We start from the raw sequence: 143,697 nt of genomic DNA on the forward strand, positions 1-143,697 counted from the left end.
ACCTGTTACTCCAGTTCCAGGGGATCTGGCATCCTCTTCTGCCTTCCACAGACACTGCACATGTACATGGTACACATACATGCATGCAGAGGGAACACTCATACACACAAAACACACTTTAAAAAAATCAAATAGTTTCAGAGGAAGAATCCAGAAAACACTGTTAGCACAGATGGTATGTGCTGGTTCCCTTCAGAATTCTCATAAAATTTAAATTGTGGATCTGTAGCTTACTTGCGTGTGGGAACTCATTCAATGCTACCAGTCACTAACTTGTCACAAGACTCCAGAGCTGCTGAGATGTATGCTGGTTAGTCGTATGGCCTTGATACAACCTAGTTGGGAAGAGTCTTAGTAAGGAGTTGTTTCCAGCAGATTGGCCTGTGGGTGTGTCTATGGAGGTTGTCTTGACTATGTTAACTGATGTGGGAGGACTCAGCCTGAAAGTGGGGGACATATTTCCTGGGTTTGGGTCCTGTACTCTTTATAAGAGAAGAGGAAGCGAGTAGAATATATTAAGAGTGAATGCATTCATTCTCTCTCTGCTTGATCTTGGATGTAACCAGCTGTTTCGTGCTCTGTCCCTGACTTCCCTACATAGCCAGCCAGTAACCGGGAGCTGTAAAAACATAGTAAGACTCCTCTCTCTTGAAGTTGCTGATGTCACAGCAAAAGAAATGGAACTAAGACATGCTGACAGTCAAGTGTCCTGCAGCACCCACTCCCCTCTCCCTGAGTTGACAGGTTATACTGCATAGACCTTTCTTGAAGGTCTCACATTGAACATAATAATTTTATTGGGGGCTGGAGAGATGGCTCAGAGGTTAAGAGCACTGACTGCTCTTCCAGAGGTCCTGAGTTCAATTCCCAGCAACCACATGGTGGCTCACAACCATCTATAATGAGATCTGGTGCCCTCTTCTGGCCTGCAGGGACACATGCAGGCAGACATGGAAGGAATGTTGTATACATAATAAATAAATAAATCTTTGGAAAAAAAATAATTTTATTGGTACTAAGTGGGGTTTGGGGGGATGGAGTCACTTTAGAGGTTCTCTGAAGAAATAGTCTCAGCCTGTTTTTAAAAAAAAAAAAGGAAAATAAGCCGGGCGGTGGTGGCACACGCCTTTAATCCCAGCACTCGGGAGGCAGAGGCAGGCGGATCTCTGTGAGTTCGAGGCCAGCCTGGTCTACAAGAGCTAGGTCCAGGACAGGCTCTAAAAAAGCTGCAGAGAAACCCTGTCTTGAAAAACCAAAAAAAAAAAAAAAAAAGGAAAATAAGGGCTTCCCATTAGGAAGTGTTAATTGATCTTGTGGAGGGAGATTTGTCAGTTTCAGTCACTTCAGCCAAACAAAAGTAGAAACCCAAGTTCAAGGGAGAGGGTCCCCCCTCTCCGCCCAAACACACACACACACTTCTTACACCGTAGCTCTCCCTAGTAATGTTTGTGTCTTGCTCCAAATCTTTTAACGTGTTGGGTGCCACCCTGGAGACACTGTGCTTTCCCAAGGAAAACTGAATGTCTAATAGGATTACAGCTACTCATGTCAGCCGATGACACTACCCTTGACCCTGGGATGGGCCCCGGATTTCTTAAACAGGGCAGGCTGTGTCAAAACACCACGTGACTCCAGCAGCATGGAAAGACCCTGAAATCCCAAATCATAGTTCATCCAACCCTGAGAATTTGGGTTACCATCCTCTTCTGTGCCTGCAGCGATGGGTGAGTCCAGGCTTGCCCACCCAGAAAAACATCCAAGATGTACTATTGGTCAGCCTTTGTCTTGTCCGTTACAGTGAGTCTAAAGTAACTACTGCCAGTGATCCAGACACCTGCCCGATTCTGCTGGTGCAAGGAGGGCTCAGAATAGCAGGAAAGGGTGTATTGCCATCACGAGAAGTTATTGAGAAGGGAACAGGAGGAGTAGGAGGGAAAAAAGGGGGAAGAGGAGATGGTGGTGATCTTCAAACCAGAAAACTGCTAACCTTGGAAAGCAAATCTGAAATCCAGGTGTTCTCAGATCCCCTCTGGTCATGACTCCCAACATAGAACAAGACTGCTGAAACACATGGGAAGAATTGTTATATTGTGTGTGTGCTTGCAAGAAAACTCGCGTATGTGTGCACTTGCGGAAACCAGCCACTCTCCACCTTTCAAGATCAGACCTCTCATTGAATCCCGAATTCCCCACTTTGGCTAGCCAGGATGATCAGCAGACTTCAGGACCACACATGGCATCTTCCCCAATGCTGGCATTACGGATGTGCCCTGCACCCAGCTTTTGCATGGGCGCTGGGGATTTAACTTCAGGTCCTCAGGCTTGTGCAGCAAGAACTTTATGGGCTGAGCCATTTTCCTAACACTCTCCCTGGGTAGCTCTGGCTGTCCTGAAACCCACTCTGAAGACCAGGCAAGCTTTGAACTCACAAAGATCTTCCTGCCTCTGCCTCCCGAGTGCTAGGATTAAAGGCATGCACCACCACCGCCCATGTCTTTTTTTGTTGTTGTTTAGGTTTGTTTGTTTGCTTGCTTGCTTTTTGAGACAGGATTTCTCTGTGTAGCTTTGGAGCACGTCTTGGAACTCACTCTATACACTAGGTTGACCTCGAACTCAGAGATTCACCTGCCTCTGCCACGGGAGGGACTCTTAACCAAACAGCAGGCTACAAGCTTTCCCAGAACTTCACCAGGTCTCCCCCACTGTCAAACTGTTGATGGAAGAAGGATAGACTTCAGGTCTTCTCGGGAGCTGCCACAGCACAGCAAAGAGGCACACAGCAAAGGACTGTGGTGAAGGTAGAGGTGTGTTGCCACCAAAGCCATCATAGAGCCTGAAGCCAGTCCCATGGTCCCCCAACCCTCAGAATGGTGTGGCCCTGTCATACCAGCTCTCTGGCAAATGCAATACCCGAAAGCAGCCCCCCTCCCTCTGCCTGCACCCCCAGGGATGTCTTCCACCCCACGGTATAGAGTGGGTAGAGAAGGCCAGAAGAAGACAGCTTTGAACCACCTCAACCAAGATAACTCATACTTTAGCCTCACAGCTTGAGGGAGCAGGGGTACATTCCTACCTGGTTTTTCTGAATCCTGACACTGCTCCCAGGGCTTGCTTCTGAGCCCCATTTCTCCTCTTGCCCAGCCCCATCACGGGTCATTTAAATAACATTGTTCAAAGGCTTTGATGAGCTCACTGTTTACCTTCCCAAAGAGGCTGAGCACAGATGACCCTCACAGTATTGGTGTAGCTTTAACCCCCTGACCCTTAGGAGAGCCCAGCAAGTTCCTGCTTAACAAACGTGCCCCCTGTAGGGAAACAGCCCAGGGCCAGCACAGCCGGCTTCTGGAAGCCATGCCTGAACTTGGGAAGCTTTCATCTGCATGGATGGTCACAGCGCCCTGAAACCCTGGGAAGAGTGGTTCCACAGCCTCTTTGGAAGCTCAGCCTCAGTGTGATGAATGTCTTGCTTCCAAGGGTCACCAGGAACTTGACCTGGTGGAACATATTCCTAACCTTTACAATGAACTTGACATACAAGTGGAGCCTCTGATATAACATGGCTGGTGTCTGTGTTCTGTAGCACTGGCTTTAAAATGGAAATAGGCTCCAAGTTTTGAATCCCACCTCAATAGTCCAGTGGCATAAAAAAAAAAAAAAAAACACCGCATAGTGTGAGCAGCAAAAATTACTGCCATTGCCTCAACCCAGGATATCTGTCCTTCTAGATCTACAGATTTCTATGCAATGTGCATACGCGCATGCAGCGTGTCTTTAAGTTCATGGGTGAAGAGAGACGCCAGAGAGAGAGAGAGAAAAAGGGTGGTCTAAAAAGAAGGCAAGAGAGGGAAGAATGGAGTAGTCCTCTGATAGGAGGTGGGGAAGGATTGAGAGAGGTTTGCCAAAGAGATCACTTAACACAAAGAAATGTGCAGTTGCTTAACCGTGTACTGTTTCGTGCTGAAGACACGCCTACATGCAGCTTTTTAATGACTGAAAATCGCTGCGGTGTGTACCATCACTTATGCTAACTTGCATCATACCCACACAACTGGGTATTTCTGTGGTTGCCCCATAGTCTGCTCTCCTGACATCTGCTTTTCATAAATTGGTTCTTTTTCCTTAGGGGCTGTTGGGTACAGTGGCTCTTAAAGTGGATTAATAAAAGCTGAATTTGAACTGCACTCATAAGTACTGTGATTTGAAAAAGAATCGTCCACCCTAGGCTCATGTGCTCAGACACACAGTCCCCGTTAGGTGGCACTGTTAGGGAAGGCTATGGAACCTTTAGGGAGTGGAGCCATGTTGGAGGAAGTACGTCACTGGGGGTTGGCTTTGAGGGTTTAGAGGCCAGCAATGCAGTACTTGCTGTTCTCTCTGTTTCCTACATGCAGATGAAAATGTGATCAGCCAGTTTCCCGCTCCTGCCACTATGCTTTTGTGGCCTGTTGCATGTCTTCCCCTACACAAGGTCTCTATCTCTCTGAAACAGTAAGACAAAGTAACCACTTCCCTTCTTAAACTGCTTTTGGTTATGGTGTCCTAGCGCAGCAACAGAAAGGTAACCAATCTAGACATCGAATGCCAGGCTTGCATCACCTTAGCTCATCAGGGTTTTTTGCCTTAATTTGAAATAGCGAGTCTCCAGTGAGGGAGAAAGAGTGGTTGGCACAGAAAAGAAATAAGAGGAATAATGAGAATGAGGCCACATTTAAGAAAACATTTTAAAAGCCACATAGCATTCATAAATCTAAGTGTGATAAAATTCAAGTGTATCTGTGAAAATATCAGAGTTTGTTTTTAAGTTCACAGGGTCTCTTTTGATGGGCAACTCCTTCCCCATCCCAGTCATACCCCTGTATTTTTGGGTACTAAGGTCTTTTTCCGTTTCTACTCGTCCATCCTGGGATGCCCACATCCCCCGTCTCTTGCCTGTCTTGCACTCCTGATACACCAAGACAGGGGTTCTCACAATAAGGTCCTGTACCTCCAGCATCATCTAGAACCTGTTGTAAATACACAATGTGGTCCACTCCTGACATGCTTAATTCATACTATGGGGCAGGCTGGTACATCAGCATATATGTCTATAGACATCCACGTTTGTTCAGATTCTTTTCTCCTGGGGGAATCACTGAGCCCAAAGGTTCAGCTTAACCACCTCCTCATTCTCAGGATGTCTCATTTAATTCCGTGATCTCTTATAATAGCCTTAGTGCAATAATCCTGAAGTTTGTACCTAGCCTGAGCTCCGTATGTGTGTGTATGTTCCTTAGCAGTCACTCTACCTGACTGATGCCTGTCCCCTTTTGGTCTTGGCAGAAATGTCCACTTGGAGATGTACAAGGAAAAAGTAGGTACAGGTAGGATGTATAACTAAACTTATTTTTTTAAACAAAGAAAACAAATTAAGCACACACACACACACACACACACACACGCGTGTGTGTGTGTTGATGTTGGAAATGGAATCCAGAGCTTCTCACATGCTAAGCAAACACTCTACTACTGAAGTACACCCCCATCCAAGATTAAGCTTTAACAATACAATGATTGGGCTGGAGAAATGGTGCAGTGGTTAAAGAGCATTGGCTGCTCTTCCCCAGGTCCTGAGTTCAATTCCCAGCAACCACATGGTGTCTCACAACCATCTGTAATGAGGTCTGGTGCCCAGAAAGGCAGAGCACCCATATACATAAAATAAATAAAAAGTAAAAAAAAAAAAATACAATGATCCCTTGGTATCCAAAGGGGGTTGGTTTTGAAGCTTTTCATGAATACTAAAATCCTCAGATTCTCGGGCCCTTGTGGGAACTTGTGTCCCACATGTCTTATGGGATTATGGCTTATCTATAGATTACTTAGGATAGTTAATACAGTGTAATCCTATGTGATCAGTTGTACAGTATGATCACGAAGTAAAAACAAGGAAAAAGACGGCAGTACTCAAAATTGTTCTAAGGTTGGTTGCATCCATAGATGTAGATCCCACTGATAACAAGGTATATTAGTTGATTATTTTTCTCTCACTCTGATGAATTATCATAATCAAGAGCAACATAGAGAAGGAAAGTACTTACTTACTTTGACTTAAAGTTCCAGGGTGATAGAGCCGCCCATAGCAGGGATGGCATGGCAGCAGGAGGACAGAGTGGACAGACAGGTCACATTATATCACCCACAGGAAGCAGAGAGAGTGAGGGTGAGTGAGCGAATGCAGGAAGTGGGTTGTGGTTATAAAAGCTCTCAAAGCCTGCCCCCAGATATACTTCCTCTAGCAAAACTCCACCTCCTAAATGTTCCATAACGTCCCTCCATGCAGCGCCACCTACTGGGGACCAAGTGTTCAAACACCTGAGCCTGTGGGGGACGTTTCTCATTCAAACCACCACAGGAGGAATGGCAGGATAAGAGTGTGTTTAAGTCACAGTACCCCGGAGGCTGTGGTCAGCCATTTGAATGCTGACTCCTGCTGTGAGAGTCTCAGACAGATCCTGAAACATGATATATACATAGCTACTCCAACCTTAGAGTTTGGTCTACGCAGGATACCTGCAGGTAACCTGCAGAATTCCAGCATCCCTCAGGACTTTGACATTGTGGTATCATGCCACCCTCCCACCCCCAGCTTGTCAACTTCTTGTGCTCCCATGTCAAGTAGCAAGTCCTCTGATTGTCAGCTTCCAGAACAAGAATCCATTTTGTTATCATCACTGTTTTGAATCTGGAATTCACTATGTAGACCAGGCTGGCCTTGAACTCAAAGAGTTCCACTTGCCTCTGCCTCCCAAGTACTGGGATTAAAGGCATGCACCACCACACCAGATTTGTTTCCTGTTTTGTTTGTCAAGCTCTTGCTATGTAGCCCACTGCTTGCCTGGGACTGCTAATCCCCCTGCCTTTGTCTCCCAAGTGCTAAGATTATGGGTGTGTGCTTCCATACCTGTGAAGATATAGTTGTACCTAATAACTGATACTTTTAGGGTTCTGGTCATCTGTCAATATAGAACAAAAGTTAAAATTACAACACTTCCCTAGTTCCTCTCTGGGTACTTTTAAAACTTGAGGTGAGCTTTGTGACATCTGACACACGTGTCATTGGGAGAGATAAGGTATTTCTGGCAGCTTGTGGTAATACTCCCCAGGTAGTTAGAATTGGTCCTTGGGTGCTTCGTGTGCCAAACCTGCTCTACACTTCACATGGATGCTGTCATCACTTCCTTCCACTGCGGTCCAATCAGGACCAGATTGTTCCTGGGTGAGATGTAAATCCCAGTTTCTTGCTTTATTGCACCATCTACTGGCAGCCTTGTGGAACGGCTTGCTTGTCACCTGTGCAACAGTTGTTTGAGCTGTTTTTCAAATGATGACTTCCAGTGCTTAAAAGGGGAAAGCGCTGTGCACACCGGCACAGGTCTATTATCCTGGAATTTGGGGGACAGAGGCAGGAGGATTATTGCAGGTTCGAGGCCAACCTGGCCTTCATAGTGAGGTCAAAGTCAACAAAGTTACAGAGGGAGACCCTATCTCGAAAAAAGGAAAGAAATCTGTTATGAGACTATTCTGTTCTTCAAACTGCTCTTTGCCCCGTGGGTCTTGGCATTTCTCATTAACCTTCTAAGAGTGGGTGAGAGTGGCTTTTTTTCTTTCTTTCTCTACATACATCACACCAGTTTAGTTTTGCTCCCTTGGTCCTCCTTCAGCTTCAGCATCCAGAATGCTGGTATAACTGGCATGCTCTGCCATACCCAAAATATTCCAACACTTTTAAAAAGAAAATTCCTTTCTCCTTTACCAGATTTACTGAATCTGGAATGTGTGGACATCTTTGATTTTTAGACATTCCTCCAATGACTCTTTTCACTCGGGCTAGTATGGGAAACCCTGGAGTCTAGCCTGTCCCCTTCCCTCAATAGGAGACTATAGGCCTGGGAAACCATCACCCCACCCACCTCCCAGCCCTTGGCAATATACTCTTTCAATAATAAATGTAAGATGGCAATCTGCTTTGTAAATGGAACATTTAAGCAAACCTGAGAGAAACCCATACATCAACAGGTTGAATATTCCTATTCTGAAAACCCCAAGTCTGAAGTGCTCCAAAATTCAAAAACCGATGACACTGATGGGGTGCCACTGTGGGGAACCCCACAGTAGACCTCTCAGGATGGCCCCAGAGTACAGGTGCACTAAAAACCTGGCATAAGATCACCGCTAGGCTGTGTCTAACGTAAGCTTGAAACATGAATTTCATGGTTTGAATTTGTTCCTATCTCCAAGATAACCTTATTATATATGCACATATTTTGTTAGTAAAAATTATCCAAAATCCCAAACAGATGCCAAGCATACTAGAGAAGAGACGTCCTTGCCCCTTCTTGATTTAGGTAACTCAACACAACTCAGGAGCCATCTTGATTCTCAGGTTGGAGATTCCTGCTATAGCTAGCTTGCCATTACAGAAAGGTCAGTCTTACAGATTCAACGCAATGCCCATCAAAATACCAGCAAAATTCTTCAAAGACCTCGAAAGAATGCTACTCAACTTCATATGGAAGGAAAAAAAAAACCAGGTTAGGCAGAACAATCCTGTACAATAAAAGAACACTGGAGGCATCACAGTCCCTGACTTCAAACTCTACTACAGAGCTACAGCACTGAAAATAGGCTGGTATTGACATAAGAACAGACAGGACAACCAATGGAACCAAATAGAAGACCCGGATATCAATCCACACATCTTCAAACACCTGATTTTTGACAAAGAAGCAAAAAAAATATCAAATGGGAAAAAGCATATTTAATAAGTGGTTCTGGCATAACTGGATATCAACATGTAGAAAAATGAAAATAGACCCATATCTATCACCACGCACAAAACTCAAGTCCAAATGGATCAAAGACCTCAACATAAAGCCAGCCACACTGAACCTTATAGAAGAGAAAGTGGGAAGTACACTTGAACGCATTGGCACAGGGAACCACTTCCTAAATATAACCCCAGCAGCACAGACACTGAGAGAAACAACAAATGGGACCTCCTGAAACTGAAAAGCTTCTGTAAAGCAAAGGACACAGTCAACAAGACAAAATGACAGCCTACAGAATGGGAAAAGATCTTCACTAACCTCACATCAGACAGAGGTCTAATCTCCAAAATATACAAAGAACTCAAGAAATTGGTCATAAAAAAGAACACATAATTTAATAAAAAAAAATGGGAGTATAGACCTAAACAGAGAATGCTCAACAGAGGAATCTAAAATGGCTGAAAAAGGAAATGTTCAACATCCTTAGTCATCAGAGAAATGCAAATCAAAATAACTCTGAGATTCCATCTTACACCTGTAAGAATGGCCAAGATCAAAACCACTGATGACAACTTGTGCTGGAGAGGTTGTGGGGGAAAAGGGAACACTTCTGCATTGCTGGTGGGAATGCAAGCTGGTACAACCCCTTTGGATGTCAGTGTGGTGATTTCTTAGAAAATTAGGAAACGACCTTCCTCAAGACCCAGTAATACCACTTTGGGGTATATATCTAAAGGATGCTCAATCATGCCACAAGGACATGTGCTCAACTATGTTCATAGCAGTTTTGTTTGTCATAGCCAGAACCTGGAAACAACCTAAATGCTCCTCGACTGAAGAATGGATAAGGAAAATGTGGTACATTTACACAATGGAGTACTACACAGCAGAAAAAAATAACGACATATTGAATTTTTCGAGAAAATGGATGGAGCTAGAAAACATCATTTTGAGTAATGGAACCCAGACACAGAAAGACAATCATCACATGTGCTCACTCATGGGTGGTTTTTAAACATAAAGCAAAGAAAACCACAATACAACAGTCCCAGAGAACTTAGACAACAATGCAGACACTAAGAGATTTACATGGATCTAATCTACATGGGAAGTAGAAAGTAGAAAAAAACAAGGTCTCCTGAGTAAATTGGGAGCATGGGGACCTTGGGGGAGGGATGAAGGGGGAGGGGAAAGGGAGGAGAGTAGAGAAAAATGTACAGCTCAATAAATATCAATAAAAAATTTTTTAAAAAGAAAGGTCAGTCTTTATTGTATATCCCAAATCATGTTGCTTGAACAGCCGGCTGGAGGAGCCCTGATCTATTTTATATTGTCCCCACTGGTTTTTACTGGGGTAGGTGTTGACTACAGAAAGAAACAGGCAAGTAACAAGAGCTCCTAGCTGAGGTTGGACCCAGAACAGCTCCTTATGAATCACGTGCAACTGTTTAGAAGAGAGGATCCACCTGACCGTGCCAACTCAATTGCATCTGTAGAAGGTGGGGACGCTTAACCTGGCCTGTGTAATACTGCAGCAAGTGATGAACTTGCCTCATCTTAGCTGGCACACACTCGGCACCTACTCCTCTGAGAATTTGGAAAATTAAACTATTGACTTATCCTTTAGGCTTTAATTCAAATCATACATTTCTAAGAAGGCTTGTGTTTTTTCCTTTTCTCTTTCTTTTTTTTCTTTTTTCCTTTTCCTTTTTTCCTTTTCTTTCTTTCTTTCTTTCTTTCTTTCTTTCTTTCTTTCTTTCTTTCTTTTTTTTTTGTTTGTTTTCGTAGACAAGATTTCTCTGTGTAGCTTTGGAGCCTGTCCTGAAACTTGCTCTGTAGCCCAGGCTGGCCTCGAACTCAGAAATCAGAGATCTGCCTGTTTCTGCCTCCTGAGTGCTGGGATTAATGGCGCGCACCACCACTGCTCAGCATGACTTGTGATTTTTAAGGCCCAGCTGAAAATGGGCAGACCAACTCTTTCTTAACAAGACACCTGAAGGCCACCTGGGTACAATCTCACCCATTGAGCAAGGATTCTCACCTGGAGCAAGGACCAGAGGGTGGGGGCTTGGGCGCGGTTTCGAGGCCCCGCCCCATGCAAAACCGCCACCTGTGTGGCAGCCAATCAGGGCGCAGCACGTGTCTGCCTCGCCCGTTAACCCAGAAGGCTCAGGTCGCAGCTCCCCGAGACTTGTGCCGAGGGGCGGAGGAATCTGGCAGTTGGGGCTGTTGGCAGGTGCTGCCGCGGGTGCTGCAGCAGCGGGTGCAGCGGCCAGTGCGTGGTGGTGGCAGCCAGGCGCCCGCGAGAAGCCTGCGGCGTGAGGGCCTCAGGGACGGCGGACCTAGGCGTGCCAAGCACCGGAGAGGGAGAGGACCGGACGCTGCCGGACTACAACTATCAGGGTCTGGAACTAAGCTGTGGTCGCCTCTGCCTTGGCCTCGACAGACCAAGCCTGATTCCCACTAGTTCCTGGGCTTGGTCCCTACCTCACACTATGTCGGGCCTTATCTGTACCTCTTTTTCTGCCTGGACCTTGTCTTCTCTTCTCACTGTTCCGAGGCCTTATTTCCTCTCCCAGTGCCGAAGCCTGGCCTGTATCCTTCCTCCTCCCTGCCCTTACTGTTCCTTGTTCGTGGATCTCCTCCGTAAGTCTTGTGTCTGCGTCTGAGCCTGGCCCCAACCTCTTTGTGACCAACCACATGATAGCATTTCTGCCTGTAACCCTACCTGCTGCAGTTCCCAGCCCTCTCTATCTGTATCTATAACTGGTTTACCCACCTGCCTACCTGTCCTTCTGCGTTGGAACTCCAGTAGTTACCCCTGCCCGTGTTAACCACATCCAGAGATGTGGTAACTTACATGGCCGGCTCTGAGTTCCCTGGGTGCCTTTGAGATCAAATCTTTTCTTACCCAAATATCCAACTCCTTATGGGGTTCAGATCTGGGGGTGAGGGGTAAAGGGATCAATTCAAGGGAAGGTGATGCCTCCGGGAGCTGGCAGTATGGGGATGAGAGCCAGAGAACCACAAAATCGTGAGTAGGTGGTTTAGCATCGAGAGCGGGGATGTGTTGAATTGAGTAGCCCTGTGGTTTGAGGACCCAGACCTCTAGGCAGAAATTTGAGGGCCCCAAATTGGTGCAGGGGGTAGAGAGGAAGCAAGGAGGTCTTTGGGATGGAAGAAAATTGGCACCTTGAATCATTGCCAGCCTTTGTGGGTCCTCTGGTGGTGTGGTGGGATGCCAGGAGGAACAGTGTGCAGCCTCCCTCTCTTTCTCTGGCTGCAAGCTATCCCGCATACCACGAAGTTAGCATCTTTGCCTTCTTAAGCGTGGAGATGCAATCGCGTTTGATCTTGCTAGCTAGAGCTAGTTTTGTCTCTAAGCTAGTGGCAGAGCTGCATTGCTGGGGGTCTGGAAGCTGTGGTTTAAGCTCTTCTCACTTCTAGGCCTCTGACATTTCCTGTAGGAGTGACCACACCAGCAATCCAGACTGGGACAGTTGTGGGATTGGAAGGAGACTGAGCTGAAAACCTGAGCTGACTGGGTGAGTCCAGGGCAGAGTTCTTACGGGAATAGCCTCTGGGTGTGGGAGCCCTGCAGCACTGGCTCCCACTGGGGTCTGGGGCAATGGAGGGGGAGACTTGGCTCGTTATCACCAGCATGTGGCAGTAGGTACTGCCTGTCAGAGGCAGCTCTGAGAACATCCCCTGTAGGTGGCTGCTGTTGCGCCCCTTGCTGGTGCACCTTGGGATCCTTCAAATGTCACGCCAGGCAGTTGTTGCCAGCTTGCCAAGCACTGGGCCCAGTGTAAAGGAACAAACTGATGAGATCCAGGGTGGAGTTGGAGTGGGGCACATGTGCCAGGGAGAGGCCGCTGTGGTGGGAAAAGGAGGAAAGAGAGTCACTGGCCTGGCCCTTAAAGGATGAGCTAGATTTCTTCCCGTTCACAGAGCGGGAAACACCTCAGCTGAGGCATTGTGACATCCCCGAGTCATGAGGTTGGCAGGAAGGGAATTGTATTTGCTAGACTCTTCCTCCTCCTATTGAGAAAAACGCATGACCTAGTAATTGACACAATCATGTTGTAGGTGTCTGTGCTTAGCATGACGCTTGACACTAGGTATAGCATGTTGCACATGTATGCTATGCCTTGAGAAAAGCTGGCCCATCTGGGCTTGCTTAAGGTTCGGGCCCTGGAGTCCAGATGACCCCCACCTTCATCTTCTTTCCTGTGGTGGGTGATGAGCTGCTCACAGCAGAAAGACGGGGAGACAGGAGCAGTTCAGAGAGAGACAGCTCTGTGCTTCCTCCTCACAGACCGCGGCTAGACACGCATGTATGAGACAGGAACCAGAGAGACTAGAGGTGGGGTGGCTTGGTTTGGGTATGTTCCTTTCAAGACGTGGGTAGAACTGAGGAAGTGTTTGGAGGGCACCATGGGTGTGAGGAAGGGCCCTCTGAGGAATCACCTGCTAACATGCCGCTGCGAAGGCGTCTCTTCATTGTGGGTCATACTCGGTGTATGTGACACATGCATGTACCCACCTGTGAAAGAAGGAACCCATCCATCCCAACAGTGTAATCCTCCCTAAGCCTTATCATTTTTAGTATTATGTATTATGTATCATTATGATTTATATGTCCGTGTAAGGTGCCTGCCTACCTCTGTGCATGTATGTGTACCACGTGTGTGTGCCTGGTGCCTATGGAAACCAGAAGAGGCCATCAGATCCCCTGGAACTGGTGGTTGTGGGCCATACTGGTAACCGTGTTGGTAACCAAGCCCATATCCACTGCAAGAATGGAAAAGGTTCTTAGCTGCTGAGCCACTTCTAGCCCCCTTGAAAAGAAAGGGTTTTATTACAGTACGTTTCTATTTGAGCCCTGCCACCTAGCACAGAGGGCAGTCCCCAGTCAGTGTCTGGTTTCCCTAAGAAAGCTGTGTTGGGATGAGAGGCTCGCAGGCACGATGCAAGTCCTCAATAGGAAGGATTCAAAAACATTTTAATTTGGGGCTTATTTTAGTACCCTTAAAATACTGGTGACAGATTGGTTGAATATGCATGGGTCCATTGAGTGCTAGCCACAGTTCTTTCTTTCCTCTCTGACAGAAAATGACGGGCCGAGCCCGAGCCCGGGCCCGTGGCAGGGCCCGCGGTCAGGAGACAGTGCAGCATGTCGGGGCTGCCGCGGTGAGTGCCCCATCCTTTTCAGCTCACCAGTGTCTTGACACCCAGCCAGTGGGGCCTGTGGCAGGGAATTAAAAGATTTGTCCTAGGACTCAGTGGTAGAACTTGCCCAACATGCAGGAAGCTCTGGGGTCCACCTGCAACAGGTGTTACCTGGGGGCTGGGAGGATCTGAGACCTAGTGTGATGTAAGGAATTCAATCCTTTTGGTGACTTTCGCTTCAAATATGCCACCCTTTTGTTTTGTTTGTTTGTGGGTTTTTTGTTTCATTTGGCTTGGTTTAGTGTGGGTTTTGGTTTTTTGAGGCAGGGTTTCTCTTTAACAGCCCTAGCTGTCCTGGAACTAGCTCTGTAGACCAGGCTGGCCTTGAACTCACCTGTCTTTGCCTCCCAAGTGCTGGGATTAAAGGTGTGCATCACCACTGCCCAGCTCAGATCCCTTTTTAATGATCACATGGTTAACGACTAAGTTTCTGAATGCTAGGACCAGTTTAGGACTAGTTAGTTCTCTGGTGCCCACACTGCGGCATAAGGGGATTCAGCTGTGTTTGTGCGTGAGCAGAGCCAGCAGCCTGGGTACATCCCACCAAGAACTCAGCAGACACCCACAGAGGGGGACTTGGTCGGCCGAGGACGACAGAGAGGAATGGTAGTTGGAGCCACATCCAAGTCACAAGGTAAGCCTGCACAGGGAGGGGCTGCCTTGTGCAGGGTGCTGGGTGCTTCTGCAAGGGCCCAGCACCACACTGCAGCATAATGGCATGTGTGCCAGCCCATGTAGGCCAGGGCCATCTCAGCAACACGTAAGCTTCAGATATGTGGCCTCAGTTTGCCTGCTCTGTGTCCACTAGCCAGTTTTAGAATGTTGTCTTGGCATCTGTAGTGATTCCCTCACAGCCTTCCTGTGGGTTTGACTTAGTGTGTCTTCACTTGTGTAGGGCTGGGCAGAGAATCAGCACAGCCAACTGCCAGCTCTCAGGCACTTTGCCAAAGTGTGCCTGGCTGCCAGGAGTGTGGGAAGGCTTGTCTTTGAGGGACATTGCTCCACACATATGTCTTTCTCCTCTGGAGGGGGGAGACTGGTTTCTGGCAAGTTCACTAGTAGGTGCTGCTGTAAGAACCATAACCAGGACCCTGAAGGCCACCACCAGATCCCAAAGCCAGGCTTGTCCTGCTGCCCAGGCATGCTGTTGTTCTCAAGTGCCCAGCTGTATACACATGATCCTATTTTCAGAAGAAGCAAAGATGATGGGTTAGTGCTGCTCTGTGTGCAGTGTGACCCAGTCCAGTCCAGGAGTGTACATGCCCCTGCTGCTGGTTGTAAGCAGAGCCAAGAAGCCAGGAGGCCATATGTCACATTCGTGACATAGTCTCACCCAGTTTATAGAGTTAGGACCCTAACCCCTGGCTCCCTGCAGCCATGATTACAGCATGCAGGCTACAGAGTACACAAAGGCCATGAGACTTAGAAAATGAAAACCTTATTTCCCAATCAAGAAATCCATCCCTTGGCTCCTGGCATCATCATAGCCCAGGCTCCTGGCCTGTTAGAGTGGCCAGAGCCAGGGTAGGTGGCTCTGCAGAGGATGAGGTCACGTGATTAGACAAGAGTGGGCTGCATCTGCCCCCTTGAGCCACTGCAGGAAAGCTGCTGTCCTCCCACCCACTCGCTCTGATCTCTGCATTGCTTTCCCCTCTCTCCTCAAGAACTGCAGATCTCAGCTGGGTTTCAGGAGCTGTCATTGGCAGAGCGAGGAGGGCGTCGCCGAGACTTCCATGACCTTGGTGTGAACACCAGACAGAACCTTGACCACGTCAAAGAGTCAAAGACAGGTGGGCTCCCAGAAACACCTCTTTAGGGGGCACTTTTTCTGGCACTGCTGCAGCGTTTCTCTGGCTCAGGGAAAAGAAGAGCGCTCTGCTCAGCAGCTGCAGCCTTTCCAGCCCCTCCCCCGTGTCTGTTGTTTTTGTGTGGGTGTATGGTCTCCCCCAAGCAACTGAGCCCTAGTCCCCAGGGCCAGCTGTCTTGAAGGCAAGAGCTGACCACTGTTCTGGGCTGTGCTGGGTCTGAAGGAAAGCTCTCATAGAGCATAACCGTGCCAGGGCCTGACTGTGTGTGACGGCCCTCAGGCTCCTCAGGTATCATCGTGAAGCTAAGCACCAACCACTTCCGGCTGACCTCGCGCCCACAGTGGGCCCTGTACCAGTACCACATCGACTATAACCCCCTGATGGAGGCCCGCAGGCTGCGCTCGGCACTGCTTTTCCAGCACGAAGACCTTATTGGAAGGTGTCATGCTTTCGATGGGACAATATTGTTTTTACCTAAGAGACTACAGCACAAGGTTATTTCAAATGTCTCTACTGGCAGGGGATGGGGGTGGAGTGTCCACCCTAAAGCCAAGTTCAGAAAGGGGTCTCCTGGTCGGGGAGATAGGGCTCTTGGAGGCCCCATTCAGACAGAAGGGCTGTGGAGAGTTATATGGGGGCTCTCAGTTACTCAGCTGACTTCTTAGTCTCAGGTCACATGTCTGTGCTCAGGGGGACTGGTCTTAGTGCAGGGGCCCCAGGAACCTGGACATCTTTTCTACACAGAGGTAAGACCTGGGTTCCTACCTCTGGCTTTAGGTCACGGAAGTGTTCAGTCAGACTCGGAATGGGGAGCACGTGAGGATCACCATTACCCTGACCAATGAGCTGCCGCCCACCTCACCCACCTGCCTACAGTTCTACAACATCATCTTCAGAAGGTGCATGCCATGGCAGGGCGTGTGCACTGTGGTTTTGGGGGGGCAGTCTGTGTGGTCATTTGAAAATGTGGTTTCTGACAGGAAAATTAATTTGCTGCCTCCAGGATTCTACCCCTTCCCCAGTGGTGCTGACACTATGCCTTTGAAATACTGTTTTGAGCTGCACCCCGGCTGCCCCTTCCCCAGGATGGGTGGGTGGGTGGGTGGCTGCTGGGGCAAGTGGCAACCACATGAGGAGCAATTAGCTAGGACATATTCTAGGCACTGGGGAGATGGCCATGCAAGCATGATATTCAACTGTGATCAAATGCCCAGCACCCACAAAAAGCCAGCCATGGGCATTTGCTGGGGGTAGGGCAAGACAGGAGAGTCACAGGGCCTGCTGGCTACTAGCCTAGCTGCAGGTTTACTGTAAGACCCTGTCTCAAGGGAGTGAGGTGTGAAGCGTGACAGAATAGGATACAAGGATTCCTGATGGCCTCTTCGTTTGAGCATGGGCAGACACATACCTCACACATGTAAAACACACACACACACACACACACACACACACACACGTTCTACAGAAGACCCCTCCCTGACTCACACATGTAAAACACACACACACACACACACACACACGTTCTACAGAAGACCCCTCCCTGAAAGGAGCCATCTAAATGAGGCAGTCATTGGATTCATGGCTTATTCGATTCATAGATGGTTCAGTGATGGAAGGATAGATAGCTCACTGTAGGGATACTTGGCCTGAGGGGATGCATTTGCTTGGTGTATTTTTCTTCCAGGGAAAGCTACCAGGGAGCACTGGGCAGTCGTTCACTTCTACTTTTGCAGCTAGTGGGTTATTCTGGTATATCATGATAAAATGGAATCGACACAATTCAAATGTCTTGAAATATTTTTTTCCAACCTTTAGACATTTTAAGAATGTGAACTCCTAGGCAGTGTAGAATTGACTGGCTTGGCTCTGGGCGGCAACTTGCCAGCCCTGCTGACTGGATGCAGCTCCAGGTAGTCCCTAGGATTTGCCATGCTAACTGTTCTGACTTTTAATTCGTAGGCTCTTGAAAATCATGAATTTGCAACAAATTGGACGGAATTATTACAATCCAAGTGACCCGATTGATATTCCAAATCACAGGTTTGTAGAAAACTCCACCATCCCTTGGGCTGCACAGACCTTGCAGTGTTCTGTAAACTAGAAACCACCTGTTGTTGGTGCTCAAGAGTTAAGGGAGCATGTAACCTAGCTTGAGCGATACCCAGTCACGCCAGATGACTTGAGCTACAAAGGAATCCCATGGTAGCCAGCAGCACAGACCTTTTGCACTGCGTCAGTCCTCAGCACCAGCAGCTAGGGGTGCTGAGACATGGTGGCTCAGGAGGCCAGATGGCCCAAAGTAAGGATAGGTTTAATCGGCTCAGTGTGTACTTAGCAAATGCTGGTGAAGCCATGGGAAAGGCAGGGCTCTGTCTAGAGTCTTGTACTAGGAAGTGAGCTGGCGCAGCACATTCTGCTTCCAACACGGAGTGGCGCATGGGGCTGCACCTGACCCACCTTGTGTTGCAGGTTGGTGATCTGGCCTGGCTTCACTACTTCCATCCTTCAGTATGAGAACAACATCATGCTCTGCACAGACGTCAGCCACAAGGTCCTCCGCAGTGAGACCGTTCTGGACTTCATGTTCAACCTGTACCAGCAAACAGAGGAGCACAAGTTCCAGGAACAAGTGTCGAAGGAGCTTATAGGCCTAATTGTCCTCACCAAGTACGACTTCATCTCAAGAGCCCAGGGCTAGAGAGCAGTGGGGCTGAGGGAGACAGGCAGAGGTGAATAAAAGGGAGCCAGATATGTCAGATGTGTGGTATTGTTGCCTTTCCTGTGGTCAGGTACAAAGGACAGGTGCCTTCTGCTCTTCACCCTTTTCCATTCCCTTGTTCCCAGCCGTTATTCAGTTCCTTCCCCTGCCCTCCCACCCCATCACACATCTCCACATGAGTTGGAGCCTCGTGTCCCGAATTCCACAGGTACAACAACAAGACCTACAGGGTGGATGACATTGACTGGGATCAGAATCCAAAGAGCACCTTCAAGAAGGCAGATGGCTCGGAGGTCAGCTTCCTGGAGTACTACAGGAAGGTAGGTTTGTCCCTTGGGTGGTGTGCAGGAGCACACAGGCCCTCTCTGTCTTGCCTACATCACCAAGAAATTCTCCACATACCAGACGCATGCTGCCCTAGTGGCTCTATCCAGCAGAATAGTTGCATTTGACACTGTATCATGGGGACAGACAGGTACTGCCAATGGTGACAAGCAGTTTGCCCTGATCCCTAGCTCTGTAGCTTCGCCTGGTCCTGTTGACCAGGGCTGCTGCAGCTGGGTCCAGCTCTTGGAGAGGTTTCAGTAAGGCACAGCTTTCTGCTGGCAGATGGTAGGAGGCCAAAGGTCATCCGGCACCTGTGGACTTCAGCTCTACCTACCCGGATCCTGTGGCCAGGACTCTAGTAAAATGGGGAGAAGGAGACCCCACCTTCCTGTCACACTAGCCATGCATGTTCAGTGATGTATGAAGACCATGTCTGAGGGAACATTAACCTTTTAACTCTGATGGTTGGTTCATTGAGGCACAGAGACATGGATCAGGTTCATTGCTGGCATGGCTGGCTGGTGACATCTTGCCCTAAGGTGGGCATTAAGACTAGACTGTTACAACTTGACTTATTGACGTGATGATACTCTTTTATGCTCAGTGGAAATTTTTTAAATCCAAATTAAAAATAAGGATGGTTGCAGAATAAGCAGCTTCTGGGACTATAGATGACAGGAAAGACCTTCACACCCTAGGGTTGGGAGCACCATGACAGTAAGCTGAAAAGTCTGTTCTGTGTCGCCATTGGTCAGGTCTCCAAAGCTAAGTCCTGGCGATTTGGCGACATAGAGCTCATCCACCTGGGAGAGCTAGGTCAGACCTATCCTGCTCCTGCACCTCGGTGGCTGGAAAGAACAACTGCCCCTGGAGCACACACACCCTTCAGGACGGTTGGCCGTGTGTCTAGCCCAGCTTGGTACCTGGCTTCCATTGCCAGTTAGGCATCTACCACACCCACGGTGTGCCGCACACCCTGGTTTGTGTGTAGCATGCCTTCCTTTCCTCCTGAGCAGCAGTACAACCAGGAAATCACAGACTTGAAGCAGCCAGTGCTGGTGAGCCAGCCCAAGCGGAGGAGAGGTCCCGGAGGCACACTGCCGGGCCCAGCCATGCTCATCCCGGAGCTCTGCTACCTCACAGGTGCATAGTGCTACCCTCTTCTCTTCACTCATCCCTGCCCACCCCTGTTGGGGGATATGCAGCCTTGCTGACTGGCTTTCGCTGGCACTGCTCTGGGTGCAGGTCTGACTGATAAAATGCGCAACGATTTCAACGTGATGAAGGACCTGGCGGTGCACACGCGACTGACCCCTGAGCAGCGGCAGCGGGAGGTGGGCCGCCTCATCGACTACATCCACAAGTAGGCCGGCTCAGCTCTCCAGCTTCTGTTTTGGGCTTCCCTATAGGTCTGAGAGGGGTCTGGAAGGCAGGAAGTTTAGCCTCCTGTGTTTGGAGGACTGTGGAGGGCTGTCCTGAGTTCTTGATACCAGTTCTTCTCAGGGAACCAAGAAGTGAAACTTGATATGCTGATGTGTCCTTTCCAGTCCTGTCAGGAGAAGGCCGTGGAGGGGATGAATGAAGCAAATCTTAGGCACACATTTCCCTGCTTGTGTAGACTGTGGGTCACTCACTGGGGTGGCGTCTGAGCACTGGGACTCTTCAGGAGGTGGAGAGAAGCTTATTCATGTGTTCTAGGCCCAGAGTGGCCTTGAATTGTGCTGCAAGCCACAGTGGCACCCTGTCCACCCGAACGTGGGTCACCAGCCTGGCTGCTGCCTGGTCAACAGTGCTGAGTACCATTTGTTCAACTCACAGGGATGACAATGTGCAGAGGGAGCTTCGTGACTGGGGCCTGAGCTTCGACTCAAACCTGCTGTCCTTCTCAGGAAGAATCTTACAGTCTGAGAAGATCCACCAGGGTGGGAAGACGGTAAGGCTGGTGAGGTAATTTCCAGACTGTGTCTCACAGGTGAAGGGACAGCCCACCATGCACCAGGCCGCTCCTCTCCATCCCCTGGTCCTGTTCTCTGCCAACTCTGGAAAACTACCAGCGTCACCTGACAGGGTCATTGTGTAAGAGGCAGCTTGTGACTCTAGCGCATGTAGAACCAAAGCCCAATCCTCGTGGCAAGGGAAGATCTGCTAAAGAGAAACTGAAGAGCTAAGAGGTGGTAGTGCATGCCCTTAATCCCAGCACTCAGCAGGCAGAGGGCAGATGGATCTCTGAGTTCAAGGCCAGCCTGGTCTACAGAACAGGTTCCGGAACAGTCAGGGCTATATAAAGAAACCATTGCAGGGGGTAGGTATGCAACATAATTTAGGTGCCGAAGGTCCTGCCGAGGAGCCCCATTAGATTGGCTTTGTCTCTGTGTGGGCCATGAGTCTCTCAGGAGTTGATCTAAATATTAGAGTGCTTTTTGTTTCATCTTCAGGAAAAGGAAAAATAGGATTTCTCAAATAGTTTTAAATGAAATCGAACACTGCAAATACCTGCTCTTTTCAACTGTTGGCCAGCAATCGCCTGCCATAGGCAGGGCTGGAAGATTAGAGTCCAGCCAGGTGAAGGGAAACTCTGGGTTTTTGCCATGATGGGGACCACAAGTGGCTCTTCCCTGAACTTTCTTTTGGCACAGGATACCACTGTCAAGGGCTAAGCTCTTTCCAGCCCCTGACAGGATCTCACTGTGTAGACCAGGCTGACTTCTACCACCTGCCCCTCTCCCCTGAGTGTTGGAATGAAAAACATGAAGCCACCACCCACAGTCTGAGCCTTAATTTTTACATATTTTTCATGAAGAAAATGGCACTTGTTTCAATAATGAGAGGAAGGATGGAGAGTTTGTCCTGGGCCCTCAGGAGGGTGTGGTGTAGAAAAAGTCCTCCAGGTACATCTGGTGTCTTCTCTCCACTGGGAACTTTTGATCTGTCACTTTGATTCAAACTTAAGTGTGGTAGTCTGTGGTTCTACGTGCATGATAAGATTGAGCAAGACCAGTGGCTTCATCACAGCTGACAGTAGCATCTCTGTCCTTTATTCTAGTTTGATTACAACCCACAGTTTGCCGACTGGTCCAAAGAGACAAGAGGCGCACCGCTGATCAGCGTGAAGCCATTGGATAACTGGCTGCTGATCTATACCCGCAGGAATTATGAAGCGGCCAACTCACTGATACAGAACCTGTTCAAAGTGACTCCAGCCATGGGCATCCAGATGAAAAAGGCAATCATGTGAGTGTCTGAGGCCATCTACTCTCTGGTCTGCATTGTGATTGGCAGTTATCAGAAGGGTGTGCATGCTCCAGAGTGATGCACTGGTGAGCTCATGACAGCTCTAAGATCTGCCGTGGCTCCATGGAACCCAGAGGGATTGGATGGGAGAAAAGAGCAGATAGGATGTTCTTGGGGTAGGTTCTTTCTTATTTCTTTTCTTTTTCTTTTTTTTTTTTTGTTTTTGTTTTTGTTTTTCAAGACAGGGTTTCTCTGTAGCTTTGGAGCCTGTCCTGGAGCTAGCTCTTATAGACCAGGCTGGCCTCGAACTCACAGAGATCCGCTTGCCTCTGCCTCCCGAGTGCTGGGATTAAAGGCTTGCGCCAACACCGCCCAGCCTCGGGGTAGTTTCTTAAGCCAGGATGGTGGTACAGCTTGTTAGCCATGCCCTTCACTAAGTGGGGCGCCTGTATCTCTGCTTTGTACCATTTGAGATTGGTGCAGGGATGCTGTGTTAAGGTCTGAGGGTTGTGTACTGCCCATCTTTATGTTGTCGATACTAGGATTGAGGTGGATGACAGAACAGAAGCTTACCTGAGAGCCTTGCAGCAGAAGGTGACATCAGACACTCAGATAGTGAGTAGCTGCTGGGTGCAGACGGTGCTGCAGCCTGAGGTGGGCAGGGGGGTCTTGAGGGACAGAAGACTGGGGTTTTTAGCTCAGTAAGGCTGGCGCCTGTGTGGGTATGTGCCTTGCACAAGATGAGGAGAAGCCAAGGAGAGGAAGGCCACGTTCTGCCTTGATTCTCTGGTTCTAGACACTGTGGAGGTCATAGGGTGAGGTCAGCAGCCAGACTCTCCTAAGCTGGCATACCCTGACATTAGTGAATGCCATCTTCCCACCATGTGAGGTTTGGCACCAGGAGAGGCACGGTGATAAGGTAGCCTGATGACAGTAGGTCCCATGTGTGCTGTGGGAGGCATGTCCAGGGAGAACACGAGCCTGAGGAGAGTATCACCCATTCTCGCACTCCCCACCTCTGGCTTGGTCACAGTGTTAAGCTGGCTCTTGGAAGTGTAGATAGCCACCTGGGCCACTTGTTCAGTCATGCTGTCTGTGGCATCACTGTGCTGGGCCCACAATCCCATCACCTGGTGCTCCTGCTCATACCAGGCACACATCTACATTTGTGTGTTTCCTGGAAAGGCTTTGGACTCTGTGTGAAGACCGGTCCACCTTGGTCTGTGATCATGCTGCCACTCATGGGGCTGCCACTCGATTGGGCCTTCCCCAACAAAGTGGGGGAAGGCCACCAAGCATCGCAGCAATGTGGAGTCAGGGCTCAGGCGGCAACCGGCCTAGTATGACCTCATTACTGCCCTCTGTCCAGGAAGCCCTGGCCTTCTGTGTGGCAGGAAACCACAGCAGGCTAAAGGTGGGAGACTGTCTGCAAGGGAACCATACTGGGCAGTTCATTCCACCCACCTCCCCAGCCCCCACATCCTCAGCCATGTGAAGGAGGGGCTTCTGCATACGTGGATTTAGAAATTAGCCAGTTAATTGTTAACTCTCCAAGTTTTCCATGAACATGGCCCACATTTTGATGTATTTTGCTGATCTCTGCCACCTCAAATCCTGAGGCCACTGCTGCAGACCTCATTAGCCTGTAAAATCATTGGCCTCCAAGAATGGAGCAAAGTCCCAAAGGAGCAGATTCTGCAAAGCCACTCACTGTTTAGGCTTAAAGCTGTGATGGCGGTGGCCGAAGCCAGCGGTGTGAAACTCCACAGCCCCATCACCTTTGTGGCTCAGGGGGAGCCTCTGTGCTGCACGCGGTGAACAAACAGGATGGACCTCCAGTGAACGGAACACGGTCCTCTGTGGCTGTGGTAAAGGGAAGTCCATGAGTGGAGCTGCGCCATGCTGGCTCACAGCTGGCTGCTGATGGGAGCGTGTCTAGATGAGCTAGTCAGACTTTCCTCAGGGACTTCTCGTGGGGAAAGATTGACTGCAGCTCATGTCTCAGTTTCTGCTAGGATCGCTTGGCTCCATGATCTCTGGTGAAGCAGGGCATCCCAGCAGGGAGGATGTGGAGACTTAGACCTGCTCACCCTATGGTGGTCCCGGAGCAGAGAGGAAAGGGAACATCCTTCAGTGGTGACCCGACCTGCTTTCACCCAGCCTCAGCTCTTGTGCTCGCCACCATTTCCCACTGCCACCAAGGCATGGCTCACTAGGCAGACCAACAAGCTCAGAGCCCTCCATGTCCGACCGTGTGCCCAGAGCCTACCTCTGAACACTAGTGCACAGAGTCCAAGTCTTCAACAAGCCAAGCAGCCTTGAAAAACCAGCTGGAAGCTTCGTTCTGGCTCATGCAGAAGCATTGACGAGCACAGGAGTGACCCGTACCCTTGGTGTGTTCCCTGTAGTTTAAGAGGCCACACCACCACGAGGAGCAGGAGGCGGCTGCCCATGTGGCTAGAGACGTGAACAGTGGCCTGCCGTGCTTCATCCACTATTCCTTTCTTTCATTCCTCCTCAGAGGCCACAGGCAGATAGCTGCCATTTTACCTAGAGTAATGGAGACAGCAGGTGGAGCCTAATTTGTTGGGGACCAGAGAGAATTGAAAAACAAGAGTCTGGGTACACGTTGGGTGCTAGAATTGTGAGTCACAAGCTAGATTTGGTTTTAGGAACTCGAATGTGGACCCTCAGAGTTTGGGCTGGGGGAACACTGATCAAGGACTCCTTCATTCTTCCTTCCTGGGAAAGTTTACATTCTGACCAGATTCCCAAGCAAAAGCCATGGTTCTTGGGGAGCTGTGAGTTAAGGCCCAAAGAGCTGCATGTCTGTCCACCTCGGAGGCAAAGCCGTGCTTGCCTTCCTGTTTACCCAGAACCACTCATGGTGATAGTGTGCCATGCCCGGGAACCAGGTTGCAATGACTTTTACTGCCCAGGATTATTATGTGCAGCGCCTCTCATGTGAGTGCTTGTCACTCAGAATAAACCAGCAGCATTAAAACGTTACTCCTGCCCCACTGATTAGCCACATGGCAGAGCTGACTGGTGGCGTGAGTGACAAGTGTCCTTTGCATCACAGGGCTTCGGTCTGCCCCCTTGCTCTTGGCCTTCCACACCCTGGTTCTCTATAATGAGGTGCTTGGTTTGTTTTCAGGTTGTCTGTCTGTTGTCAAGTAATCGGAAGGACAAATATGATGCCATCAAAAAGTACCTGTGTACAGACTGCCCTACCCCAAGTCAGTGTGTGGTGGCCCGGACCCTGGGCAAGCAGCAAACAGTTATGGCCATTGCCACCAAGATTGCCCTGCAAATGAACTGCAAGATGGGGGGTGAACTCTGGCGGGTGGACATGCCTGTGAGTCTGCTGTCATGGAGATGGGGCGGCTAGCGGGGTGGACACACCTGTGAATCTGTTGTCATGGAGACGGGGCGGCTAGTGGGTTGACATGCCTGTGAGTCTGCTGTCATGGAGATGGGGCGGCTAGCTGGTGGACATGCCTGTGAGTCTGCTGTCATGGAGACAGGGTGGTGGTGAACTCTGGCGGGTGGACATGCCTGTGAGTCTGCTTCCATCAGAGACGGGGTGGTTATGTGGACATCTAGGGGAAGGAGCCAGCCTTACTCACAGCTGCCAAAACCCTGCCACAGCTAAATGACACTGTTTTCACTAAAGCTGAAGCTGGCGATGATTGTGGGTATCGACTGTTACCATGACACCACAGCTGGGCGGAGGTCCATCGCAGGATTCGTTGCCAGCATCAATGAAGGGATGACCCGGTGAGCCAGGGAGCAGCAGTGGTATCATGAGGCATGGGACTGGCCCTCATTGTCCCTGTCCTGCCACACTCAGAACATCCCCATTCTGCTTTCTACTGTGTACTTTAGGGCACATTAAATGGCCAACTCTGAAAGTGCCTTGGTTTGGTAGCTGTTCTTGGCCCCTGAAATGCGTCTCGTGCTTTCAGTGTAACAGTCCAGTTCACCCAGTCCTCTGCTTTTTCAATATTAGATTTCAGTGGTTGTGGAATGAGGGAATAGCCCATAGCAGCAGAGCCTGGAGCCTGACCACTTGTTACATATAGATGTTAGTGGCTGTGGCCTTGGTCTTGGGGAGCAGAAGGGAAGCATGGAAGACATGATCTGTCAGGAACAGGGCAGGCAGTATTTGTTCTAGTGGGTGGGTGCTCCCAGGTGACCCCTCTGGTCTCTCAATTGTCCCCTGCCAAGTAAAGAGAGTTAGAATTTGGGAAACTGCCATGGGTGACTTGAGAACGGTCTCTTGTTCTGCTTAGTTGAGGCCTCCTGGGGATAAGGGAAGGGTAGCAGGAATCTTCCTCAGAAGATTTGTAGGAAGGCCAGAGCAGCTGAGCCTGGCAGACCCACGCCCTCACCACCCTGCTTTTTTCTGAACAGCTGGTTCTCCCGCTGCGTCTTTCAGGACCGTGGCCAGGAATTGGTGGATGGGCTCAAGGTGTGCTTGCAAGGTGGGTCTGTGTACCCTTGTAATCTGCTGGGGGCCTTGGACTCTTCCCGAAAGTGGCTGGGAACTGGGAGAAATAGGTATGTGTCTGTGAACTCAAAACTTCCCCCACTTTTTGCAGCTGCTCTGAGGGCTTGGAGTGGCTGCAATGAATATATGCCTAGCCGTGTCATTGTGTACCGAGATGGCGTAGGGGATGGACAGCTGAAGACCCTGGTCAATTATGAGGTCCCACAGTTCCTGGACTGTCTCAAGTCAGTTGGGAGAGGTTACAAGTGAGTCCATGGGGTTGGAAATGGCTGCCCACTCTGAAATAAGTGTCACTCGGTGGCAAGGAGCGCGCATGGGCTTGCTAGGAATCGGGCTGAAGGCAAGGACAGGAGATGGAGGCTGAGCAGGCAGCCTGAGCTTCCTGTTACCTGAAACAGTTATAGGTTGTAGGTTAGCGCTGCTCAGGGGTAGGGCACTTTTCTGTGGTTCTTCCTCAGCAGTCCCTGCCAGCACACCACCCTGAGCTTCCTGATCTAAGCTCAGTCTAGGCAAGCACATGGACCCAGGACCCAGCTGTGTTCTGTGTTGCACTCAGAGCTGGAAGCAGCTGGCAGGTCTTGCAACAGCAAAACTTTAGAGGCAGCTGGTGACATTTCTGGCAGGGCCCTGCTTCTCATTGCTGCCACATTGTGAAGGAGAAGCCCCCAGTGTGGGCTTCATGCTCAAGGCCTTAGGAGCTTATAATCACTGGAGAACAACCAGTTTACTGGGTAGTATGTTCTTAGAGCCCCACTCTCCCTGAGAATGGGGTCAGCCATGTCTGAGCTTGGGAGGAACTGTTGTCATCTGAATCAGGACTGCCAGTCATGTTAGATGGCAGCCTCATTCTGAGGTCCGATTCCCTGACTTCCATGTGGATTGTGTATGAACAAATGACTGTCCCGAGGAATTTAAGAGGTGGCAGGGTGAGGCGGTGAGTCTTCTGGAAGACTACTCATTGCCCTCAGGGAGAAGAACTGTCTAGAGGCCGCATGTTCTGGCTGTGCATTGAATGATTCCCTGAGTGTGAGCAGTGTAGAGGGAGCTGGTGGTAAGGTGTACATGCCTTTGAACCAGCTCTTCCAGATGGGTCTCAGAGTAGAGAATGCCCATTGTAGTACTGACACCAAATACTTCGGAAGGAAGCCTGCTGAAGGCAGTGTTGTGGTTTGACAGACGTAGTAGATTTGCTAGTCTATGCCCACACCTGAGTAGCCTGTCCTGGGACCCACAAGAGACATATTGTCCACCTCCAGGTCATTCCTGGACTTCGGTCTGTCCCAGAGGAAGGTGCTGACCCTCCTCCAGTGAGATGATGTGTCAAGGGCATAGGGGCTCTTTCCTGAAGGACACGTGAACATGTGACTTCTTACCTAGACAGGCCACCAACTCAGCATGGCCATGTTCTTCTTTGTCCTCAGCCCAAGACTGACTGTGATTGTGGTGAAGAAGCGTGTCAATGCCAGGTTTTTTGCTCAGTCTGGGGGAAGACTCCAGAACCCTCTACCGGGGACAGTCATCGATGTGGAGGTCACTAGGCCAGAGTGGTGAGTTCTCGGGCCTCATGACTATCAATGTTAACTTGTTTTCCAGTTCCTGAATGACACCGTGTTTCTTAAATGTCCCAATTCTTCAGCTAAGCTGATCTGACATACTTCCTAAAGCCCAGGTTTCTCAATGCTGAGACCCCGGAAGCAATACCCTCTGGCGGCTCCATGATAGTTGTGTGTGGCACTTCAGACTCTAGGAACAGCTTCTGCGGGCAGCATCTATATTTTGACATATATAACCCAACCATAAGTTGTTTCTACCAGACCTTTAGCTCTGTGATGTTTCACGCAGTCCTCCAGGGCTCAAGGTGATGAGATGGTCTATTGTCAGCAGATCTGTAGCCTACAGTTGACTTCAAAGTTCCAAAGTAAGAAAGCAAGAGGAAGCTAGGCCAGTTACAGCATGCAGGTTTAACCATATAGGTAGACAGATGTACATCTCTGGTGACCTCCTCATCAGCTCTCTTCTGGTTGTGATGGTTGTCTGAGGAAGTAAACTTTGTCCCTAGGGACAGAAGTTTACCATCTAGTCTGACACCCTTTGTTCTAGAGAGTGAAGCTATAGAGGGCGTCCAGCATTGCAGGCGAGAGCTGGGAACCTCCATAATGCCCCCATGTTCCCTGACTCGGGTGGGTGAGCTGCTGCTAACAGCAAAGCATCATGGATCTTAAAACCTAAACTGGGTACTTAACTCTCCCGGGTTAAGCACATGCTCCAAAATCTGAACTCTGAATCATTTGTGGACCCTGCATCTCAGAGACGGAAATGGCTACAAATTTTTTGGTGCTGTCTTCTCAGCTATGTGATTGAGTAGGGGTTTTATTTTAAAATATACTATTTTGGGTTTTTCTTTTGCTCCGAGGTTGCCTATGGGATTGGCTCTGGAAGAAAGTTGCTGTCATTCCAGGAGCAAAGTGGGGCAAACAGATAAGGCCAATACCTAGGAAGGGCCAGTCTGAGGCCTCTCTCACACTTCCCAGAACCTGGGACTATCACCGAGTATTCAGGGCGCTAGACAAGAAGAGGGTTGGTAGCCCATGAGCTCAGGGACAACACCCACGTGAGTTTAGAGTAGAAGACATGTGTTCTCACCAGATGCTGCTTAAGTCCTGTGGGAGCCACTCAGGCCCTTGGAGCCGATGGCAGGAGAACCTTTGGAGATGGCAGTCTGGATGCTACACACCGAGCTCTCCCTTTCTTGGTCAGAGCTTGTCTCTTCCTGGCGGGCACATCATTGAACATCTCTGATTCATTCTATCCCAAATAGACTCTAGTGTAGACCACTTCTGATTTCCAGGTTGTCTAATTAGGTAACATCAGGATCACAGGGTCAGTTTCCTTTGCTGATAAGGTCAGATCACAGGAGCCTCCTGACTGACACTCTGCCAGGGAACAGAACTTGGATGGATGCCAAGTCTTCTAGTGTGCTATTTAGCTTGGCCTTAGCTTGGGTCCTCTAGTAGCTGTGTACAGTTGCTCTACCTCTGGCTCTTGCACGTTTGTTCTTAGTCCTTAGTGATTAAAGTTGTTACGTTGCTGTTACTAATATGGAAGCAGTAGGAGGAAACTGGCTCCACCCTACTCTGGTGCCACTGTGTGTGAGTCCCCGTCCCCCCCCAACACACACACAGATTGCATGGACACAAGGCCCAGGAGTGTGGCCAGCATGCTCTGTGGCATTGGCATGGTGACACGTATGGAAAGAGTCTTGTCTTCTGTGCGTGCTGCCACCCACAGTGGCTCATGAAGAGTTTGTCCTGTCCTGGGCACCACAGACACACTGGGGCTGGAGAAAAAATGAGGTTGTTTAGAAGACAAGATTTTTCCTTATGTAAAAGCATGTGTCCTTGCCTTGCCTGGCTCTTCCTGCCTTTCCAGGTATGACTTTTTCATCGTGAGCCAGGCAGTGAGGAGTGGGAGTGTGTCCCCAACACACTACAATGTCATCTATGACAGCAGTGGCCTGAAGCCCGACCACATCCAGCGACTGACCTACAAGCTCTGCCATGTGTACTACAATTGGCCTGTGAGTGCATTACTGTTCGGGGGCCCCATTCAGGGCCACCTGTCCTGCTGGTGGTAAAGGATCCTGGGAGTCCCACCCAGCTCAACCCAGTGACTGGCCCTCTTTTCCCCCACAGGGAGTCATCCGAGTTCCTGCACCCTGCCAGTATGCACATAAGCTGGCCTTCCTTGTGGGCCAGAGCATCCACAGAGAACCGAACCTGTCCCTGTCCAACCGCCTCTACTACCTCTGACCAACAGCGAGGGCCTGTGTGCTGGCTTCCTTCCAGCACTCTGCCAGTCCTTCCCTTTCTACTTTTCACATGACTGTTGTTCTAGTGGGGTGTTGGGGTGGGGGTTGGGGAGCCACAGTTTGGTTTTTAGGGTTGGTATGTGGTGGCTATAGATTTAGGTTATAGGTTTGATGTTTGCTTTGTTTCTCATAGTATGTTGTGACAACTTGCTTGGCAGAGCTGTAGCAAGGCCCTTGGTACCACAGATAGACTTTCCTAAAGCAGCCGTGTCGGCAGGTTCTCAGAGGTGCTCCTGGGAGCACCTCTTACTGTACACTGCTCTAACTTTGTTTTATGCATGTTTGAGTTTAAAGGGGGGAAAGACATAAGGCAAGAATGTCTGCAGCATCGTAGGCAGGCACTAAGATAAAGACTGGGGTGCCTTTCGGTATTTCTTTTAAGAGTTAGGCCATACAGAATGAAAAAAATTGTTGAAAAGATCTCACATTTTCTCCATGGAAGTGTTTTCTGACTGATGGGGCTGGCCGTAAAGAAGAGTGGATGCTGTTATTTGTTTTGTTTTGCAATTTTCTTATCAAGTAAAACTAGTGACCATCGCTTTACTTAACAGGGTAGTTTTTAGTTTTTGAAAGCCTGTATTTTATTTCTGTTTTTAAACTACTCGAGACCACTTAGGGATAAAATTTCACCCCTTAACGTAAATGTGTTGGGTGTGGTGGCATATGCCTGTGATTTCAGCACTCGGGAGGTGAAGCTGGGATAACCCAAAATTCACAGTCAGCCTAGGCTACATAGTGAGACCTTGTCTTAAAAAAAAAAAAATAGAAAATAGAGTAGTAGAGTTCATGGGTGCCAGTGTCTGTGGGAGCCTTTGGGAGTGAGCGCTGCCTCTGCCCTGGGGTCTGGAGGGCTGCGACTCGTGGGGCAGTATAGGTCCCACATCCTTTGTCTGACTCCCTTGCAAAGAGGAGGCTTGGAGTTTGTATGTTATGAGAGCAGCTTGCAGTGTGGCTACGGGGGATGAGTTGTACTCATCGGTGATGTGTCCCTGGCGCAGCTCAATAAAGTTCCCGTCTCACTTTACTGCCCTGTGCTGAGGGTTTCTCTTGATTGGTATGCAGTAAATGAAAAGCATTTTGCTTCCTTGTGGTTCTCAAAGCCAGCTCCTGGGCCACCATCTAAAGCCAGCTCCTGGGCCACCATCTGGGCTCATGGCACGTGGCCTTTAACCGATCCTTTTCCTGGCATCAGAGGGGGGAACACTCTATCAGGCCCTGAGAAGCGGAGGACAGTATTAGCATTTCATCTCAGAGCTGGGTGCCTGACAGGCCAGCGCAGCTCTAGTCTCTGAGGACGGAAGAAAGGCTACAGGGTCCTCAGAGCTACAACATACCTCTCGTTGTCATTTCCAGAAACGTCATACCCACAGCTGTGAGTGCTCAGGTGGCTCTCAAAGAGGCCTGTCTCTCTTCCCTCTCTGACACCACTACTCAGTATTACCTGCTGTTGTCCCTTGGCAAAGACACAGGCCCTGGGCTCTGGGTTATACTAGGAATTCAAGACATAGATAGGTCCAGCTGATTTGTCCAGAGATAATGGGGCAGTTGCTGACTGGCCTGGTTTATGGGGTCTGGCCTGTCTTGCTTTTGCCTTTGGTGTGGGTGGACTCCTTACACAAGGTGCAAGATAGTCAGCCTCACCCCAAGAGGAATACCCCTTGAGTAGGGTGGGAGAGCCAACCTAGAAGTTTCCCTGAGGACCCCAACACCCAGGGTAGCATGGTCACCCAGACAGGACCACCCTGCTTGCAGCGGTGGGGCCCTGCTCCAGGGGCCTCACCCAGAGTGGTTCTTCAAGTCAGCAGAAAATCCTGCCCTTCTGTCAGCACAGCTGTCAGGGTTAGAGGGTAGATCTTACCAACCCTGACAGACTAGGCTCAGTCCCGTCCCCCAGAGGAGGCCAAAGAAATAGCACGCTACAGTGAAAACCACAAAAGGGAGAATTACTCAGCCTGACCACCCAGGAAAGGAAAGGGAGAGAGAGTCAGTGACCCAAAGCCATTCTCAGCATCTGGAAATAAGGTTTATATTCAAATTAGGGCAGGAGGTTTGCCTAGCTAAGGGGATGTGGTCAGGGTGTGACGACCCACCATTGCCTGGGCTTCATTCTTCCTGCAAGGTAATCTGAGCAGTTGTCAGGACTTCATGAACTGTCTCTCCAGGGCACAAGCTCCCCCGGCTGGTACCTGGGTCCTATCCTTTTCCATCCTCCACGAGACTCCTAGACAAATTCCAATTTCTGAGATTCCATTGGGTTTTTTGTTTGCTTGCTTTGTTTTTTCGAGACAGGGTTTCTCTGTTTAACAGCCCTAACTGTCCTGGAACTAGCTCTTGTAGACCAACCAGGCTGACTCTAAACACAGATCCACCTACCTCTGCCTGCCAAGATTAAAGTCATGCACCACCACTGCCCGGCCCATTGTTTTCTTTTGTAGTCAAGTTTTTTTTCTTTTTTTCCTTTTTTCTTTTAACCAGATGTGAGGAATTATGTCTGAAATGGCAACACCCCTGGAGAAGCTGAGGCTATGAAGATTGCCATGAGTCTGAAGCTTGCCCAGACAACAGCCCAGACAAAAACAAATTCTTGACTTTTTGTATGATCTTAAGTAGGGATTGGTGTGGCATGTCTCATCCTGGGGCAACACACGAACACCTGTCCATTCCCAAAAGGCTACTAATGGACCAAGAAAGCCATTCCATTTGGGTCCTCGGGTGAACCAGTGTGTGTGCTTGGTTCACTTACAGATGCATGGATGACTGAGGCAGCTGTGTGCCCTGAAGCTCTCCCCAGCCTGGTGATGGCTCGTCAGAATTGCTTCATTGGAGTCTCAGCCCCAGCCAGCCATCTGCCATCTACGCAGTAGGTGTAGCAATCCCCCAAACAACGTGTGTCCTGGGGTCAGGAAGGAGTGGTAGCTGGAACCTCCTCATGACACGTCACCACCAACCCACAGAAAGAAGCACCCAGGGAGGCAGCTTCACACTGTTCCAGCCAGCATCTCCTTACCCTCAGCAGACCCGCCATCCTGCCTCAGCTGCACACCAGCCTCCCGTGATGTGGTGACTCTGGCCAGACAGTATGCCCTGGTGTATTGGCATCTTGTTTGAATTGTTACCTAGCTCTTGATGCCTGGTGGGGAAGGGTTCTTTATAACTGCACATGTTTAGGGCTGATCCCTTGGGACTGGACAATTGGGATTGGACTGTTCCCTGGAGAAGACTAATCTCTTTCTGAGCAGTCAGCCATTTGATTGCTTGTAGCTCTTCATCTAGGGGTGGTGGCTTGTGAGCTTCCCCCACCCACACTGGCATGTCACCTGGAGGTGTCACTGTGTAGGTCTTATTTAGGCAACAGCTTCCCTGTCATATACAGAAGACACTCTCACGGCAGATGTCCTGGTCCTTCGGCTCTTGAAGTCTTTCTGTTCCCTCTTCCTTGATGTTCCCTGAGCTCAGGTGTAGGGGTTGTGTTGTAGATGTATCAGCTGGGGGTCGGGTACCCCACAGTCATTTGTTCTCTGCATTTTGATCAGTTGCAACTTTCTATAATAGTTTCTGTCTGCTTAAAAAAAAAACTTCTTTGATGAGAGGTGAGAGCTACACTCATCTGTGGTTATAAGCGTAGGATTTAGAATGCAGTTAAGAATCATGCCTGTTTAGGGAAGAGGGAGCAGTTAACCTATAATACCAGGCGAGGACTCGCTCCTAGGGAGTGGGCCTTAATTATCTCACTTCTCTCCCATCTCCCACCCTTTGTTTTTCAACTTTCACAAGCTAAGGCTCTGTAAGGCTCTTGCCACAGACAGCACTGTGTCCTGGCTTGGTCGGCTCTGTCTTCTGTGGACAACTAGATCCTTCTCACCTGGTATATACAGAGGACCCCAACACACCCTTTCTTTTTCTGCTAGCCCTGCAGGGATGGGTACAGATGGGAAATGTCTCCAGGGATCCAGTCCCTCTCCTCTAGCCCAGCGCTCCTTGTGGTCATTCCTTCAGACAGCCCATCCGCTCCCCTTGCTCCATGCTGTACCCGGAAGTCATGGGTATGATGAAGACAGATATTGATAGAAACAGACACAGAGCTCTGACCAAAGGCAGAGTGGCTGCTACATCTGTGACCAGGGTTGGTACCTTTTTGCTGAGGGAACTGCCACCAAGGGAACACAGTCACCAGAGATTGCCAGGCCCTTGAGGCAGATAGAACCTGTTACCCAAATCTGATATAAATTCAGCAATTGGTGGGAGGACTTTCTGGGAGGCCCAGACCTGAGCACAAAGGAGGGGTACCCAGGGACTCTGGCCTTTTTGGTCCTCTCCCTACCACAAGCAACAAATTATTGTGGCCTGCTTCCAGGATCAGGTACATTCAGAGCTCATTAGAGAATCACAGACAAGCAAGAGGCACTGGACTCCTGTCTTCCCCAGAGGGCAGCTGCTACCTGCTTGTCTGGCCTCTCAGTTCATCCTTGGGTTGAAAAGTTACAGGCAGATCACACTATCTGAAAAGGAGGGGCTCTCAAGTCCCAGGATATAAGATAAGGCTTTGCATCCCTAACCACAGGGACATAGAACACAGGGAGGGGTGACAGTAGACACCCAGGGGATTTCACCTCCACAAAGAACTTGGCCAGTGGGGAATTCAGGGGGCCCGGAAACACTGGTAGGAAGATAACATCATCCCTTTGTGTCTAGGCAGCAGCCCTGCTTTGAAAGGTGGAAAAATGAACTTCAGCATTTTGGCAACTGAGCCCTTATGGATGCAGGAGGAGGCCTCTGAGCAAGGGAGGGCTGCATCACCCTTGATTGAGCTGCATATTTCCCAGGTGGTGTGGGGGAGAGGACTGTGGTGTGTTGGTGAGTAAGCAGGCTGGAACTAGACATCAGCTATTGTAAATGGGCTGAGCCATCAGGAAAGAGGGAGGAGGAAAGGCACAGATGATGTCCCTAGAGCTGGCATGGATTGTGAGCCTCCAGTGGGCCCTACCCCTCAGGACAGGACCGTGTCTGAGAAAGTGAGCACTCACCATGTCATGGGAAGTATCTTACTTATTCATCCCTGATCACTCTTCTTTCCTAAGTTGGAGTCCTGGAAACTATTTATTTACAGGGCATGCGCACGTCAGGTCCAGATTATGTTGAGTCAGCAGCTTGGCCATGCAGGAGCAGACTCTGTTCTTGTCTGAGCGACTCTGTGCTAGAAGGAGCTATATTACAGTCTATGTTCCTTCAGCCAGTGGTGTGCGATTGTGCCTGCTGTCTGTATTTTATTAACTCATTATTGATCATTTCTGATGAAGCTTAAAGTCATTTAAAAGGCATTTCTGTCTATGGCATCTCCCCAGAGGAGCCTAGAGAGGTTGTGGTGGAAGCCCCTCCTAGGCAGGGAGGAGCCTTTAGCATGAGAAACTCAGATTCACTTTCAAGCAAGAAGTTGTGAGACAAAGTTAAATCTAGCTCATTATCACCTTTGATTTGTCTCTTGTTGATTAGTGGTGGGGGGATGTAGGTGAGTTTGGTCAAGTTTGATGGTTCCTCCTCCTCGTGCACCTGAAGGGATGCAGACTCCATGGAAACACTTGTGGACCTGTCGGGGATGGTGTTAGGAGAGATCCACCCTGAGCTGGGCAGAACCATCCGGTGGGTTGAGGATGAGGGACAGCATTGTCTGTCTGCAGCCCCACTGGGTGCAGTACGGAGTGACCAGGTGCCACACAGTGGATGTGCCCCAGGCTGTGGCCAGAGGAAACCCTTTAGAGCAGCGAGAAAAGTCACCAGCACAGTGAACCTTATCCTAGTGATCTTGGCTGTTTCCCCTATTTTGAGAATTTTGTTTAAATGCAGTAGATAAAGTATGATTCTGCATGAATAATGGCATCACAGCACTGGCTGTAATTACACAATGTACAGTCAGATTTGAAGTGGTGGATTTGAACTCTTATTTTCATCTTGCTATAAACAGCCTGGTTTTCTCTCCCACTCTGAACAATTCTTGTTGAGGATTGAACCTAAAACTGTCGCATGTGCTCAGGGCTTGGCTGCCATCTGAGGGGATCTTGGGAAGTGGCTGGATGGAGAGGGTGACAGTTTCATCAATCAGTTAATCTATTGATAAGTTAGGTCATAGCTGAACAGGCTCTTAGGAGCCAGGGCCTGGCTGAGGAAAGTAGGTCTGTGGGAACATGGCTTTGTGGGAAGGATCTTTCCCCTAGTTCCCTGCGCTTTCTGCACATACTGAGGAGAGCAACCTTTCTCTACCATGCCCTTCCATCTCACCTCATCCCAGGAAAAATGAGGCCAACAGACTGAGCTTAGGAGGGAAACCTCTACAGAGCCATGGGTAAGTCAGGCTGCATTCCACTGTGTTGAAGCAGAGCGGTTCTTTGTTGATGTTCCTAGAAAAGGTGGGGGTTGGGGGGGAGCGCTGCTGCTAAGAGGTTTGGCTTGAATCCCCAGTTCAACAGATTCCTGTGGTCTCTGTATGCGTGTCTCTAATAACATTGTAGACTAGCTACTGCTGTCTGTTTTCCCTGATGATTGCCACCAGGAATGCCAGGTAAATGACTCCTAGAACATGTTTCGAGGTCATATTTTTAGTTAGTCCCAGCAAATCCAAGCCCATGGAGTTCTTCATGGACACAGAGCAGAAAGGAATTCTGTTTCCCTGCCAGGAGAAGAGTTTTTAAAATGAAGATGCAGAATGCACAGCATTGTACAAAATAACAAAGTTTATTTCTAGAAAATATGTCACCCTAAACGTCCACATGCACACATCCACACAGCACTGCACACACCGAGGAACGAACGGCCTTTTAATCCATCTACCACATACAGTTAGTTATATTACAATTTACAATAGAGTTTCTGAAGACACAGTGGGGGAAACTTTGTCATTCATTTATAAACCTTCCAGAAATTACAAAAGAAAGGCAGTCTGAAAAGTGTGTAGAAAGAGTAAAAACAGTTTACAGTGGACAGGAATTACAAAGTAGTGACCGTCACATCTGCCAGCCTTTCGGGAGGTCTGCTGTTCAAGGCTAATGATAAAGATGAGTGTGGGTGGGGCCGTGTCTGAGAGACTGCGATTTGGGCTCCTTCTGGTCTGGCTAATGAAGCATGTAGTGACTCTGCTGTGTGTGTTGTTGGCGGTGTATCGGGGCAAGACATTTCAACAAATAATGAAAGTAACAGAAATCTAAAGCCACAGGATGGGACACAGAGCGCAAAGATTATCAGCGCCCTGGCTAGCTAGAGGACGTGCATGCTGCCGGTTGCTCCCTCTCCTTTGCTCTTTTGTGTGGTGGGATAAGTAAACATCTGTGTGTGGCTGGCTTTCTTTGAAAAGACCAAGGCAGGCATCTGAAAGTGTAGGGCCCGAGCCACTGGGATGTGAAGCCACTGTGTGAGTGAAGATGAAGCCCAGGAATGCACAACACATGCGAAGTATACACGGTGTTTTTATTCGACAGTACAAACCACTGTGCAGTTATAAGGCAGAACATCAAGGCGAATTAAACTAGGAATTTCAAGACCAGAGTGGAAATGACAGTAATGCATAATGAGGCAAGCATCTTGAGAAGTGGGGGAGGTCGGAAATCCTGTAAGGGCTGATGTCAAGTGTGTGCCGGCTGGAACTGCAGGTAGGGGGCGCTGCAGAGAGCCCTCCCTCCCCTGCTGCTCAGCCAGCTGTCCCTCCCACCTCCCACCCCAGACCTGGGATAGAACCTTGGGATGGAGAAGGAGGGGACCACAATGCAGCCCGTCCCTGATCTCTCCAATGGTATTACGTGGATGGTAGTGTAAGTGTGCATCTCTCTACTGCTGTCGGGGGAGGGGGGTCAAGGTTGGGTTTTGGGAGTCATGAAAGCCCTAGTTTGGAATTAAAGCAAGTGACATGGGTTTGGAATTGTCCGGAGGCTCACAGGTCACTTCACCGCACCCAGCCTTTTCAGCAGTTTCTTGCCTCTGGAGAGCAGCCCTTTTTTCTTTTTCGAGGACATTTCCCTGCCTCTCCCAGGACTACCAGAACCCATAGATGACGTAGGTGACCCCGAATGGAGATGGGCTGTGGGGGATGGAGCTCTCCTTGCTGTCCCTGAACCCTCGGGAGGAACCTAGTAGGTACATTGCGACAGTTTTATTGGGTGTGTCAGCGCCAACAACAATCCACTCGGTAACGCGTACTGCCCCATCTCCCGCCAGCCAGGGGAAAGGGTGGGTGGTTCGTTTCTTCTTTCAATTTTTAAAGTATGCCATGAGAAGCACACGCCCGCTCCCAAGCCCCCTCTGAGAGAGAGGCTGGCCTCGATGGGCTTTCGCTGTCTGTGTCTTGGGAGACAGGGTGGCCATCGCTTTGGCAAAGAAAGCCAGGTCATAATTTACTCTGAAAATTCAGACTAAAAGCAGGGGAAGTTATTGTCAATCAGATGGATAGGCAAGGTGGCCGAGTACCCATCAATCATTGTAAAGCAAAAGCTCTCAATGGGAATTTGGATGGATCGTGAACTAGGTGGGTAGATAAGACCCTGCCATGGTGGAGTGAGCCCTTGGGTCAGTTAGAATCTTACAAAAACTTTGGGAATGGCACACTGTTTGAAAGAAAAAAAAACTGAAATGAACCTTAATTGCAATCTAAGGAAGCTCAGAGGCCCTTCTTCTTACGGTTTCCAAAGAGAGGTATGTTTTTCCCAGCACATGGTGGGCTTTGAAAGACTATTAGGTGGGAAAAAAAGCCAACCAACAGTGTTTTGAAGGGATGGAATTTGATTAAGGGACATAGAGTGCCAATTTTTCTTCATTCTGCAGCTAGGCACACACCTGAGCATGGCCAGTAATTGCCAGGCCTCTGGTTCTCTAAACTCCCCAGGGCAAAACTTGGCAAGTGAGAGCTGGCCACTCGGTGGGCATATATACCATACAAGGCAAGGGGGCCCCAAGCTTGCTTGGATTTAAAATCAAGGTCTAACTCTAATGAATAACACCTAGGGCGCACCCCAAAGCACACCTGAAGATACCACGAGACCAGCTAGTGCAGTCACAGGAGCTGCCACGTCGGGAGACAGTATTGCATTGGTAGGCCAGCACCTCTCTCTCACCTCCATGAGCTCTGAACAATTGTGCTTTGAGGAGAGGGAACACCTGCTCCTAAGGCCAAGGTGCTGCAGCTGGGTGTTCCGGCCAGCTGTGGCACGCCCAGAGCCAAGGCTGCCCCTCAGGGCTTGATCTGGGATTAAAGTTTTGTCTTGGCTGTTAGTGTGAGTCAAGCTCGCTCACAGTAAACACGTGGATCGGGTTGTGCTTTTCCCGAGGGTGGCTAACAATGCAATAGGCAGCTTTCCTTTTGAGTACACGCTGGCGCACTCTGTGTAAACAAACGGCTTTAAGAAATATGTTCCCAAGGTTGGCCTTTCCCGTATTCTCAATGGACATATTTAAAAATGATTTTTCAAGATGATTCATTTCACTATGACTCCAGTTGCTGGGCAACTGAGACCAGGTGAGATAGCCTATAATACTTTAGGTCCAGTGGGGTTTTTTTGAGACATATTTCTTTTTTCTCTCTTTCTCTTTCTTTAAGCCCACATTGAAGTCTTAAGACTACCACGCTGTCCGCTTAGGGTAGCTTAAGTCGGTATCTCTCTAAGGTGTCTTCGGTTGCTCACTTACGTGAAGGCTACATGCCTGATTAGGGTGTGAAATGAACACTCTTCTTCTATGTCCAAGCAGATGAGCGAAGAGATAAAAACATATACGTAAAATACAACAGATAAGAACTAGCAGTGATAGCGAAACGTGAAGATGAGACACTCAAGAGAATGCAGTCTCAGGCAGGCGTGCTACGCTGCAGAAGCCCTGCCATCTAAGCCCTAAGGGGGTGGCCAGTGGCATTTGGGTCCCCGAACCTCACTCTCTGTCAGCTGAACTGTGCACCTATTGTAGAGGCCAAGGAAGGCCTTGGAGTCAGGCGGACTGAAACCAAAGGGTCCTTCTGTGGGACACCAACATACAAGTTGGAGCTAAGCATTTGCGGGCCCAATGCCCAAAGAAGGACAGAGGGGGAAAAAATCAGGGCAGATGCTGGTGGGACCCAAGTCATGAAAGCAGCAATGCAAAGATTGCGCCAGACCGCAGAGAGGGGAAGAGGCAGGCAGGCGGGCAGGCTAAGGGGGCTGGCTTACCCTTTTGGCCTTGGAGCGCATAGGTGGGTCGTGGGAGTAGTGGGATGGAGCATCAGAAAGGTGGACCTCCACATCGTCAGGCACTTCTTCCAAGAAGTTGGAGGGCACGAGGCCTTTCTGCCCATTTAGCTCTCCCTGTAAACAAAGGGTAGAGAATGGGTCAAGGAAGCCACTTCTTTTTCTAGAACCTATTTCTCCCACAAGGACACCCTACCTAAGAGGACAGATGTGACCAGTTGATTCTGGTTGGAAGTAGCAGGGCTTGAAGGAATGTTGGGTAAACATTCCCTACAGAGTCTGGATCATGACAAGAAGCCCAGCCACGCACGAGGTAGGAATCCAGGGCCTTACAAGAGCCAGGCAAGTGCCCTACTGCTGAGCTGAGCCACACCCCCAGCTCTCTTCTGGCTTACTTTAAAATAAGATCTCACTAAGTTGCCCAGGCCAGCCTTGAACTCACAACCCTCCTGCTCAGCCACCTGGGAAGTAGGAACTCCAGTCCTCCACAAGTCTTGTCAAGTGCAGCTCTTGTTTAGGATTGAGGAGTAGATCCTAAAGATTCAACTCTACTTGGAGCCACTCCTTGATTCTCAAGCCCAACGTCCTCTAGGGCTGGAGGGCAGCTCAGTGGTGAAGCACTTGCCTGGTGTCTGCATTCCACTGAGCCAGTCTGGGAGACTGAGGGAGTTCAAGGCCAGCCTTGGCAACTTGACAAGATCCTATATCAAAATCAAAATGGATGAGGGTATAAAGACAGCAGCTTGTGACAGCAGGGACCCCAGCCACTGCTATTCCTTGGAGAATATGGGAGCCAAAGATCCAAAAGAACAAAGAAGGTCAGACCAGCTCATGTCAAAAACCCTATGGTTTTCCTTCTTATGTAGGAATGTGTCATTACTGTAAATGTTGACCCAACAAGGCAGAGATGCGTGTTCATGCCCGCAGACCTCTGCTTCAGGTTGGCAGAAACTCCTGCACCTGTGTTCACACATCTGCACACATACCGGGTTAAGGTGGAGTCCCGCGAATGCAGCTCCCTCAGCAGCCACACCGCTCCATCCTCAGGACTTCCAACACCACCCTGCCTGCAAATACTCAAACCAAGTTCAAACTTGGCTGGGACTGTGCCTCACACCTGTAATCCCAGCTACCTAGGAGGCTGATGTCGCAGGAGGACTGCTTGAGACCAGCCTGAGCAAAACAGCATAGTCCTGGCTCCAAAACAAAGCAACAATCCTGGCTGGTCCTGACAACATGGGGTTATGTTTCTTCATTGATGGTCTAGGACACGAATTAGCCTACCTCATCAAACAGAACTTGCAAGCCCCACAGTGCACAACCAAAAGTGTAATGATGGACCCAAGGGCGGGATATATAGTTAGAAATGGTCTTTCAGACGGAGGCTAATAACCACAGTATGTAAAGAAACAGCCAAACAAAAGACATTTAAAGACAGGCATTTCTTCAAATGAATAGACAAATGGCCAAAAAAGATTTGGGAAGATCACGACACTACGGGTCACAGGGCAAACACAGATTATACTACAGGGTGGGTCAGCAGGTAAGGTGCCTGCCATCAGCCTGACAACCAGGATTCAATCCCTGGACCCACTGGGTGGAAGGAGAGAACTCCATCAACTTGTCTCTGACTTCTACATGGCACCTACCACCCACCCCATCCCAGCCAATATAAAAAGTAGAAAATATGTGAATCTTACACCTTCAGGATGAATATGGTCAAGAACTCCCCGAGAGCTCCTCAAACCAGAAGACAGATACTGGTGAAGACATGAACCCTCACGTAGCACTGATGGGAATGCAGTGGTGCTGTGCAGCTGCTGTGCAGCACAGAACGGTGGGTCCCCCAGAAACTACAATGCTACTGTGTGACCTCACAGTGTGCACCTCAAAAACTGGAGACGGATCCAGGTCTCAGAGAGCTACACATATGAATGTTTATGCCTCCATTGTCTGCACCAGTCAAAAGCCAAGTGCAACTAACGTGTCTACCTCTGGATAAATGGATCAACAAAAGATGACATATGCATGCCACAGCATATTCAGACTTGAGAGGAAAACCCCGTTCCAACACATCTGTGGCATGGCGAATTGAACCCGGTGCTGTAAAAATTTTTTCAAGGATTTCTGGGTAAGCCGCTAGGCTGGAAGTCTTACCGCCAAAATCCGACAAAAGAAAAGAGCTAGTGCTCAGTGTGCTCTCTCAGAAGAGACAAGGTCTGCTGAGGAGCTTGTTAAGCCAGGGAGATCCCTGCAGGGAAGCAGGGCTCAGCTGGAAGCCTTCTTTACACCAGCGGGCCTGCCAGTCAAGCTGCCCTGGAGACAGAGGCACAACCTGCAAGGAGAAAGCTGCTCCCTGAATACACACCACCTACAGGGACAGAAGAGGCCTGGGTGGGTCCAGGGGTCGAAGAGAACTACCAAGAAAGAACTTAGAGCCTCCCATTCCTTAACCAGAAGACTGAAGCTACAGAGATCAGTGGCTCCTATTGGTACCTCCTGCACATGGCAAGAGAAGCAAGCCTTCTAGGGCCATAGGGATTTGAGAACTTCCCCCTTTCAACTCAGCACAGCTATGCCAGCCAAGTCAAACTGTAAATGTTCTGTTATTTTCTATTATATAACTTCTAAGCTCACATACATAGATACATAACTGTGCTTTTGTTTGTGTACTGCTCATATCTAAAGTGTTCATTTTACATCCCCCTACCCAAGTTTACTATTTTTAAAATATTTATTATGTATACAATATTCCATCTGTGTGTATGCCTGCAGGCCAGAAGAGGGCACCAGACCCCATTACAGATGGTTGTGAGCCACCATGTGGTTGCTGGGAATTGAACTCAGGACCTTTGGAAGAGCAGGCAATGCTCTTAACCTCTGAGCCATCTCTCCAGCCCCCAAGTTTACCATTTTTAACTATATTGCTCAGCCATACCTCATACTCTCCCCTTCCTACAGTTCTTCTCTCCTTTTTACTTCTCAGATCTGACACTCTAGATCTGTGAGCCCTAACAGCATGTCAGCCTCTCCCTCTCGCCACCTTATCCATCTTGTTTATTCTTTTCAAAGTCAACTTAATCCATTTCCTTCCCACAACACTGCCCTCCCACTCCCAGTCTCATTAAACGAGTCCATGTGCACGCCATACTGTCCTTGGTTGTCTTCCAACAGTTGTTGACATCTCGAGGGCCCTGTTAACTGGAGAGTCTGAAAGCTGTGGGTGGCAATAGTCAGCAGTTATCATGCCACCCAGGGGTAACGCAGAGCCTACCCAAGCACTCAGAGCTTCTGGACCGAGGTGTTATTTTATGAACTACACAACTGTACCAATCTTGTATGTTAAAAATATAGCAACTGAACAAGAATAGCAAATTTTAAAGAACCAAGCAGCAAAAATAAGATACATAAATCCCATGACAGTGACATAAACCTGAGAAATGAAGACACAGAACCCCTCCCAAAATGACCAATCCTGTGGCAGCGGCATCTCATGAGAGTGAGTTAAATGAAATTCCAGACACAGAACTCAACATCACGATCATAAGGATGTTCAAAACCCAAACAGCTAAAGGAAATAAGGAAGACAATAGACAGTGTGAAAAAGGATTCAACAAAGAGAGATGCTGAGGAAAACCTAGTCTGATGTACCAGAAATGAAAAAAAGAGAGAAAAACCAAGTCCATGAAAAGTCTCATTGATATCATAGATCAAGGAGAGAACCGAATGCCCGAGCCTGAAGACAAGGTGGAAGGAATGGAATGATCCAGCAAGGGCAATGATAAAATACTGACACCATCTATTCCAAGTGGGAGTTCTAAGACATAAACAACAGTCTAAAGAAACCAAACCTTTGGATTATAGGCACAGGAGGAAAAGAATCTGGTTCTACAGGCACAGAAAACATATTCAAGACTAACAATCCTCCAAAGTTAGAGAGAGAGGCCCATCCAGATGACATAGACCAGAGAACTTCCCTTCGTCATGTTTTAATCAAAATACTAAATACACAGGACAAAAAGAGGATATTCAAGAGAAACGCTAAGTCACAAATAACAGCAGGACCATCAGAGTAATAGCAGACTGGCAACTAACTGATGCTTTAGAATCAGGATGGTGTAGAAAATGCATTTCCGGTTCTGAAAGACAGCTTAGCAAACTGGACTCATACATAGCAGTGGGATTTGTCATAGAGTTGAAACTTTCCCCAGTAAAGAGACTGAAGGAATTTGTGACCATTAAGCCAACCCTACAGATAATATTTGAAGGAATCCTTCAGACCGAAGAGAAAACCAAATCCACCACAAGACTCTAAAAAGAAGAGCAAACCACACTGCAATACTAGGGAAGGAAAAACCAAGCACTACAAAACCAACAAAGTAGCAGGAATAAAAAGACAACTTTCAATAGTAACCCTGAAGAAATGAGACCGTTAGAATCCATTCAAAAGACATGGACTAGTAGATTGGATTAACAACACATGAAGCATCTGTCTGTTGCCTCAAAAAACAAACACACCTCACCAAAAAAGGCCAACACTGCCTTAGGACAGAAAGGGTGGTCCAAGCAAATGGGAACGAGGAAACAAAGCTGTTGTTGTTCTAACATCTGACAAAATAGATGTGAAACCAAACTAGTAAGATAATGAAGGGGACTTCATATTAAGGGGAGCAATCCCTCATGAGGACATTGCCATTCACACATGCCTGAACACAGGAGCATCCAAGTTGACAAACAAGTGCTGCTAAGTGTCACACAATAACCCTAGCACAATAACAGTGGGCAATTGGGCATTCTGAAGGAAAACTATCTGAATTAAATGACCCCATAGATCAAATGGCTTTGATTGACATCTATAGAACATTCCACCCAACCACTGTAGAATGCATATTGTTCTTAGAAGACCATGGAACTTTGTATAAAAGAGATAATATATTACACAACGCAAAACTTAATACAGGAAAACTAAAATATTCCTTGTATATCTTCTCTGATTACTGTGGAATAAGACCATGCAGGGCAATGGCAAGAGAAACCCTAAAGCATATACAAACTCATGAAGATTAGACAACGCAATTGAATGATGAAAGAGGAATCAAAATGGAAATAAAAAACACCCCTAGAGTCAAGTGAAAACATAACATACCAACAGCTCTGGGATATAGTAAAGGCAGTCCTAGCAAGGCAGTTTATAGCTACATTTGTGCCTACGTCAAGAAATCAGAGATTTTGAGTAAATATCTTAATAAGATACCTGAAAACTCCAGAAAAAGAGCATGCCCAAATCAGCAAATAATTAGATCAGGGTAGCAATTAATAAAATGGAAAAAGATACAAAGAATCAATGAAAGCTGGTTCTTTGAAACAAGATTCACAAACCTTTAGCCAAACTAACCAACAGAAAGCAAGGAAAGACCCAAACTGGAGATGGAAAGGGAATCATCACAACAGATGCTAACAAGCTTCAGAATACCATTGTGTATTACCTTAAAAAACATATATTCCAATAAACTGAAAAATCTAAAAGAAATGGATGACTTTCTAGATGCATCGTGACCCATCAAAGTAAACCAAAATGAGAACATTTAATTAGATCCATAAGAGTCAGTGAGACTGAGCAGTGATTAAAGTCTCCCACATAAAAGTCCAGGCCCACGTGGATTCCTGGTGAATTTTACCAGACCTTCAAAGGAGAGTAAGACCAACATTTCTCAAATTACTTCATAAAATAGGAAAGGAACATTACCAAGGTCTTTTAACAAAGCTGGTATGACAGAGATACCAGAAGCAGAAAAATATGCAATGCAAAGGAAAATTACAGACCAGTTTCTCTGATGAATACAAATGCTAAAATTCTCAACAAACCAAATCTAAGACCCTTATTATATGCTAATGAGTGTATAAGAAGGAAATCAGAAAAAAACAAGCCCATTTAGTATATATATATATATATATATATATGCATGTATATATGTACACACACACATATATATGCACCTATATATTCTGTAACCAATGGGCTAATAAAGATCATTGACCGTGACCAAGTTGGGTTTGTTCTAGAGATGCAGAGACTTCAATATATGTAAATCAACAAACATAAGTTACATTAAGTAGATATCATCAAGGAGAAAAATCACATGGTCATCTCAAAAGATGGAGAAAAAGCTTTTGAGAATGTATAATATCCTACATGTTAAGTCCTGAAGACACCCAAAGTAAAAGACAAATGTCTCAACATAATAATAAAACCTGTACATGACAAACCTACAGCCAGCATTATATTAAGTGAGAAAAACTTGAAAGCATTTTCACTAAAGCAAGGCAAGGGTGTTCATTTCCCCATTCCATATGGCGTTGAAAGTCTTAGAGCAATGAGACAAGAGAAACAGATTCGAGAGGAAGAGGTCAGAGTATCTGTCTCTGTTTGCAGAGGTCATGATCCTATGTGTGAGACTCCAGGACTCCAACAGGAAACTGCCTACAGTTGATAAGCACCACTAGGAGAGTGGCAGAATGCAAATTAAAATACAAAAATTAGTAACTATCCCATACAGTAGTGAGTGTGCTAAGAAAAAAATTAGGAAAACAAACCTGTTCAGTATGTGTGTGTGTGTGTGCTTACACGCATTTTCATATATGTGCATACATATTCCACAGTCAATGGGTTAATGATAAAAAGAATTTAGTAAGCAAATCAGGAAGAAGGAAGTCTGCCCTGTATAGACACGTTTGCTACTGAAGTCTGCAGCAAGCCGCAGGCCAGCTACCCCAGACACGTTACCCAGCATTGTTGTGACAGTAAGACAGCAAATGGAGGTGACAGCTGTCAACATCAGAGACTAAACAGTCATCGTCTGGCGCACTTGAGAATCAGCTGATGACTACAGATATGCACTCATGACAGTAGTTCATGGAGACTGCACACATCCCAAGAGGGATTCTGTGCATCCAGGCCTACAGGTGCAGGTCTGGGACCAAGCCACTCAGGAGGCCAGCCTGAATGACATAGGGTGTCTCCCTGTGTCTCTTACATTTTCAAACTGAAAAAGTAAACTAAAGCCTGGGATTGTGGCTCAAGGGTAGAGAATAGCAGTAAGATCCATAAATTCTTAATAATTTAAAGACCCATACAAAGGGAATAAAAATAAATTTCTGACTCTCTTGCTAGATGACAGGAAGTATATTCACTGTCAGACATGATGGTTTTCCCTGAACCTAACCTAAATATGGTATAGACTTTCTCTAAACAGAGGAATGAGGGTTTGCTGTAGAGCCAAGGCTCACTGAATATATTATAAAACTCTGAATATGTTATAAACATGTTATAAAAATACAGAGATGAAAGAGCAGACCCAAGAGCTGCAGTCTATGCAGTCCTCCATACCAGTCAAATTTAGCATATATGGTAGGGATGAGATATTTAAGAGGGCAGCTTTCTTTTTTAAAAACGATTTACTTTTATTTCCATTTGTGTGCATTTGTGTGAGTATATGTAACGTGTGTGCATATGGAAGAGGGGTAGAAGAGGGAGCTGGAGTTATAGGCAGTTGTGAGCCACCAGGCAAGGGTGATTTGGAACCAAACTGGGATCTTCTGCAAGAGAAGCAAGTTCTCTGAGCCAGCTCTTCCGGCACAGGACAGGTCACTTTAGGAATGATCTTTACAAGGTTTTAACTCAGGAGAAAATGAAACAGCCACGAGTCAGCATGTGAGAAACAGGCACAGAACTGAAGAAGTAAGGGCAGCTCACTGCAACGGGCCGACTTCTACACACCATTCATGAGGACAACGCACTGTGACCTCATACAAATTCATAGGCCAACACTGCTCCAAATGAAAAGCTAACCAGTAGACTGTGGCCTACAGAAAGGCATTGCCACTCTGTGCAAGGACGTGTGGCTATCTCATCAAAACCCTCATGGGGGTGTCAAACGCTACCCCACTAAAACCTCTCGGCAGCTCAGAGGATCGGACCTCTAAAACCCTGTGTGCCTGAGGCTGTGGAGGGGGATCTTGTTGCAGGAGTTCCTTCTTTTTCTTCAGCCAATAGCCGCTGAGATACCAGCCCTTTGGGGCGTGGTCTCTCTCTTTAAAAAAGTGGCCACTTCCCTCCCCTTTTCCCCTTCAAATAAATAACCATTCTATTAATCATAATTCCTAACTGGTGTGGGATTGTTTGTGACTTATGCCTTCAGGATCTCTGGGAGAATCCACCACTGCATGGAGAAGCAGGACTCTCAAGAAGGGAGTGGCCATGGGGGGCAACCACAGAGAGTGGTCACAGGGGTGGGGGACATGCAGAGGTCATCTAGACACAGACTCAGGAAGTCAAGCCCACCCTGTGCATGGCCTCCTTTACTCATTAGCCGTAGAAGAGGAGGGAGGCACGGTGACTGACACAGGAATGAGCAGGAAGAGTGACTCTGGTGCCTGGCTGTGGGTGAAGCCAGGGCTGCTCCACCTGAGGGTTTGGTTGTGGGTAATGGGAGGTGGGGGAAGCTGGGGCTGGTCCACCTGTTTGTTTTGTTTTTTACGTCCTATTCTCCATGAGAGAAACTCCACCGCCTAGGCCATAAATAACCTAGAAAATCAAATTGTTTTGTAAATGTTTGGATGGTGGCAATTTTGTGTTTGCTTTGTCTATGGTTTGTAGACACAGAAAATACTATAATTAGTAGAGAGTAGCAAGAGACCACAGTGCTAGCTTCCTTCCTTCCCTCCCTCCTCCTCTTCTTCTCCCTCTTCATTCCTCCCTCCCTCCTCCTCTTCTTTTTCCCCTTCACTCCTCTCGCCTGCCCTCCCTCCCTATCCTTCCTTCTTTCTCTCATTGTTCCTCCCTCTCCTTTTCTGTTTTTGAGACAGGATCTAGCTATATAGCCCAGGCTCGCCTTGAACTTAAAATCCTCCTGTCTCAGACCCCCCCCCCCCCATGTCCCAGGCTCGTAGCCATGTGTTACTTTGGCTCCCAGATTTCTATATTATATACAAAAGAAAACTCAGCTCAGAGAGGCAGCAAACCAGGCAAATGCTTCAGAACGTGATATATACAGATCACAGCTTATGTGCTACGTTAAGAGAGAGCAAACCAGGGCTTGGGATAAAATGAACACAGCATGTCTCAATGTTCCAAAGACTTACATAATAAAACCCATCTTCATCGATTTCACCAAAAACAGTAATAATGTCTCCTGTGCAAAACGGAAGTTCCGCCTGTGAAGACAGAAGACAGAGCTAAGAGAATATTGTGACACAGAAGGCATTCATTCTACAAGGCCTGGATTCTTCCTATTCTTTGGGAATTAACTTGTCTTTCAACTAAGATAGGATGTAGGGTACAAAGCTGAGAGGACAAGGGAGGGAGGTTATCTGCTCAAAGATGGGGAGGGGGAGCATCTGTTCTAAGTAAACCTAAGAGAAACATGTAGATTAAAAGCCATTGCTACCTCCTGGTAATGCGTAGGAACTCTAGTCACATGGTAACTCTACACACCCGGAAGACTGGAGAATGAGGACCATTGGCAAACAACCTCTCGGCACCAAGAAAATGGCCCAGCCCCAACATCAATTCAATACCCATCTGTTAAGTGTCAGGTCCCAGTCTGGGGAGAGCAGAGAATGTACCCAGGAGTCAAACTGTCCTTAGACCCTTTGGACTATGGTCATAGAGCCCAGAAGAAGGGAGAAACAGAAAGCTAGCTGGGGATAACTACAAGCGTGGCTGTGTCTCTAATAAGAAGGAAGTAATAAGGTTTCCCAGCCAGCAGCTGATAAGCAAAGCTATGGGCAGGAATTCAGATCAATCTGGCATAGGGGTGGGCAACTCTTTTTTATTTCTGATCATGTTCTGCTTTTATGCCACGGGGTGCCCCGCTGTCCCAGGCATCCAGAACACCCGCCCTCCCTCTCATCTTTCATATGCACGTGAGGGATCGTCAGCCACAGTGAAGTTGGTTTCTCTCCTAAAAGGGACTCCATATTGCCATAAGTGTGGGTCATAGGTCACTCTTCTATAGTTATGCAGGGAGACTTGGGCCACAGGGACAAGGATTTGCCACTGTAACTGTCCTCATGACATCAAACACTTGTGATATACCATATGTGTATTCTCGGCATACATCTCCATGACACAGTTTATAAACTAGGTCACCTAATAGGTTAGTAGGAACTTAGAACACAATGGCGCAAGAGTACCCTCGATAAGGCTAGCTCATCTGCATTCTCAGCAGCAGACTCATGCACTATGCTGGAGTAGGGTGATTCCCAGCTGGGTGGAATGTGGCGGGACAGTTTGTGGGCGTGGCTAAGAATGGTCATTTGCTCGCTCATTGTTGATTTCTGGAGTTTCCACTGGCATCCTTGGACCTCGGCTGGTCACAGGTAACTGAAAACGTGGACCTGTGCTTTCTGCAGCTGTCTGTGAGCCAGAGAATGTGACTGCCATCTCTGACGCGGCTTGCCACCGGATCTCCCTCTCTACAATGCTCAAGGAAGAGCATGACCTAAAGGCACGTGGACCAAGTGTGGCACCCATGAGAGGCTTAGCCAGGAAGGAGCAGGTCCAGGTCAGTGTGAAAGAACTCTGGGCTGGTACCTCAACATCCACATTGGGGGAGCTTTCCCTCGGGTCATAGTCGTAGAGAGCCACCATTCTTCGTGTGGGCACAGAGTGACCCCGGCCACTTCTTCTGCTTCTCTCTGCAAAACCAGAAGATCCAGTTGTGAAGAGGCCACTCAGTGCCCAAAGGGTGTGTGTAAGCTGCCGGGCTTGGGAAAATGGTCTCAGCCTCCAGTGTTTACCTTCACAGTGACATTCCCCCTTGTGACTACCATGCCACGGGGGCTCCATGAGGTAGGGGACCTCCTCCCAAAGTGAGTACAAGTGGTCTGAGGCACCAGGTGGCTACGACTTGGGAAGGTCTAGTAGGCACCGTGAAGCTCTGACCATTCCTCTGGAAAAAAAAGCCACAGCTACCCCTTGAATTGAAACCTTCCCTCCCACAGGGAGGATGGAGGCAAACTTGGAGGCTCAGCACACTCGAAAGCTTACAAGGCTCGCAAGGCCCCACCCCAAGCTTCTAAAGCTGTGAATAACTGCTAGGGAACACAGCTCTTGGTGAAACCAGCTGCTGGGTTTGCAGGAACTCAGGGGTACAGTTTTGGTGAGTCATCACATATGCTGGAGATGCTGTCTTTGAGTCACCCAGAGTAGCATGGCCAGGTGGCAGCACTGACTCAGCAAACGCAAGGTGAGCATAGCTACCATGACTCACCAAACTGGACAGCACCGGCAAAACAACGCCTACATACAATGGCCTGACTTTGGGGACAGGCTCATTAATCATGGTGTTTCTTGGAACAAAACAGATACGCCTACCCAGTTACTGTTTGATCTGTATAAGCAGAGAAACTCTCAAAACAAATGAAAGAAAGGCTGTATTGAATCATACTAACAGAGAATCACAGTCCATCAGTGAGTTTCCAGACTTGAGCTAATTACAGATCCAAAACCCCCTGAAAAAAGGGGAGGCAGACCCCACAAGGAAGAGCCACGTTATGGCACTGATGGGTTTTATTGTCAACCTTCCTCCCATCCTTCTCCAGAGAGCCCTATGGCCTTTTATTAGTGTATCTGTACACTGGGGAGAGGGAGCTTCAACTGAGGATTTGCTTCCACCAGACTGACCTGTGAGCAAGTCTGTGTGTGTGTGGGGGGGGGGGGGATCTGTTTTTATTGATGATTAATGTACGGGTGAGGACAGCCCTCTGTGGACGGTGACACCCCTGGGTGCTAGGTTGTAAAGGCAGCAGGCTGAGCAAGCCTGTAAAGTAGTAGTCTGCTCTGGTCTGTGCCTCAGATCCTGCTCTAGCTTTCCTCAGCGCTGCGCTGTGGACCGTAAGGTGAAATAAACCCTTTCCTCCCCAGGTCATCTTTGCTTGTAATGTTTTATTACAACAGAAAAAAAAAACCCTAGAACAGGAAAAAAAGCCTTTTAGCTGCACTCCTCCCATCAGACACTTTGTGTGTGTGTGTGTGTGTGTGCATTGTGTGTGCACAAATACTAGGACGTGGTGAATGCTCCTAAAACATGCAGATGGGTTGCAGTACTGGCTTGCAGAGTGAGTTCTACCCAACAAGAATGGAGGAGGTAGCAATCCCTCCCCAAGAATTGGACACTCAGAGGTGCTGTGCAGTCCGTGCTTCTGGGGGCTGCGGCTCCCCGCATACACCCCACTATGGGCTGCTCTAAATGTAAGTGCAGCCGAGCCTAAGGGATTGCGCGCACCTATTTTCTCCACAGGTGTGTTCAGGGGGAGGAAGCCTTGTCTCAGCAGCTGGTCCATCATCTCCTCATCATCCGCATGGATCTCAGAGACCATGTTACAGGGAATGAGGCCGAGCCGGGCGCAGGTCTCCCCACGGTAGAAGCCATCTGCGTCTTTGTCTCCATATACCTGGAGCCGTTGGGGACAGAAGAGCATTTTGATAGACTGGCTCAGCCATATGTTAGCCCCACCAACAGCAGAGGCACTTACAGCCCAAACTGCTTAGAACACACATTTCAAAGCCCACCCTTGACTGGCCCAGTGACCATGGCTCCTCGCCTTCTTGCCCCTCCCCTTTGTTGGTGTGCCTGCCTGAAGTTTGGGTGTAGGACAAGGAAACCTCTGCTTTTCAAATTCAGGATCTGTAAGCATAGGCTGCGTTTGCACATGCAGTACATAGAACACACTTAGACAGGCAGGTCTGTGTGCATAGGAATGTGCACAATCCCATCAGGCAGACAGGTGAAAGCAGTGACCCTCTTCCTAGGTGGAGCAGAGGTAATGCCTAGCCTGTGTTCCAGGCTTTCACAGCCCTGAGTCCTCCATCAGCCCTTGAAGTCTAAAGGCTATGACCTCCTATGTTTGCAAAAGCACCACTCCATCCCCTCTGCCAGTCTCGGCCCCCTGTCCCACGATACCGCAGCCATCACTACCTTGATGATCTGTCCTTCTTTGAAGGGAAGCTCCTCCTCAGCGGCATCAGGGTTGGGGGACATGGTGAGTGGGTCATAGTCAAACAGTGCCACGAAGATGCGGGCCGGGAGCTCCTCAGCACCAGGGTCAGTTTCTGACTCATCATAGAAGTCTGGAGAAAGGCGGTCTCGGCGGGTGTATTCATCTAGAGCATGCAGGGGACAGAGCAAAGGGACGGCATGACACCAGGGGTGCATCTGTGGAAAGGGCAGCCCTGGGTGCTCCTCTCTATCTGTTTGGATTCACCCTGTGGCCAGAAATCCCCCAGAGGTAGACTGGGGTATTGCTTCAGAACAGAACCTCACTCCAAACTAAGCCATAAAGTGAGAGAAAGCCGTCGGAGCAAAAAGCCTTGGGTCAGTGGCTCTGACAGAATAGGTGTTTGGTCCCCTCAGAGTGTAGGTGTGACCCTCATGAGATGCTTCCTGGGTCCTCAGCAGAGCACAAAGCTATAAATTTTCAACATGGCGGACAGCGCCGTTCTCCCAGATCTGGATGCTACACCCTCCACCGAAGGGAATCTATGCCTTTTCAGTATTTAATTTTGATTTGTTTAGGATCCTAATGCATGTATGAGTGTGTGAGTATGTGAGGGTCACTTGACATCATGAGATGTGCAGTTGTCTGGCTATATCTGTGAGGTGCCCATTGCAGACTCCTCTCATGCTGACACTGAACTTCACCCAGAATCTTGCCCCTTAAAAAGATGGCAACTAGAACCTTTGCCCTTCCCACTATGGCACTTTTTAAAAAGTATTTGTTTTTAATTATGTGTAGGTATGCGCATATGGGTGCAGGGGCCACAGAGGCTGGAAGAGTCAGATCCTCCAGGAGCTGAAGTTCCAAGCGGCTGTGAGTCTCCTGATGCGCTTTCTGAAGTCAAACATCCATTAGAAGAGCAATACATGTTCTTAACTATGGGGCTACCTCTCTAGTCATCCCCTCCCCCACCCATCTTGGACACTTTCATTGGCTCCAGGGCACTTCCAATACAGTGTCGATGCTTGGCTGTCCTGCTTTTTAGGGGTTGGTGACAAGAAACAGAAGCCTGTGTATGTCTGGGGCAGGTGAAAGTGTTCTTCAGATACTTTCTGTGTCTAGTTGGTCAAATCTGAGAATGTGGAAGCAGTGGCCAATTGTGTGCGCATGCACGCGCGCGCACACACACACACACACACACACACACCACGCACACACATATATGGGCATGCATTTCATAGAGAGGGAAACAATAGAACAGAGATTCTCAACCTTCCTAGTGCTGCGACCCTTTAATACAGCTCCTCGTGTTGTGGTGACCCCAACCATAAGATTATTTCATTGCCACTTCCTAACTGTAATTTTGCTCCTGTTGGGAATCATGATGTAAGTGTGCAGGATATTTGACATGCGAGCCTGTGAAAGGGTCATTCGACACCCACCAGGTTCACAACCCACAAGCTGAGAACCTGCTGCGTCCGTGGCCAGGTAACGTCCTGATCCTGGGAACGGATCAGGAACCAAAATTGGCAGGAGGAAAAGAGGCTTGGGAGATCAACCTGGCCAAACAACTATCTCTAGCCTGGGACTCAGGGGACGGCATAGGTGGGTAGAGAACACCCAGGAGGTGACTTTTTTCACCCCACCCCTATAATGATGCAAAGATGCACGCCTGCACTTTGATCGTCACATAGTTCCATAGTCACCATTTTCCAGACCCCCAATACATGTAATGTTTACCTGTCCCATGTCAGAAAATGTAAGCTAAAAAAGAACTAAAATCTTCCGGATTTAAAATGAGGTGAGATGAGAAACCCTCACACCATACTATCTCCCTTGTCTTTATTTCTCCCATGCCATCTGTACCTTAGGGTACAAATCATTGATACCGCTGCCTTCTTGTCCTGGCATCTCTCCCTTTCTTGCTCATGTATTGTAAACATGTCTCGAGGGCTGGGGAGACGGCTCAGAGGTTAAGAGCACTGGCTGCTTTTGGAGAGGGCCTGGGTTCCAGTTTCCAACACCTACACAGTGGTTCCCAACAACCTGTAACTCCAGTTCCAGGGTATCTGGCCCCCTGTACATGGAGCACAGACACGCAGGAGGATAAACGCTAATAATATAGATAAAGACAAATCTTAATTAAAAACATGGCATGTATGTATGGGTCTATAAATAATATTCAGTAACTGTAAAAACATAAAATACAATAGCACAAAATGCCCTTTAACTTGTGTTTGAAACACAGCCTGGTCTGCTAATGTCTTCATTGTGGTTGTGGCAGGCAGCGGTCTGACAACCCCCACAGCCACTCTTAAAGGATGATGTGTAGAAGCAGAGCAGCTGAGGGGCCCCATGTTGGCTCTATGCAAGAGGAGCTTAGCTCCCTGTCATATGTCCTGCTTGAAGAAGTTTCAGCTATAGAATCAGTGCTGGGATTGGAACTTGTGGGTAGCCTTGGCCAGCGTTTGGTGTCTGTCAGTTCTTTGTGCGTCTCTGGGTTGAGTGATGTGGCACCTCTGTGGCTAGCAAGGCTCCGTTGTCAGGACCTGAGTGTGAGGCTAAGGATGGAGACCTATGGTCAGCTTCCCCTGGACAACATTAAGTCCTCCGGGGTCCACAGCAGTGCCTGCGCTCAGGAGCGGCCACTGCAGCTGGTGTGTGATCAGTCTCACTGAAACGTCTGATGTTGTCTACAATGGGCAATGTTTTCTTGGCAGAGACAGATTCTGTCTTTTGAAGGGCTAGACTTTGCCCAACTAGTTTCAATTGTCAACATTTCCTGTGAGCATAGGAGGTGCTGTGTTCCCCCAAACCACCAGGAGGATGGGAAATGATGAGGGAGAATTCAAGGTGATTAGCAGGACAGACTCCATTACACTTGGATGGGTGAGACCACTCGCTTTCTGAACGGTGACACCCCGCCCCCAGGCCTTTCATTTGATGGGCAAGTAAGAGTAACCCAAGGGTCAAAAGTTACCGAGGAAAAAACTAGGCACAGCTAAATGTCTTTTGAAACAGAGAGTCAGCTAAGGAACCTGGTGCCATTAGACAGGGGGCTAAGGGACCTTTGTTTTTAAATCACGCAGAGCATGGTTTACTTAATATTAGTGTTAGAAATCAGAATATTAATAATCATATTTTTCTTAGTTGTGGCTCCACTGTTTATTAAAGTGTACCCAGGAAAATATGATGTGAAGACTTCATTACCTCTAGGAAAGAAAAACTGATGCTTTTGGAATATAGCCGGTTTCTAAAATGCTAATTACTAACGTTTTCCCTTAAATTTTACCTTTTATTTTATATGTGAACTATGTGTGTGGTGACCAGAAGATGGCGCCAGATCCCCTGGAATTCGAGTTACAGCCGGTTGTGAGTTGCTATGTAGGTGCTGGAAAATGAACCCAGGTCTTCTGCAAGAGTAGCAACTGCTCTTCACCACTGAGGCATCTCTCCAGACCCTAATGGCTACTGTTTTAACATGCAAAGAGAATTGAGGAGCAGAGAAACATGTTCTCTGGCCCCTGACCCCTGGTTATTAGTCACTGAGTCCTTGGCCCACCTGCCTGTGTTCTTGGTGAGTGACAGGCCTATAACATGGATGTTTCCTTCCGAGCTGTTCACAGGCACTTGGGTTTGTCTTTCCACACCATGCAGAGTGCCGGGTTTAAGTTATGTTTTTCACATAGGGTCTTGGGTGACTACAAGAACTAAGAAGAGATAAGGGAGCTGCCATGGGCTCATTCTCTTTCAAGTATTAGGAGGAAGGATGTGATCTTCGTTACACGGCATTACTCTCTTTGGGGCCAGTCACATGCCTGCAGCCTCTCAAGTTCTTCACCTTAAGAATCCAGACAAACCTTGCATAAGATTTGATGACAAGGGTCCCAACCAAGACAATAAAGGCTGTCCTCGGCTCTCAGTGACAAGGATGTCTGAATATCTGGGCACGGGATGTCCCTACCTTTTCTTTCTCCCCTCCCTCCCTCCTTCCCTCCCTCCCTCCCTCCCTCCCTTCTTTCTTTCTTTCTTTAAAAAAACATTTTATTTATTTATTATATATACAGTGTTCTGTCTGTATGCTTGCTCGCCAGAAGTGAGCCACCATGTGGTTGCTGGGAATTGAACTCAGGACCTCTGGAAGAGCAGTCAGTGCTCTTAACCTCTGAGCCATCTCTCCAGCCTTGTAAGTTCCTGGCCTGGGAGACTGAAGTAGGAATTCTACTCTAATTCCTTAAATGACATATATCTCAGTGCCCATAGAATGTCCATTCCTGCCTATGATGTCACTGCGTGGGGTGGTGGGGTGGTGGTGGAATTCATAAACGCCTGTTTATTTGGCCATGCGACATCTCCAGCAGTGCTGCACCCTTTCTTTGCCCAACAATAACACTGAGACTGGGCAGGCAACTTGGCTAGCAGAGCAGGAGCTGAACCTTGGGTGGGCTGGCTCTGGCTCTCAAGGACCCAAGTCCCACTGAACAGGACAGCCCAAACCCATTTCTGCTCACTTTGTCAAGGACATTTGACCCAGCTAGGATTAGGAGAGCGGAGCCCTGCACTGATCAGCTATCTTGGGGTCCATGCTTTTTGAGTCTGGCCATACACCTCTTGCTATCTTTCGGATTAGTAAAGGCAAGTTTTGTTGGTGGTGGTTGGGTGGGGTTTGGTGGGTCACACTCCACCAGCTGAGAAGGTCCAGCATCCCATGGCATCCTTAAGGGCAAAGCAGGTGCCTGGTGATAACAGCAGAGCAAATGCTTCCCGGCCACTGCAGGAGGAAGAACCCAGAAGGGATTCCTACTGCGGTTTGGCTTCCTCTTGGGGTTGGGGGTAAAAAATCATGTTCCAATGCTTCCTGCTTGCTGTGTTTTGAATCCTTTCCAATTTGGGTCATCTGAGCTGGTTTTCTTCCACTCTGAAATGGCGAACCTGGTATTGTCCCCAGCCATTCCTGCTTAGTGTCTTTCCTATGGTATGCGTGCATGCGTGCGTATGTGCATGTGTGTGTGTGTGTGTGTGTGTGTGTGTGTGTGTGTGTGTGTATGCTCACAAAAGCCTGGTTTATTTGGATCCTCCCGATTCTTGTTACCTCACGACAGTAATTCTTAGAATTACTGTCCCGTGGTTCTATCCCAATGGCAGCACTATCACCCCGATCATCAGAGACCCTTAGCATGAGTTGGTGACAACCAACGGCCAAATGACAGTTTTGAGCCCCATTGACAAATCCCAAATGGTTTGTGAGAAGCCCAGGTGTCATATGAGTGGGTAGAGAGAACAGGATTGAGGTGGATGGCGAGGGGGCAGGGCCAGTGGTGGGTAAGAAAGGGAGCACATGTCTTAGGGACACTTCCAGCTTCCAAGTGTTACCAAGACTTGCACCATTATGACCTATGACCTATGCCCTCAGATGACTCCACTCACCAGGAGCTCGTCTGGATATTTGGGGTATATAGTCAACTCAACTCAACCTCTCTCTCTCTCTCTCTCTCTCTCTCTCTCTCTCTCTCTCTCTCTCTCTCTCTCTCTCTCTCTCTCTCTCTGTCTCTCTCCCTGCCAGGAAATTCCTAAAGCACATCTCTGAGTATGTCTCTGAGAGTGGCTCCAGAAAGGATTAAGCAGGAGGAACTGTGTTCTCCATGTGGTAATATGGGAGGCACCATCCCAGGGGCTGGGGTTGATGATGTAAGAGAGGAAAGGATCAAATCAGTAGATAAGAGTATTTTGTTCTGTCTCTTCCTCCTCTCCCCACTCTCTCTGTGTCTCCCCTCCCAACCTCCTCCTACATCCTCCCTGCCACAGTGTACTGAACCCTGGCACTATGAGTCCTAGTATCCTTTTTCCTCTTCAATATTTTTCTCAGGTACTTGTCAGGGGACAAAAGTCCTAATGTGTGACCCATGAACTGTTCTTCAGTAGGTGGTGTACAGAGAGTGTATGATAGGGACCAGGCCACTAACCAATGGATGGAGCCATCGCCGGTCGGTGCCTCTGAGGACCTCCGCCACTGTGAGAATACCTTCGGCTCACGTGATCCATCCGGTCTCCTCGCCCCATCAAAGCCGGGTTTCCTAAAATCTAGACCCAAGAGAACACCGTGGTTAGATCTGGCCAGCCTTGGAAGGAAAAGAGGAGTTAAAGCCAAATCAATCCGGATCAGAAGCAGAAGCACTAAAGGCAACTAAACGTAGCTTTTAACTGAAAGGTTAGCTGAGTGACCTGGGGAAGGAGCCAGCCGGGCCCAGCAGCCTGCTTTCTACATCAGGGTCCTTTCTGGACTCACCGCAGTGAGTCTGGTAGGGCTGGGAGTCAAAAGGAGTCATAGGAGGAAGCTTTTGGTTGATGCTATTGCTCCCGACACCAAAATCACTGAAGCAAATTGACTGTGGTTTACAGCTCAGGCTCCATGTCAGCTAAGTCTTCTCCTGGTTTTATTATCCCACCCTCAAGTGTCACAGTAGCAGAGATACACTGCTGTAGTTCCCAAAGTCCCTCACAGATAGAAGGGGTTTGGAGGGTTCCCGACCCTCAGAGGGTAGTGCCTTTACTATCAGCTTTGGTTGTGCTCTGTGGTTAACCTGGGCTCAAGCAGGCCTTCTGTCTAGAGATGTCAACTTCTCATCTGGACTAAGGGGCAGAACTGACGGAAGGGAAGCAGGTCGGTAAGAATCAGCCTGTTGGTAGCCATTCCCAGGACTCAGGAGCCAAGTTGTCTGAGCCTATAGCCATGGTTGAGACTGGACAGGTGCCATGGGGTGAGGGGAGTGCCTGGCGTGGACACGTCACAGAGTGCAAAGCTCAGAAGGTGGCTTGTTGCTGTGTTGATGGCCCACCTGTGTGCCCAATGGCGGCTGAGCACAGCAGGGGTGCAGATGTTGTAGGGAGGATACAATTACAGAAATATATGAAGCCTTGGATGACCCCCCGCTGTGTGGTAGACACCGAGGGAACAGAGATTGGGGGTGAGGAAGACTTTGGGAACAATTTGCAAAACTGAGTTTCTTCCCTGGTTATTCTCCGTGTTTTTAAACAGTTATAGATGAAAGCCAAAAGGAAAAAGGGAAACTTAAAAAGCCAAAACAACAAGGGCAAAAAGCCTTTGATCATGCCAACCATCCTCCATGGGCCCCTAAGGATCATTTTAGGGGTGTGTGTGGGGGGAGGGGATGTGTGTTTCTCGAGTTCCAGATACTCAGCAGTTCAGCTAACCCTTAATTAAAACTTAGATTCAGTTGTCCTTTAAGTAAAGCAGCCGTAACCATCGCTGATTCTGTGGGGGAGATTGTTACTCCAAAGCAAGAAAACCTTTGGGATGGTCAAGCAGCTGGGAAGCAATGGGATTGAAGAAATCAAATATGCAGGAAGAACCAAAGAGAGTGGCCCAGAGAGACCCCGATGCACTCTAAAACCCGAACCAAAGGCAAAACCAACAAAAGGATGAGAGCACGGATTGGTTTGGCAAGCGCGCGGGGAGGATGGTTACTTGACACACCAAAGGGCCGTCTGCCACTCGGGGAGGAGGCTGTGCCAGATGCTCAGCTGCCCTACTGTCGGGCATGGCTGGGCTTTTCCTCCAGACACCCCGAAAATCTTCGTGGTCGCTGGCCTCGTCCCAGCCATCCCTCCTGGGCACCGGCCTCTCCGGGCTGAGTTGGGCGTCATCGCTCCTGATGACATCACTGGGGTCCACCTGCTCCCCAAAGTCCTCTTCGATGCTGCTCTGTCGGGTCAGCGTCCGCCTCCGGGCCAGCAGGGGCCTTGGGCTTCTCCTACATGGACAGTGACCAGGGCCTGGACTGCACTTGGCCGAGGTGCTCCTGAAACTAAACCGAGATTCTTCCTCCTCACTGCCACAGTCCAAACCACTGTCCGGGCTCCTGGTGGCCGAGCGGCTGAACCGACAGCCTCTGTCTTCCAGAAAGAGATCCTCCATATGGATGCCTGGGCCCCTGTGCTCTGCAGGGAGCCAGGAACCCTGTAGGACTGGATGTCCCCAACAGGACCGCGCTGGCCCACGCTCCATAGCCAACAAGGCCCTGGCTCTGGAGGACCCCATGCCCTGTCTGAGCAGCGGCTCGCCATGCTCCGTGTCCTCCTCAGCTACCTCGGGGATACTGAACAGTCTCTTACTGCGGTGGGGCTGTTGGGGGAACTCGGGCTGCTCCAGGAAAGCGCCTTCCAAGCTCCTAGCCTTATGGCATTCCTTGGGGACAGCATGTGTAAGAGAGCGGTGTATGACCAGATATGAGGCGGTGGAGGAAGGAGAGAAAACACACACAGAATTAGTCTTGGCAGGGAGGCAGGGGGGTGTAGCGTGAGGCAGCCTCTGCTCATGGGGGACCTGCAGCATGCCTGCTGGGGCTCTGGGATGGAGCAATGGGTCAAGTGGTGGGTGCAGAGCAGAAGGTGAGGGACAGCACACAGAGGAGACAGCGGGACGTCAGGAGCAGACGCCATGCGGGTGAGCCAGAGGGAGAAAAGGTGGCCCAGATGGGAGGAAACAATGCTCCCAGGCCCTTGCCTGTTCCTATGCTGAGGGGTTATCCAGAGTAGTGAGGGGAATTTGTCTGCCACTGGGGCTGACTCCCTGCAGCCCAGGGGCAGCTGCCATTGAATGCCCAGTGTGGCTGGAGGTGGCCCCACTGTATCCTTGTCCGGTCCTGCGGACTGTTGCCTTCCCAGCACTTAGCACCCCAGCTGATCGCCACCCACCATTCCCTTAGCTGAAACGCACCTGTGATCTAGTGAATGTTGCCTTAGCAGACCCAGTGCCTACTTGGTGCCTACAAAGGACCAAGGTCCTCTGTCTCTGCACCTGAGATGGATTTACCATATCTGGCCCATCTGGGCTCAGCAGCTGGCACCGAGCTAGCCAGTCTTGAGGTTGCTATGCAAACCCTCCTGCATTCCCACCTTAGCCTACATTTCCATGGGCACCGTTCCCTACCAGCTCCAGCCCTCGGCCCCTGTCTATTTCCGAAGGGTATATTTTGGTGCCAATCACTGCTCTATACTCCCCTCTGGGGAGATCTGGCTGACTCTGAGAAAGCTGCTTTTATCCCTTGCTGAGACCTGGGGGTATATCTTATAATGAGTACCCATGATGGCCTGGCCAGCTGCCCCCACTGGTCTGTGGACACCTTGGACCATGGGGGGGGGGGTTGTTTCCTAGTACAGTCGACTGTACGCTTGTGCCATTGCCCACGAGTGGGTGGGCACAGGATCTGCTAACTCATGTATATTTCTCCTTTATAGCACCACATTGAAGGATGTTTGGCTCAGGTGTTCTGAGCACTATGAAGGTGAAGGATGGTGGCTGAAAAAGAGGGTAACATGGGGTAGGCAGGTGAGCCAAGCCAGTTGGAGATGAAGGGCCATGGGCGCTGGTCCCTCCAGGAAACCTGGCTTGGCTTAGTCTGTCACTACCATGTGAGACTGTGGGTCTAGTGTGGCCACAACTCCCAACTGATACTGGCAGTTTATTAGGAAAATTTTGAAACCCACACCCATAAGAAGCCCTGTGGGTGAATGGCACACCCTGTGGCTACCCTGACCCTACTTCCCCTAGGATACTGCTGGGCTGTTTATAGAGGGTAAGGGATGGATGGGGTCACACCTCCTACTTCACAGCACCCTTGGTGGCCCTTCCTTTGTTAAGCAGTGCTTGGGAGGCAGCTTCTAATATCTTCCCCTGTCCAGAGAAGTGTCTGGAAGGTGGAAAACAGGTGTATGCCTTTCCCTGACCCACCCATGAGCACTTTCAAGGTGGCTCTTGCTCTGGAACATAGCCCAGGACAGGTAGGAGGCTCAGGTCAGGAGTCTTCAGAAGAGGCCTGTGTGGGACCCACTGGGAGAGGGACACAGGGAACAGTGTGAGTCATACCATGCAGGACCTCATGGAGGTCCCCAAAAGTCCCTGCAAGGACCTTTATGAGGAAAACTTTCATATGGTCCCCATAGAGGCCCTGAGCAGACAGCAGTAATGAATGTTGTCTTCTGTCCATCCAGCATAGCGCAGGATGATCTACAGAAATAAGCCCTGCAGGCTTCATCACCCCCACCCCTATTCTGGTGAAGTAGCCACCCTTCAATCTCAGATCTCCAGGGGCAGATGGTGTGGACTCTTTCCTGGTATAGGGTTGGGGTAATGGACCCAGGAGTGTGCCTGTCCTAGGCCTCCTGTGGCCCACGTGGAGTCTTCCTCATACGTAGGAGCGTGGGGCCCAGCCCCACATTGCCATTCAGTGCTAACTCGGAAGCTGCACCTACTGTGTGAGCATGTAAGGCTTGGGCTGGTTCTGTTCTCTTCCCACTACAGTGCTGGCTATGTCCAGGGGTTCCAAATGGATCCCCCAAATTCCAGTACCCAGACCCTCTTGGCAAAACAGACAGGAGCAGCAGGTAACTCCTGAATGCAACCATAAAACGATCCCAGCAAAAGGGCAGAAGGGAGCATCCCCTAGATTTGGGACACCCTGTCATGAGCTCAGTGCTCACCTTGAGGGCATTGTGAGAGGTGCCACTGGGCCGGCGCCGGCCCCCATCCTCCAGCTGCATCTCTGAGTACAGCTCCTCCTCATCCTCCTCCATGATGTCCGACAGGTCTGACCCCCGGCTGCTCTCTGTGTGGTAATCCTCTCCATGGCAACAGTGGGGCTGTAGTCAAAAAGGCACACAGATAGAGCTTTTTCTCTTTTTATTTATTTTTATTTTTATGTGTATTGGGTGTTTTGCATGTATGTCTGTACACTACATGTGTGCCTAGTGCCTGTGGAGGTCAGAAGAAGCCATTGGCTCCCCTGAAACTAGAGTTACAAACAGTTGTGAGCCACCATGTAGGTGCTGGGACTCCAACCTGGGTCTTCTGAAAGAACTATCGTTAACCACTGTGTATGTCTCCAGCTCCTGATGGGACATCGTGTGCATGCCACAGGCTCCCAGGCTATCCTCCCTGAGTCCTAGACCCGTATTTACCAACTTGTAGAGCCCATGTAACAAGGAATGCGGGAAACAGTGCATGCCCAGCTCATCTTGGTGAAGGAAACAAAACCTGACACGAGTTTGTCTAAGAAACAGAGAGAGGACAGCACGGGTCACCCCACTCTGACAGGCATGAGGATCCTGGACTCTGCAGGAGACAGAGCAAGCAGTATTGGTAAGTCACATCCTATGATGCTCAACTTCCAACCTGTCACTTCTGTACTTCACTAGCTGAACAGAGGCTTAAGCCCAACATTGCCAATTCAGATGGCTGAGGGCCAGGGCACCCATGAGTACATGTCTACACAGTGTCACACAAGAGGACATGACAGGGCAGGTGGTCACGTGGGGTGACGCTGAGGCTTTTAAAAGAACCATTGGAAAGTAAACAAATGTACATGTGTATGCACATGCACAGACACATGTGCATGTATAGGTCCACATATGCGAACACACATAGGAACATGCTCACACGCACACTCATCCCAATACACATACATGTACTCATAAAGAGACACATAGATGCATAGGAACACATGATGACATGCATGTATATGTCCACACACACATGCACACACATTTCTGTGCATATAAACATGTATACAATGATACATAGGAATTCAGTCACATGTACATATGAGCACGTGTGCATAGATACTATATATGAGCACATGAATAAACATACTCACGCATATACATACAAGACAAGTAGATATGCATACACACACAAGCATACACAGATATACATGAACACACATACATGCACACCCACATAGACACACAGGAACATGTTTTCACATGTCCACGCATAAACACACATACATATTCATGTACAAAGATACACACAGAGGCATGCACGCACACAGGAGCAAACACAAACAGGAACACATACACACACCATACACACTCATACAAAGGCACATACACGTCTACACACATGAATATATCCAATAAGCACAAGCACATACACCGCAAATGCATGTACACACCTAGACACTTATGCCTGGACACACACATGCATATATGAACACATGGGCACATGCCCAAGGCAGGTTAGGGCAATATCTTCATAACTTTAAGCTCCTATGCATCCAGCTAAAGGCCTTGCCAGCCAAGGGCTGATGCAGGGGTACACACTCTCACCTGCTTGCCCAGCTCTGACCCTTTCAGGAAGTCATCCACAGATGTACCCCTCCTCTTGACCTCGGGGGAGGCATAGCCATCCTCCTCATCTGAGTTGGCATATTGCCCAGCACTGCTTCGCTCTAGAAAGAGGCTCCTTTTCTCTAACTTGGAAAGAGAAAGGGACAAAGATGAGCAGGCCTGTGGGGAACACACACTGCTGTTATCCTTGGCCCCAAGTCCTGAGAAGGGCAAGGAGATCCCCAGAGGTACCCTGGAGAGGCCTCACAGACACTGAGCCCTGAGGACTCCCTCAGGGTAGATGCATGAGATATGCTGGACTGCGGAGGATGGTTCCCATGAGGTCCAGGCTCCTGGGACCAACTATTCCCTTCACCTTTCCTCCTCTTCACGAGACCTGGATCACTCTGAGCTTCACTGGAGGGAACTAGACCTCAGTGGGAAACTTCTTCCTCCATCGCTTGCCTCACCTGGCTTATTTAGACAGTGACCATGGCATTGAAGCAGGAGCCCAGGAAGGATCTCTGACCCAGCCTAGCAGCTACTGGACTCTTCTGGGTCTGCTCTGAGGCTGCCCTGGGATCCTCTGCCCCTCAGCCATAAGTACCATCCAGCGATCCCAACACAGCTCCAGCATCACTGAGCCTCAGAGCAGAGGTAGCCGCTGCTCACAAATCAGATTTCACAGACAGGCTGACCCTCTGGTTTCCTAAAGGGTTCTGGGGCCCTGGGGTCAGGGTAGCCCTGTATCCTCATCAGGATACATGGAACTGAACTTACGTTAGAAACATCCTCCTAGGTCCCTGCAACTCCAGTGCTGACTCTTGGCCATGTATCCTTGCTCTCCTGACCTGGGCCCTGAGAGGAGGGTGCCGCCAGCCTTGGCAGACATTTCCAGGGGTCACCATCCTGACAAGGCCCACAGAACAACCCGACACCAAGAGGGTCCTGCCAGTAGGTTCTGCTGCCTCCTTGGTGGAGAAATTCTAAGTTGCCTCAAATATCTGGGAGAGATGAGAAGGTCCTGGGCCGGTTCAGTCCTGGGTCCTACTTCCCCAGTAGTGCGGAGGGGCACCCTGTAGGTGACTTAGTAGGTGTACTTCTCATTGCTCACTTTGAGAGCATGTGCAAACCTCACCCAATCTCCACAGTCACAATAGCCCCTCCCCTGCAACATACAGACATATACTCAGATGGGAAAGTTCCAATGAAAGAACAGGCCCTGTCCTGTCCAGTTCAGGACAACAGTCCTAGGCTGAGGTTTAGAGTGCTCTCTGGTAGATCCGTCTCTACCTGCCAGGCACAGGGACAGGTCATACCCCACCCCAAGAGCACAGGGTCCAAGCTGCTAGGAAGACACAACTTACCCTGCTGGTTTCAGCCACCCTCTGTGCAGCCTCGCGGGCCATGGCCTTGGCAACGGTGGTGGACACAGGGGCTCCTTGTGGCTGAGGGAGGATCCGGCTGGGTGAGGGTGACCTTCTGCCTGGGCCAGCGCTGTGCATGTCAGGTGGTTCCAACATGTGGCCATGTGCAGGGCCGGGTGGCCGGCTCTGCTCCCAGGACTCGTCCACTTTGACATGGGGACCCAGGTGTTGGTCTTTGGTATCCAGGTCACTTGCTAATGGCTTTGGTGGGGGAGCAGTCCTCGGGTGGGGAACTGGAGGCACCAGGAGGTCAGGGGGGATGGCAGCAAGGGCAGAATCCATGGACTCTCCTTGTGCAGACAGGGTGCGCACACTCACGGCCTTGGCCTCCAGGCTCCGCAGCCGGACCAGCTCCACTGCTGTGCTGTCTGCTGTGGGGGCGATGACCTCAGCCACCTGCACACAGAGAAAGCCATGTCATAGGCTGTCAGCATGTGTTGACCCAGCAGTGGCCTCTCCAGATATCTGGCAGAAAAGATCCAATATCTTGAGCCCAACATCTGGCTTGAGTCATTCGTAGAGCTAACAAAACCAAAGAGTCTCTGGGAGCCCAGGACCTAGGTAGTTGTGAGATCAATGAAGCACGGCCTTCGTCTCTAGACCAGATGCAGGGTTCCACAGGGATCTGAAGGCGATCTTGCTTACTGACACAGCTGTAGGGAGGGGATAAGGGGGTGGCTTCCTGGATGTGCATGAAACCTGCCCTTAGGGAATCATGTAGCCTGTACCTGGAAAGTCTACAGCCTATGAGAGGTGAATCATGGGAGAAATGGCTGGGGCCCTCACACCCAAGTTGAGGCAGCTCAATCTGTCACTGGGAGGAAGAGCAGGGTGGCAACAGTTGTGGCGGTTTGAATGGGAATGGCTCCCATAGGTTCATATGTTTGAATGCTTAGTCACCAGAGAGTGGTACTATTAGTGGGTGTGGCCTTGTTGGAGGAAGTGTGTCACAAAGGGTAGGTTTTGGGGTTTCAGATGCTCAAGCCAGGGCCAATCTCTCTCTGTCTCTCTCTGTCTCTGTCTGTCTGTCTGTCTGTCTGTCTGTTTCTCTCTCCTCTCTCCCTCCCTCCTTCCCTCCCTTCCTCCCTCCCTCCCTCCTTGCCTCCTTCCCTCCCTTTCTTCCTCTCCCCCTGTTTCCTATTGATCCTGATAGAACTCTCAGTTACCTCTCCAGCACCATGCCTGTCTATGTGCCTCCAGGTGGGATAATAGACTAAACCTCTGAATGTAAGCAAGCCCAATTAAATGCTTTCCTTGATAAAAGTTGCCGTGGTCATGATGTCTCTGCACAGCAATAAAAACCCTTTCTAAGATGGCAGTGAACAGATAAACAGCAGCTTTCCAGAGACATCCTCAGGTTAGAGTTTCTGCTTCATGTGCCAGGACAGGGGTGGCAAGCTAAGATGGTGGGTTCTCCACTCAGGGACACTGGAGACACAGCTATTTCTCAGAGTCCAGGTCTGCTCCCCCCCGCACACGGAAGATTGCCTGGGTGGGTCTTAACTTGCTAACACATAGTCTGTGAAAACTGGCAAGCCAGGGAGCCCGATGCTGCTGAATTCAGGCGAGATGCGTCAGTGTGGAGTGGAGCGGGGCAGTGGTGAGGGAGGCAGAGAAGACACTGGACCCAGGTGGGAACCAAAATAGGATGGGACTTCCTCACTCTCAGACCTGTGGCAGACAGTCCCCAGAGTGAAGGCCCGGCTGGCGGAGACTTGGAGCTGGAAGAGCCTCAGATTCTCCCCTGAGAATCTGCTCCCTCCTCCCTCCCTAAGCCTACCCCTGCACGGTAGAGCCTCGTTTCCCATGCTCACCCTCTGCCCTTTGGCATACACTCCATATCCTGTGACATTCGCTCCATTGGACAGCCCAGTGGGAGTCAGCGCAGGGGGCTTCCAGGAGACCTGAACAATGGCGGCTGTGGCCCCAGCTTGGACGGTGACATCTTGGGGTGGGGCTGGGGGGCCTGGAAGGAGAGAAGGGACAGATGCCGTCAGAGCATGGTCCTTGGGCCTGTCTTCACTTGCTCTGTCACACCTGGAGGTTGAGCCGTCCAAATGGTTGACAAGGAAGAGGAGAAAGGAACAGAGAGGCAAGGATGTAAACAGGAGATTGTAGGTAGTGAAGGCAAGCACTCAGCTCGATGCCCATGGAAGCTGTGCTGCTTCCCAGACCTGACGTCTATTCATCTGCATGTAGGGGAGGATCTCACTGTGCCTCTGAGAAGCCTGCCCTTGTGCTCCAATTGAACAGAGCTTCCTCTGCCAAGGGGGTTGGAAGCCAAGCAGCCTGGGATGACTCCAGAGGAAAGATACCTTTGACACACCCCTCTTCCCACCTCTCTTACTCCTTCTCCTCCTGACTGTTGCCACCCCACTCCCGCTTCATGCCCATCATCAAACTCTAGAAACAGCAATGTTTGACCTCACACCACCCATCAGACTATTCTATGGAACTGGGAAAACTCGTATCAAAATAGCCCAGATATTGCAAGTGTCTAGACTGGTGGCTTCCTGTGGGCTGACATCATGTGAACCATGTTCACTGAGTCTCAGAAAAAAAAATATGTCCAGAGCCACTAATTCAGGTCATAGATAAGTACTGGCTAGGTCTCCAAGCCATTTCAGTGGTTGTAAGGTATAGCCCATCTGTCCTCAGATACCAGGGACATAACATTTTTTACTCTAGACTTGGAGTACAGTTCCCCCCCCCCCCTTCTTCACTGCGAGTCTGGATGGCTTCATTTTGGAAGGAATGTACTCAGAAGCTCAAGAGGAAGAAGGCCAAACATGTCACAGACCTGGCTAAGGCATCCCAGAGGAGGATAGCGCTCACCAGGGAATGTCCACATGCCAGCCACCCTGTGTACTTTGGATGCTATGTATTGCTTGGCCCTCACCAGAGTCCTAGGACTTCTCCACATCATTTCATAATGATATTATAAATGGTGTCTCCAACATCGTTTTGTAAATGAGGAAACTGAGGCTTAGAAAATCCGCTCTGCTGCCTAGGGTTAGAAGCTGGATCCTTCACTCCATGGCATGTACCTGTGGCTGGCTGGCACAGGCCCATGTTACTCTACTGAGGCAAAGGTCTCAGAAACGCAGCCTGGATCGGAGTCCATTTTCCCCAGTGGCTCATGAGTGACCTTTGTCTAAGGAAGGTGCACTCAGAATGAGCTTCAAAAGCCCTTCTTTGAGAAGAACTCTGAAGGTAACAGTAGGAGTGACAGCTGACTCACCACAGAGACAGTGGCAGGTCAGCCAGAGGTGGAATGGCATCCTCAGAGAAACAAATCATCCAGAACTCAGTTTCATAAGAGGATATATTTGAACAATGAAGGCAAAGAGTGAGTTACCTTAGATAAACGAAAGCATAAGGAATTCTAAAGGAAACTCGTCGGGGTTCAAAGGAGACAGCAAGTGGAAACTAGGGCTGCAGGAAGGAAAACCAAAACAGAGAGAACACTTTCTAAAATTCTCCCAAGGAAGCATTATTCGAATGAAGAAAAAAGGAAATGTATTAGGGGGCTGTGAATATATATACACATATACATATATATATAATATAAAATTGGTTCTGGAAGTAAGGTTGCCTTCCACTATCTCAGATCCAAGCATGTTTGGCTCAAGATCTCCCTAAAGTTCCCCTGTGGAGCAGGCTGACCTGGTCCCATAACAGGGAGAGAGAAAAACTGCTAATTGCTAAGGGATTAAAGGCACTGTGCCATGTGAACAGGTGGAAGATAAACCATTTCCAGCAAAGCTTACTGTTTATCCTACACAATAAAACTGTCTGAGGAGAAAGAGAGAGAGATAAGCTGGGGGTGGGGCTCAAACGCAGAGAAAACTCAACCCAGAATTCTAGCCAGCTGCCTCAGTTTCCCCAGTTGTTGGTTGGATGCCTGCGAGCTCTTGGTTTGACAAACTTACCTTTGTTCTTCCCTCAATCTGGCTACTTCACCTCGGCTGGACGCCCTAAGTGTCCGGTTTGGTGATGTGTTTCTACATGTCTGCTTCTCTCTATCTGCTGCTTACATACTTAATAAACTCATTCAAAACTGAAGGTGCAGCTATGGTAACTGTTCTACAGACTGTATAGAACAGGCGTGTACAGCATTGTGAGATCAGAGTCTATGCAGAGTCTAGGAAAACTAAATCCAAAGATGACAAAAGGAATTACGTTGTCATTTAAGGCAACTTATAGTATGTTGTGTATATGTACATAAAAATCATCTCTAAAAAGTAATACTGTGTGTTATTTCCCCAAAAAGTCAATTGTATAAAGAGAATGAAGTATAAAAACCTGTGTTTGGAAAGTACTGTGGTGTGTGTGTCGGGGGGTGACTGAGGTGGACTTGATCAGAACATATATGCATTTATGAAGGAGTAAATACTAAATATGTTTTTTAAAAAATAGTTAAAAGTTGTTTGTCATAGCCAAAACCTGGAAACAACCTAAATGCCCCTCGACCAAAGAATGGATAAGGAAAATGTGGTACATTTATACAATGGAGTACTACACAGCAGAAAAAAATAACGACAGCTTGAATTTTGCAGGCAAATGAACGAATCTAGAAAACATCATATTGAGTGAGGTAACCCAGACCCAAAAAGACAAATATCACATGTATTCACTCATAGGTGGTTTTGAAACATAAAGCAAAGAAAACCACCCTACAAATCACAATCCCAGAGAACTGAGATAACAATGAGGACCCTAAGAGAGACTTACATAGATCTAATCTACATGGTAAGTAGAAAAAGACAAGATCTCCTGAGTAAATTGGGAGTATGGGGATCATGGGAGAGGGTTGAAGGGGGAGGGGAGAGGCAGGGAGGGAGCAGAGAAAAATGTAGAGCTCAATAAAAATTTAAAAAACTTAAAAGAAAGAAGGAAGAGGTCAGCAACAACATAAAGAGCAGGCAGGACGAGTGAAGACATCAGAAATGGAGATTTCAGTTTTATCAATGATGAAATGTAAAACAGACATTCTGGGTAAAAAGCAGAAGCTATCAGACTATGGAAATTCAAATTGCACGCTACTTGTAAGAAACAGGTTTAAAGTATAAGGACTCAGAGAATTTGAAAGTAAATGTTGGGAAATAGGATGTGTATATTCTAGCTTATGAAACCTAACAACCATATGAACATCAGACAAAATAGACCTAAAGATCATCAGGGCCAGAGAGGACTATTGGTTATGAGAAAATGTCATCAGGGAGAGCTCACACTTTCAAATACATATGGAACTGGTAGAGAAAGCCCAAAATACATAAAGCAAAAACCAAAGAGAGAAACAATTATTGTCTGTAACTGTTGGGTCAGACAAGCAAAACCCAGTGAGAACACGGAGCCCCGAGGAAGCACTGCTAAGTCATTTGACTGTTGTCAGGGTTCCCCAGTGCTGCTGGAAATACACCAGGAATATTCACCAGGGCAGGCTTCAGCACCTCTGGAGTCACACAAGAAACTGTACCCAACCCTGAAGCAAATTGGAAACCAGTAATAGTAGCGTGTCTTCTTTTCTTAACCATTGAATATTTGGGCACTAAGCAGTCTATTCATAACCAGAGTTATGAAGATTCTATCTGGAAAATCAGAATATACTTAACAATAGCGAAAAAGAACATGCCGAGAGCTGTGGGTTTGCATGTCTAAATATTTATATTAGAAAAGAACGGTTTTCAATTAGTTATCTCAATTTTACCTCAGAAGCATGAGCCAAAACAGAAGAGTGAGGTAAAGCCCAAAACCAACAAAAAAGGAGGACAAAGTGATATAAAGCCACAAAAAATAGAACTCGGTCAAGCCAAAAACTTCAGCTTTGAATCCATCAGTGAAGTAACAAATGCAGTACAATTCTCATCACTAGAGTGAGACGGCATAAATTCCCAACAGGAATTCAAGACAGTTCAAAGATAATTTAGCTGAGCATGGTGGCGCGCACCTTTAATCCCAGCACTAGAGAAGCAGAGGCAGGAGGATCTCTGAGAGTTCCAGGTCAGCTAGCGCGATAGGGAAATTCCTTGAAATACCACACTTGGCCCATGAGGTCTCAACCCTACACGAAGAGCGACAGGTAACCAAGGAATGCCACAAGTGGGAGAAATAGTCTTCTCTAGGGAAGAGCACGCCGGTTGGTTATCCAGTACCATACAAGTAACATACAGACTGAGCAGGTTGTATTTAGGATATGTGTGTGTAGGCATACATATATACCTATATGTGTCTCTCTGTATGTATAACATGTAACATGTAATAGCAATTAATGGGAAATAGAGGCTATGAATTTGAAAAAGAGCAGGGAGGGATATATGGGATGGTGTGAAGCGAAGAAAAGAAGGGAGGAATAACGTAATTGTATTATAAACTTAAAGAAAAAGATGCAGCTAACCCAGACTGACAAATGAGAAGACACAAAAGCTAAATAGTCCTGCATCTATTAACTACCTTATACCCGAAACTTTCAACATTTATTCAAAGAAAACCATTGGTCTGTGTGGCTTTCACTGCATCTATCCAATGTTAAAGAGAGCTAATGGTGATGCCCCCCCCCCCAAAAAAAAACTGCACAAGCACCCGCAGGAGACAGGATTCTCTAGTCACTGTGTGAACCCAGCAGAGGCCTGGTACCCAAACCAAAGGACATTACAAGAAGACTGTACATGAACATCCTTCATGCACATAGATGGAAAACTCCCCAGTGAGGCTGGAGAGGTGGCTCAGCCGTTAAGAGCACCCGCTGCTCTTCCAGAGGACCTGAGTCTAGGTCCCAGCACCACAGCGGGTAGGTTCTAGCTTCCATGGATAACTGCACACATGTGGCCCACATACCATGTGTACATGTGCATGTGCTCACACACATACTCATAACTGAAAATAAAATAAATCACTTAAAAAAGGCTCACCCACCCATAAACACCAAATTGAACCCTAGAAGTATGAAATAACTGAGTATTCAAAAGTAGCATCATCACCACATTAACTGAATAAAGAATGATCATAACTTGATAGATGGAGAGATTATCAAGATTGAAAATTTAATTCAATCTTGATAAAACTCTGGGAACACTGGGGATAGAAAGGAAGTGTTAAACTCCGATGAAGATCAGTGTTCTACCTTCCTCTCTGTGGTTGTGATAAACACTGACGAAAAAGACCTACTTGGGTAAGGAATGGGTTTATTTGGCTTATACTTCTAGGTCTCATCCCATCACTGAGGGGCTTCATAGCAGGAACTTGATGCAGAAGTCACAGAGCACAGAGGAACACTGACTACAGGCTGGTTCTCTGGCTCATGTTCAACTAGCTCTCCTACACAGCCTATGGCTACCCGCCTAGGGAATGGTACCTCCTGCAGTGGGCTGGGCCGTCTTATACCAATTAACAACCAAGACAATCTCCTACAGACAAGCCCACAGACCAATGTTATCTAAGCATCTCCTCAAGGCTCTCCTCCCATATGAGTCTAGATTGTGTCAAGTTGACAGTTAAACCTAACTAGAGTTATGTGTAACTAGTTAGGGTTCCTGTGACCAATGGCCAACAATAAACAATTCTACAGTTTTCTTCATCAGAGTCAAAAGCCAGCAACAAGGCAATGGTGGCCAGCATGAATTATGAACCAGTGGCAATGCTTTTCTAGATCAGAACTCTGTTGCAATTAAAGGACCCATTGTAGTTGCATGGGAAGACACTGGCAGGGACAATCCCTTCTCTCACCAAGTTCTCCCTTTACCTGGAACTCATTTCACCCTCAATTCCAGAACATCCCTCCTAGGCAAGCTGCATAAACAGTCCCACAGTGACAGGGCCAATGGTCACTTCTTTACTTCTTCCCTTAACCAGAGACCTGTACATGGGTGTGACCAAGTTTTTGATATACTTTGGTTTCTTTCTCATCTTCTTTCTGAGGATGGTCACACTGGGTTGACAGACACCATCCAGCCTTTCTTCTCTCGGACATACAAACACCCTCAAGTGTATATATGCAAGTGTGTGCCCTGCACTTGTGTGGGCTGCCTCGGCCTCAGACACCTACTAGGATGCACATAGCAGCTACCAATATCACAAACACTCGGGGACACTGAAGTAGCAACTCACTAATGTAAGGGCACAGGGTCCTGTCTATATTAGGAGACCTCCAGATGCCTGATGTGCCCTGTCACCAAGAGTATTGGAGAGGACGAGAGGGAGCACACTATCTCCAAGTTACAGCCAAGAAGGCAGAGGAGTCAGGTTTGCCCTGTGGCAACTTCAGTAGACTACTTCATCTTTTGTACCATCCGTCCGTATTTATTTATAACTAAAACCAAGAGAGAGGGATAGCAGTAGAAGCGTGGACTCTTCAACTCATGATCCCCCTTGTGTCATTAGAGGAGGTATGAGGTGTAGGGTGTAGCTTTCCAGTCCCAGAGGTAACCTCATTGCCCTCCTGTCTATGACAGGACAGCCCCTGACAGACCAAGTGCTAAGGACACATTCCCAGATGCTAAGGACACATCTCCAGATGCTATCCAAGAGCCAACTCTAAACCCATGAGCAGGTACCCATGCTCTGACCTTCCCATGGGGATCTGAAGGTTTTCAAGGATAACGCAGACTCCTATGGTCACCTCCTCTCGCCTTTCCCTACCCACGCAGGGTGTGCGCTGGAATCCTTTCATTATAGAACCCCACCACCACCCCGAGGATATGGCTCACCTGCAGGCAGTGTGGAGAACTCCACACAGGCTTCCTTCTTCTCCCTCTGCTCCAGCGGCAGCTGCCAGGGCATCTGGTGGGGCTGGGCCAAGACCTTCACCTTGTAAGCCATATTAGGCCTGAGGTTGAAGAACTGGTATTTGTACCTGGCGGCCTTCACGATGTCCAGTTCCTCCTCATTGAGGAAGATGACATGGCTGTAGTTGCTGTTGGTAGGCAGCCAGGAGAGCTGAGCAGAGATCTGTGTGATGTTGTCCACCCGTAGCTGGGATGGCGCTACGACTACATCCTTGCCCACCAGCAGCGTGCACTGTAGCTCGTCCGAGTTGCCCCGGCTCGTGACGCACTGCACGGAGATGCGGTAGGTGCAGGCGGCTGTGTTAAGTTTTTCGATCAATGCCTTGGTTCTCCTACCCAGGGCGAGGCTCATGCGTGTCTCCTTGTCTACCAGCACATTATAACTGCTCACGGTGCCCCAGCCGGGTGGTACAGCGGGGGGCTCCCAGCCCACGATGACACTTTTGGCAAGCTGTTTGATAAGGGTGATTTTCCTAGGGTAAGGCACAATGTCTTCTCCGATGTCATCGATGCTCATGTCCAGAGTCCCCCCACCGTTGTCGGTGACGCCCGAGTCCACTTGAGTTGGGGAGTGAAGGTGAAGGATACTCTCACGCTCCAGGCTGATGCCAGAATGGTTGAGAAAGTTCTGGTCCTGCTCACTCCCCAGAGTACCAGCCAGTCGTGACTCATTGTCTTGGATAAAATCCACAAAGTTGGAGGGCACCAAGCCCCTCTGCCCATCCAGCAGCTCCCCTGTTGGATACAAGAACAGATATCACTCACCATTCCCCAGGACCCTGGGCCCCACAGCACTGGCACACAGCAAAGCATCTCAGGCAGTCACATGCTTATCCCCTCCATACCCTCTGTCTGCAATAACCCCATCCATCACCAAGTTTGATTTCCACGGCCCACCCTACGAGAATCTGCGTGTACACACCAAGCACATGCTGGTAGCAGGGACGCTGTTCAATAGGGATTAAAAGCTCATGTTGATTTATGCCCAGCACTGGGAAAACCCTAGCACACAGTTGGTGCTCAATAAATGTCAGGATAAACAAACATGTCAAATCCATGGCTTTGGGAGATTAACAAATGTCACACGGCTGATCATATGATCGACCATGTGAATAGGGATCTATTTACCCAGCTCCCTGCTGGGTAAATCACCAGAGCACCTATGTTCCTATCATCCGCCTGATGTGAAATAAAAATACTGAATTGACTGTCAAAGTGTCAGAGACAATCAGGTGATGTGGGATTCCTCTCTGTATGCTGTGAATACCACTGGTTGATAAAGAAAATGGCTTGGCCTCATGAGGTAGAACAGAGCTAGGTGGGGAAAACTAAACTGAATGCTGGGAGAAAGAAAGGCAGAGAGAGGAAAAGCCACGGGGTCACTGCCAGAGACAGACATGCTGAAACTTTGCTGGTAGGCCACGATCTCATGGTGATGCATGGATTAATGGAGATGGATTAAACTAAGATGTTAACTAAGAGTTAGCAAATAAGAAGCTAAGCTAATGGCTCAAGCAGCGATTTAAATAATATGGCTTCTGTGTGATTATTTCGGGAGTCTGGGCAGCCGGAAAACGAACAAGCAACCTCCTTACAACAATTAGGGTTGTCATTAACTTGTGTGGCATAAGCAAATGCTATACAGGTGACTTTTGTTGTGGAGGATGGCCTTTATTATTCTGGAATTCAGTTGAATTCCGTGTGTGGGGGGTGGGGGGCGTGCGCACGCGCGCTCTCGGATAAATGGAGCTCACATGGATGCTAGCAGCCAAAGGAGACTATGTAGAGGAGCTAAGGACTCCAGCACACACCACACACACACACACACACACACACACACACACAAAAGACCATTAAAGCATACCTTCCAAGAGAGGTCAGGTCGCCCCAGGAGACTGGGTCACCATGAGACTGGGGCACCATGACCACTGGATTTTTCTCTACCCAGATCCCCCTGCCTTAGAGGATCTATGACATGGCCTATAGAGGGCAAGTCAGCCACTTAATTAGGGTTTGTATTCTGTTCCCAACCTCTACTTAGGATATAGTATTGAGGCTGTCAATTCTTGGCACCAAAGACAGTCCAGTATATGGAAGTAATGATATTGGTAACAATAATGATGGAGGTGATAGTGTTGGTGGTGGTGAGGGTGGTGGTGGTGGTGGTGGTGGTGGTGGTAATACTGATAATATAGTAGTGATGGTGATATGGTAGTACTGCTGACGATGATAATGGTGGTGCTGGCAATGATGATAATGATACTGGTGGTAATGATGATGGCAGTGATAATAACGGTGATGGTGATAATGGTGATTATGATAGTGGTGATGTTGGTGGGGACCATGATGGTGTTGGTACTGGAGATGGAGGTGATAAGGGTATTTATGATGGTGGAGATGATGGGGTTGATGATGACAGTATCTAACATTTACTGAGCTATAGTGATGTACAAGGCTACATTATAAGCACTTCCTAGCGATCAATCCATCTTCCAGACATAGAGAAAACTGAGAGCTATCGCCATTCTGCAATGGAAAAGATTGAGCCACAGAGAAGAGAAGCAAGTCCTTCTGTCACACAGACCATCACAGCCTGAGTTTGGAACTCCTTTAAGTGAGGCCCTTGGAACCTTTTGTGGGCACGGCGCATGATGGGAAAGTTTCAGGGACTTCAACCAGGTCATCTGGCAGTCACACTGGGCATGCTGGTTAACCCTAAGGTGAGATCTGCTGGGGCTGCACAGCCAGGGAGAGGGTTGTCCACTGATAATGTCACAGGAGCAATGCAGCCTCCTATAAGTGGGCATCCAGAAAGTGAGTCCCAGAGCTCCCATATACTCTGAGAAGCAACACGAGCTCATGCAAGAGAAAAACTAGTTCAACAAAAGTCCCTTCCACTCAGGAGACCATGACAAAACCAGGCTTTCCCACAGAGCAGAAGGGCCAGGGGATAGACAACTCCCATCTATAATCAGAAAGCAGGGTCTGGAGAGATGGCTCGATGCTGAAGAGCATGTGCTGCTCATCCAGAGGACCTGGGTTCGATTCCTAGCACCCACACCATGACTCAAAACCACCTGCAACTCTAGTTTCAGGGGATCTGATGTCCTCTTCAGGTCTCCACAGAAACTACACACATGTGGTGCACAGATATACATGCAGACCAAACATCATACACATAAAATAAGAACAAAATAAAACCAGAAAGCTGATTGTGGGCAGTAGCACCATTGTCAGGCTAAAAGGAGATGAAACTGAGGCTTTCTGGGTAGGCAGAGTCCAGGTCCTTTCTGCAGATTCTAGTGGTGAGTAGGATGGAAAGGGGATGTCAGGGTATGAGGCTGGGACCCTGAGTTAACAAGAATCTCGAGGCCTCTGAGAATGGGAAAATCACACTCAGTGAGGTCACATGATGGCTGCACCATCAAGGACACAGATGGGCATTTTGGGGAACACAGTGGCCCTTAGTATTCACCAATCCCCTGTCCTCAGAATACAGAAACGGTTTTTAAAAAATAAATAAGATTGGGGTCAAGATCATGATGGGGAAACCCACAGAGACAGCTGACCTGAGCTCATGGGAGCTCATGGACTCTAGACCTACAGCCAGGGAGCCTGAATGGGACTGACCTAGGCCCTCTGCATGTGGGTGACAGTTGTGTAGTTTGATCTTTTTGTGGGATTCCTAGCAGTGAGGCCAGGATCTGTCCTGGTATATGAGCCAGATTTTTGGAACCTATTCCCTATGGTGGATTGCCTTGTTCAACCTTGATTCAGGAGAGAGAAGCTGGTCCTGCCTCAACTTGGTATGCTGGCATTGTTGACTCCCATGCGAGGCCTTACGCTTTCTGAGGAGTGGATGGTGGGGGTAGAAAGGAGGTGTGTGGAGGGAGCTGGAGGAGATGAGGGAGGAGAAACTGTGGTTGGTATGTAAAATAAAAAAATTAAAAGAAAAAAGTTTATCTCTATAGAACATGTGCAGAGTCTACAGTCTGATTGTTGTTGGCAGGTATTTTCATTGTGTGTGTTAGAAGCCATCTAGGAAGGAGTTCCCAGTGCGCAGGAGGTACCCAGGCTATGTGCAAACACCTCACGATTCTAAAAGGGACTCGAGCATCCTTGAGGTTGAGTGTCGACCTGTTCCCCGTGGATAATGAGAGGTGACAGCAAAGCATCTATCAGCGCCAATGTCAGCACGCAGCTGCCCAGAAGCTCTGCCAAGATGAACACTCAGGGCTCCTAAGTGCCAACCATCTATTGCCATTAACACTTGGAAAGCCAGCTCCACTGTCCTGGCAATCATCACAGAGGGAGACTGGGACCTCTGGGGATAGGGAGGGACAGAACAGAGAGCTAGCAGTCAGGAGCATGAGGGAACCTGGCACATCTCCCAGGGCCCGGGCAGGCTGGTTTTCTGCCTAGAACAAGCCAGTGCCCACCCACCACAGCACATCCACAGACCTTCATAGAATCCATCCTCATCCATGTCTCCATAGACGTAGAGGTACTTTCCCGCCGTGAGAGGCAGCTCGGCTTCCGGGTTCTCATTGGGCCCATCAAAGGGGTTATAGCTGCGGGAAGAAGCAGTTTGCATGTTAGTGGCCCTGGCCATGGTCTGCCAGTATATGACTCCTTACACCTGCTATATCTCAGATGGCGCCACAGCTCACTTTAGTGAGATGCTATGTCTCCTCTCCAGCCTCCTCTGGCTGGCTCACGCCAATGGTTAAAGGTAATTCTGAAGCCACTGAGAGCTCTTCGAATCTAAGGACATCTTGTTCAGACATCTTGCTCCCATGTGTCTCTTTCACCTGAACTACACATTTCCAAATTAGTGAGCTCCTACGAACAGAGCGAAGGCTGTTGCTTTTGTTTTTTTGTGATTTATTTCTTTATGTTTATGTGTCTGGGTGTGTATATGTGCACATGTACGTTCAGTATCTGTGGGAGCCAGAAGAGGGCACTGGATCCCTTTGAGCTGGAGTTCCAGGTGATTGTGAACTGCCTTATATGGTTACTTGGAACTGAACCTGTGTCTGCTGGAAGGGCATTCAGTGCTCTTGACAGCTGAGCCATCTCTCCAGTCCAATTATGTTGCCTCTAAACAAAGATTAGCTAACTGAGGTAGAACAGCATTGCACATATGACTTACTGTTTTTTTTCACTCTACTATGTAGGATACTGTATTTCTACCCCACCAATGGCAGCCTTTTTAGTTTAAGTATAGTAGCCCACTGCTGAGGTCACCAAACTTTATGGAACTGTTTTTCTAATGTCAGATGTAGACACTGCTTCTATCTCCTGACTAACAATGAATCCAGTGTCCTGGCAAATGTCCTTATAACACATCTTTGAACACTTGCACAAGGAAAGAAATTCTAAAAACTGCATTTGCTTGATCAATGGTATGCCCTACTAAAGACTTCTAAGATGTGATGCCTGGGATTCTGGCAAGAAAGTAGAGGCAGGAATTGGAGGCATCAGTGGAGGAGGCTCTGGGTGCGGTATCCCCTGTGACATTCTGTTTGGTACTTGTTGTGTCCCCCATAAAGATCTGCCACAAGTCTCAGCTTCTGACCTCTGTGAATGTGGCCTCATTTGCCAAGGAGTTCCTACACATGTCACACAGGTGAGAGGATATCACACTGGCCAGGGTGGACATTAATGCCTGAGACACTGGAACACACATGGAGGCCATGGGAAGGGCGAGACAGAGCCTAGAGAGATACAGCAGCAAACCAAGAGCCCTGGGGCCACCAGAACATGAGAAGGATCCAAGACCCTCAGTCAGAGTCTGTCTGGGCCATGGCCATATGGTACCTTAATTCAGCTGCTGACCTCTGGAGCTGCGAGGGAGCAAGCTCCTGGGAACTCAGCTTGAGACACCAAATCACAGCAACTCAGGAGAACAAAGTGTGGTCTCAACCTGTGCACTCCCTGCCTCTCACCTGCTTCTTCTGCCCCAGCTCAGGGTGGAGGTGTGGCGTCACATCCCTACCTGTAGCGGGCGACACACAGGTGCACCTTTCCCGAGCTGCTTTGCTTGGAGTTGTTAGAGTTCCGGTCATTGTCCATCTGTGAGGGGAGTAATGTGGTTTACAGTTGGTGATACTAAAGGCTATATGTCCCATCCCGTCTTCCCACCCAGTGACATGACACCTTCCCTGGTGACATTCAGGAAATCTGCCTGCAGCCCCACTGGGCTTCATTGGGAAAGTAGCCCAGTCTGTGAAACTCTCATGTGATGGGAATCACCTCCATAGACCTTTGCTGGAATCCTAGCCTGAACATCAGCAGAGGTTTAGGTGCCCTCCCAATACTGTAGCCTAAGACACCAGAATGTCATGCCAAGTAGCTTGTGGAAGACAGAAGTGACCACACCTTCTGCATTCAGAGGGCTCTTGCTATGGAGGACCCCATTTGCCATCTCCAGGGGCATTCGATAAGCCATGGAGATTCACAAGAAAGGAAAAAGTAGGGATCCTCTGGATAAGTATTTTGAAAATCCCAGCTATGGGATTCTCTGATGCAATAAGCCAAATCCAGCCAAATTAACAAGACTGGGTTTAATCTGAGCAAAGCAATTCCTGGGTGATTCTCAGGGTAAGAAAATAGGAGAGAAATCATGTGGCAGAGTTATGAGCCAGGTCTCAAATATCCTGTAGGTGTCTAGGTTCTCTGGGATTGTGATTTGTGGGCTGGTTTTCTTTGCTTATGTTTAAAAACCACTTATGAGTGAGTACATGTGATAATTGTCTTTCTGGGTCTGGGTTACCTCACTCAAAATGATGTTTTCTAGCTCCATCCATTTGCCTGCAAAATTCAAGAGAGATCTAATCTACATGGGAAGTAGAAAAAGACAAGATCTCCTGAGTAAATTGGGAGCATGGGGACCTTGGGAGAGGGTTGAAGGGGAAAGGAGAGGGAGGGAGGGGAGCAGAGAAAATGTAGAGCTCAATAAAAATCAATTTAAAAAAAATTCTGTACGTATGGTCTTGAGCGTCTCGGGGGGAGGAGCCACTGCTTGGTGGGCTTTCTGAGGAACAGGGTCTGGAGAGAGAAAGGTGGGGCTGAAGTGGAGTTTCCACATAAACACCTCTTATTTCCCTCTTTCACCCTGCAGTCTCAGAGTCTGCAGAACTTGAGACCGTCACCAAGACCCCTACTGCAATAATCCCAGAAGCACGTAGCCTTTCCTCAGAGGCCATGTGCCTCTGAGATAGGATACTTGACTCAGTCTCAGATAAAAGGGAGACTGAGTCATAGTGTCCTAGGGAAAGAAAGTTCCCCTCCCATCCCTTCTGTGTGTGGAAGGCAGTGTGGTCCTTCATGACGACAATCAAGCCATGCTGCTCCTTCCTGGGAGCCCTCTAGCACCACGCTGTGTGACTTACACAGAGATTAGTGCTGTTCAAGGGACCAAAGTCACACCTATCCCTACCCCCACCACCTCCCAGCTCTCCTCAACCAAACACCTGGCTTCTCGGGCATACAGTGACACCAATGGCCAACCTTCCTGGCCTCACAGCCCCTCCCTGCCCAATCACAAGTCCACACAGCCAGTTCTGCTATCTGCAGAACCCTCACCAGGACTTGGTTGTCCAGATACTGATGGGGTGCTGTGTCCTTCCACCATATGTATTCCCCCATTGTAGTGAGGGGCAGATGGACCGCGTTCCCGCTGCCCAGCTCCCGGCCACCGGCTAGCTTATGCCCCAAAATAACAACACACAAACTGTATTCTTTTAAATACTGCCTGGCCCATTATTTTCAGCCTCTTACTCACATCTTGACTAACCCATATCGAATAATGTATGCAACACCACAAAGTGGTGTCTTACCAGGAAAGATTCAGCACGCCTGACCTGGTGGCTGGCTTCATGGCATCTCTCTCCCTAAGGAGAGGCATGGCGGTCTGTCTAACTTAGGAGAAGCGTAGCATCTGACTGATCCTTCTACCTCACTTCCTCTTCCTGTTCTGTCTACTCCACCCACCTAAGGGGCGGTCTATCAAATGGGCCAGGCAGTTTCTTTATTAGCCAATGAAATCAACTCAAACAGAAGACTCTCCCACATCACCCCATAATATCCAGGGCCTTGGCCTGTAAGCCACAGGTGCCTACTTTCTGACACATGGTGGTTCACTAGGGATGGATGTAGAAAAATAATGGAAATGAAGGAGAAGGGCATGGAAGGATGGAGGGGCGGGGCATAGACATCCTCCCAGATACACTCTGGAGCCAGCTAGGTGGGACTCACCTCGGACTCAAATCTGCATCTTGGGCTGCTGGATCGTAACAGGAAGGAGGGCTTCACACACGGAGGCTCCAGCTTGTCCCCAGACAACAGGATATAGTCCCCAATCACAGAGTAGTGTCCGGTGGGACCCTCGTGACCTGGCCAGGACACAGGATCGGGGAAGGGAGACAGGCCATCAGCTCAGCATGCTAGCTATTTGCCTTCCCTGGGCTTTCCTCTCTCTGGTGTCTGTGTGAGGGCCACCCGTGTCCTGGTCCCCTCAGACTGGTTCAGTGAAGCCCTGGACTGGATCATCATGGGTAGCATACAGGCTGACTGTATTAAAGGCTTGGAAGTCATATGTAATAGACAGCACAGGATGGTGGTGGTGTGTGATAGGAGACACAGCAAGGCCCAATCGGAGAGGGTGAGTGTGTCCTGAGCATGTAGTCTTTCCCTTCTGTTGGCTTGAAATTGATCCAGTGGTCCCTCAGCCTTTCTGACTGGGATAGGAAAGAACATTAAAGAACAGAGTCTGCCCGTAGAGCTGGGCATTGTAATATGGAGAGGCAGAGTCTGGACTTTCTGTGCCATCACCAAAGCTACCTGAGTGGAGCTATACCTGAAGCTACACTCTAGCTCTTCCCCTCTTGGGTGACAATGACCTCACTGTTCATACAGGTTTACGTTGAAGTCTGTTGTCACTCTGACAAAAAAAAGAAAGGAAGGAAGGAAGGGAGGGACGGAGGGAGGGAGGGAGGAAAGGAGGGAGGGAGGAAAAGGAAAGAAAAGAAAGGAAAAGAAAAGAAAAATGTCCCAACTTGTCCAATTACCAAATTTCTGGCTAGAAATTATTTGATAGGAGGCTTCTCGGTACCAAAGCAGGTCCCTGAACACTATCCTCACAGTTACTGTGTTACTGAGGCCAGGCCTGGAGCACACTGACCCAGGATAGCCTGATCTAAACTCCGAAGCCACATTCTTTTACATCAGGATCTAAACATGAAGTAGGCCTTTCCTGGAATCCTCTGCTGCCTTCAGGTCAGCATGTCTCTTGCCTGGGGTATCCAGCCGCTTCCTGAACTGCCCCATCAAGAGGTCATCTCATTGAGGGACAGGAGACCAAGGCAGGAAATAAAAACGTGACTAAAACTAATACAATTAGCGACCCAGCAAATGCATTAAATAAAGAGAAAAACCCTGCTGCTTCTCCCAGTGTAGAAGAACCTGGAGTACCTTATTCAAAAAAGTAATAATATGGAATTAAAGTTGGGTGTTACCATCATCGCCTGAGGCAGGGCAATAGCACAAGCACAAGCAAACACATGCAAACTCACAGTGAGTAAACAAAATTGGCCAAGACAACCTGTCAATGGACCAAAAGCCTGCTAACTAATAATGTGTGCTCCTAGCTAATCAGAACACGCCAGCAGTGACCACCAGTTTTCAAAGGACTAACCAGAAATGCAGCAACTTAATTTCCCTAAACCCGTAAAACAAACAAACATACAAAATAACCCAGCCTGTTTATAATAAAGAGCTTCTGTGTTGGAAAAAAAGTAATAATAGTCTAAATAATCTAAATAATAATATAAACAGCAGACGATGTGGACCACACTGACCAGTCACATGTGGACACAGCTGATGTCAGAGTCCTAGGACAGAGAGGAGAAGTGGTGGCCAGCTGGGCAAGGGAGTGGGAAGGTGTGGACGCATTAGCGGCAAGGTCCTGGGCTTCAAGGTGAATAGGTTTAGGCCCTGGTATTCAATGCTGCATCTAGAGTGAGTGCATCACGCTATGCTGTTCCCAAGCACAGTTAGGAAGCATATGCTGTGGGTCCCATCACATGAGCACATGTCTAAGGGACTATAGGTTGGTAAGCCAACAAGTTTAAATAGAGCTAATTAGAAGAGCAGGGGACAATTACAAGCAGTTATTCCACAGAAGAAAATGTAATCCATAACTATCTACATAACCCTCATGGGCTGGGGGCCTCATAAGCCCCTCCCACAGCAGCCATGAAATGTCTATAAATCCTGGGGGGGGGCAAGGTCTCATGAGCCCGTTCTTGACAGGAAGTTAATGAACCCAATCTTGTGCAACTCTCCTGCAGACAATAATAGCTGCTGAGAGTTCACGAGGGCACCAGTCGCTTCATGCCTGAGAAAAGTGGTGCACACCTGTGGCTGGCGACAAACTCTTGTATTCCTTCTGAGTCAGAACTGGACATAAGCCATGTTAGAGGTGCATGTGTAACCAGCACCCTCCCCCAAAGAAACCTTCAGCTCTGCCTCAGGTGACCTCCTAGGATTTTACCATGCTGAAGGGGTAATCTGTGTGACTCCCTTGCTGCTAGGATGCAAAATGGGAAGCTTCAGGTTCTCTGGGGGAAAACAGAAACTGTCTTGTGCCTTTCACAGCTTGGATACGTCTCCCACTGACCACCCTTCTAGAACCCAACCATCCCTTCTAGAACAGCACCAGCCTCTTCCCACCTCACCATCTATCTGCGAGCATCTGTCTGGGCCAAAGGCCACCTGGAAGCTTTATCTGATCTCTTGCAGCAGAACAGGGCTTCCTACACGACCCTGCCATCACAACCTTGATGTTAAGACATCACAACCTTGACACCCAGACACCTAGGTGCACTCTGCTCAGTAAACAACCAGAAGGTTGGGGGCAGTCCCATTCCCTCAGTCTTGTTTCTCATATCCACAGCCACTGATGCTATCTGTCAGTTCCTGTGATTTGAGACCTAGAAAGAAAGATGTAAGAGCTGAGGAGCTGGGGGGAAGAACTCCAGTGATGATGGCACAGAGTGATGAGCATTGCCTAGTTTCTACAATTAAAAAAAAAAAATCAGGAGCATTTCTCTATTTTGATAAGAACTAGGAGAGACTGGAAACTGTCTTAATAAAGTTACAAAAGGAAGTCTGGCATTCAGATCCCTATTTGCTCCCTAATTAAAACAAATCAACAACTTGGGGGTTTGTTTTTGTTTTAAAGACAGGGTCTTTCACTATAGCCAAGGCTGTTCCGGAAGTAACTACAATTCTCTGGCATCAGTTCCTCAAATGCTGGCTTACAGGTAGGAGCCTGTAATCTGGAGGGAGAGGGGCTACATGAGCAATTGAATTCCATCCCCAGCACCCATGCAAAAAGCTAGACAGGGCAGCACATCCGTAATCCCAGGGCAGGGGCCATGGAGACAAGCAAAGTCTTGGATCTCACTTGCCAGCCATCCTAGGCTAATCCTCACACCCCAGGGCAATGGAAGACCCCGTCTCAAAAGCAAGGTGGACGGATCCTGAGGAACACCATCAAAGATTGACCTCCACATGCATGCACTTAGACATGCATGTGCACCTGTACCCACACAAGCATGCTCCCCCCCCACACACACACACACACTAGCATAGCCAAGCCACTCTATGAACAAATAAGGACACAGCAGCCTGAGCTGTCCTTAGTCCTGCTGCGGTAGTTCTTTGTACTCTCCACCACAGGCCCCCTTCCCCAGCTGTTGCAAACATCTGCCACTTACCTTTGCGTATAGAAGTGGCTAGTCCATTCATGTACTGTGGGAAAGGCTTGCCAGGGGCCAAGGGGACATCCAGCAAGGCCACTGAGCTGCTGCCCAGCAGGTCAATACTCCCAGTGTGTTGCCGGAACTTCTCCAGGTCCCGGGACAAAAGGTTAAACTGCTCACTCTGCACACGGCATTTCTCTTCCAGCTCTCGGACCTTGGACTGCACAGCAGAGGCGGGACAGTAGTCAAAGAGGGGTATTTAGTGGCGCAGATATGCACTGGGGCACATGTGGCTTTTGCGTGCACATGCTGTGTGCTTGTGTGTGGCAGGGGCTGCTTCCACCTCCACAGAACAGCAGTGTCTGGTAGCCCAGCCTCACAGGCTGCCTGGCTGCTGGCCACCATGGGGAACAACAGGTGCCAAGAAATCTTGCCATCGCTCAGCTCCCAGCCAAGTGTGGATTGTTCCAGGTTCTGCGTGCAGCCTGGGCATTTTGTGGTTGGCACGCCTGCTTGATATTTGGAGCGTGAGGCTGAAACAGCACTGACTAGGGAACAGCCCAGCTGCCAACCCATCATGCAATGCCATTTCAACGGGTGCCCATCCCATGGGTCTGCAGATCCCCAAAGAACATGGCTCTCAGGAACACCAAGGAACTTCTACTTGGTATTGGGTTAGAAACACCACTGTCATTGGACAACACCACCATGACACCTAGGGAAAGACAAGGATCTCCCAGGGAAACACATGGAAGAAAAGGGCAGCCAGCAAGCTCCCTCCTTGAGCAGGACAGGTGTGAAAGGTTGTCCCTGAATGCCGTGGGACTCTATACTAGAATGTCAGCATCATGAGGTGAGGGTTGAATCTTTGTGCTTCTTTCTGCTCCCCAAAAACTTGACCCTGACCAGTACCTAGCTGGTGTTCAATAGAGTCTTGTTTTATTACAGGCATGTGGGAATGTAGAAAAAAATGGCTGTGAGTCCATCTGTTGCCTGGCTTGATCAGGGCTCAGGAGTGGACAGTCCTCTTCCACCTTCCATCCTCTTTCACCTCCTCTGCCTCTTCTACCTCCTCCTCTGTCTCTGTCTCTGTCTCTCTCTCTCTCTCTCCCTCCCTCCCTCCCTCTCTCTCTCCCCCTCCCCCCCCTCCCTCTCCCTCCCCCTCTCCCCCTCCCTCCTCCCCTCCCTCTCTCTCTCTCTCTCTCTCTCTCCCTCCCTCCCTCCCTCCCTCTCTCCCTCTCCCCTCCCTCCCTCTCTCTCTCTCCCTCTCCCCCTCCCTCCTTCCCTCCCTCTCTCCTCTCTGTCTCTCTTTCTCCCTCTCCCTTTCCTCCCTCCCTCCCTCTCTCCTGTCTCTATCTTTCTCTCTCTCCCTCCCCCTCTCCCTCCCTCTCTCTCTCTCTACCTCTCCCTCTCTCCCTCCCTCTCTCTCCCTCTCCCGCCCTCCCTCCCTTCCTCCCTCCCTCCCTTCCTCCCTCCCTCCCTCCTCCTCTCTCTCCTCCCTCTCCCTCCCATGCCATTCCTCTCTCTCTCTCCCTCTCCCTCTCTCCTCTCTCTCCTGTCTCATCTCTCTCTCTCTTTCTGTCTCTCTCTCCCTCTCTCGTCTCCCTCGCTCCGTCTCCCTCCCATCCTACCCCTTTCTCCCTCTCCCCCGCTCTCTCTCTCTCTCTATTCCCCCCCCGCCACAGATAACCCCTCTTCACTTTATCTCTTTTCATCCCTTCTCCCCCTCGACATCTCCTCCCTCCTCTTCCTCCTCCTCCACCTCTTCTACTCCTTCCTCATACTATACTTCCTTCTCTTTCCCTCCTCTTTGCCCTCCCTCTCCCTTCTTCTTTCTCTCCTCTCCCCCTCCTGTTCCCCCTCCTCTCCCTCTTCCTCATGCCATAAGCATTAAGTATCTCAGCTCTTTCATCCAGAACAGAGTGCTACTTATGTCTGAGATCACGGGTTTCTAAAAATAACTGCAATGAATCCCAAGCCTATAATTAATTTCTTCAATTCATTAAAAAAAACCAGCAGGGTTCCTCTTTTTAAAAGCTGAATGAGGTTGGCAGAGACAGCCGTCACCTCAAAGGAAGGCGAGGGACCAAACCTCTGGGCTCTGCCACACAGGTGGGCTGTGGAGAACGTAGGGAGATTCACGAGCAAGGACAGGTGTGACCCTAAGAGCAAAATCCATGTGTGGGATGGTGACAACAGGATCCTGGGACCCTAGCAGCCCCAATAATACTTAAGGCATCCAAGTAGCCTACATGATGAGAGGGGTCACTTGAGGGACCAGCATCAAAGGCCCTGATGAGGGGAAAGCCATCAGACCACCCAAGTCATCAAACAGGGCCATGAGTACCTATAGGGGCCAGTGAGGCCCCTGGGATGAGCAGAAAACAGCATTTGGATAATCCTACCTCTGAAAAGCATCTCTCGAGCATCACGCACAACTACCAGACCTAACTAAGGAGAGGCAGAAGGACTCTCCATCCACACCACACAGTGTCAACACTACACATTAGAAACAGGTCAGTGCTTGTCAGTGTTCAGCTTGGGAGAGGGCGTGAGTATTCAAGGGCAACATGAGGCTGTGTCCTTGGGTGGCAGAAGACTTCATACATCTGGTGTGGCTATGCAAGTCCAAAACTATTACTGGGTGTTACACAGATATGACAATCTATAAGCTCCTACATGTACAACTGATTCCCTAAACAAAAATGAGGGGAGGTCAGTGAGCACCAACTAGGGTGCTACAACCAAGGAGCATGACCAGCTCGGACCACCTAGCCTGGCCTGCCTCTCCAGATCCGTGTCCTACCTGGCCCCTGGAGGCCGCCAGCAGCCAGACTAGAGGTCCCAGAGTTAAGTGGACTAGTTTGTATTCCAGGGTTATAGCCATATGAACATTTTCCTAAGTGTGAGGAATAGGGAAAGATGGCATTGGTTAATGGAATTGAAAGCAGCTGAACGTGGGGCTGGAGAGATGGGTCCCAGAGGACCAAGGTTCCATTCCCAGTACCTACATGGAAACTCACAATTGTTTGATACTCGAGTTCCAGTCAGTCCAACACCCTCTTCTGGCCCCTGCGGGCATGGGACACACATGGTGCACATATATACAGTCAAAATACCCATAGACATAAAGTTAAATATTAAAGTTTTGAAACATCAGGTTGGCTCACATAGCTGAGCACTGTCCCATAGGTGAAAAAATAAGAAACAGGATGATGAAAGCTTGCTGTCCTCGAGCTGGTGGCCAAGGCTGGGATTTTTAATATTCTTGTGTAGACAGTGCTCCAGGGACCCAGCCACCTGGCGATATGCTGGACTTGCAGCTGTCCCTCCAGTAAGCATACAGGGAGCTGATGGTGGAGACATACACGTTTAAGAGGCCTGGGTCTTCTTGCTGGACTAACTGAGGCATGAGGCCAATGTCCCCTGTTGGGCATGTGTCAGTAACTTTAAAGTATGTCCACAAGGGGTGCTGCAGTGGGCCTAGCTTTGGGGGTGACTCACAATGAACTGAAAGGCAGGGGTAGAGCCTGGTCCTTAAGGTTACTACGGAGACTCTGAGTGTGGGTCCGGGCCACCCCCTGACAAACACTGTCTTTTTTCCCAACCCCTTGGCTGGTCTCTCCTCAGACATCAGAGAAAACAGCTTTGGAAGGCAGATGCCAACTCAGGCTTCAGCAACCTCCAACAGCAAGGAAGAAGATCCCACAGAAGCCTCAAATGCCTAGGTGCCCCGTTTTCCCTTCTTCAGGAGCCCCTGTGCACATAGGCCCCAGCCTTCCCTGGCTGCAGGTGCTGCAGGTCTGGGCCACTCATAGGTTAGGCGCTCTGATAGCGTGAAGTCACCCACTTCCAGGACACTTCCAGGAACAGCAGTGCCCTCTTCTGTTCCTGGCTACTGCTTTGATTCTGTGGTGTTTATTTCGGTTTATCTGGAGCGCTGTGGAGTCTCCATTGCATGGTGGGAACTTAGCCTGTGTGTGTTCACTTAGGCTCATGGGCACACCCACCCACTCTTCTCTGCTGGCTCAGCCCGAGCCTCTCAGAGAACAAGCACCTGCAGGCGGGGGATGGAGGGGTCTGTGCTGTGACCACAACCATGGCTGTGGCAGATGGCAAAGCGTTCTATAATTGGAACAAGTGCAGCCGCTTACATAGGCAGGCGGAGCGTTCAAAAGCCAGAGGCAACTATCCGAAGACATGACTGCCGGCTTCCCTGCCGCCTCCACGGGAGTTTCTCTGACTTTCATTCTCCATGGTGTGGAGCTGCATGCTGGGCTTGTGCCCAAGCTAAGGTAGCTTTGAAGGTGAAGGATACTTCTCCAGTCTTTAGACAATGGGACATACAGAAATCACCTGCAGAGTTACCTGCAAGTACATGGAGTTTCATGCATCCATCATGGTTGCCATAGGAACAGATCTGTGTGGAAATAGCCCTGTTCCCACGTCCCAGACCCCTTGCTCTTGTCCTGACATTGACTATAAAAACGGTGGTCTCCACCATACATCTTCCTGGCTGAGACTTTTCTCAGTGGCACAGAGGCCTACGGGCTTACTCTTGTCTTCTATCGGGGACAAATGAGCAGACAGGCTAAGGGGCAACGTTCTCTATAGCTCCCTTGTAGCTCAGCAAGACAGCTGGCCCCATCTCACTTGCTGTGGGAAGAGGGATGCAACTGCGTGCTGGGGATTTTACCTCTTGCCCTTGGGGTCCCACCCCCGAGAATGAACTAAAGGATGCTCACTGTGTTTCTAATCAACTCCTGAAACTGGCATCTTCTTGGGTGTCTTGGGCAGCAGCCTCCCCATTCCATATGCTGCTCATGCACCCACTGGGAATTGCAACCATCTACACAGCTGGTAGGTATGCAGAGGGCTTTGCGGCCGCACACGTCCTAACTCAGTCACCTCCAGTGACTGTACTGCTGCAGCCACAGGGATGCAGTGTTTCTGCCTAAAGACAGTCACCCAGATGGCAGCTAAGGTGCTCCACACACTCCAAAGATATCTGTCCTTGGAAGGCGTCCTGACAACCAGCGTGTGGGATTTCGCCCCTCTGTCTCTCCACAGTGCTAGGGTGGAGGCTGGGCTGGGCTTCAGGGAGTAGGGGTTCTCGGTTATAACATTCAAATGTACATTGGTCAAGACTTCAGGTATCCCTCTTTCTCGTCAGGTAGCCTGATGCCTCCTCTGACACATGACTTGGACTAGCTGAGTCCCACTCACATGGGACCCTGAAGGGCTGGATAAGACAGAGCTCTGTGTGTTTCCTGGACCTGGGGATCAATGTTGGTGCTAAGTTTCCAGAGATGTCATGAAGGTCAGTCTAAGGACCCCTCTTGAGAAACACCCCTCCCCATCTAGCAGTGAGGAAAGCCACCCCTTTCTGACTTTAGTACCAGTCCTTGGTCTGAGCCAGGGATCACACCAAGGGAAGTTGGAAAGAATGACCAGAATAACCCGTCCCCTGTGGAAGGAGCTTGCTGTTGGCTCTGGATGGATGGGATAGGAAGGCGAGCATACAGGGGCCACGCGGTGAATTCTGATGACCCATAATGGAACTCTAGGCATACTGCCAGGCCCTCCCATCCACGCACCATTCTCAAGGAACATCAGTCCCTGCCTCTTGCCCACGGGTCATCTGAATTCACAGCATTGGCAAGCAACGGGAAGACGTGTGCACAGGGCCAGCTCAGCACTCCAAGAAAGTATGCATTTCTCCACCCACTCCTCAGCTGGCACCAGGAGGAGAAACCTTGGTCCACACCCATACCAGGCACCTGTGAAAGTCAGACCCTCAAGGTGCTTTGGAGGAGGAGGAGCAGACCTGGGGCTTAGAGCTGCCCACACAGGGAAAGCACCACAGGGCACGTGCGTGGGTGGAAAAGCCACACTGAATACCTGCATGCATTCCAGAGTGTTCTGGGTGGAGAGCCAGACAAGACAATTACAGAAAGATGGCGTGAATGAAGTGGACAGTACCCAGTACAGCCCATGGCAGAACGGCCTTCCCCAGCTTCTAGATGGAAGGCGTGTTGTGCAGTGGGTGTTAACAGAGCTCAAAGCACGGGCTACCTAGCACTGCTGTAACAGGTTGCAGTGACAGCCTAGGAGGAGATGGAAGCCACACAGGCAACCAAGTCTTTAAGCTTTTAAGCTTCAGGGCAGCTGAAGGAAGGGACTCATTTCTAGCTAGGGAAGGTCCGACTGAACTGTTCTCATCTGGAGGAAATATGTTCCATTTTCCCAGGATGTGTATTGTTTTCTGTCATGTAACACACACACACACACACACACACACACATCCCTCCTGATAATAACTAATAGGAACTTTCCAAAGATCAATGTTAATACGTGGGTGAGTGGCCATGGAACACTCCCTGTGGGAGGAATAGATTCCGGAGGGAGACGCAAGAGGAGCACACACTCTGTGTTCAGTAGTAGCTACTCCCCCAGGGAAGGGGACATCTTGCAATTGCCTGGAAAGCTCCCCTTCCCTGGCAGCAGGCAGCCTGGGGAGCCACACGGTCAGTTCAGTTCACCACCATCCTACTGGCTAACTGGTCGCTATGCATGAGGAATGAATGGCAAAGGCTCTTAAGGATGCCAAGAGCTCAATTGCCTTCTATGTTCCTATCATTCTCTAAGACTGATGTAGGACCAAAGCCACAGACCAGAAGTGTCATTTCCAGCCTAGATGATGAGACCTGGTGGCTGTTTTGCTTCCAGACCCCCAGGACCACTGAGAAAGGTCTACACATGACTGAGATGGCCATTCCCATGGGAACAATAATCCCAGGAAAAGCTGGTATGGCACTAACCACTTTGCTCCTAGACCAGTATTCCTCAACCCGTGGGTCTTGGCCCACATCAGATATCCTGCACATCAGAGATTTACATTATGATTCATGGCAGTAGCAAAATGACAGTCATGGAGTAGTAATAAAATAATTTAATGGCTGGGGGTCACCACAACGTGAGGAACTGTATTAGAGGGTCGTGGCATCGGGAAGGCTGACAACCACTATCCCAGACCCTCCCTTCTCTGATCCTGCAAATGTCTCCCTATCAGGACCACAGAGCTTCAGCAATGTCCCCTATGCCATCCCTCAGAGGATGGAACCCCCCATCACCATTCCTAGAATAACCCAACACCATTCCTAGAAGAAACCCTTCCCCCTCCCCTTCCTCACTTCCCATTGAGAGCAGCTAGCCAAAGGGCACAGACTACTGAGACACACAGCCCTGGCCCAGGCTGTGTGATTGAGGAAAAATTGATTCACCTCTCTGTGCTGGTTCCTCAGTGGTAAGGACAGAAACGGTAACAGTGCCCAGGGGAGAGCAGACTTGTGAGGACAATGTGAGGGAGGGGTGCCATGGCCATGTCTAGTTTCTAACATCCGGTGGATACCGTTTATTTTCTGGCAACCCTGTAGTCCTCCCAACCCCACCCACCACCTGTGCTCACCTCTAACAGCTGCACAGCACCTTCATGCTCCTTCTTAGCTTCAACCTGAGCCTGTTTGTGATGGAGAAAGGAAAAAGTGTTTAGGAAGGAGAGGAGGGACTCAGGTCGGAAGCTGCATGACCAAAGGATGCCCGTGGCTCCTAATTTCCCAGCGCGAGGGTAAAGTCTGCAGGTCTTCCCCTGAGCTGCGTCATGTGGTGAGGATTCGGTTGGTTCTGATGATCGCCAGGCAGTCAGAGAGAGAAGGGATGGACTCTTAAGAATGGCAGCTGGAATGAGAACTGGCCCCTCCCCTTGTTCATCTCTGCAAGGGGTGCACTAGCCAGGACAAAGCTGGAGAACTCACCCTGGTGGTGAGGATCGGGGAGAGCTGCCTGGCTGACCAACCAGGCACTACCCAGGCCCAGAACCAGGGTAATGAGTTGGTCCACCCCAACATCCACTCCATCTGTGATCTGCTGGAGCACATGAAGGTACCAGTCCTTGCAGACCCAAAGCTGCAGGATCTCGACAACAACAGGATATCCAAGAGGAGTCCCATTGAGGGCCCAGCATCAATAGTGTAGCAGAAACCAGAGGTCTTGAACCAGACCAATGACTCTTTGCAATGAACACTTGCAAGTAAAGATATGTGGGTAAAGGGGTTCACTGTGTGACTCACTGTGTCACACTACAGCTTCCATGATGAAATTGAGTTTTCCTTCCTTTTCTTTTAAATATTATTTTGGGGAAGCAGGTTGCAAGGGCAGAGGATAGATATGAAGGGACAGGTAAATGAATGAGGTGGAGATGCATGATGTGAAAGACACAAAGAATAAATAGAAAGTTTGAGAAAAGAATGGTAGTTAGAGATGGGTGTGGTGGCGCACGCGCCGTTAGTCCCAGCACTGGGGAGGCAGCGGCAGGCGGATCTCTAGAGGTCTGAGGCCAGCCTGGTCTGCAGAGTGAGTTCCAGGACAGCTAGGGCTACACAGAGATGGCTCTGGCCCTGCAGCTGAGAAGGAACCATGGGGGTTTGAACCAGAGCTGTGGGATCTTCATGCTAACCCTGAGGAACATTGTCTTCTCATCCATCCTCCTGCCTGGGAAATGAGGCACTATCCCGTTTACGGTCCAGGTCCTCCTCAGATCACCCTCACCCAAAGGAGGCACCATGGTGCACGGAGTTCCACACCCCCAACCTGCGGCAGGGGCCTGCCCCCTTCCCACAGTTAAAGCCACACCACACAGAAGAAGACACGTCACACATTTTACTGAAGAAATTTTGCATGAGAGCCCCTGTCTGGCTAAGGGCAGTTTACACAGAAAATTTAAGTGCAACCGCATTGTTTCCTATCCCCACTGCTCCTGAGGTCCCAGCATTGAGACAACTCACGCCATATTTGTCTTCAGGGTCTCATCACCTGAGAAGAGAGTCTGAATTTATACTACTGAAGGAAGAGATTAAATATAATCCCAGATTCTCTCCTTCATGACCGCAGGGACTAACTCCTGCCGGAAGCCTCTGCTGGAGGATGCTGAGAGAATAAGAGGGCCCTTTTCTTTGTGACTTGAGATGAGAGATTGGAGCAACTGTAGGCATCTTATCATGAGGGGAAAAGATAGTGTGCTGTGGGCCTCCATATTAAAGCCAAAGATGAAGCTTTCTCAGGGGAAGACAGAGAGAAATGAATGAGGATAGCATTTGGGATTCGTATGTGCCTGAGGCAGCTGGTTAAGGCCCTGGACCGGACTACACCCAAAATCTCACTGTGGTAATATAGGCAGACAACCTTTCTGGGATAAATGCCATTGCCCACTGGTAAGAATTGATGCTCACACCAAAAGCGGATAAACTGAGGCTCAAGGGGTCTGCGGTTGCTTCATGGGATGGAATAAAGAGACAGCTCAGGCCCCTGCCTCACCAGGCTGTGTGTCCAAGCTGGGCTCATCTGTGCCTCCAAGCGCTTTTCAGCTTCATTTATTGTTTTATTCTGAGATGAGGTTTCATGTAGCCCAGGCTGGCCTCGAACTCACCATATAGCCAAAGACAAACTTGTGATCTTCCTCCCTCCACCTCCCGTGTGCTGGGGTGACAGGCATATGCTGTCACAACAAACATCTTTCATACCAAGGGTTGACCCCAGGGTCTCGTGCATGCTAGGCAAGGGCTGTAGCAACTGAGCTACACCCCAATGCCCCCGCTCCTTCAACCTACGAATTAGCTTGTTTCTGGGCACTCCAGTCTCCTGCCTCATCACCCGCTCTAATTAAGCAGCCACGTGCCCATCTGGGCTCACACTGGGGTTTCCATTTGGGGAGAGTATCAGCCTGGACTTTGCACTGTCGCGGGTGAGAACTGAGCATTACCTCATCTCCTCCGCTGTGAGATTGCGTGTGGGCTGGGCCGAGGCAAGAACTCAGCTCCATGGCAAGGACTCAAAGGAGAACAAGCCCAAGATTTCCGTAAAGCTCACTCAGCACGCCTCTCATTCTCGCAGATTCCCGACGAGGGTATAAGAGCCCGGCGAGCCGCTAGAACTAGGCCCGCTAATCACACGGTTATTGAATTCGGCTCACGTGTTGACACTTGAAATTGTTCCTTTCACAACAAAACAGCAACAATGACAGAAGAAATAACAAAATGGGGCAGGAGGGGTGAAGGAACAGCCGGGGAACAGAGAGATTTTATAAATATCTCTGTCATTGAGTCAAAGACGGTTTTCAACTGTCAGGGTTCAATCAACAAAGCACTCAGGCAGGCCGGGGAGGCCGAGCCAACTTGGCAGCGGTGACTCCATCTCTGCCTCTGGAGGCTGATCAGGAGTTCATTTTCATAGGCCACTTCCAAGCTGGGCCATTTGGGCGATTGGAATAGATTGTTAAATTTAACACCCCATGTTGGCAGCTCCAGAGTCTTGGGAAAAAAATCTCAGCAGTAACTTAAGCAAGGCTCATTTTGGGGCCACTGCCAACATGGAGGCGGGGGGGGGGCGGTGGGATGTGTGACCTTCGTGGAGACAGGATGCCTGCAGATGGAGAAACACGGAAGAAGAATTATGGCTCCCATGGATGCCTACAGCGCTCTCCAGAACAGAAGGGACCTATCACCTGCAGGGGCAGTGGTCCAGGAGAGAGGGACAGTCCACAGCTACAGTGTTAGATTTGAGACAGACATGCACATAGGAGAGAATTGGGACACAGGCATAGGACACCTGGCCCGGGAGCCATCCTGTGCCAGGGCGAGCACTCTAAGCATGGAATGGAGCTAAGCAGAGTCATTTTTATTGCTGTGATTTAAGATAGTTTAAATGGGCACCTTATAACTATTGGGGCTGCAGGGCCTCAGGCAGGAGCCTTGAGTTGATGTTCATCAGGGCTGAGATGTTGATAAGCACATGTCCACATCCCAGGGGCATGTCTAGGAAAATGGAAGACTGGTGCCCAAAGCTCCAGGCACTTCTCCGTGGCAGAGCATTTGCCTAGCCTAGACAAGGTCCTGGCTGCCATCCTCAGAAGCACAAATAATGGCAGGGCCCATGCTGTCCTGAGTATGTGTGGTGTTGGTCTGTGCATACCCCGCTTTCCACATATAACAAAGCCTCGACTTCCATGGGAAGTGTAGAAATTAACAAAAAAGACGCCGTGCAGCACACTCTGGCTGGCTCTTCTGTACCTCGCACTTCAGAAACACACCCAGGATTGAGAATGGTCACACTGAAGCCCACAGCCTCCTATGGGCAAACCTTTGTAGAGACAATAGATTGTTGTCTTGAGGAACAAGGGTACAGATGGCCTGAGACTCTGACTATCTGCAGCCTCAGAAGTGGTATTCTAAGAGCACAGAATGGCTCTGAAGAGGTCACCATGGGATCGGGCTTACATCCCAGGACCTCCAGCCCATCTGCAACCACAAGCTCCTTGGTTGTAGCTGTAGAAGAGGAGGGCTCCATACCTTCTGTTCCTGGAGGGCTGACTGCCATGGTCACAAGCCACTCTGCAGATGCTACCGGGTTGTGAGGGGCATGTGCAAGGGCAAGAATTGACCATCTCTATCTCACAGAGGCACTGCGATGAGGGCCGCATAGGGACAGCATCTTACCTGTTCTCTGTGCCAACCTGGATCCCCAGCTCTAGAGTTCACCCAGTAATCACTGAGTGAGTACCTGCTACAGGTTGATCTGTTCTAGAACCCTGATGTTCCCAAAACGACAAGCAGAAACATCTTGATACCACCCATGCTGGTACCTTGAGTGTAGTTTGGTTGGGAGTAAACTCTCAAAACATGACAGTTACACAATATGCAATAGCTTGGGACCCTGAGAGGTTTTGATTACCTTTAAGGTGTTAGCCATCATGGGGTCTGATAGTTCTGTCACGTATTTCTTCATTTACCTCCATCCCGAGATGGGAACACCTGGGGCTCCCAGGACACCATATCTCCCTTGTTGAACTGCTCAGTGTCTAGCAAAAGTGCCAACACTGTGAGGAAGGCGGGGACAGCATGGGCAGTGCTCCGACTGTGCCCAGCAAAGACCAAATGGACCATGAACTTGGGGAAGATTTCTCTGTCTCATTCCATTTCCCCTTCCACTGACATTCCTGCTACTTTTATTTTTTTATTTGAGCCATCGTCTCTCAGACATTACAGAACTGGCATTTGATTTTATCCAGTTTCTCTTCCTCTGTCCTCACAGATGAAGAAGCATCCGTATGTCCAGAATAAAGAACACGATGAAGGGACAAAAGGTTCAAGGGAAATTGGATGGCAGAAGAAAAACTAAGCAGACAGGCGGGACTGGCTCCTTTTCTAATCAGATAGACACTCAGTCAATATGACCCCAGGCTCCCAGGGAGCCATCTGTGGAGGAGCCATATCCTGTCACCCTTATTAGATATTATTTGTATTTCTGCAGACTCTTTATCTGTCTCCGATGGACCCGGCAGGGGGATGCAGCTTCCAAGTTGTAATGAATAGCATCCCGCTCCTCCCAGCCCTGGGGAGGAAGAATAATATCCTGACACAATATTGTTTCTCAGTATTCTGGCCAACTTGTTATGACAGGCAGTGTGGTTGTGACAGTCCCCACGAACAGCAGCTTAATGAAATCTATACCTAATACAAGGTCTCGGATATTGACTAGAAAAGGGGGCTTCAAAATTCAGCTACCTGTTGCCTCTGATTGGGAAAAGCAGACAGATTTTTATCACCGCCCAGTTGGGTCGAGCAACTGAGTATCCTTGTAAGATCAAAGACCCATGACGATCATCAGACAGGCATGGGGCCACACGGAAGTTACAAGAATTACCCACTACCCATCCTGGCCAGCACTGAGCCAGGGACACTCGGCTTCAAGCAAGAGAAGAGAGAGATGATAGCCAGTCAGTCTCTGGTCTCCATATTCTAATTCTTCGGTGTCCCTCCCTCCCAGCCCCCGTTCTTGCAATAGGAATCTTTCTACCTGAGAAAGAGACAGGCCAGCAAAGCAAGCTTGGGCTGAGGTAGGGGTGGGCTTCCTCAGCACCAGCCATCACAGTGTGGTGGAAGACATACCTGACTCTGGACCTGCCTCCTTCCTTCCTCATCAGGAAGACTCTCTCCTGTTTTCACTTGACTTCCTCACCACCACCCCCTCTGGAATCTTGCCATAAATATACCTAGGTTGACCATTTAATAACACATGTAATAAGACCACTTAATAACAACAGCAACTATGAACTCAAATCCTTCCATCCAGTGATATCATAACAGGCCATGACAGGAATGTGCTGAACTCACACAGACATAGCCTAGGTTCCCACCCCTCCACCATATGCCATAGCATTGGCCTGGCCTTTGCCTTTCCCTGGGACAGGATTTTATCCCAGGCCAGGATGAAGTCAGTGAGCAACCTGCTTCCCCAAAGCTTAAGCAAGACACGCCCCTGGCAGGAACTGGAACCGTCTGCATGCTTTTCCTGCCACAGCCTGGCACCCGATGGGACAGCTTTGCATGGTTTGTGTGTGACAAGACAGAGCCTAGAGTCAGCCTCAGGGAAACCGGGGCTTGGGGTGAAACGAAGGCCACAAAAGGGCTCTGTAGCCCCCAAGACTCAGCCTGGTGCACAGTTACAAAAACCTCCCCAGGCCCAGCAGGCATGCAGACACATGTACATACACATGCCTTAACTTCTCAGGCCCAGCTCACACACACACCCCACCCTTCCAGCCAAACGCGCGCGCGTGTGCGCGCGCGCGCACGCACACACACACACACACACACACACACACACACACACACACCATTCTCTCTCTCTCGCACTCCTGGGCTCACCTGCTGCAGAAGCTGGATCTCCTGCTGCTTGGCATTGAGGATAGCCAGGGCTTGCTCATGCTCCAACTCCAGCTGTTGCCGCCGTTCAGCAGCCTCTCGCATATGCTGTGGGGACAGGGAGGCCCCTGAGCACCTGCTGCCCACCACCATGCACGTACAGCAGGCTTTCTCTGCCCCCACCCTCAGGAGCGGCACGACACACCCGCCTCCTCTCCCAGGCTTCTTCCCTGGGAGGCAGAGAGATTGGGAAACCCTGGTCCCCAGGCACCCTCCCCTGCTTTGGCTGTCTATATTCACAGCACAGGAGATCTGGCAGAGCTGAGGCTTAGGGAGAGGGAACCTCCTCTTCCCCCAGCGTGGCGTGGGAAGGCGTTCGCTCCTCTTCCTCTGCTTCAGCTCAGGTATTTTGCAAACACCAGACAAGGCTCAGATCTGCTCCTGCCCAGCCTGTATTGCTTCCAGCTTCTTACCTGCATCAAAATCACACGACCCTCCACGAACACTAGAGGAGAATGCTATAACTCTCCTTTCGCAACCATGGGGAAACTGAGGCATGGTCTCACACAACAGGTAAAGTGCACATTTATCCAGGATCAACCCCAGAGTCCATATCTTCCACAGAACCTCAGAGTCCTAATTTATCCCTACCGCTAGCTCCGTCCTCCGGTATGTCCCCCAGAGAGGGTCCCAATGCATGAGGTAGTTTCTCATTTGCCTGGGAACCACCATCCATCTCATGAGAAAGACAAGTTGAAGCCCTCAGAACTCAGGGGCTGATGCTCACCTTTGACCTCTGATCATCCAGCCCACCCAGCCCAGAATCCCAGTCACGAGAATCAACAAGAATGTCAGAGGCTGCAGAACCCAAGTACTGTCACTGTCCAACCTCCAGCCTGGCTGCACCAGCACACGCACAAGAATGAACCTCCTATGTGAGGTACTTCCCAGCCTGGAGGTTGCCGGCAACAAAACATTCACATTTAATTTTTACTTCTTTCTTTAGTTTTTTTATATTATGAAATATGTATGGTCACCTTTTCCAAAGCTTGAATCTTGTGTGTGTGTGTGTGTGTGTGTGTGTGTGTGTGTGTATGGTATATGCATGCATATACACATGTGTATGCAGGTGTGCGCCCCCTTGCATTTATTCAGAGAACAGAGGATGACAGCAGGTACTTCCCTATAGAACTCTCTACCTTATTTTTTGAGACAGAGTCTCATCAGCTTGGAACTTGCTGATTGACTGGGATATCTGGTCAGGAAGCCCTCAGGATTCTTCCGTATCTACTCCCCACTCCCGCTCCCAGGGCTGGGATTAGAGGAGATGCCTGGCTTTTTGTGGGTGCTCGGGACCTGAACTCCAGCCCTCACCCTTGTGCTGAAGGCACTCTCTCCACTGAGTTAACCCCCTGAAGTCTGAATCTCTCACCTATAAGTCTAGGTTCCTTCCAAAGCAGGAAGGCCTCAACACATACCCCCTGGGTACCAGAGACCAAAGTCCAAACGTGTCCTCAAAAACAGACAGGTGGGGTTTTCCACCTGCAACAGACCCTGCAGTCCTGTTACCCTCTTTCTAGGCATCCTCTGAGGGTCATGAACATACTTACGCTTGTGATGAAGGGGGACCCTGGTACACGGGACAGAGATCTAGCATGGTTACCTGACTCTTTTGCTTGAACTAGTTCATGATTTATTATAGTTTATTTTTAATCTAGCAACTTTATTGAATCTTGGGGTTTTGTTGTTGTTTTGTTTTACTACGTTTAGTTGGTTTTAGATCGACTGGTTGGTTGATTGACTGATTGATGACAGGATTGATAAGCAGCCAGGCTGGCCATGAAATTGTGACCCTCCTGCCTCAGCTCCCAGTATGTTGATATAATACACACGCGGCACCATGACAGTTTGGTGTCAGGCTGGCCTGGAACTAACTAAGATAGCTGAGGATGACTTAAATTTCCGTTCCTCCTGCTTCCACATCCCCAGGGCTAAGATGCAGGTCTGAACCATCACATTTGATGTGTGCGTTGCTTAGAGTTGAATCTATGGCCCATGCGTGATAACGTGTACACACCCCCATCCCCTGATGTCAGCATTTTAAAGTTACATCATGAAATGAGAGACATGTCTCTGGGGGAAGGCAAGTGACACTGTTCCCTGAGCATCCTCACTTCACGGCACCTGAAGATCCATTCTCCTCTGAAACAGTGTGGAACCTGCTTGTCATAGTGGTGATGGAATCATATCCTACTGCACTCTAGACCTATACTCTCTACCACTGAGCCATACCCCAGACCCTCACTGGGGGATTCTAGGCAGGGGCTCTACCACTGAGCCACACCCCAGCCCCTCACTGGGGGATTCTAGGCAGGGGCTCTACCACTGAGCCACACCCCAGCCCCTCACTGGGGGATTCTAGGCAGGGGCTCTACCACTGAGCCACACCCCAGCCCCTCACTGGGGGATTCTAGGCAGGGGCTCTACCACTGAGTCACAGCCCAGCCCCTCACTGGGGGATTCCAGGCAGGGGCTCTACCACTGGGCCACACCCCAGCCCCTCACTGGGGGATTCTAGGTATACACTCTACCACTGAGCCTAGCCTTCGGCCTGGGCTGAGTCTCTGTTTCAATGGACACAGAATTTCAGCTGGTTGTTTATTGGACTAGAAAAGTAAAGGTTTCCCTGGGTGCAGTGTTCAGGCACCATGACCTCTGCATCCCCTTTGCTGTCTCCATAAGTCATTCCCAGGGAACTCCGGAGCTGTAATTATCCTGCACCTCCGCAGACAAAAGTGATGGTTTCACTGTTGCTATGGAAATGCTCACAGGAACTCAGGATGGTGGGAAAACAGAACTCCTCAAGATACGAACAAAATCCCATAAGACAGTTACTATAACTTGGGCTGGGCTGGGTCATTCCATCTGGCAAGACAAGGCAGACACAGGACCATAAGACAGCCATGAAAGGTACCCTAGGGACACCAAAACCCTAGCTCCTCAGACCCCTCGCACACCAAGGCAGTGTTGACATATACTTCCTCTATACCCTTCCCACCATCTCTAGATGACATAGAACACCTGATGCTATGTAAATAGTCGCATCGTGTTAGGGGAACAACAAGGGGCAGGACTAGGCTCCGGCACATGCGCACACTTTTCAGACATTTCCATCCATATGGGCTGAAGCCTCGGACAGAAGATCCACAGGCAGTGTGCCATCTGGACCCTTGCTGCCTGCCCTAGAGTTGAGTCCTTCAGGTCTGACTTCCTGAGCAGGAGATGGGGGAGGGAGATAAGTGTGTTTTCATGGAGTCCTCTTGTCTGTCCGTCTTTATGTTTGGTTGGTTCTGCCTGTCTGTGGCTGCCAATTTGGTCCTGGAGATTTCTAACCATAACTATTGCAGCCTTCACTTCCCCTCCACTTTAGTATGAAGTACAATGTATTCTTAGGACAAAAGGTATGGCAGATTCCCCCATCCCACAGCAGCAGAGCCCTGGACACATCCGTCAGAGTTCTCTGGGTTGCTAGGGAGTGTTGGGAGTCTCCATCAGTCACCAGGTCCCAGTAGAATGCTTACGGATGGGAGAGTTTAGCTTAGATCCTGATTTCAAAGACATCAGACCATCATGGAGGGGAAGGCAAGGTAACTCTATCCGTAATGAGGGGGAGCAGAAGCAAGTGACACTGTAACCTTCAGAGGCCCACCGTGGCACACCTCCACCAAGCAGCAGAACTTCACAGCTCCACAACTTCCCAGAACAGTACCCCCACCTAGGGCTCGATGGTTCAAGTACATGATCCTATGAAGGACATTTCACATCCCACCCACATCACCCCCAAACACTGACCAGCGAGGTGACTAGGGGATCTGCCACTAGCCCTACAAGTGACCATAGTGACCTTGGTAAGATGATGATGGCAATTAAAGACACAGGCTGAACCAACCACAGGCCAGCATTTTACCAAGTTAATGATGAGTCCTGTGCCGCCAGGGTTGTTATTCTTCAACAGTCTCGGAGAAGCCAAATGTGCTGCCTAACACCACACAGCTAGAACACGGCAGAGCCTGAACACCATCCAAGAATGTCAAAGCACAAAGCCTGCCCATCTCTGACTGCCACCATGGCCATCTCCAGACTCCCAGAGGGGCAGGTGGGCCTCCTCCCCATGCTATGGACCCCGTGCAGCAGCCACCTTGCAGCTGGGGAACGGCACTATTATCCCGGCTAATCTCTGTACTTCTGTTTATTTTGGAAGTGGGTGCTGCTAAATGCAGCCTGGGCACTCTTTATTTAGTGCTGGGAAGGAAGTGATTAGGGAGAGGAGGAGACCACACTGCTCACGAGGACGCAGGAGACATATTAGCCAAACGCAGACACGGCTCCAGATGTGGGGCTGCAGGCGGGGGGTCCTCAGAGGTCGCAGGGGAAAGAGACACATGCGCTTCCTGCTGGGATGCACTAAGTTGATGCAGGCTGTAGCCCCAAGTGGAGGTAAGTTACTTTCACCTCCCCTGTGTTAGCCTAAGAGCACATGCCGCGAAAGCATGAGGACATGAGTTCAAACCCCAGAACTCACATTAAAAAGCTGAGTACAGTCGAAGTCACTGCTATACTAAAGGACTGAAGTGCACCTGCAGAAAGACACTTAAAGAAATGCTCAACATCCTTAGTAACAAGAGAAATGCAAATCAAAACAACTCTGAGATTCCATCTTAGACCTGTAATGACAGCTTATGTTGGAGAGGTTGTAGGGTAAAGGGAACACTTCTGCATTGCTGGTGGGAGTGCAAACTGGCACAGACACTTTGGAAATTAGTATGGCAATTTCTCAGAAAATTAAGAAACAATCTACCTCAAGACCCAGCAATACTGCTATTGGGTGTATACCCAAAAGATGCTCAATCATACCACAAGGACATGTGCCCAACAATGTTCATAGCAACATTATTTGTATTAGCAATAACCTGGAAACAACCCAAATGTCCCTCAACCAAAAAATGGATAAAGAAAATGTGGTACATTTACACAATGGAATACTACACATCAGTAAAAAAAAATAATAACATCTTGAAATTTGCAGACAACTGAATGGATCTAGAAAAAATCATATTAGCCGGGCGGTGGTGGCGCACGCCTTTAATCCCAGCACTCGGGAGGCAGAGGCAGGCAGATCTCTGTGAGTTCGAGACCAGCCTGGTCTACAAGAGCTAGTTCCAGGACAGGCTCCAAAGCCACAGAGAAACCCTGTCTCGAAAAACCAAAAAAAAAAAAAAAAATCATATTGAGAGGGATAACACACCCAGAAAATATAATATGTATTCATTCACAAGTGGTTTTTAGACATAAAGCAAAGAAAAACCAGCCTACAGGCCACAATTCCAGAGAACCTAGACAACAGAGAGGACCCTAAGAGAATCATACATAGACCTACATAGGAAGGAGAAAATGACAAGATCTCCTGAGTAAATCGGGAGCATGGGGGTTGGGAGAGGGTAGAAGGGAAGAGGGGAGGAAGGGGGCATGGAGAAAATGTATATCTCAATAAAAACAATAAATAAAATAAAAATAATAAAAAACTAAGTACAGTGGTATTTGAATATAATCCCAACACTAGAGAGGTAAAGATGATGCCTAGGGCTTGCTGACCAGACTAGACTAATCAGAGAGTTCCATGTCAGTTTGAGACTCTGTCTCAAAAAAAAAAAATGGGACAATGCTGGAGTAGAAGGGCCTTCTGTCTATGTGTTACTTTCATTGGTCAAATAAAGAAACTGCCTTGGCCTTTTGATAGGACAACAGCTTAGATAGGCAGAGTAGACTGAACAGAATGCTGGGAAGAAGGCAGTGTGGCAGACGCCATGGCTCTCCTCTCTGAGACGGATGCCAGTTAGACTCATCCCGGTAAACCACAGTCAAGTGGAGATACAGATTATTAGAAATGGGTTGAATCAATATGTAAGAGCTAGCCAATAAGAGGTTAGAACTAATGGGCCAGGCAGTGTTTAAATGAATACAGTTTCTGTGTTATTATTTCCGAGGCTAAGCTAGCCATGCAGGAGCCAGGCAGGACAAAAAGTAGGCCTGCTCGCCTCATCACTACACAAGGCCTGTATTACTCAGAACCCTCTAGAGGAATGGAACTTACAGAATGAATCTATGTATACATAGAAAGGGGATTTGTTACAATGGCTTACAGGCTGTGGTCCAGCTAGTCCAACAATGGCTGTCTACCAAAGGAAGGTCCAAGTACCCAGTAGTTGCTCAGCCCATGAGTCTGGATGTCTCGGCTGATCTTCAGTATATGCTAGAATCCCGAAGAAGCAAGCTCTAATGACAATGAAGGAATGGACTTGCCAGCGAGAGAAAGAGCAGACAAAGAGAGCTAGTGTGGTAGCTTGAATAGGAATGGTCCTCATAGGCTTATATGTTTAAATGCTTGGTTCATAGGGAGTGGCACTATCAAGAGGTGTGACTTTGTTGAAGTAGGTGTGGCTTTGTTGAAGGAAATGTGTCACTGTAGGGGTGGGCTTTGAGGTCTCAGAAACTTAAGCCTGCCTAGTGGTTCAAGTTCACTTCTGCTGCCTGTAGATCAAGATGTAGAACTCTCAGCTCTTTCTCCAGCACATCTGCCTATAAATCATCATCTTTCCTGGCATGATGATAATGGACTAAACCTGAAACTGTAAACCAGCCCTAATTAAATGCTTTCTTTCTTAAGAGTTGCCATGGTCCAAATAGCATAAAATATCTCAGAGTAACTCTAACCAAACAAGTGGAAGACCTGTATGACAAGAACTTTAAATCTTTGAAGAAAGAAATGGAAGAAGCCACCAGAAAGTAGAAAGATCTCCTATGCTCTAGGATAGGCAGAATTGACAGAGTAAAAATGGCAATCTTACCAAAAACAATCTACAGATTCAATGCAATGCCCACCAAAATCCCAGAAAAATTCTTTAAAGACCTCAAAAGAATGATACTCAACTTTATATGGAAAAACAAAAACCCAAAATTGCCAAAACAATCCTGTACAATAAAGGAACTTCTGGAGGCATCACAATCTCTGTCTTCAAACTCTACTACAGAGCTTCAGTACTGAAAACAGCCTAGTACTGGTATAAAAACAGACAGGAGGACCAATAGGACCAAATCAAAGACCTAGATATTAATCGACACACCTATGAACACCTTATTTTTTAACAAAGAAGCAAAAAATATCAAATGGATAAAAAGAAAGCAATTTAACAAGTGGGGCTGGCATAACTGGATATCAACATGTATAAGAATGAAAATAGACCCATATCTATCACCATGCACAAAACTCAAGTCCAAATGGATCAAAGACCTCAACATAAAGCCAGCCACACTGAACCTCAAAGAAGAGAAAGTGGGAAGTAGCCTTGAATGCATTGGCACAGGAGACCACTTTCTAAATATAAACCAAGTAGCACAGACATGGAAAGAAACAGTTAATAAATGGGACCTTCTAAAACTGAAAAGCTTCTGTAAAGCAAAGGACATGGTTAACAAGACAAAATGACAGCCTACAGAATGGGAAAAGATCTTCACTAACCCCACATCAGACAGAGGTCTGATCTCCAAAATATACAAAGAACTCAAGAAATTGGTCATCAAAAGAACAAATAATCCGATAAAAAAAATGAAGTACAGACCTAAACAGAGAACTCTAAAATGACTGAAAGATGCTTAAGGAAATGCTCAACATCCTTAGTCATCAGAGAAACGCAAATAAAAACAGAAACTCTGAGATTCCATCTTACACCTGTAAAAATGGCCAAGATCAAAAATACTGATGACAACTTATGCTGGAAAGGATGTGGGGTAAAGGGAACACTCCTGTATTGCTCGTGGGAGTGCAAGTGGATACATCCCCTTCAGATGTCAGTGTGGCAATTTCTCAGAAAATTAGGAAACAACCTTCCTCAAGACCCAGCAATACCACTTTTGGGTATATATCTAAAGGATGCTCAATCATACCACAAGGACATGTGCTCAACTATGTTCACAGCAGCATTGTTTGTCATAGCCAGAACCTGGAAACAACCTAAATGCTCCTCGACTGAAGAATGGATAAGGAAAATGTGGTACATTTACACAATGGAGTACTACACAGCAGAAAAAAATAACGACATATTGAATTTTGCAGGCAAATGGATGGATCTAGAAAACACTGTATTGAGTAAGGTAACCCAGACCCGAAGGACAATTATCATATGTACTCACTCATAAGTGGTTTTGAAACATAAAGCAAAGAAAACCAGCCTACAAGTCACAACCCAGAGAACCTAGACAACAATGAGGACCCTAAGAGAGACATACATGGATCTAATCTACATGCGAAGTAGAAAAAGAGAAGATCTCCTGAGTAAATTGGGAGCATGGGGAATAGGGGAGAAGAAGGGAAGGGAGCAGAGAAATATGTATAGTTCAATAAAATCGATAAAAAAAAAGAGTTGCTGTGGTCATGGTGTCTCTTCAGAGCAAAAGAAACCCTAGGGTAGCTAGTTTCCTTCTCCCCTGACCTTTATATAGGCTGCCAGCAGAAGGTGTGGCTCAGATTAAAGGTGGATCTTCCCACCTCAAAGGATCCAGATTAAAAATGGGTCTTCCCACTTCGAATGATTTAATTAAGAAAAATTCCCTCACAGGTGTACCCGGCTGCATGAGTTTTAGTTAATTCAACACAGAGTCAAGTTGGAAACTAAGAATAGCCATCATGGTGTCTGGAAAATGATACCCAAGGTCAAGGTTGTCCTCTGGCCTACACACACACACACACACACACACACACACACACACACACACGAGGTAGAAAACACATTCCCAAAGGACAATAGACTGAGTGTTTAAGCAGCTGAGGGAAGAGGTTGGCTGATAGCTGCCCTGGCTTTGGTGTCCCCCTCTCCAGTCAACCCATGTCCCCTCAGTACTGCCTCAGACCTGGCTCTTTGGTCACAGGACCTCCAGAAAGAATGGATTTCACTCATATACCCACTGAGAACTGGCACTTCCCATCATTCTTCACTTGGAATCCCCCTGCCAACATCACAACAGAGGTGTCCTTGTGCTGTGCCCTTCTCTATCCCCTCAGAAAGAATCCCTTAGCAGGTCTGACAAGTTCTGGGCCAGTCCTAGCCACAGTCCCTGGACATCTATCTGTGGGGCTCCTGCTGCTCGTGTGGGTCTATGACAACGGGAACGGCCACGGTTCTGCTTCTGTCCTTCCTGAGTGAGTTGACCTGCTTCCCCATCCTCATTGCCTCTTGTATGCTTGACTTCCAGAAGAATCTCCCCCCTCTGTTTATTGCCAGAGGCTACTTCTGAGCCCCTTAGGAGTCCGACAAAGCCCAGACTCAGCTCATCCCAGAGACAAGCCCTGATTTCTCTATCAGCGATGTTGGAAGACCTCAGCAGACACCAGTATCAAGCCGTCAGCTTCTGTAGCTAAGAAAATGGGAGCCATTCTTCGCCTCCTTCAATCATTAATCAATATCCAAGACAGTAAAATACTTTTTTTACCATCCAGTCTTCTCCTAGGCTTGCTGGCATCTGCATCCTCCACCAGGCGAGCCCCAGCCCCTCCCTCGCAGGTCATGATCAGGTATCTCCTTGGCTCAGGCCTGCTTACTCCTTCAGCAGCCCCTGAAAGGCAGTTCCCAGTCAAGCCATCTTCTTCCCCTCACTGTAGAGGCTGCAGTACCCACTAACCCAGCTTGGGAAAAGTTTACACTGGGCCACAGCTGGCAGGCAACTCAGGGCTCAGCCGTGACACTGGCCTGAGCTCCTCACTGCCCCCCTCAACACCATACTTAGCCACTCTGACCTCTACTTCTGCACCAGCACTGCCGGGTCTCAGCCCGCACCATGTCTGTTGTGCCACAGCGTTTTCTGGTGTGTCTACACGGCTGACCATCTAGTTGTGTCTAGTTGATGTCACTTCTCCTCTAACCTGTGACACCACACAACTGGACCAGAAAGTCTGGCTTGGGACTGGACCACGCCTCCAGCCCCCAGCCCTGTTTCCTCCTCTCCACATGAACAGTTTCTGCCATCACTCTTCGCTACCACACCTGCTGTGGGGGCATCAGGGAAGTCGAAGGACCCTGGTATCCCCAATCATGCTAGGTGCCTTCACTTGTATGTGCGCATGCACTAAGGCAGTTAACTGTGGTCACAGGAGAGGAATTCAGACTATGAGGGACTAGTGAAGACAGAGGACTCAAGACCAAAACTGCTGTGACCAGGCACACACTAGCTCCTACCGCACCTCCACACGTTACACTTCTTGGGGAGAATGGTTTCCCAGAGCAGTGAGTGTCAAGTGGAGGGTGTCAATTTCGTCAAATATAGGAGTAAGGGAGGCCAGAAGATAGCCTAGTGGGTGAAGTACCTGCCATGCAAGCATGCAGAAATGAGTTCGAATCCCCAGCACCCACAGAAAGAGCAGGTAAGTACTGGAGAAGCAGCCTAATGAAATCAGTGAGTGTTAACTTAAGCAAGAGACAGTGTCTCAAAAAAGGTCTGGTGAAGAGATGGGAAGGTGGTTCAACAGGTTCAACTTGCACACGGGCCTGGTGACCTGAGTTCAATCCGTGGTTCCCACAAGGTGACAGGAAGGAACTGACTCTCAAAACTTGTCCTCTGATTTCCATCCGTGTACTGTGGCACACATGTGGATACACACACAGACACACACACACACAGAGAGAGAGAGAGAGAGAGAGAGAGACAGAGACAGAGACAGAGAGAGAGAGAAAGACAGAGAGAGACAGAGAGAGAGGGAGACAGAGAGAGACAGAGACAGAGACAGAGAGAGAAAGAGAGAGAGACAGAGAGAGAGAGAGAGAAAGAGAGAGAGAGACAGAGACAGAGACACAGAGAGAGAGACAGAGAGATACAGAGAGACAGAGAGAGACAGAGAGAGAGAGAGACAGAGAGAGAGACAGAGAGAGAGACAGAGAGATACAGAGAGACAGAGAGAGACAGAGAGACAGAGACAGAGACAGAGAGAGAGAGAGAATGATTGGTTTTGAAGCTGAAATTCCCAGAGCCAGGTGCAGAGGGAGCTAAGACAACTGAGACAGAGGGTGATGGGGCGGAGAAGCCCGTGCATCTGCGAGCCAGCCCTAGGACAGAGGGAATAGGTGAGGCATGGACAGAGAAGGGCGCACCCACTTTCCAAACCGGCTGAGGCAGGCATGACCGATGCTGCAGGATGCCACCTCACCCAGGTTGTGCTTGTCTCTAAAATGTGCAGCAAATCACACAGGCTGCAGACAAACCCTGGAAGAGATGAAGCCAGGTTCCCTCCCGTCCTCTCTCACATTCCATCAAACAGCTGGTGCATTCTGGGAAGGAGGGACATGGCTAGACTCCAAACGGAGAACTCTCTGGGGTTCAACCTGCTGGCCTGTACAGGAACAGAGAGGAGCCAACACCATCTCTAGTGGGCCCTATCTTCCCTGGTGACTGGATTTAGACTCTCCTAGGAGATATTCTGCGGCGTTGAGATTATTTTCAGAAATAGTTAACTGACAAGGGAAGTCCTCACGCTGAACCTGGGCAGTGCCATCCCACGGTCTGGGGCCTTACACTGAGTGAGAACGGGAAACTGAGAAATTAAGGGTGGGGGTGCAGCATGCTTGCCTAGCGTGCATGAAGTGCTGAGTTCAACCTTCTGCATTGTATCATCTGGGTACGGTGGCACACGTCTGTAATCCCAACTCTCAGGAGGTAGAGGCAGGAGGATCAGAAGTTCAAGGCCATCCTCAGATACATAGTAAGCTTGGGGCCAGTCTGGGCTACATGAGACCCTGTCTCCAAAATAGAAAAAGAAAAAAAAGAGTAAAGGAAGGAGAAGTCGAGCTGTGTACCAATATTCTCTCTACTGGCATGTGAGGAGGTAAGCCATTTTAGCTGCAAGCTCCTACCTCCATAGTTACCCACCACCGTGACTTCCTGTCATAATGGACTGTTGACCCTCAGACCACGAGCCAAAATGAACCCTTCCCCTCTTAAGTTGCTTTCCCCAGATATTTTTTTTTTTTTTTTTGGTTTTCCGAGACAGGGTTTCCCTGTAGTTTCTAGAGCCTGTCCTGGAACTAGCTCTTGTAGACCAGGCTGGCCTCGAACTCAGAGATCCGCCTGCCTCTGCCTCCTGAGTGCTGGGATTAAAGGCGTGCGCCACCACCACCCGGCCCAGATATTTTTTTTTAATCAAAGCAACATTAACAATTGCTAATATAGGAAGCTCATGGTCAGAGCAGGACTTTAACCCTTTCTAGTCCCCTGGGCTTATCTTCTATTCTGTCCCTATAGGTCCTTCACTCTGTGAGTCTCCTGTGGGTCTCACCACAGTGTGAAATGTTCCTGCAGGACCACAAACTCTTCCCCACCCTCCCTCCTGCTATCTTGGGCCATTGAGCATCTCCTTTTCTGGATGTAGAGTGGGCAAACTAGTAGCCAAGAATCTTACCAAGGGGTTGGTTCTCAGTGTCTCACACAGGCATCCACAGTGGTTTAACTGAGGTGTCCCACATAGTCTCAAGCATTTGACTATTTGGTCCCCGGTTGGTGGCACTGTTTTGGAAGGCTTGGGGTATGGCCTTACTGGAAAAATGATTTAACCAGAGGTGGGCTTTGATAGTGTAAAAACTCTCACCATTCTGAGTTTGGTTTCTCTGCTTCATGTATGAGTTCAAGATACAGCCATCACGGACTCCTAAACCCTTGGAACCGTATACCCAAGCAAAGGCATCCTTCTGTAAGTTGCCCTGGTCATGGCATTTTACGACAGCTACAGAGAAGTAACAAATACAGTGTCCATCCACATGGTCACACAGCTGGCTGTCCCTGAGCACACAAGGTGAAGGCCTCCTTGAAGGACAACCAAAAGCCCTGTTTCCCCCAAGGCAGTATCTACCCAGTGCCATGCCTGGTCCCTAGGGCCTTGTGCTACACAGCGAGAAAATCTTATCTATCAAAAGCAGCACCAATTACACACCATAAGGGGAAAAAAATCACCATTTTCCAGCCTGCCTATGGAGGGATTTATTTTTAAAGTGATGGTATTTATAGCTGAATGGCAACACTAACCGTGGTGCTTAGGTTGCCTACAAAGATCAAGGGCGACCTCCTGAGGAACCACAGCAGCCATAGGAGCAGACATGGAGCTGGTTGAGCTATCCCCTCCTTTCCTCCTCAGGGTCCTGCCCTGTTTGAGCACAGGCATGAAGAAACATGACTTCCCTTGGCAGGTCTTCACAGTAAAGGCTTGGAAAGCCACACTGGGGACTCTGTTATACTGTAGTGGTAATGGACTGGGAGCCGTGTTTGTTTTGTTTTGTTTTGTTTTGTTTTGTTTGTACACAAGCACATGTGTACACAGGTTCTGCGTCTGCATCTTCAGACATGGGAGGGAACACATCAGGCTATCTGTGTCAGTGCACATGACTTCCCACCCCATCTATGCATCAGGTTTACTGACCACGGTGAGACAGTCCCTAAAGTTCCAGAAATTAGAACCTATTTTTACCAGAACTAGGCTAGTATCTCCAACTGGGTGGAAGGACTAGGCAGGGAGCCTGAAGAGTCTCCCTGTGGACTGCTAGGGCGGTTCATCAGAGAAGGGTATGCGCTACCAAGACTGAGGACCTGGGTTCAGTCTCTGAAACCCACATGGGAGAAGGAGAGAATCAACTCCCACCGAGTTGTCCTCTGACCTCCACAGGCTCCCGCAGCACACGAGTCCATGCACATAAAACACACATTATACAACAAAGTAAATAAATAATGTGTGAAAATTAAAATAAATCTCTGCTCTGTCAGCCACCCTTTTGCCCGGCATTTCTCTATTCCATCAATCCCCCAATGGACCCTGAGAACCCAGGATAGTGGAACCATCACTCAGAAATATAAAAAAGCTCCTCCCAACACAATTCACATCCCACATCAGTGGTCCTCAAGCCCAGGCCCCAGGGACAGAGACCAGGAATTGGGGAGGGGAGGCAAAGTGAAGCAGACTGCCTTCAAATGCCACTTGGGGTACGCTAGCCAGCTGGATGCTCCAGCACAAGGAACACGCATCACTGGGCCTTAGTTTTCTCTTGTTCGCTTCACCAATCAATCAGGAGCCAGCAGGGAAGCAGCATCTAGTGTCTTCAGCTACAGTAAATGATCATGGTTAACAGAAAAGCCAGCGTGTGAACGTGGCCATTAGAACAATTAGCCACAGACTGCTATCAAATGATAGAACATAAGGCAGGTGTCCTTCACTTGCTGCACATCATGGTCACACCATCACACTGTAAGGTCATAGGATTCAGACAACCATGACCACCAGACATCTGACAGAGGAGTCATATTGAAAGACAAAAAAGCCCACTCCTGCCTGCCATCAGCTTCCCAGCATTGGGCTGAATGGGTCAGTTCTTTCATATGCTCCACTCAGCAGTAAGTGGAGACATCTCCCAGCGGTTGATGAGGCTGTCCCAGTGTGAGCCTGGGGTCCTCTGCACTGAGGACCCCGTGGCCACCATGAACTGTTCCTAACACAAAGTGGCTGCTGAGTCCAGCTGTCCATCCCTAGGAGTCCTGTCACAGTGCATGGTCCCTAAGTTAAGCAAAGACTCATGCCCAAGCCCCATCACATCCTAACTCCAGCCTGACTCTTCCTGTCCCCTCTAGCCATGAGCAGTTCATGTAGCCTCCACCTCAAGCTCAGATTCTGAACATCACCTCCTCTCCTGATGGGCACTGCTGCCATCTCCTGACTAGACTGCCCGTCATTCCTGATCCCTGCCTTGTTGTGAAATATTACTTTAACTGGGAAAAGATGTGTTATGTTTATTTATACTGCAGAATATTGCGTTAACTGTGTGAAGGGTGTGACATTTGTTTCTGTTACCTTAGTTTAACTGTGTAAAGGTGTGTTACTCTTGTTTCTGCTGCGCTTGTTTAATTATGTAAAGATGTGTTGCTGTAGTCCCCTTGCCTGCCTAAAGCACCTGATTGGTCTAATAAAAAGCTGAATGGCCAATAGCCAGGCAGGAGAGGGATGGGTATAGCTGCAGGGCAGAGAGAATAAGCAGGAGGAAAAATCTAGGCTCCAGAGAGAAGAGAGGAGAGAACAAGGGAGATGCCCATGGCCAGCCAGGCATCTGCCGGACAGACAGACACAGAGTAGGACACATAGAAAGAAAGGTAAAAGCCCTAGGCAAAAGGTAGATAAAGAGAAACAGGTTAATTTAAGTTAAAAGAGCTAGCCAGAAATGAGCCTAAGTTAGGCCAAGCATTCATAACTAATAATTCTTTGTGTGATGATTTGGGAGCTGGTTGATGACCCAAAGAAAAAAGCCTCGTATACTGTTTCCTTTGCCAACCAACAACAACTGGAGTTTGGATCCACTCATTCAGCCCTCAGGAGCATCTATGATAAACAATGTTGAAGATGCCCAGATCCCACTGGACCTAGGCACCTAGTGATGGGATGCTCTCTCCATCCTTTGAGACCTTACCAGACTGGAACCTGCTTTGGCCTCCAGAATATGGTGTCAGAGGCAGGCTTGTGCCAGATTCAAGCTTGTCCCTGTGGGCACGTGACTGTTCCCACTCTCCTTAGTCCTCCATGCCATTGGTCAGACCTCATACATTGCTGGGGGACAGAGGGCCAGGAGCTAAATAGGAGTTGAATGGCCATCAAAGCAGAGCAGTCTGGCCCAGCTGCCTCCAGACATGAGCAGTAACCTTGGCTGGACAATGAAGTCCTCCAGCCAAGCCTGGTCATTCTGAGAAGCAGTTTCACCCACCTGGATGGGAGAGCAACAATGAATGGCTAAACAATTCTTTTAAGCCACCAAGCCTGGAGACAGTCCATCACATGGTGACGCTATAACAGTAAGAAGTAGATTTGGCATCCGAAGACTCTGAGGACAAATCTAACTTCTCAGGCTCCCCACACTTCGACATGAGGGTGCTATCCTGTTGATACTGATGAGGTCCTCCCCCCCTCACTTCACTTGGAAATATCTCCTTCTGCACATGAAGGTCCCAAGCACATTTCTAAGGTACATTCCATCACCTTATCTACCCATGAGTTTTTCTTCAGAGCACCATCACCGTGCACCACTGAGGGAGACTATGTGCCCCATCAGCTCGCTATTACAGTGCATGAGTGACGGTCACTACCTGGTAGCATCTGGGAGTGGTCTCACAGTACCCTCACAGGCCACACAGGGCACCACTGAGAAATCTTGCTGTGTAGATCCCATGCAGAAACACCGCAATGGTCCTATCCCTTTGATAAGGACACTAGGGACCCAGCATTCTCCGACAGAAATGGTAGGTAAACACACAGTCTCTTCAAACAAGCTACTATCCCCAAAGGAATAGACAGCATCTCATGGGCTTTTAAGCGGCATGGACTTGGGGGATGGGAACATCACAGGTTCCCTTCTCCAGTCTCCACCGTTAAGATTCTCCCTGTGTGGTGGCAACCTGACCTGACCCACTCCCCTCAAGGTTTCCTGCTCATGGTTAGAAAGAGAAGCCTCAAGAACCACATGCTGCCTTGGACTGTCCTTTCCTTAACATAATTCCCTGCCCTGGTAAGTTTTTTGGGTTTTGTTTTAGATTTTTCAAGGCAAGGTTTCTCTGTGTAGCTCTGATTGTCCTGGAACTCACTTTGTAGACCAGACTGGCATTGAACTTAATAGAGATTGGCCTGCCTCTACCTACCTGAGTGCTGGGATTAAAGGCATGTGCCACCACTGCCTGGCTCTGGTGAGTTTTTATTGTCAACTTAACCATGGGTCAAGATCTAAGCAGGAATCTCAACTGAAGGATGACTCAGTTCAGGCCCTACGTGATGAGAATTGCCTTAATTGTTGATTGACATGGGAGGACCCAGCATACTGTGGGCAATGCCACCCCTAGGCAGGTAGTCCTGGTTTGAATAAGGAAGCTAGCTAAGTACAATCTAAAAGAGCAAGCCGGTAAGCAGCATTCCTCCATGGTTCCTGCCTGCAGTTCCTGCCCAGATTTCCCCAAAAGAGACTGTGACCTGGAAGCAGAAAATGAAATAAATCCTTTCCCCTCAAGTTGCTTTTGGTCATGGTGTTTATCACAGCTACAGAAACCAAATTAGCATGCATGCGTGTGCGCGCGCACGCGCGCGCGCGCGCACACACACACACACACACACACACACACACACAAAGAAGAAACAGTAATGCCAAAGAGTGCCCCATGGTGCTCAAACCACAATTCAGGTGGAAAATTTATTCCTGGCTCTAGGGTTTGCCATCCTTAATAAACTACAGCTCCTCTCTGCAGAACAGCGGGATTTATGGAATGGTTCACATCTCTGTTTATATCCAGTTTCCCTGGGTACTTGGAGCCAACTTAGACTCTGGGAGAAGCCGTGTCTTCCTCAGTGGTTCTCTGCCATTTCATATATGTTTGCTTATATTATTGCTGTTGTTACTCTCATTAGTATTCGTGTGTGTGCAGGTCTGTGGTGTATAGGTGAGGGTACATGCTTTTGTGGACGTGAGAGGACAACCTTTGAGGGTCTTTTCCTTTCACCATATGGGTTACAAGAATCAATCTCAAAAGCAATCTACAGATTCAATGCAATGCCCATCAAAATCCCAGCAAAATTCTTCACAGACCTCGAAAGAACAGTACTCAACTTCATATGGAAAAGCAAAAAACCCAGGAAAGCCAAAACAATCCTGTACGATAAAAGAACTTCTGGAGGCATCACAATCCCTGACTTCAAACTCTACTACAAAACAGCCTGGTATTGGCATAAGAACAGACAGGAGAACAAATGGAATCAAATAGAAGACCTGGATATCAATCCACACATCTTTGAACACCTGATTTTTGACAAAGAAGCAAAAAATATCAAATGGGAAAAAGAAAGCATATTTAACAAGAGGTGTTGGCATAACTGGATATCAACATGTAGAAGAATGAAAATAGACCCATATCTATCACCATGCACAAAAGTCAAGTCCAAATGGATCAAAGACCTCAACATAAAGCCAGCCACACTGAACCTCATAGAAGAGAAAGTGGGAAGTACACTTGAACTCATTGGCACAGGGAACCACTTCCTAAATATAACCCCAGCAGCACAGACACTGAGAGAAACAATTATAAATGGGACCTCCTGAAACTGAAAAGCTTCTGTAAAGCAAAGGATCTGGTCAACAAGACAAAACGACAGCCTACAGAATGGGAAAAGATCTTCACTAACCCCACATCAGACAGAGGTCTGGTCTCCAAAATATACAAAGAACTCAAGAAATTGGTCACCAAAAGAACACATAATTTAATTTTAAAAAAATGGAGTACAGACCTAAACAGAGAACTCTCAACAGAGGAATCTAAAATGGCTGAAAGACACTTAAGTAAATATTCAACATCCTTAGTCATCAGAGAAATGCAAATCAAAACAACTCTAAGATTCCATCTAACACCTGTAAAACTGGCCTGTCTCAGTACTGCCAGCGTTTGGTGTGAGATAATTCCTTGCTATTGGGTCTTGGCCTGTATGACAGGAGGTTTGGCATACCACTAGTGGGTCCCTTTCCTATACCAATCAATGTGCCTCTGGCATCACCAAGTGACTCCTGGGGTCTTCCAAGAATGACCAATTTAAACTGTCCCTCCTGGTCACTTTCATGCATGAGCTCCAGATAGCCAGGATTCAAGGCTTACTCTCCATCATCTCTACCAGACACTTTCTTTGTTACAAAAAGAGGTGAGCCAGGGGGTGGGCAGCTTATGTCCTGAAGAGTGCCCGGTAGGTAGAGACAGCAGCTTAATGATTGACGTGGTTCTCTCTCTCTCTCTCTCTCTCTCTCTCTCTCTCTCTCTCTCTCTCTCTCTCTCTCTCTCTCTCTCTCTCTCATCAGAGCCTTCTGAACTGGAAGCCCACAGAGAAGCCAGCTGCCCAGAGGAGCCTGGGTAGGTCTCCATCAAAGTGCTGTGTGGGCATACATTTCTTGTGAGTCTCCAAATGAATTAGCATTTGATCTGAAGTGTGGCTGTGAGGGCCACACCAGAAAAAAAAAAGCTAATGGCCAAAAGGCCAGTAGGGTTGGAGATGATCCACCCTATGTTTCCGACTTAGGGTTTCTATTGCTGCATCAAAACACCATGACCTAAAAGCAAGTTGAGGAGGAAAGGGTTTACTCAGCTTACACTTCCGTATTGCTGTTCCTCATCAAAAGAAGTCAGGACAGGAACTTAAACAGGGCAGGAACTTGGAGGCAGGAGTTGATGCAGAGGCCATGGAGGGGTGCTGCATACTGGCTTGCTCCTCACAGCTTGCTCAGCCTGCTTTCTTATAGGACCACCAGCCCAGGGATGGCATCACCCATAATGGGATAGGCCCTCCCCCATCAATCCCTACTTAAGAAAATGCCTACATCTGGATCTTATGGATTGAGGTTCTCTTTCAGGTGACTCTATATCGACAAAACTAGCCAGCACAGTACCCTTCTAACATCTAGTGGTTAATATGTTTTGAACATCACAAAAGCAACAACAAAAAAAAAAAAACTAAAAAATGCATCCAGTGGCGTTCTGCAACAACAGCATAGCCATCCTTCCATTACCTGCAGAGGGGGTGCTGCCCACATCATGCATTGGAGGCAGCACTCGGTTGGTCTGATCCACATCAATAGAAGGGATGGTGCTGTTCTAACCATAGCAATAGCAGTGACAGACCCTCCGTTATAAACCTCTGAGAACAATAGGGACCTCACAGAGATTAGGAGCCTGGTCTTAGCTAAAGCATTCCCATTCCCACCTCCATGCTGCTGAGTTGTGTTTAGCAACCTCAGAGACGGAACACACAGTCGGGATGGCTTCCAGAAAACATGGTCTTCTACTGTTACATTTCCACCAGTGACAGAGTCAATGTGGCCCCGAGAGTCCTCAGTTTTGGAGAGGTTTTCTGAGCTCTAGGAGAGTAGTCACCACCCCCACCCCGCCCCACCCCATCGTTGCCTGCAGAAGAGTCCTCATGAAGCCTTCCTACCTTCAGGACCTGTTCCAAGTTCTCCAGTTTGACTTGGAGCTGGCGTTTCTCCTGCACGGTGAATTAAGCTCTCCTCTCTGGACACCAGGGAGAGCCAGGCATGTTCAGCCTTCACCTGTGAGCAGAAGGACAGGAGACATGGAGGTCATTAGGATCGGCCCAGAATGGGAGAGGTACCATGCTGGTTCCCTCTAGCACCTGTGCAGTCTCCTCTGGAGCGGTAAAGAGCCTTGGTTTTTTTCTGGACAGACTGCCTGGGGCTGTTCATACAAGTCAGGGCCATTAGGCACCCAGAGGTGACATCCCTCCTGCCCCTCACACCTTCACCACACCCAGAATGATTGGTGCCAACTTGGAATAAGACCCACTCCTGGTACATGGGCAATACTCTATGCCCTAGATGTAGTCACTGGCTGGGGAAGTCTTGTGACCCTTGTGTAAGAACATGATAAAGAGGAGAATCTCTTCTCAGGTGACCTTGGAAATTGAGAAGAAGGGCTAGAACTACTATGTCATTTGCCACCACAAGGGAAGAGCGGGTTTTAGATGAAGTCAATGAGGACACAGGCCCAAGACACACAGAGGGAAAAGGCTTGAGCACCTAGATCCAGCTGTACCTGAAGCTGTTCATCTTTCTATCAAAGTTACTTAGGTCAACTGGAATCATCTTCGGCCCCTGATATCATGAGAATCCTAATAGATAAGAACGTGTTACCCAGACTGTCTGCAAGGACTAATTCTGTCTAAAACCTTTATCCACTAGTAACATTGGATGAAAACTGCATGTGCACACACACACACACACACACACACACACACACACCTTTTTCTGCCTCTCTTATTGTTTCTACAAAACAGGTCAGGGAATGCTACTGATGAGAAAGCTCCCTGAACTGAGGCTCCTATTAACTCTTAGGGGGAAACAACATATTCCAACCCAAAGACTTCTTGTTTCCTTCCCCTCTTCCCGAACGTTGGAACAGACTGTCTCAAAACTCTGTTTCCCACCTCCGAAGTCCCTGTCATCGCAGAGATCTCGTAAACTATGAGGCTTTTCTCTGCTAGACAATTCCCCTGACTCCAGGAGAAAGTGGGCAGGCCTGTGACACTCCTGGTGGTTACAGGGGTTGCTACTGGGGTCATGGGGATGTCTGGTTATGCAGGAGCTCATGCAAGTCATCTTGTCACCACTGGAGGCCTCTGGCAATAGTCTTGGAAGAAGATGTCGTCATCTATTTGGGTTAAATGCTCCTCACTCTTGAACCTCAACCCCAGGGCACAGGTTTGCTGGAAACTGCCATGTCTTATGTTCCCACTTGTCAAGAGAGTAAAAGGGGGTGGGGTGGGGGAGGGGCTCTGGGCACTCAGAAGTTGGTCTCATTTGGAGCCCAGTACAGCCTCATGAAATGTTTTCAAACCCAGCCCTCTCCCTGCTAGAAACTTCCCGGGGTTGCTATAGAAATTAAAATAAAATCCAAACTCCTCAGGAGTAGGAGCTTCTACAAGATCTCCCTCTCTCTCTTCTGCTGGTCTGTCCTGGGCTGTCACATGCTGAGAACACCATGGTCTCTGCTCCCTAAACAAATCAAGTCATTCCCACCCCTGGTCTTTTGCACTTAGGGGCTCCATTGCCTGTCATGATGTACCCAACCATCCTGCACCGTCCCCATCCCGGTCCAGCCCCGTTATGGAGCAGAACCCCGCTGGCAGACTTCCCTGCCCACAGAAGGTAAGGAAAGCCTCATCCAACCACCTGCCTCCACCCACTCCCAATTTGCCACACTCCTTTTCTCCAGGCCTTTGCAGTGTGGGTGATGATCCTGCACGGAAGCTGGCTCCTGTTGAATGTCATTGGAACTGTCCCCAGAAAGCACCCTGTGCTGCTTCAGCTTGTTCCCAGACAGCATCCTCTGTCAGACCTTGTGGGGTCAGTTATCCAAAGTCTTATACTGATGGAGACACAGCCTACTGCCCAGGTGGGGTCCTACCCCGCCTCATCCCTCTTGCACTGTGTCTGAAGGCGGTAACCCCAACTTCCAGCATACTCCCACCCCATAGCTATTGACCCTGTCTTGTAAGCCCCCATTCTTCATAAGGTCCCTGACTCAGTCTCCCCCATTGCTTTATCAAGGGGTGACACTTGGCTTCACCTAACAGCTAGGACTCAAACCATGTGACACAAGCTCCAGTAACATTGGAGCCGGGTGACAATGACTATTTGAACCTAAAACCATGTAAGAGGTTCTGACAGGTCTTCCAGCCGCACTGAGGATACAGTGCTCAGAGCGGGGGGGGGGGGGAACACCCTGTGACAATGTCATAGAAGCCACTACGGGGCAGAGCAAATCAGGACTTGTATCCAGGTCCCTTCCTCATTGGTAGCGCCACGCAGGGCACTCCTCTCAAACATCCATGGACACTGCCTTAGTCAGAGACCTGACTCCAATTTCTGTTGGGCAAAGAGGGGGAGGGGCACTGGAGCTGACAGGCCAGAGAAGGGCCCTGTCGGTGGCCATTGGTTTCTCTGGGGGGACACAGAGCCATTACCTCTATGTGCAAGCCCTCTTTTAACCCTGCTGCCACCGCAGGGCCCAATGAGCAGAAGAGGCCCTACTGGCAAGAGTCCAGGGCACACCAGGAATCTAGTACTTTGGCACACAGGTCCCAGCAGAGCCCAGCACATGTGGGGAGGTGAGGAGGGAGGGAGAAACAGATGTGTGTCTAAACAGAGGTGTGGGGCTCACAGTCCACATTCCTAGGACCATATAGCACCTCCAAAAACTCTCCACGTTGCCGTTGGAGACATACTTGGCCTAGAATGTTCTCCTGGGAACTGAGCCAAGGTGCATCCTGCAAGAGAGGAGGAGTACTCAAAGCAACAAGGCACCTCAGGACAAGCACTACAGGATCCAAATGGCCAAAGGGCGAGGCCATGCTGCTCTCCTTTGTCCCCAGCATAAAGATGACTTGAGGTCCCTGCATGCATGCAAGTCTCTCTGGAATAAAATGGGAAATAAAAGCAGGGGTGGGTCATGCACTTTCCCTTGCCTAGCCTATCAAATCCTAAATCTATGTGTCATCCCCACAAACCTCCATAACGTTCTCAATTAAACTAATGGCTCCATTTTTCATACTGCCATTCTATAGTTGGATGTGAACTCTGCCAGCAGGGTCACCGGATTTACAGATTGCAACTCAGAAGTCCTTAGGCTATAGATTAACTGATACAACACCCGGCTTGGGGACTTGGCACCTCCAGGCTTGCGTGCTGCCCCATCAGGCAGACAAAGCTCACTCGGCAACATTAGCCGCCAGATATCTGCTTGAACATTTCCAGTTCACAGCTGATTCGAGAGGGAGCCACAAGGTGCCTGGCAGGGAGGAACTCACAACACTTAGCCGTAGCTACCGGAAGCAAACCAAGCCTCAAACCTCAACCTGCTACAGGACAGCTGCCCCGCCTGGGGGCAGCTCCCAGCTCTGTCTAGCTCAGCCAGTGAAGAAACTAGAATTAGTTTGTGAGATCAGTAAACAGGCAACTTTGCAAGCCTCGGGGTATTGGGGACATTGTCTGTACTGTGTCCCAGATTTCCAGGCTCGGTGCTCCTCCACAAGGCTGTCCGCCAGAGGGACTTCGGTGCAGTGTTTTATAGTCTGGACCACATCTGGATCTCAGAATCTATCAGCTCTGCTCAAGCTTAGGAAGAATGAGGCCACACTTCTTCCATAATTAATGTTGCTCTCTTCATGGGGGCTACAAAAAAAAAAAAAAAAAAAAACAGATTGCAACTCCATGCAAGAATGGAAAAAGGAAAGAGCGGACCCTGAAGTCTTCCCAGGAGCCGGGATTGTATTGACAAGCCCCTGCCTACTGTGAATCAGATGTAGCATTCACTGTTGTCGTGGGACTTCCCAGCTACTCGAGGACACAAGATGTTGAGCCCACGGGCAAGCTGGTGAGTTGCTGTCTCCCGTGGAAGGCTCTAAGCCTGAAAGCTAGCTCACTCAGAACTGGGAAGAGAACAGAGCCCAGGCAGGCTGGCAAGGGGGTGGGACAGAGCTGGGAACATCTCTGCCAGCCTGTTGTTCCTGTCTGGGCCCCGTGAGTCACCAGGCTCCTCTGACATCCCTACAAAGCAGAAGGGAGGCAGTCTCTTTCTGCACCTAGAAGCCTACTCAAAGGTTTATTTTTTTATACATTTAATTTTAATTATGTGTATATGTGTCTGTCAGTGTGTGAAAATATATACATGAGTGCAGGTCCCCCAGATCCCAGAGGTCCCAGATATCCCTTGGAAACTGGAGGGACAGGTGTTTTGTGGGTGCTGGGAACGGAACTCAGGTCCTCTACAAGAGCATTAAATACTTTTAACTTCTGAGCCATCTTTCCAGGTCCCCAACAGCCTGTTTAAAAGGGAATGCTGGGAAGGGGCCCATAAGTGACTGGCCTTAAAGAAAACACGAAGCTGAACCAAGTCCTACTCTTTAGAAATAGGGTTGTCAAGGGCATCCCAGAGGCTGGGGAAAGAGGCTGCTTTGGAGCCAAGACCATACCTGCTTCTGGGGAAGTGCTATCTTGACCAGAAACCCATAGAACCATCCCACCAAGGGGGGTGACTTTAAAGGCGGAATAAAGCTAGCCCATGGACCAGCTCCCCACCAGCCCTGTCATTCTGTATACAGAGCTTAAAACAAATGTCACCATCAATTGATGTCATTCTTGGGCTGAGAAGGTCACTGAGGCTTCTCCTGTGTGTATCCTTGGGGTGTGTGTGTGTGTGTGTGTGTGTGTGTGTGTGTGTGCCTGAAGTTCTTAATCTTCCCCCAGAGTTGCTTTGAAGAAGAGACGCTGATGGGAGCAGGGGAAAGGGCACTAACAGGAAAACACATTCATTTTTAAAATGTGATTAAAATATCCACGATATCGCCCCAACTATTTTCAAATTCAGTGATACTAAATAAGCCTGCTTCCTGCCCCCATGACTGCCACATGTGTCTAGAACTCTGTCCCCTTGAACAATGACTTCCAACCTCTGCTCCCTTGGCCCCAGGCACCCACCACTCCAATTTCGGTCTCACGTTTGTCTATTCCAGGGACCTCGTTTAAGTACAAGCAAAGTTTGGTCTATAATCGCAGCTATTCAAGAAACTTAGTCGGGGGGAGGGGTGTTGATAGTTCAAATCTTGCCTGTTGACAGAGCAAGGACAAGGTCACCCTGGACAACTTGAGAATCTGTCTCAAGATGAAAAGCAAACAGAGGGCGGGTGGTGTGGTTCAGTAGTAGAAGCTTGTCCGGCACGCACAAGGTCCTTGTCCCCCTACCCCACCTCCACCCAACTTCAAATAAACAAACAAATAAAAAGTTCAGTTGTTCAGTATCCGTCATGTTGTTGCTGGCTTCCCCTGAGGTCCCCCAGGTCCACCCATGCCCTAGCTCATATTAGAATGGCTTCTCATTATAGAAGAGAGCCCAGCCAGGCTGGTGTGGGGGTGGGAAAGGCCTGGGCACACCCCTGCCAGTGTGCTGTTACCGTCTGTACCCTGTGAGTCACCAGGCTCCTCTGACACCCCTACAAAGCGGGGGAGGGGAGGTACACTCACTCAGTACCTCAAAGCCTGTTTAAAAGAGCAGGAAGAGCAGGCAGCAGAAGCAGACATTTCTGGTCTTTAGGAAGAGTCAAGCTGGGGTACCTGTGAGCTCCTTGTGTGTCTGTTTATCATCAAGGGATACATGGGTGCCTTCCAGCTTTGGGTCACTGTAAGTTTATACAATGGACACACAAACACAGGTCTGGTGCCTCACTTTCCATGTCTTTGACCACACACCCTGTGACAGTGTGAACTGTCAACTTGACAGAATCTAGACTCGCCTAGGAGATGGGCGAGCATACCTATGGGGGAGGAGGGCGAATCTGATTTAGTTAGCTGATGTAGGAAAACTCATCTCGATTGTAGCTGGGACTATATTCTCTAGGTAGATCCTGGTCTGTGTAAGATGGAGAGAGTGAGCTGGACCTCAGCATGCCATCATCCCCTGCTCTCTGCTTCCTGACTGTGGATGCAATGTGACAGCTGCCTCAGACTCCTGCCCCTGTGCCTCCTCTGCAATGGTGGACCATAAGGTTAAGTTGATTTTGTCAGAGTATTTTACCACCGCATCAGTTAGAGGAACTAGCGCGGACCCCAAGTGGAGCTGCTGGATCACACATAGTCCTAGCTAAATTCTGGAGAGATGTCCAGCCTACTTTCCCTACTGGCTGCCTAGTGTACACCAGCAATGTACAGGGATCCCTACTTCACTGACAATGCAATTCCTTGACAGAAAAAAAGACCCTCCCATTTTTTAAAATTTTTTTATGATTTATTTAACTTTATTTTATGTGCATTGGTGTGAAGGTGTCCCCTGTAACTGGATTTTCAGACAGTTGTGAGCTGCCATGTGGGTGCTAGGAATTGAACCTGGGTCCTTGGGAAGAGCAGTCAGTGCTCTTAACCACTGAGCCATCTCTCCAGCCCCCCCTCCCATTTTTTTTTGGTTTTTCGAGACAGGGTTTCCCTGTAGTTTCTAGAGCCTGTCCTGGAACTAGCTCTTGTAGACCAGGCTGGCCTTGAACTCAGAGATCCGCCTGCCTCTGCCTCCCGAGTGCTGGGATTAAAGGCGTGCACCACCACCGCCCGGCCCCCCTCCCATTTTTTAAGATTTTTATTTTTAATTATGTGTTTACAAGTTATAGGGAGGCTGAGCACGTGCGTGCAATGCCCATCAAGACCAGAAGGGGGCGATAGGTGCTCTGGTGCTGGAGTAACAGGCTGTGAGCCAGACAGCTGCGGTGCTGGGAACCAAACTCAGGTCCTCACTGAGTTCAAACTCTTAATCACTGAGCCATCTCTCTGCTCCCAGAGTTGGTTTTTTTTCTTTTGAGGGTCTTTTACATACAAGTGCTCTACCATAGAGCTATATCGTTAATCCAAAAAGCCCGTTTTTCAAAAAGAAGCTAGGTAGAAAAGCTGGAGCACAGGTGCCACCCGGTAGGGTTTAGCTATGCCTTGTCATACAGCTGGGTGAAACTGTGATGTCAGCAGCTCAAACCGTCCACTCAGGGCTGGGGGTGTGGCTCCTGGGGGTGTGGCTCCATGGTAGAGCTCTGGCCTAGCATGCATAAGGCTCAGCTCCCCAAACTGAAAAGAAAAAGAATTTTTCCACTGGGACAGGCTTGTCATTATGGATCTCAAGAGGCTAGAGCCAGGGGGACAAAAAGTTGTAGAACCATCTGATATACATAGTGAAACACGCACTCTAAAAAGCCAAAACCCAAAAGTGCTAATCCACTACTCAGCTAATACTGAAGGGATCTCTGCATTCCACAGCCTGGAGGCTCAGCCGTGGCGGTGACAACAAAGACCAGACCAGAGGAGATGGACGGACGGACACAGCAGAGAGGATAGGCCAGACTGAGAGAGGACTGACAGACTAAATGACATAGAAACCCAGGAGAGGTGAGTCGAGGCGAGCCTTCAGGCTGGCGTGGACAGGAAGCTTCACAGGAAGGCTTTGGGGCTTCATTGGCTGGGACTTTGGGAAGAGGAGGAGGGAGGGCATTCTGAAACCAGAAACTATTTGGAGCTGAAACCAGATTGAGGTTCCAAGTTGCAAAAAAGCTGGGGTGGCTGAAGCTTGGTGAGTGAGGTGGGAGGGGCAGATACCAAAGTCGCATAAGGTCACCAGAACTCCATGTGTTTATGGGAGCCATGGGAGGGTGTGCATTGAAGAAGCCAAGATCTCTCCATCTGCTATGGGGATCACAACAGGATGGCAAGCAGGGAGGTAGAGAGCCTAAATAAGAAACCATTTTTTGCCTCTGGGTAAGCACAAAAGAGTAGTTTGGCATAGATGCCAGCAGCTATGGAAGCCGGGTAGAGAGCTAGGGCCTCACCAGCATTCCCACCGCATAGCGGACCGGAAAGGATTCAGGATGGATCGTCACCCTCCAGTTTGGGCCCCTGACTCCGTAGCTGGTAGATGTCTAGGTAGAGGTTCATGCTTGAGAGACGCTCTTGGGTGATTCAGCAGGCTTGGGTCTTGGGCCAGTTCGGCTGGGTAGAGTCTGTCCATTCATCCCGCATGCCCTCCCTTCCCTGTGGCTCCTTCTAGATCCTCTTGAGGTATCCCAAAGTGGGTTAATATAGGCATTATTACCTGGTCATGGTTCTGGGCCCTCGAGGGAAGGCCTTTCCAGGGGCCTCAAATGATGTTCCCTCTGCACATCAGCCTTCAGTTCACCATTCTGGAAAAGAAGGAAAAGGCAGGGTGAGCTAAAGATGAGCCTGGGGACATGAAGTTCCAGTTTAGAGACTAGAGCTAGGCTTGGTGCTGACTCTGAAGCCTCAGCCACGAGGGACCTCATCTTTCTTTTTCTAAGCCATACATATACCAGTTGCAGGATGGGACTGGCAATCTGTACTGTGATGTCCTGTGAATATTGAGCTGCTTTTGGCGCTGAGGTAAGGCTCGGTCATTCAGTCTTCTAGTAGCTGCAGAAAGGTCCAACTTATTCACCCTATGAAATTCCATTCCACTGGGTTCAGTGGCTGCAGTTGGTATTGCTAGAGGGGAAAACAACAGGCTGTCTAATTCAAGGCAGGAGACACGACGCCAAGACAGCGCCAGGCGAAGAGAAAGACATGCCACCTCCTTTTCCCACTTTTGCGGCGTTTGCAAATCACTCCCGTCATAAAGCACTCGGGGGCCACTTATGACCTCAATCCCCATGGCAAGGAGTCAGCCACAGAAGGAAGTCATGGGAAATAACCCATAGACCAGCCAAGAAAGAGCCGAGTCCTGGGCAGGGATGTCAAACCTGACCAGCGACAGATAGGAAGAATGAGGGAGGAAGCCAGGTTAAACCTGAGCGGGCTCCGTGGCTCAGCAGCAGGTTATGAGTGTGTCCCTGTAAGCACACGACCCACCCTCAAAGAAGCCAGAGTTGACATGGGAAACGGTGCTGTGGCTGTGATCTCAAGGCGGCCGCTTAAGTCGCATAGGCTCTGGTGTTCCCTGTGGGAGCAGGGCACGCATACAGTTCTGATGTGCGGCCATTGAAACACCTGGGGGCAACTTAGCAAGTGCTCAGCGCTCATCTTATCCTATTGAACCCTTAGACTGTGAGATGCACCCTAAAAGGCTTCATAGGCAACACCATAGGCATCAGGGCTGTCTGCTCAGGAAAATCGGTATCACTCTAGTTATGCTGAGCCCCTCTGAAGTTTAAGCTGCTCTAATTAACAAGCCTTGTTTAAGAAATGAGAAATGCTAAATAAAGACCATTCTGTGCAATATATATATTCATAAGGCTTCTATAATGTGTGGGCTTGCAGCCGCAACACGACAAACCTATCTGTACCAGGCAGTGAGGGTGACAACCAAGCTGAGGATCCACAGAAGGACACGGCAGGGAGGACTGGGGATCTGACACGCTCTGATACAGGGTTTCCACAGGCTGAGGTCCCGGACACCCCTGACAGTTAAGTACATGCGGCTCTCCTCTGTGTCAGAATGGGACCCTTGTGGAGGTGAATCCCACTGGCTGCTGACTGCACAGCTGGGGGGGGGGGGGCGCTCAGTGATTAAGCCCAGCGACACACACCCACAGCCTCGAGATGGGGAGTGTGACTCACTTACTGTCACGACTAGGTTGAGGAGTGATTCGGGGAACAGGGTCCCTCCTTTTCTCAGTCTCTTCTGGCCTGGAATAGCATTGCAAAGACAGGCAATCTGGCTTGCGCAGACTTCCTTGCTCCCTCAGAGAGCTAAATCCGTACATGTGTGTATACATATATGTGTACTTGTAGGGAGAAGCCGGAGGATGACTGCAACAGTCACACATCAGACATCATTGGCTTGCTTTTTCTGAGTCACCATCTCTCACTAAACCAGAGTTTGTTAACAGTCTGGGATGGCCAGCAAAACTAAAGGACCCTGCTGTCTCTACCTCTCTAGAGTACGTAGCTGGCTTTTTTAAAAAGCAGGTTCTGGGAATCGAACTCGGATCCTCACCCTTGCACAGCAAACACTCTACCCATTGAACCATCTGCCTAACCCTTGGACCGCTAACTCTTAAAGTGATGCATGAAGTTGCAGCCAAAGCCCAGCAAACGAACAGGGTTCAGGATATTCTAAGGATGCATAAGAGAGAGCACAGTCACATGAGACAGTGTGTATGTGAAGTCCCCGGACCAACACTGAATACAGGAAATCACCACCTCCTCACACCCTGCAGATGGGCACACAGCTATGGGTAGCTCCAGGCAAGTGACCAGATGGTCCCAGGACCAGACTTGAGATCTCCTGGGAATGCAATCCTGAAATCCTGGGCCAAAGCGGAAAGTCTAGTAAATAAGTCTTTCTCAAACATTCAATATTCACTGATACAATAACTCAGAAAAACCTGAATTGATTTTCTGAAGTGTCAAGCAGAATTATGGACAAAAAAGAAAAGAAATTCCAATGAGGGTAATGGAGTAAGGAAAGACCTACTTTAGAGTTCAAATCTCAACCACCTTCAAGGGACATTGAAGCACTACACACGGACAACTGGCCAAAACGCAAGAATATTCTACACAGATAGTGAATGGGATGTGCCCACTTCAGTCAGCTGCTGCACAGACCCAAGTGTAGAAGCCACACAGGAAGAAGGGTGCCTGGAGTCACTGGGGCTGCTGTTCCTTCAACAGCTGTCACCAAGACTTTCTCTCTCAATTACTCCTGTTTTGATATATGGCCCAGTGACTCAAAACAAGCATAGTGGATTTATTCCCAAAATAGACACATCTACAGGTTGGATCAGGCTTGAAAGTGGGGGGTCTCTGTTAGAGAAGTCAGGGAGAGGTAGAATCCAAACACTGGCGAGCAAGCGAGGGCACAGAGATCTACTGGACAGGAGTTCTCTTTATACAGGGAGAAAGCAGGTGATGCAGGGTGCTGGGCAGCGCTATTCATCCGAGCCTGGTGAGGCCATATGCACTACCATGGGCTGAACTATTCTCTCCAAAGGTATATCTTGGAGCCTCAACGTAGCAAGATTTTAAACAGAGCTCTTGAGAGATTCATAAGGTTCAATGATGCTATAAGGGTAATACCCTCTTCCCCCTTTTTCTTCTATCCCTTCCATACACACAGACATGTAAAGACAAAGCCTCCTGCGAGCATAAGGGGAACTGAGATACTACGGAACTAACCAGCTCCTTGGCCTGGGAGCTCGGCCTCTGGAGTGTCTGCCGTTCTGTGCACCCAGCCTAATGTTCCCAGACTGGTCTATCACCTTGCCACAGCACTGAGAGGTAAGCTGAGTTTTCCTAATTCCCCTCACAGGTGCCCCTCAACACATATGTATTCTAGAAACAGTTCCCATCCCCGGCCTTGTGAGAAAGGGAGACAAGCTAGGGCACATAAAAGATTGACAGCTGCAGAAATGCAGGCAGTCCGGCTTTGTATGCAGGTTCCCGGACATCAAATTCACCTCCTCATGCTTGCACGGCAAGCACTTCACCAGCTGGGCCATCTGCCCTGCCCTGACTGCAACATCTTCATCTCCAAAGGGAAACTTGATTTAAGGATCTTAATGATGTGCCAGAGGAGCCTGGGTTTGTATTCTGAACTTGGTTAGTGCCGTCCATTTGTTTATGAGTCATCCAGTTTGGTTCTGTCATCTGGGAAAAGTGAGACAAAAGACTCACTCTCATGTCTGGACACGTGTAATGACTTACAGATAATAAAGAGCAACCTCGCCGGGTTCAGATATAGACTGTGTCATTACAACACGAAGTCTAGTCTAATATTACCATACAAGAATGGTACCATCGATGACTCAGTAAGCCAACACTGGGTGCTTGTTGCCTCATTCTTTCTAGGAAGAATTTGAAAGAGATGCCAGCCTGGTGTCATTGGCAGGGAGGATGGAGTTGCTAGGGGGTGAAGGGTCTTGAAGATAGATTAGGAGTAGAGAAATGTGCAGTACACAAAGGAACGAGCCATGGAGGGATCAGTATCAATCCCAACTGCATTCTCCACTCCTCTCCTTGGATACACAGATCAGTGTAGCTCTCGCCCCTCATCATGAAGCCTCTTTTTGAAGCAGGAAGGAGACCATCACAGAAATCCACAGCTGGTCAAAATGCAGAGAACAAATAAGCTGACCTCATCCTCAGTTGCTGCCTCTCCAACACAACCCTTCCAACCTAAGGCTCAGGAAACAAAGAGGAAGCTGGGGCAGAAAGATCATAAGAGCCAGGGTACCAGGACAAGATGTCTACTGTGAGACTGTCTTTTATAGGTGACAAGGAAGCTACCTTCATAAAATCTCAATAGTATAGTCGCCTAAACAAGACCTGCTCAATGACACCAGTTGACTTGCCAGTGTGGGTGGGGGCAATCTCCAAAGGCCCCACCCTTACACCCTTAGATGAAGAGCTACAGGCAATCAATGGCTGCAGAGATAGAGAGAGAGAAAGAGAGAGAGAGAGAGAGAGAGAGAGAGAGAGAGAGAGAGAGAGAGAGAGTCTTCATCTGATAGATTATCCAGTCCCAAGTAATAAACACATGTACCTATGAGCAACTCTAAGTGGACTCAGCAGGTTGTTTTATGTAACATACATACACAACAATAATCATTAAAGAAAAGGAGGTCATTAATTTGAGAGGGTGTGGGGAATATGAGAGGAGCAGGAGGGGTGGAAAGTGTGATGTAAATACAACAGGACACACAAAATTCTCCAAAAACCAAACAGAAAGAAACGTTTGCTCTGTCCAGGGTCCTGATCGTCTCCAACCACATCCACCCAGTGGCGTTGATGTCATGAGAGCTCACTAATTTGAAGCCTGCAGGACAATCTGGATAATCTCACCTCAAAGAACCTGGCCTAGAGTTTCTGGTCCCAACCATTTCAAGTGTGATTGGGAGAAAATTATTTAACCCTTCAATTCTTGGTGTTTTTCATGAGATCATTTGACTATGAAATACCATTATGCTACCAAGGGGGCTGCGACCCAAACAACAATCTGCCTTCCCAGAATGATGGGGAGGGGAGGCAGTTCTAAGTCTCAGTTTCCTTCTACTCTAAGAAAGTCCTCAATAACGTGCTTCAAGATTTCAAGGTAAAGAAATCTGGACCCCAAAAGCTATGCATGGTTTAATTCCACTCATATTAAAAATTCACAACAGGTATATGTTTCCATAGAGATGGAAGGAATGTGTTTAATGACTGCAGATAGATGCCAAGAATTCCTCTGAGACTCATGGTGCTTAGCCCCTCTGAGACCCTTGTGCCTGAGAGACCTTATGGGTAATTTTTCACTCCTTGTGACCTCAGCATGACCTGTGGACTTAAGAGATACATCTCTGCAGGAGATGTGAGCCCGTAGGTTGTCAGCCTGAACTGCACACAAGAACACATAAACTACTCCTAGCTCCTAAAAAGGATTGAAGGATACCTGTAATAAAATAGCCATGCAATAAGACTGCTCAGAACAATAAGCTAAGAGAAGAAAGGGGGAAATATGTAGAAAAGTGTACAGCTAGAATCCCATGCCTACGACACTGGCCTGTTGCTAGGTGGTATGGCTAAGGTCAACTCTGATACACTAGCCACTAATACGGGAAGGCAGGAACATCCATTATGTCTGTGTTACTGTAAAAGATGAGCCTCCATGGGTCTCTCCACAGATAACAAGGCCATGAAAACACTAAGTGACTTTTTAAAAAGGTGCTGCTTCTCCCGGAGAGGATTGATTAATGGTTTGGAAATGACGACACTCTCCATTAAGACTCCACTGGCCTTCTTCCCCCTTCTCTCCTTCCAGCCCTGAGCCTCCAGCATTGCCTTGGAAATTCCCAGAGATGGTTGCTTCAGGCACACCAGCGGATGAGGATGCTGTGTGGCCAACTGTCCCTGAGGAGATGATGGGGTGTCGTGTCCCACATCTGGGCAACAACTACCGGGTTCTGCCTGGCTTATTCATCCATGCTTGGAGAGAAACGTGAAGATTAAAAAGAAATAGGCAAGAGACAATTGGTAGAATCTGGAGAACATCTAGTAAGTACTGAGATCTGCCTCATGCTTATTTCAAACAGCCTTTATCCACCCCAATCCAAAGAGGAGGGAAAGGCAAGAGACTTCTTTACCATGATACAAGGAACAAACAAAGTAATTACCTTCTTAATACCCAAAACATCAAGTAACCACACCCTAGGTCAAAACATCCTATTAGTAGCCACACACTGGGTCAAACCTCCTGTCATAGAACCTTGAAGGAACAAGAATAGGTCAGAACCCTCTGACCTTTAGTTAAAGGGGAACAAATCCATATCCGTGGGCTCCCACAACGGCATATATGATACACAAATGGAGTAACCACCCTTACTACTAGAAAGAAACTTCATCAGCACTCAGAAGGACCCCTTCCCTTCCTCAAGACTAGTTCCTAAGACTGATGGCTGATGGTCTTTCCTTATGGCAATCCAACCAAAAATCAATCAATCAATCATTGTTTGAAAATGATGTTATATACAGGTGTGGAAGTCCACCCATGTAATCCCAGCACTTGGGAGACTGAAGCAGGAGGACTGCCATGAATATGAGGCTGTCCTGGGCTATGTAATAAGTATCAGGTCTGCTAGGGATACCTAATAAAACCTTGGGAGATTGATGTGACCACCGTATGTTAGGTGACAGATTATGGTATGGGCCTAGAGAAAAACAGTGCCTTGGTCTCCCTGATGCAGCTTCCTCCACCCAAGCCATTCCTGGACATCCGTCACATCACAAGGAAAGTCCCTTCCTACTAAATCCACAAGTTCCAGTGCTCAGAGCGATGCCTCCCAATGCCCGAAATGAGAAGAGGTGACCTTGCCTATCTGGACAGGATACAGAGGAGCCATCCGACTTAGGTACAGGCCTGGGTCAGTCTTGAAATTGCCCTTTTGTGAGCAGGACTTGGATGGAGAAAAGGGCAATATTAAGCATGCAAGCTCCGTTCCAGCTAGCTGGAAGCATTGCAAACAAACATGCAGTTCTTTCTTCCTGCAGGGTCACTGGGCTCGCTCTGAAAGCTGACATAAGCAACCCATAGAGAGTGAAGGCCTCTGGCGAGGCAGCAGATGACGGCTTACGGCCCACATCCTTTAAGTGTTTTCGAGGTTTAGAGATTGCGACCAACATTTAAAAAATAAGAAATGTAATGGGAAAATAAGGATTGATATTTTTCTGGCAAAGAAAAATAAATAAATACCAGCTGAAAATCTGGCAATACTGTCTGTGTTTCCAGACAATTAGCGGTAAACACCCATGTGTTTGCCATTGAACCTACTTGTCTATTACAGGCTTCCTCCTGAGACTGTAGCTCAGAGAAGTTATAAGACATAAGGAGGATCACACAGCAAATCTATTTTAGAGCCCAAAGCAATCGATAGACTGTCTTTCTCTAGTTTGTTGCTATAACAAAAACACTTGATGCTGGGTACTGTAGGAAAAAAAATAAAGGTTTTCCAGGGCATAGTTTGAGAGGCTTAACGTCTCAGATCAGGCAGGACCCATATCTAGGCTCTAGTCAGTTCCTGAGGCTGCACCCTGACAGATTGTGTTTGGGTGACAGTAAGGTCTACAGACGTCCCCCAAATGGTGCCTGGCATTAGTGCTCTGCCCTCTCTCCAGCCTGAGGCTATGCCTTTTGAGAGGTTTGTCCCCCTCATTTCCTGCAAGGTACTCAGAGGCAACTCATGCAAGATACATCCTTCGCCTCTGAACCTGATCAAGCCACATTCAGGTCCAAGACACCATCTTCCTTCTTCTGCTTCAATGTGGATTTGCCCAAAAAAAGAGCTCTCCACACCCACTACCCTTCAGAAACCCTTCTAGTCTGTGGCTTCTTCACAAAAGAAGTTGAACTGGTTTCCTTTGAAGCATCCACAGACCGCGAGGTTAGAGCAGCAACTAGCTGGGGGACTCAGACCATATCACACCTGCGAGGACCACACTGTGCCTCAGACCCGCCTTTGGGTTGCTGTGTACGTTGTCAGTCTAACAAGTGCTTAGATGCTTACGAGGTGCCTAACTTGGGGTGCTTTGTGCAAACTGATCCTCTTATAGGTGAAGTAGTGACTCTGACCAGGGGATTATACCAACTTGCTCAGAAACCCCAAATACAGTACTGAGGTATCCCAAGGAACCCCAAGACAAACCCTGCTCTTGTACGTTGCATCCTAGTTGGGGAGATGTACAAAGGACCACACCTTGCCAGATGGATTAGGTTCTAGGAAAAGACAAGTCAATATAAGTGTGTGTGTGTGTGTGTGTGAGAGAGAGAGAGAGAGAGAGAGAGAGAGAGAGAGAGAGAGAGAGAGAGAGAGAGAGAGAGACAGAGAGAGAGAGCGCAGGACTGTCTGGGAATGACATGAACTAAGCCTGGCAAGCAAAAGGAGTTCATGGCTGTATCAAGAGCAGGGACCCCCAAGGAGATGAGAGCAGGGGTTCTGGAAAAAGTTTCGGCAGGTGATCAGGAAGGCAGAACAGGGCATCCAGGATGCCACTAGTCACCGATGAGAACCAGGATGAAGCAGCAGGCAAAATACATGGCTTCACAGGGAGCCACAGCATGGCCTAGCCAGAGACAGTACCACATGTGAGCTGCCACCTTGGGACCTGCAATCCCTCCATGCACCCAGCTGGAATCTTTCTCTCCCATACTGTAGCTTTGTTGGAACCCAGAACCCTGAGTCTTTCCCAGGCTACAGTCTCTTTTCCTGAAAAACTAAGCTCTGGGAAAGACAAGACCTGAGACATCACCTCGAGTCTGAGAGCCTCAGCTCGGCTTCACACGGAGGCCATCTCAGAATCTCAGCTCGGAAGCCCATGTGGGTCTCCATCACTGTGGATCTGTTTAATCCCCTTGCTTTAGAACACCTAATCCTTTTCAGGAAAGAAAATAGAAAATGGATTTAAGAAAAGAGAATGGTGGGAAAGAAAGATTCCTTGGACCCCACAGTTTCAAGTAATTGCTAAAGGAATAAGCCTTTCTTTATCAAAAAAAAAAAAAAGAAAGAAGAAAAAAGATTTATTTTCCCTGTGTGTCAATGGTGTTCTCAGCTTTACAGCAGGGCAAAGAAAGGTCAGGTGCTACTGCCTGGCATTCTCATGCATTCAGCAGCCTCCCCGGCTAGAGACCCTATCTGACTGGCCCAGGGCTGTCACCCCAGGCTCATTCATCAGGCTCCCGTGGCAGACAAGGATCAACAACCTGCATAAGAAGGTGAGGATGCAGAACCCTAAGTGGCCTGCTCTTGTTCTCCATCGACCCCTTAAGGCAGCATCATGTGGGTCTGAGAAGCCGCTTAGGGGACCCTGATGTGGGGCAGACATGTGAGGTGATGTCTGACCAGCAGGTATAAAGGGTGCAGAAAGCGTGGGCGGGGTTCGGAGTGAAGTTTGGTTTGTAGAGAAGAAAGGAGTCATGACACTAGCAGGAAAACAGATGGAATTGGAGGATTCGGATTCAAGGGAAACAACCGGATTTGGAAAGACAAGGAAGCACGTGCTTGTGAGAAAAGCAGAAAGAAGACCGTGAAAAGACAGAAAAATCTGAAGGACACTCTTTTCTGTTTTTGTTTTGTTTTGTTGTTTCTTTCGAGACAGGGTTTGTGACTGTCCTGAAACTCACTTTGTAGACCAGGCTGGCCTTTAAAACTCTGAGATCCCCTGCATCTGCCTCCTGAGCGTTGGGATTAAAGGTGTGCACCACCACCCATGAAGGTAAAAAGAGACATATTAGTGGTTAGGAGCGTGTATTGTTCTTCCAGAGACCAGGATTCAGTTCTCAGCACCTACATGAGGCAGATCACAAGCCTTTAGCGGCAGCTACAAGGAATCTGACGCCCTCTGCTGGCCTCATGCATAACTGCACTCATGCATGCACACAGAGAGAGACACAACTGTGCTAGGAACGAAACTGGGGTCCTCCGCAAGAGCACTGTGTGCCCCTAACCCCTGAGCCCTCTCGCCAGCTTCCATAAAATAAAACCAATCTTTTAAAAAGAAATAGAAAAAAAGGAAGGTAACGAAATCTATAAGGTGCAAAAGCAGAAGGCAGACTGTTTGGAAAGAGGAAGGGAGGGAGACAGCACTGGGAGGGCAGAAGGGATGGCAAAGGGGACAGACAAAAGCAAAATACAAAGGCAAAATGTCATGACGATTTCACTACTTAAGAATTTAAACAAAAGATAAATTCTAAAACCTTAGCCATATGTTTAATGACGCTCTGACAATCTGGTCCATGTGTCCCGCAGGGTTCTCCCTACTGTCTCCCACCGCTGAGACTGTTCTTCTGTCTTTTGTTCTGTGGGAGGTGCAAGGCTATTTGCAGTTCCATCAGAATGGCTCCACCTCCTCTCTCTCCCTCAGAAGCTCCACATTTTCCCACACCTTTGCCAACACACAGCCCGATTATTTTCGAAAATATTACATTGTATACACATAAAGCATTATCTTATTAAATTAATTTCTAGTATATATATATATTCATTTCTATTTGGGGGGAACTATCCTATGTTATGAGAAAACACACCTTCAAAAGTTTACTTTACTCATTTTCAGAAAGGAAACGGGGTTGTCGTTCCAGATCAGAAACCGCACAACCCTATAGCCACCACATTGCTGAGAAAGAAAAGTGGGAGGCAAGGTCACCAACAGTAAAGTGAAGAGACCAGGAGCTTGCAGAGAAAAGGGCCTATCCCACACTGACCAAAGAGGAATTTACATTCTTTTAAATAAGGATCTCCCCATTTCCAAGGTCTTGGTAGCCCCATGGAAACAGCATAGCAGACACACACAAGTTTTGTCAAAATGTGAAAACTGAGATAAGCAAGTCATACGTTCAATGGGGCCTCTTGCAAGGAGTGGGGGCTGTAGTGATGTCTCAGTGCTTAAGAGTGCATAAAGGTCTTGCTGATAACCTGAGTTCGGTTCCTACCCCCGACATGGGGTGGCTCACAACCACTTGCAACTCCAGCTCTGGCACCCTCTTCTGGCCTCTATGGGTACCTGCACACAACATGCACATACCCACCCACAGACACCCATACACACAATTAAAAATAAAATAACTCGTTATAAAAGAGGGTGGCTTGTCATCTTCATTGCCAATGTGACCACAAGGCAAACAGCTTCGCGGTCCTTGGAGTCTAGAAACTGTCACTGCTCACCAGTCAGTGTTTCTTTCTAGAATGTTTCTCAAGACAGAGGAACCTGCCAAGGTTGTCATTGACAGAAGGTGACCTGGAGTTTGCTTTGCTGTCTAACCTCCTGCTGATCCACCATTCATCTCGAATTCCCAGAGGACGCCAGCAAAGCACGGACCCTGCTGGTTCTATCCATCTAGGCAGCTTGGTTTACTCCCTTGCCCTCCCATCCTGATTCCTTCCTCTTTCACCCCAACCCCTTCACTTCCTGACTACTTCACCCCAGTCTCTCAAAGTCCCTGTAGAGAGGACGTGCCCTGTGTGCTCTCTGGGGCTTTGCTCCCCACAATACTGTCACCTTGGGGTGTCCAGCTTCATGGTCAGTGCCAGACTCACAGTAGTGTCCTTGTTGTTTCCCTGGATGGCACTGAGAAGCGGCACGAAGGCTGCCTCGGGGCTCCTCTCTCCCTCCCCCTTCCCCCTCTTTCCTCAGCCCTTTAGCATGCTGCTCACTCCTGAGAGTCTCAGACCAAAGCAAGTAGTGTTCCAGTCTGAAGATTTCAATTCAGGTATAAACAGAGTCCTTTGTTCTGGCAACCCACTGAGCAGGCTGTTCTGCCTGCTGGGTACTTGAGCTCAGCATCGAAAGGCGGAGAGCTGACAGGGAGAGATGGTCTGACCCAGTGAGTCCTTGGATCCCTAAGTCACAGGGTCAAGCAGTGTCCAGCCTTAACAGAGTGTCACATCTCACTCCTGGATGTGTTATTTCTCTCGAGAACACGTTTTGGAGAAGCATGCTCCTGGGACAAGGTACAAGCACTTTCCATTCCTTGAACAAATGTTGCTTGGTGCTGGGGCTGTAGTTGAGCCTGTCTCTGGACCAAACTGCATCTAATGGCTTTTTTTTTTTTTTTGGTTTTTCGAGACAGGGTTTCCCTGTAGTTTCTAGAGCCTGTCCTGGAACTAGCTCTTGTAGACCAGGCTGGCCTCGAACTCAGAGATCCACCTGCCTCTGCCTCCCGAGTGCTGGGATTAAAGGCGTGCGCCACCGCCGCCCGGCCTCTAATGGCTTTATTTTCTAACAGTTTCCTCCGGAGTGAGTGTGTGTGTGTGTGTGTGTGTGTGTGTGTGTATTCATGTGTCATTTCTCCCATTTGTTCACCTCTTTTGAGGAAGGGTTTCTCATTGGCACCAAACTTACCAAGTAGACTGTGTTGGATGGCCTGTGAGCCTCAGGGAATCCCCAGCACCGGCATCACGAGAGCAAGCCATAAGGTTAGCATCTTCTAAGGGTGCTGGGACTTGAACTCAGATCTTTACAAGTACATGGCCTAACAAGATATGGTAAGACTGGGCACAAACACCCATATCATAGCTGGACATGGCAAACCAGTAGGAGGTAAAGGGTCCCAAGCACAGGCAGAAGAGTCAGAGACACCCCCACTCCCATTGTTGGAAACCCCATGAGCAGCCATGATTTCTTTAGTCTTCAAGTTTCAAATTTTTCTTCGCTTGTTTTTAATTTTTAAATTACTTATTTGATGTGTAAATGTGTGTCTCTATGATGCATGGACATGTGTGTGTGTACAGCGCATTCGTCTATGTGAATACACATGCATGACCCTTCTATGGAAATCAGAGGACAAGCTTAGGTGGCATTTCCTCTCTCCCATTTTGTGTGAGACAGCGTCTCTCTTCTTCATGGCTGCGTGTGCCAGGCTAACCCAGTGATTTACCTGGCCCCATTTCCTTTCTCACCTTAGCTACACTGGGACTACAGACGCGGACTACTGTGTTCAACTTTATGTGGGTTCTGGGGATTGGAACTCATGTCCTCATACTTGTGTGGTAAGCACTTTGCCTACCGAGCCATCTCTTAGGTCCTGGAACCTTTTTCAGAAACAATACAACAAGGTGATCAAAGGCAGAGACTTTTGTTCTGGCTCCCTGACATCCACAGCCCAGGGAGTAGAACAGAAATGTTAAGAAGTCAAGTCAGGCATGAGCCGCAGCCAATACAGGAATTCCTTGGCTGTAAGTCACAGTGGCCCAGGTCATGATTCAAGGACAGGACACGCCTAGTTCTCCAGACTTGGTACCCAAAGAGGGGCAACATGAAGAGCTCAAAACTCACACTGATTTTGTACTAACCTGGTCATAATGAAAGAACATTTCACTAAGCATCTACTGATATTAGTATGTTGGCTTTTTCCTTTCTTTCTGTGATTTGGCTACTGGAAAATTCCAACACATTTTTTTTTTTTTTTTGGCCCAGCTGTGGTTCTGTGCAGTAGATCTGGGAAGAGTGAAGGAGGGACAAGACTGACTCAAAATGATTTGGACATCACATCTGAAAAAGTTGGAGGAGGAAGAGGAGGCATGGCAGATCCCCTGAAGTATCTTCTTTACAGCTAACAAGCCCTGTCTTCAGGTCAGCAGTCCATCTCACCTGTCATGACACGGCACTCGAAAGCATGGCTGCTCTTGGTTTTTATGCAGACATTAGGGGTGTCATACTCTGTGGCTCTGTGGCTCTTACCTGCTTCATTCTATCAGGAGAAACAGAAAGCCACATTTGGGGCTTATCAAAAAGAGTTAGTGGCTCAGCAGGTAAAGGTGTCTGCTACCAAGCCCAACAGCCTTGTGAGTTCAATCCCCAGAACCCACAAGGTGGAAGGATAGAACCAACTCACACAAGCTGTCCTCTGACCTCCACACATAACCTATGGAATACCTGTACACATGGCTGCACAAACATAATAATGAATGAATGAATGAATGAATGAATGAGTACGTATAGGAGTTTAAAATGCAATAGAGTAATTACTTCCAAATTCA

General features: G+C 48.7%; 2 protein-coding genes across 5 annotated transcripts; one reads left to right on the plus strand and one right to left on the minus strand.

The window, feature by feature from the left end:
* Positions 1 to 13,922: 13,922 nt before the first annotated feature.
* Piwil1 (piwi like RNA-mediated gene silencing 1) lies at positions 13,923 to 30,446 on the plus strand. Its single transcript, XM_038346163.1, has 20 exons — positions 13,923 to 14,000; positions 14,559 to 14,673; positions 15,704 to 15,829; positions 16,127 to 16,341; positions 16,625 to 16,746; positions 17,807 to 17,887; positions 18,317 to 18,514; positions 18,775 to 18,886; positions 19,910 to 20,036; positions 20,139 to 20,256; positions 20,712 to 20,826; positions 21,937 to 22,124; positions 22,667 to 22,739; positions 25,282 to 25,482; positions 25,801 to 25,904; positions 26,541 to 26,611; positions 26,729 to 26,882; positions 28,059 to 28,184; positions 30,067 to 30,214; positions 30,330 to 30,446. The coding sequence occupies exons 1-20, from the start codon at positions 13,923 to 13,925 to the stop codon at positions 30,444 to 30,446; spliced, it is 2,589 nt and encodes an 862-aa protein (XP_038202091.1).
* A 7,494-nt stretch (positions 30,447 to 37,940) lies between these two features.
* Positions 37,941 to 101,663, minus strand: Rimbp2 (RIMS binding protein 2). 4 transcript variants are annotated; one of them, XM_042055924.1, is made up of 19 exons: positions 101,562 to 101,663; positions 95,270 to 95,320; positions 87,817 to 88,021; positions 84,293 to 84,429; positions 82,032 to 82,108; positions 80,495 to 80,604; positions 75,956 to 76,768; positions 69,065 to 69,216; positions 67,191 to 67,646; positions 65,824 to 65,970; positions 64,198 to 64,356; positions 61,193 to 61,903; positions 59,661 to 59,778; positions 53,679 to 53,863; positions 52,986 to 53,154; positions 51,293 to 51,396; positions 49,840 to 49,911; positions 40,681 to 40,815; positions 37,941 to 38,616 (listed from the first exon to the last, which is right to left on the minus strand). In XM_042055924.1, exons 1-19 carry the CDS (start codon positions 101,661 to 101,663, stop codon positions 38,428 to 38,430), a joined length of 4,092 nt encoding a protein of 1,363 aa, XP_041911858.1. In that variant the 3' UTR covers positions 37,941 to 38,427. The 4 variants fall into 4 exon arrangements, with proteins under 4 accessions (XP_041911858.1, XP_038202628.1, XP_041911859.1 ...); XM_042055925.1 differs by having other exon boundaries at positions 38,487 to 40,214; XM_038346700.1 differs by lacking the exon at positions 61,193 to 61,903.
* Positions 101,664 to 143,697: the final 42,034 nt, after the last annotated feature.

Source organism: Arvicola amphibius, chromosome 10 (genome assembly GCF_903992535.2).
Source record: "Arvicola amphibius chromosome 10, mArvAmp1.2, whole genome shotgun sequence".
Lineage (NCBI taxonomy): Eukaryota > Metazoa > Chordata > Mammalia > Rodentia > Cricetidae > Arvicola > Arvicola amphibius.

Excerpts from the sequence above, each read along its gene's own strand:
- Piwil1 (XM_038346163.1), top strand. The coding sequence starts at position 13,923 with ATGACGGGCCGAGCCCGAGCCCGGGCCCGTGGCAGGGCCCGCGGTCAG. Across the intron at positions 17,888-18,316 it reads ATTGATATTCCAAATCACAG|GTTGGTGATCTGGCCTGGCT; the intron begins GTTTGTAGAAAA and ends CTTGTGTTGCAG. Across the intron at positions 20,827-21,936 it reads TCCACCAGGGTGGGAAGACG|TTTGATTACAACCCACAGTT; the intron begins GTAAGGCTGGTG and ends CCTTTATTCTAG.
- Rimbp2 (XM_042055924.1), bottom strand. The coding sequence starts at position 101,663 with ATGCGAGAGGCTGCTGAACGGCGGCAACAGCTGGAGTTGGAGCATGAG. Across the intron at positions 88,022-95,269 it reads GTGCTGTGCAGCTGTTAGAG|TCCAAGGTCCGAGAGCTGGA; the intron begins GTGAGCACAGGT and ends TCTGCTGTGCAG. Across the intron at positions 64,357-65,823 it reads GGTCAGAGCTGGGCAAGCAG|CCCCACTGTTGCCATGGAGA; the intron begins GTGAGAGTGTGT and ends TTTTGACTACAG.